At 37.4% G+C, this 144,179-nt stretch overlaps 3 protein-coding genes and 2 long non-coding RNA genes across 5 annotated transcripts; 2 read left to right on the forward strand and 3 right to left on the reverse strand.

Annotated features, from left to right (window-relative positions):
* Nucleotides 1–6,094: 6,094 nt before the first annotated feature.
* LOC140140517 (uncharacterized) lies at nt 6,095–42,667 on the reverse strand. Its single transcript, XM_072162276.1, has 16 exons — nt 42,472–42,667; nt 35,146–35,253; nt 34,543–34,664; nt 32,507–33,226; nt 31,702–31,884; nt 30,697–30,834; nt 26,865–27,156; nt 25,555–25,629; nt 24,241–24,572; nt 22,550–22,685; nt 21,725–21,810; nt 18,946–18,997; nt 15,615–15,668; nt 15,338–15,573; nt 10,522–10,666; nt 6,095–6,402 (listed from the first exon to the last, which is right to left on the reverse strand). The coding sequence occupies exons 2-16, from the start codon at nt 35,234–35,236 to the stop codon at nt 6,239–6,241; spliced, it is 2,826 nt and encodes a 941-aa protein (XP_072018377.1). The 5' UTR covers nt 35,237–35,253; nt 42,472–42,667; the 3' UTR covers nt 6,095–6,238.
* A 248-nt stretch (nt 42,668–42,915) lies between these two features.
* On the forward strand, nt 42,916–56,085 carry LOC140141204 (t-SNARE domain-containing protein 1-like). Its single transcript, XM_072163006.1, has 9 exons — nt 42,916–43,288; nt 46,075–46,137; nt 46,610–46,789; nt 47,852–47,945; nt 48,948–49,090; nt 50,646–50,764; nt 51,503–51,612; nt 51,879–51,914; nt 53,586–56,085. The coding sequence occupies exons 4-9, from the start codon at nt 47,862–47,864 to the stop codon at nt 53,616–53,618; spliced, it is 525 nt and encodes a 174-aa protein (XP_072019107.1). The 5' UTR covers nt 42,916–43,288; nt 46,075–46,137; nt 46,610–46,789; nt 47,852–47,861; the 3' UTR covers nt 53,619–56,085.
* A 398-nt stretch (nt 56,086–56,483) lies between these two features.
* On the reverse strand, nt 56,484–63,694 carry LOC140141205 (uncharacterized). The gene is made up of 3 exons (XR_011857375.1): nt 63,559–63,694; nt 58,794–59,079; nt 56,484–57,274 (listed from the first exon to the last, which is right to left on the reverse strand). It is a non-coding gene; the product is annotated as an uncharacterized lncRNA (long non-coding RNA).
* A 22,917-nt stretch (nt 63,695–86,611) lies between these two features.
* Nucleotides 86,612–100,333, reverse strand: LOC140141206 (uncharacterized). The gene is made up of 4 exons (XR_011857376.1): nt 100,083–100,333; nt 93,249–93,353; nt 92,460–92,607; nt 86,612–88,075 (listed from the first exon to the last, which is right to left on the reverse strand). It is a non-coding gene; the product is annotated as an uncharacterized lncRNA (long non-coding RNA).
* Nucleotides 88,708–91,862, forward strand: LOC140141617 (uncharacterized). Its single transcript, XM_072163529.1, has 7 exons — nt 88,708–88,781; nt 88,925–89,129; nt 89,443–89,761; nt 89,881–90,504; nt 90,666–90,955; nt 91,060–91,610; nt 91,719–91,862. The coding sequence occupies exons 1-6, from the start codon at nt 88,708–88,710 to the stop codon at nt 91,108–91,110; spliced, it is 1,563 nt and encodes a 520-aa protein (XP_072019630.1). The 3' UTR covers nt 91,111–91,610; nt 91,719–91,862.
* Nucleotides 100,334–144,179: the final 43,846 nt, after the last annotated feature.

Raw genomic sequence — 144,179 nt, forward strand, 5'->3', positions numbered from 1 at the left:
TGGAAAACGTACACTATAGTATGACCTTATTTCCGTTATTATTAACGTGATAAAGTGGAGGTTTCTTTGGTGTCAAGCCTAAACACTTTCCTAACACCCCAACCATCCCACTTCTCCAACCAATCAATGTTGGGTGCCACAAGGCTCGTATGACCAAAAAAGTCGAATTCAACATTGATCGGGGAGTGTGGGGCTTATTTACATTACCCTATCAAACCGTCCCAACACTTATGGCCAGCATTGTAGCATTATAAGCAGATGTTGGATATAGAATCACAACTAAGCAATTCCTCGATGAGGCAAGTTGATCAACATGAGTCTTATGAGAAACCCAATTTATTTGTGGAAATAGTAGAAAATAATGGGTTCATTCAGCATGTTGCATTACCAATTTGTGGTTTAAATCATCTAAATGTTTGGTTTATATAGTGAGCGACAAATCTGAAATATTCAATCTATAGTTTGATTCAAATGTTTTAATCGAATGTTGGATTTGTCCCTATTCGTAATCACATATAGTCAGGGCTGCCACTAGAGGGGTGGTGTGGGGTGAGACACCCCCTTCGTAATTTTGCTGGCAAAAAGTGACTGTTTTCGGACGTTTGTTGGCAAATTACAAAGAGTCATATAAAAATGAAAATGAAATGTGCGGTTGTTGCTGACATTGGATGTTGTTGTTGTGCAATATTGTGAATGTGCTAGTACTAGTTACTAAATTAAAAAAAAATATGAGGAAAAATCGACATTTTTAATTGGCAAAAAATATTTCCATCGGCAAAATATGCTGTACACCCACCCAATCAGACTTGTCTAGCGACGGCCCTGCATAAATTGATTTTTAATCCAAGGAATTTAGGGAGTGAATAACCACCCTACCATATTATTAACTTTATCAAATCACATCTTGGGTACATGATGTACTCATACGCTGGCCACTTTGAAGTTTTCTAAGAAATAAAAGCAAATATATCCACATTGTGTTTGTTTCATTTTATTACTGATGGTATATTTTTCAATCAAGTTGATATAATTTCATCAAAACTGACATTCCAGTTCATCATTGTAATACATGTAGATATTGATTAATAAAAAAAGTAACCATCATTATTACATTGTCATCCCAGCACCAAATAGACATAAAAAAAATATATAGTTATTTCAGTATAAAAAGTTTGGTATAAAACAGGCAATGTTGGCATCAAAGGTTTTTCAATACCGTTACACTTGATAGTTAGCATATGTGCTTATTATCAAGCGCTTTTGAAAACATGAAGTTGTACCAAAGTTTGGCGCTTTACCAACTTGAGCTGGGGTTGAGACACACATTTGCAGGTTTACTTGTTGGTATAATTATAACTATGTGTATCAATGATTTGCTCTAAACCCTTTACACTTTTGTGAATGGGGCTCTTCATGTTTGCATGTTTTAAAAGCACTCGATGTAAGCGCATATGCGAACTATCGACTTTTTACGGTATGGGGGCTTCTAATGTGTAAATTCTTCAATATTTGTTTTATCATGGCCCAAAATCCTTGTTACTAAGGTTAATTTCTCAAATTGCTTTGCATCAGATTAAATTGCACCACAACTTTTAAAGTGGGATGCAAAAGTGCACTCCAAGGTAAAAAATAAATTAATTTGAAAACTTCTACCTGCCTAACTAATTCAACAAATATGATTTATGAGTTGTCAAAATATCAAGTACTGTATACTTTTCTGAGTAGTATGACCCATGGTCATTTTCTGTTGCATATGGGACTCGATCTGCAGTCAGTCCAAAGTCTTCAATTGCAAAGATAGTGTTGAGTAAGGCTTAACAAAATATAAAAAGCATGCATTTATTTTGGGAGCTATTTTGCTGATTTTTTTTAGATATCTCCCCCAAAATGTAATGCAAACAAAGCCAAAATTGACACAAAGCCCAAGTTTATACAAAGCTCAAGTTAAAGTCGTAGTCTTTTATGCAAGTACAATGATCTCAATACGATATATATTATTAGGAATTAATATATAGTTTTCTATAATTGTTCATGTTTAACCCGATTTGATAAACGTACTTGGCATTTGAAGAATATTTTACCATAATCTTGACATAAATAAAATAATTTTTCTTGGAAATCAACAGGAAACCTACCAATCTGTTAATCAGCATTTGCAAAAAAAACCCAATAATATATACCCAATGTCTCTAAACAATTAGGGATTCAATCATGTTTCACCGTTGTTCATCACCGATTAACAACTCGCGTCCGGCACATCGTTGTTAATTGGTGATGAACAACGGTGAAACATGATTGAATCCCTTTCAACAACAAAACAAGCTAAAGATGTCTAATTCACATTATTCTAGCATTCGGAATGTCCATTTGTCATTGCCACTTCTCAACCTTACAAGAAGATCGCGGTATTTCTGTTTACATCGGTAATAAAACTAAAGAATAAAGCGGTAATATTTAGCTGCTACCGTCAACATAAGAGAGTACATGTTTACGCATACGTTCCAGGCATGACGAATTTTACGCGCTCATGCATAACGTGTACGCGTAACCTTGCATTCGCGTATACGCTACTGAACTGTGGAATCATCACGGATTAACAACGGTTCGTTCCTGTACAAAGGTATAGGAAGAGTTGTTGAATAACCAATTAACCATGTGTTAAGTTAATTGAACACATGTTATGCATTCAGTTAACTTAAAGGAGTATTTCGTTATCCTATCATCCTCTTTTTACGACATTTTCCAGCAGATATCCACAAAAAAACCTTATTCCTAAAATTTCAGTTGATTCCAATTTTGTGTTTGTGAGTTATGCATATTATGATATGATATGTGACCCCTCGGCACAACTGAGCCCGGATGTCGCCAGTGCCACTATTGAGATATGATCCATCGAACTTAACAATAAACAATAGGAAACAAAGGATTTATTGACTGTTTTATTGATTTTTCACTACTTAAATATCAAGTACTATAGACATGATATACATCATTTTAAAGCTAATTTCAAGCAGAATATTTTGGTTGAATATCTCAAAAATGATGATTGGCGACTTTAAGGCTCAGTTGTGCCGAGGGGTCACATATGTGTATTACACTTCTTCATAGACCACTGTGTTGCAATTTTGTTCTGGTGTGCCAGAACGAAATACAAATTTGCAAAACAATTTTTTTGTACATAAACATTATTTAGTCAGAGGTTTCCAGTGGTATAAAAATCTCAACTTTTTTGTGAAAAGTAGGGGATGATGCTGTTGATCACGAAATGCCCCTTAAATAATTACAAGGTTTTTGTTTAAATACGACAAAATATGTATTGCATTTAAAACAGTTTAAATGGTATGGTTCTTTACAATATGTTATGAAAGAAAAACATTTTTATATCTTTGGACATGTTCTCCAGCAACAACAATAACAATATGTATATACACACTGTCTCTAAACAATAATCATGTGGTAAGTTAATTGAACACATGTTATGCATTTAGTTAACTTAAAGGAGTATTTTGTGATCCTATCATCCACTTTTTATGATATTTTTCAGCAAAAAAGCTTAATCCAAAAATTTGTGTTGATTCCGATTTTGCGTTTGTGATTTATACATGATAAATGTATTACACTTCTCCATAGACCACTTTTGTAATTTCGTTCTGGTGTACATAAACATAATGTAGCCAGAGGTTTCCAATGGTATAAAAATCTCAACTTTTTTGTGAAGTGTGGGGATGATGCTGTGGATCACGAAATGCCCCTTTAAATACAAGGTTTTTTTAAATACGACAAAATACGTATTGCATTTAAAACAGTTTTACTGAAATTGGTATGGTTCTTTACAAAATGTTATGAAAGAAAAACATTTTTATATCTTTGGACATGTTCTACAACAATGTACAACAAATTTCTATTTTCATTTATATTCAATTTTTTTTTTCCATTTTAGTTTAACAAAAGTTAAAACAGGATTCAGCGACCGAAATAACAACTGGTGTCCGGCATGGTAGAGCTTATTTTAAAATTTGACCCAGGAAATTGACCAAAATTGAATAGATTGTGATATATATATATTCAAATTTAAAATTCTTTAACCTGCTGAGGTTTAACCATATGAAAATACTTTTCTTTCATGATATAAAACATGACCATGACCATGTTTTCAAATAAACAATAAAAATAGGGACGGCGGTTCCCGATAGGCCGTCCGAAGATATGGGTAGTGAACATCACACATAATATTCATTTTTGTGCACTTTTGTGAAACACTTTTTTTTTTCACTTTCAGCCAATTGTACCTTTGACCTCAGTATATGACCTTGAACACCACCATTACATGAGGGTTCCCATAGTGCAGCTATGACCCAAGTGTGGTTGCAATAGGATTTGAACCGTTCATATGAGATCCAAATTTAACCAAAAACACAGACGGACGGAAAACACACGGACGGACACACAACTCGTTATTTTCAGCCTAATACAAGTTGACCTCAGATGACCTTTGACCTCAGTATATGACCTTGAACACCACCAATAGATGATGTTCCCATAGTGCAGCTATGACCCAAGTTTGATATAAAATTGGATTGACCGAGCCCATATTTATTGGTTGCGCTATGAGTTACAAAATATTGGACGTTATATTTTCACACACTTGGACTCATCAAAACATAATGGTTGCAATAGGATTTCATATGAGATCAAATGTAACCAAAATCACACATGGATGGATGGACGGACACACAACTCGTGATGCCATGAAGTCTTTTCCTTCAGACGACCTAAAAATTTGTAATTGCATACATAACAGTATACCTAGTATTTCATCTTGTCATAGCCAATATCAAACTGCACCGTACCGGCTCGTTGAATATCATTCATGGCGCGTGCAGTATATTCTCATACAACCCTCAATGACATCCAATATTATATAAATACTGAACGGGCGCACACATTTTATGTTGGGGCTCGCAACTCGCAGTTGTGAGTTATACAGTTTGTTGTTTTGTATGGCCGGAACATGATGAAAATGATTACACTAAACAACTGGTTTCCAAATGGCACATTATTACAATAATACTATTGGCTTATTTTCTGTGTGATACGAGAAAATGCTGCTTTTATCATGAAAATATTGAACTCTCCTTCGGCTCCATCTGTATTTTCATGGCTCACACAGTATATTCTCGTATCACATTCAAAGCCATCCAATATTATATAATTATCTCTAACCAGAAAATATTGAACTCTCCTTCGGCTCCATCTGTATTTTCATGGCTCACACAGTATATTCTCGTATCACATTCAAAGCCATCCAATATTATATAATTATCTCTAATCAGCTATTGTGTCACCTCATTAACTTCGAATTATGCGGTTCGTAATTAAGGTGGCCCACACAAAACTATACACCACATGAGGCCACCATATACTATTACAATATCAAGTTTGAAGTTGATCGGTGATTGCGTTTAAGCTGGAGAGTGGATTAATGGAAATGAAGGCAAATATGCAAATAAGCTCATTAATATTCATAAATATGCAAATAAAATGACACAAAACTATTCAGCACATCAGGCCACCATATCCTATCACTGTACCAAGTTTGAAGTTGATCGGTGATTGCGTATAAGCTGCAGAGTGGATTAATGAAAAATGTAGGTAAAATATGCAAATGAGCTCATTAATATTCATAAATATGCAAATAAATGACACAAAACTATACAACACATCATGCCACAGTACCAAGTTTGAAGTTGATCGGTGATTGCGTTTAAGCTGCAGAGTGGATTAATGAATTTGCTTCCGCCCGGACAGCCAAAAAAAGAAAGAAAGAAAGAAAGAAACAAACAACCAGGCAGGCAGGCAACCATTTGGATGATAACATAAGCCCCACATATATGTGGGGCCAAAATTGGATCTTTGGTATTAGGCTCTTACTTTGAAAATTATTAAAAAATTTAATATAATATCTCTTTGCTGAGGAGATGGGTATTGTAGAGATCTACACATGCCCCTCAAGTGAAAATATCCTATCCTGGTATCCTACCTCAACATGCATGAGGTCATTGTAGATGCAACAGATTCATTTTATGTGTAAATTATGACATCATAATTCATTTCCATTAAAAAAAAATGCTAAGAAAAATTGGCACCATTGTTAAATTGATTCAGTGGTCCATGGAGATTGGATTTCAGTTCAAGTTCAAATTTGAACATGTCTAGTCCACTAAGTGTGGCTTCCATTTTAGGTTTTCCGGCCAACTCTTGGACTAAAAAAGTCTTGCAGAAACTTAGTCATTCCATTTCCATAAGTTTCTTCTGTTGCTGGTGTTTGCTTTTCTCTCAATCTCAATGTGGTTTCGTCGGTAACGGTGAGCTGCTGCAACACATCTAAACCAACGTCTAGCTCTGTAATCAAGAAACCAAAACATGATCAACACCATTGTTAATTTATAATGTAAATATATTATTGGAAGGGCCAAATAAGAGGTGTCAAGTGGCATTGAGGCATATTGACCTTAAAGGCCAATCCTGTTGACCAGGCAAGCTTTCAAGGGCGACCCAATTAAGTAGGCTTAAAATATAATCAAGTCAATGTTCAGTTATTGTTCACCTCTATGCAAACAAACTTTACACAGCTTTAGGAGCTTATGTGTTTTCCAGATATTTGGAGCGGCCTTTAACCTATTTTGCTGTGTTACCTAGGTAACGAAACATCCAAGATGGTGCAACCCTATCATTATTTGAATTGATTTATGGTCATGTGTCATATGGTGGGGCACATTTGCGTTACAAGCACTGATTTTGATAATTTGTCCTCATTTTCACTTAAATTGATACATGTCTAAAACTATAGACCACTTTACACCAATGTTTATCAACATAGGCGAGGGATTAGTCTTTTGATATGCTCGAACGAACCGCTTCACTGTTCAATGGCTTTCTTGTACTATATGAAATGTGGTGGGAGATTTAAAATACACATGCCCTGAGCAAACTACGATGCGCACGCACACTGCAGGGCAAAGAACAATGGAAAGTGCCATAATGCGTGCGCATACTGCCGGGCAATGACGTCACATGTCAAGTGGTCTATACATCTCACTCCAACAAAACTATACATTTTCGGAAAGCTTATGTTTCAAGGAATCCATCAATGCAAAATTGATGTTGGTATACAGGGTGTGCAAGAAAATATACTGCGCCAATAAAGTATCCTTACACTTGGAAAAATAATCACAATTTCAAAACTGGACAATATTGGGTTAAATTTGTTTTTTTAATAGATGCACTATCTAATTCTGCACATTATGACACCACAATGAATCCAATGTGACCTCAGGAAGTAAAGTTACAAGCAATTGAATAGACGAAGGTCAAGTTTTAAAAGTGACAAACTGGCCTATACAAGGCGCAAAAAGATTCCAACAAGCAAAACAAAGAGACAACACAGTTTCTTCAATGAAGCGTTATTTAAAGCCGTTTTTATTTCAGTTTTTACTTCTCTGTACTTTTCATAACTTGCATGTTATTTGTAAGTTCTTTTGTTTCAGTTTTCTTTTGTTCCTTTTGTTTTAAATTAAAGCCAAACGCATAAATTAGCCATTCACCACTCTCAAACCACATGTCTAGTCTGTGGAGTTTTGAATAGGCCAGTTTGTCACTTTCAAAACTGGACCTTTGTTTAATCAAATGCTTGTAACTTTGCTTCTTGAAGTCACATTGGATTCAATGTGGTGACATAATGTGCAGGATTAGCTAGTGCATCTATTAAAAAAACAAATTTACCCCAATATTGTTCAGTTTGGGAATTGTGATTATTTTTCCAACTGTAAGGATACTTTATTGGCGCAGTATATATAGGGTGATATCATGAAAAAAATTAATTTTACTAGTAAATTGATAATTTATTGCATTTGCTACTGATATGGAATACCTCTAATGTAATCTAATTTTGTGGTAGGCAACACTATGAGCTTTAATAAAATGTATACTTTTGCTATGTTATGATTGACCAAAGTGGTGATACAGGGTGTGAAAATGTACGTAACTTTGTGCACCAAATGGTGATTACAATTTTAAAAATATTTTCTTTAGAGTGTATCCTACATTTATCTTAACTGCATATTTAGATTCCTGGGGTAAAATGCTTTCCAAAAATGTATACTTTTTCTATCTTAGGATGTATAATTCTCAAGATAAACAATTTAAAGCCAAAACATGTGTTGTGACTGAAAATCTTGGCATTTGTGTGTAGTCAATAGGGAAAATTGTGGGTCTTGTGACTTGCGGTTCTCAGTGAGTACTTGTGAACATGAAATAGATCAAACTAATAGTGGAATATGAATAATGAATGAACAAGCTTTGATTTGAGATATGATTTACATGAATAGCACAGAATTTGGCAATGATAAAATTTAAAAATCAAAAAGATATTATGTTTCCACAATATTTTTCATAGAGATTGCATATACTCCTCCACCGCTTATCCTCCAGGTTTATCCTTGTTAACATTTTAATATTTTTCACAAATTAAACAAATGATAATTTCAAATTGTGAAACATATTTGAAAAGTAGAATAATCAAGCTGTATAATGAGCCCAAACTTATGCAATTGGACAAAGAATAGCTCTGTACCAACAAGTGAAATCTGAAAGAGGAGAGAAAAATGTAACGCCTCCCACTATTTTGGGGTCCCACCATATGACATGTGACCTTATAAAAACAAACATTTTGACACCTCTTATAGTAAAATCGGAGCACTTTGATGTTTTTGACCCCCCTTCACTTTTTTCACTTAAAGCTTTCCTCCCATGACACAGGTAGGTCCTGGAGATAGCTGCCTAGCCACTATGCTTCGCCACTCAGCTCTGTTGTTTGCCATCCGACCGGCTTCTACTACGGATTGGATTCCCACTGCACTGCAGTTTGCTTTGATGTTGTCCATCCAGCGCATTGGGGTCTTCCTTTAGTTCGTTTCCTGTGATTCTTCCTTCTAATACGATTTTTGGATATCTGGATGGAGGCATTCTTTTCACATGGCCATAGTAGGACAGCTGTTTTGCACGGATCTTGTTCATTACAGTGCACTGGTAATCAAGGGTGTCTCTGATTGAGGTGTTCCTAATCCTGTCCCTTCTAGTAACATCCAGGATTTTTCTGAGACAAGCCATTTCAAATACCAGAAGTCGCTGCTCATCACGTTTTTTGATTGTCCAGGCTTCAGAGGCATAGGTTGCTATAGAAAGCACAAGTACTTTGTACAATTCCAATTTTGTTATGGTGGATATTTCTTTGGATTTCCAGATGGGGTTGAGTTTTTGCATGATGCCCATGGCCAAGCCAATTCTCCTTTTGTGTCCTTCTCGCTGCTTGCCTTTTCAGTGATCACTCCACCTAGATAGATGAATGATTCCACCTGCTCAAGGGTGGAATTTCCAATGGATATGGTGGCTTTTGCTGTTTCTCTACCAATCACCTGGACTTCGGTTTTAGCGATGTTTATGGTCAGACCAAACTTCATGCTTTCATTGTGTACTTTGTCGACTAGAGTTTGAGGTTAATTTCAGAGTCAGCCAGTAAAACAATATCATCGGCAAATCTCAGGTTGTTGATGAGCTGTCCTTGAATTGTAATTCCAATGCTGACATCTTCAATAGCTAGGCGTGGGACCAGTTCCAGCAAGATGTTAAACAGCTGGGGAGAGAATACATCCCTGTCTGACTCCTGTTCGAGTGGTGAACCAGTTTGTCAGCTCTTCATTCACTCTTACTGCACTTTTAGAGGTGTTATATAAGGCTTGGAGAAGTCTAACCATTTTTCCAGAGTAGCCTAGGTGGTCCATAGCCTTCCAAATTAAAGACCTTCTTGCCAAACAGTATTTGGACCCCCATAGAGCCAAAAATGTGACCTTTGACCTTTTTGGTTATTACTCAAGAACGGTACGTCCTAGATAGGTCAAACTATACATTTTCTGAAATGGAATGGGTTTAAATACAATTTGAGCAACTTTGAAATTGGACCCTGTGTAAAGTTTGATGACATTTTCCTGCAAAAGCAACTCCAGTTCAATTACTATGAGGCATTTTTATGTAGCCCACAAGGTCAACTACTTATGGTAAAAGTGTAGCTGTCGTGTACCAATGGCCTAAGATGTACCGATGGTCCATGATGAGCATGGGCACCACACCCCTGGCTACCCCACTGGTCAAACACAATGTACAAACACAGGACAAAAGCTAGCAGTAGCAGGATGGTAATGTTTGCCATCTGTATGCGCTTACCAAGATTCTGCAACATGCATTGACCTTAAGAGTTATTTAGATAGGAATCCTGAGCTGTTAGGTCCAAAATTATCATCAGTATCATATGAATTTTTTTTCCTGATTAATGAAAACCATGATTACATTTTTAATTAATCATTACAATTTTGCATCTTAGTTTATTTAACATCATAAATAGTCCTTGTTTATACAAAAACAAATATATATATATATTAAAAATGAAAAAAAAAATAATGCAATCACCTGGTTCGCCGAGCAGCTCAAACCTCAAGGCGGGATATTGGTGCCATTTGTCTTGCAGCAGTTGAATCCTTACTGCTATTGCTTGGACTTCTGTCGGGAAAAACTGCTCCACTGGCGTATGATTGTCTCTGTTACCTCTGAAGACCTGCATGTGGTTTAAAGAAGTAGGCCGTTTTCACTAGGTTTTATCAAGTCAATTAATCTAACCCTGGGCTGAATAAGAACCAGAGGTGATGCAAAGACCAGGCATGTCCCCTTGCTGCCTGAAACAAGGTAACTCTCAAAAATTAAAGCATTATATAGCATGTTGGTCAATTGTTTTTTGCACATCACTGGGTAAAGTTTGCCTTTTATAAACCATTTTCTTTTTAAGGGAAATTTTTATACTCTCTCTTACAGTAAAACTAGAATTACGCGGTTTGTAATTAAGGTGGCCCCCACAAAACTATACACCACTTGAGGCCATCATATACTATCATCAAGGGGTTGACAGTGATTCGCTGATTCTCCAAATTTGCACGCTACGGTATGCTATACAGAAGTTGCCGGGAATCACAAATTTGGTACCAGCATGTATTTAATAAATTAAGTTAATGGATGCGCTAAAAATATTATTAAAAGTATTAAAAACAGCTATTCAACATTTGAAAAAATATGCTGTTGCAGGCTTGAAAAAGTCCAACCTTGGTTGCAGCAAGCCGTGATTTTCACAGGTAATTTTATTTCTTGAACGATGCAGCCGGTAGAAATCGCGGTAGTGTTCCAGGCCTACGCGATGGCAGGGTAATGGCGGCATCCATAGTTTTATTACATTTATCTTCGAGTGACGCTTCCCAATCTTTATTTATTCCCTGCTATCATAATACCAAGTTTGATATAAAATTGGATGGATTGAGCGTGATACCTGAATTTATCGGTCGAGCTAGAGTTGTCAAATATCACGCGAGACGAAGTCGAGCGTGATATTTGAAAACTCTAGCGAGATCGATAAATTCTGGTGTCATGCGAAAATATCCGTCCAATTTTATCATTATTATGTCTTCAGAATCTTTTTTTTGGGTCAAAAACATGATTTTTAGTAAAAAACATGATTTTTGGTCAAAACCTGATTTTGCTTAAAAATGTGATTTCTTTTCAGACATGTGTTTGGTCAAATGTGTGAATTTGGGTCAAAAAAGTGATTTTTTGTCATAAATGTGATTTTTGGTCAAAAATGTGATTTTTGGTCATAAATGTGATTTTTGGTCAAATATGTGATTTTTGGTCAAAAATGTGATTTTTGGTCAAAAATGTGATTCTTGGTCATGGAATGGCAAAAAAAATCACACCTAAATAGACATACATGGTGATTTCTGCATATCAAGTATATGAACTGTGTACTCTATGAAGAGGTTACAGACCGATACACAAAAACCCTGTAGCTCCAGGGGACCGATACACAAATTTATCAGACAGCCAGGTTATGTACAAAGTATAGGAGCCAAGATTCTGAAGACATAATAATGAAGTTGATCGGTGATAGCGTTTAAGCTGGAGAGTGGATTAATGAATTTGCTTCCGCCCGGACAAACTAACAAAGATACAAAGAAAGAAACAATCAAGGGAACAAACAACCATCTGGATGATAACATAAGCCCCACATATATGTAAGGGCCAAAAATTGTGATTATTTTGTAAAGCTCAATCACCTTAAATTTCATGTTAATTGTTCACTTATTACTTTCATTTAAGTATGTATACTGCTCCCAGGTCCCTCATATATAGGTATTAGCCCTCCCCTTTTTCCGTTCTTGATGAGCCACAGGACAATTCTAATTTCGAGAACCCTTACTCTACTTAACCCCAAGAGAACTACCTGCTGATTGGCCAAAATGAATATTGTGTCCAATTTTGAACCAATCAAGGAGGGTATTAATAAGATCATCTGCAAATGCAAGTTTGACCATAAATAGTTAAAACCTTGTCATAATTGGCAACTGAAATGAGTATTTCAAGTTATCAACCAATCAGAAATGCTGTTAGATGACCAGTAGTGTCCATGGGGTTAAACATATCATTATGAGTTTTGCACAATGCCGAATAACCGATAACAAGTGATGTGCTTTATCCAATTCACTCAGATCAAGTTGTAACCATTACAAGACAAATAAAAAAAAAAGACAGAATAAAAACTATTTTTGCATCATTGGACTGATGTTTCAAATGGACAAGTAATATATATCAAAATGTTTGTGATACGAGTCTGGAGAATCTTTTCTGCTATGTTTTAAAATTTGTAACCTGCACACTCTGTTTCCGTGGTAACTATACTATACCCTCACCCACTTTATATGCGTTTTTATATGGTTTAAGGCAGCTGTGTACTCTAGACATTCTTTCTTTTGCAGAATTGAGTTTTTTTGATATGTTTGTACTTTGTTATGTTTTTTATAAATACAAGGAATGAAAATCCAGATTTGTAAACTCTAACTGCAATATTTTAAGGATTTTATTTCACTATTCCACTCGTGTTTGAAATTGAAAAGGAAAGAAAATCTTTGTTGTACCAGCAGGGTACACGCCACAAGAACAACGCATCGCGCAATTTGTTAACGCACAAATACGCTTACGCATACGCCGACGCTTATCTGCATGCGCGGCGCATCTTATGGAAACACCACGGAAGCACAAAAACCTAGTGGTCAAATGGCTCCGTTTTAGCGGATAAAATGTGGGTTTTTTCAAGTTCTTTCCCCCGATTTAAATATCAAGTTATGAATGGATTTCGCTCAAACTTCTCAAGGGGCCATGGATTTACCCAATATTATAAATAAAAAATAAAAAACTGCCGCATTCTTCTGCAAAATGTGACCACTTTAAACTTCAACGGCCATTATTTCAATGTTCATTTTCTCGGTAAAATGACGATTTAGGGTACACGATAACTCAATAAATACAGCATCTATAGGTAAGTAAATATGATCATCGTAAAAAGCATGATCAACTCAAGAAACGGCTTTCTCATTTTTTTTTATATTTGGGTCTATTTCCGATTTTAGGCATCATTTTGTGCAAATAGCTAGGCGTTTGTGAATTTTAAAAAGTTCAATTTGATGCCTTATATGGTCAATATCTCAAAAAAATAAGGCCAATATCAAAAAATTAAAAAAACGTTTTTGGAATGGAGCCTCAAGATTGAGCTAAAAACAAAATAAAATATTTTGGAAAGAGTGTTTTTTTGTTATGATGTACCTAACAAATATTGCCAAAAACTCAATTTTTTGTGATTTTCTTCATAATTGTTGTTTTTACCCCAAATCTGTATTTATATTAAGATTTATTGATGTCTTGCCTTCATAAAATGTATACTTTTATATGTCTTATGCCGAATAATTACGGGTTATTGCACTTTTACTACATGCATGTCTGAGAGTACACAGCCTCCTTAAGCACAACTGTTTCTATGTTCCACATAGAACTATCAGGTCCCCATAGCACTGTAAAAAACACACAAAATGTCCACATAGCCAGGGTTCGGTTTTTGCCGGCAAAAACCTGTTTTTGCCGGAAAAGTTGCAAAAACTGGCAAAAACATATTTTTGCCAATTTTTGCCTGGTTTAAACCAGCAAAAATGGCAAAAACTCACATATAGTCAGTCAAGTATTAAAAAGTAACACAGAAAGCTCATAAACAGTAACACACAACATATTTTTTGTCTCATCAAGTTCTTAAAATGTCAATGATTTGAATTTGATATGAAAATTCATACATTAAATTTCTTAAAATGTTACTTATAATGACCAAATCATGCCATATTAAATCTAGGAAATTCTTTTTGTGACTTAATAATATGTTTTGAGATGAAAAAAGTGAAACCTTTATCAGTTTTTTAGTTTTTGCCGGCAAAAACTGTTTTTGCCAAGTGGAAAAAAACGCGGTTTAAAACCATGGTTTTTTCCACCTGCTGCAAAAACCTGCGAACCCTTCACATAGCGACAGTAATATAAAAAATAATGTGGTCTTTTATATATATATTTTGTGGGGTCCACCCCCCCTTTTACATTTCACTATGATTATGAGGTAATTTAAGAGCAATGTGTTTGGGGGAACCTAGATTCCCACAGCCAAGTTTTGTCCCCATAGGCAGTGGATATACTGATACTTGTCCCCATACCCACGTTTTACAAACGTATATATACATATATGTTCATATATGCTTTTATCTTTTTGACATTGATTTCTTTAACAAATTGCTGCCTCCCATGTTGAATTTCCAAAATTTCTTCTTTTTTTAAAATATTTAAAAAAAAAAAATCATCTCACTCCAGCTCTTTTCTTCACTGTGCAACGGGACACTAGCCTGGCTGGTGATCACATTAAACCGTTGTCTGTAAAGCCTAAAATAAAATAAGGGCTCAAGAATTGGTTCGGGGAATTGGAACTCATTAATCTTTTTAGCTGTCTCGTTTAAAGGGCCCATTAAAGGGATACTAACAATACACGCAATAAGGAAATGCCAAAAAAAATAAAATAAAAAATCATACATATAAAAATAGAAATGTAAAAAATGCACATATCAGCACTGGATTTTCAACATAATACTAAATAAACGTATTTTTATGGAACAAAAGAATAGAAGGTTGATTCTGTGTTTTGTAGGGTTGCTTGGATTACACCAATCGAACAATCTTTTATACTTAACATAATTTAGCTCACCATTTTTAACCATTTTATGATATGGGAATTACGACTGCAGAATGTATATATTCTTTCCTTATGTGTTATTATATTCATTGAAAGACAAAAACAGAAACTTCACAGAATATGAAATCCTACCATTTTACCATCAGAATGTTGAACAGGTTGCCACATACGCTCAGGAGTTTTATAGAACACACAGTATTCCTCTACCCACATCTTCTTATATCCATGCCCCTGTGTGATGATCCCAGTAATTGTTCTTGGTTTCTTGAAATTCACTGTCATACATAGATCCCAATCATCCACTAGATTTGGACACCATCCATTCAGCGGCCTGTATGGACCACATTGTGGTTTGATGTTGAGACGAGCTTCAGTGGGTGCATGGTCTTCGCTTTGAATGAAGAGGCACTAAGGCATTCGTCACCTATTGTCCAATCCTCCATTCCCATTTTGCTGTACTTCCCTGAGAAGTGAGAAACAAACCAATAAATTGTAAGAAATGAGTTTCCATGCAAAGATGTACACATTGGGAGACTCTACCATGTTGATGTTTGTGTGTCACTCATTGACAGGAAAATAGTGTACCCAGCAAACTTGGCGAACTTTTATTCCAACTCAATGTTGAAGTCAAATTTTGATATTGGATGCAAAATTATCTGTAATTTGAAATTATTACATTTAGTTTTTAATTTAACCTTACCCAGAGCAGCCAGTACACATATGTGATCGTCCATCCCGAAACGCTTGTTAAGTCGGCCCTGGTCAATTTTGTCTTCTTCCGTGTTTAGAAAATATATATCATAAGCTTTACAATGATATATCATTTGACTTCAAACGATATCCAGAAGCAGAGTTATGGTTTGTTAAACTTTGCTCCTTCAGCAAAAGGGTAGGGCCTACACTATTTCGGTGCTACATTATCTCTCTTTTTCCACATTGGTGGTGTTAAATATCAGATGGTCATAATTGGCGGTCAATTCAAATCATCCCCAAGTCAACGAGGCTCAGGAATTTACTCTCATTGTTAATTGTTGGTTACCCAGGATTTAGCCACAGCAAACAAAGACTAGAGCTATTTAGGAGTTCTATACATTTAAGGTTGGTCTGAACCATGGCATGTTTTAAAAATGCCGAATTCCAGTTTTTTTGAACTCTATATTCATTAGTCTGTGTACTTTTTTTTACCAAATTTCTATCAATTTTTAATTATGATGTTTCACCCTTTTCCATTTGAAATCGTCCACATGGTCAATGGCGGGAAATCTTGCTAATCTCGTTGCTAATGAGCGTATTTTTGCCTCGCGCCTGACGCAAAAACGCAAATCACACTTTTTGATGATTTTCTCCATAAGTAAGCATTTTTACATAAATCTGATGTCACCATTGAATTTTTCAGGTCATTTCCAATTTAAATATGTATACTTTTATACACTTTAGATCAACAATTTAGAAGTTACAAGACAAAAACGTTTTTCATAATTCCATGGTTCAGACCAACCTTAAAGTAGAAGCTTATTATCCTCTTCAACAATGGGATGAATGATTGATTTAAAAGGTGTTTGACTCTCACTAGCAAAATGAGAAACATGTCGCACCAATTTGAGGTACATATGAATACAACCTTTATGCACATTTTGCACTCTAACTCAGAATACAATTTGCAGACTTTACGAGCGGTTGTGACGGTCATATTTGTAAACATTCCAAAAAAACAACAACAACAAACTACTGCAACAAAAAACAAGTATAACTGGCTGACGCGTTGTGCTAGTTCAAATGTTGTACGAAGGTTGCCGCTTCGAATCCGGGCAGTTGAAGGTGCAAGAGTGTATCAAATTGCAACAAATCAGTGTGTGAAGCAAGGTCAGCACATAATACATGGCAATATATAATAGAAGCTGCATTTTAACACACAGAATCCAGTTCCTACATTATATGCAGACAGACTGAATTGTTGCAGGAATTTTGAGGTGGTGGGTCTTTAATTTGGTAGCTGACAGCATACTGGTAAAAGGGAGTCTTTCTATTCGGAGCTACGAACGATCAAAATCAAGGGTCTTGGCTTTCTGGTAATCTGTTTTGATGAGAGTGTCCATCGGGTAACATCCCGAGTCACCAACATGAGCATACATACATGTTTGCATACATACATTGCATGGAAATCTTCCTAGTGCAAATACCCCTATTGTATTGAGCAATATAATGGGATGACCATCAGACTAGGAGATCCTCTTATGATCTTATTGTAATAGCCACATATTCTGGGATAAGTTATAGGAATAGGATGGAAAGTGGTTGTCAAATCTTAGTGTTACTGAGTTTAATTCAAGGACTGCCTTTTGAGGAGAGCGAGAGCAATCACTCTCTACTGCTCTTCTTAAATATGATATAGAAGAGTGATTTTCAGCTCTCCTTATTTGACCATTCTCTCCTATTCTATTGTAAATGCTCTTGAAGGCTCCAGAAGAGCTATTTCATGCTCTCCTGCAAATTCCAAAAGACAGTCCTTGTTAATTGTCTGCTTTGTGTCAATACAAAGCCTGACACACACAGCAAACCACACATTATAGTATTGTGGATATTATGGTAAGCCTATAAAATTTATGTAGCAAACTCACCATACTCTAACTCACTGATATTTGGTAGCATAAATAATAAATGGTAATTCATTTCCCCTATCAAAAGTGTGCCAATGAATGTAGTCCAGGTCTTTTTGGAAAGGTTTATCAATGAGGTGGGCCCATATAGCACATTTAGTGAACTATAGTGAACCATACAACTAGCTATATATGTGGTCTGCATTTAAGAATTTGATTATCACTTATCTTATATTCAAATGTTTTGTAAAACTGAGATTTACTCTGGTTTCGAGCTTCATATGAAAAACAGAATGAACTGAAATGTTTTTGCTTTGGGGGCTGCTCCTACATGTAGCACCAGCTCTGTGCTGGGTCATTTACAGAAATTGTTATGAACCTGCAACATTACAATCTATGGCGATTTGTCCTCGGATGACCCTGAAGTGAACTTGACATTTTTGTCTCACTTTGGGAGACAGTCCATTAATCATGAATCTACAACAATCTATGGCAATATGACTCAGGATGACCCTGACATGACCTTGATATTTTTTGTTGCACTTAAGCTCCTTCACACAAAATCTCATGAATCTGCAACAATCTATGGCAATCTGACCCCGGATGACTCGGACATGACCTTGACATTTTTAGTCACACTTTTAGGGTCGTTCACAACAATTTTCATGAACTTATCTATGACAGTTTGAGCCTGTATGACCTTGACAACTGGGGTGGTTCTAACCTGAGACTAGTATACCAAATGGTATAATTTGATACTAGTCTCGGATTCTCAGCCAGTCTGCATAATGTAGGAACCGCACAGAATCAGTTATCAAACAATAGTACATATTGGAAGTAAACTAGGCTATACTTTGATCAGCTCGTAATAGGCGAGCATTATTCGCTTATTACTGGGCGCGTCAATAAGGTCACAAATTATACCTGTGTAAATACGCAAAAGCGTGTGTCTATCACGCAATACGCCAAGCATGGTTCACGTAAGTGCCATGGCCAGGGGTGTATACGCCATTCTATATCAATCCTTATTATCCATATTATTATCCATTCTATATCAAATGTTATGAATCCCACCTATTATGAGCTGATAATAGTGTAGCTATAGGAAGTTAGTTCAATGTATGTGCACACATTTCAACTTACTGAAAACCGGGTGACGTAAAACAACCGCTGCAGTTTGGAGCTTCTCTTGTATCTGAAATGATTAAATAATGTACAGTCAGAAAACATTTATTGACGCAACATGCCTTACTGCATATATATATTCATACATTATGTCCAGTATAAGGTGGCACATGACCCAGTTCTTTTTTCACTTAAATGTCAACACTTTTGTTCCATGAAAGGACATTTTGAAGTTGTGGCAACATTCACTAAAGCTACCACACTTTTCCCAAAAGTTTTGTATACCATTTGACCTTTGTCTCCCCTGGGGACCCGTGTACTTTTCCAAAGGTCATGTGCCATCTTATACTGGACAAGATAGTACTGTACGCAGTGGCGTAGCCAGCACTTTTTCAGAGGGGGGGAAAAGGGGGGCAAGACAGATTTTAAGGGTCAATCATGGAGGGCAAATAGATTATACTGAGCCCGGCATTCATTGATTCAAAGTGTGTACATGTTTGCATTCAGCGTGTAACACTCTGTGCCAAAATATGCAATGCTTATAAGCATTGCATTCACTATGTTACACTCAAACTTAGGGGCTGTGCAATAATTATGAGCCCTGGGGGAGGGTAAAATTCGGGGGCAAGAAATTTTTGGTGAGCCGAAAGGGGGGTGCAAGCAATTTTTGGCCAGCCGAGAGAGGGGAGCAAGCGATTTTTGGCACGCATTCACGGGCACCTTTTAATAAAATGCTTTAAAAGACTTAGGAAAACGGCACGGAAACGCCTAAATATGCAATTTTCCTGCTCAAAGCGCCAAGAACATACATCTAGACCATTTAAAGTTTGGAATTTGGGATCCCAAAAATTTGGCATGTTCAAGGGGGGCAAAGAATTTTTGGCGGGCCGAGAGGGGGGGGGGGCCAAGCGATTTTTGGCGGGCCGAGAGGGGGGGCAAGCGATTTTTGGCGAGCCGTTCGAAATTTTACCCCGGGGCTGATAATTATTGCACAGCCTCTTATAGGCTCGGATAGTGATGTTTTCACATATTTTTTTTGGGACTTGAGAGCACATCAGACATATCGATGTCACATACACCCCTACCAAAAAAATGTGAATGCCCCCTGGCCTCCGCAATTATCAGCAAGAGCCCGAAATCAAATGCTAATTTGCCTTTTGAAGGGATCGGATAGCAACGTTTGCACAGTATTTTTGGTGGGACATGAGAGCACATCAGACATATCGTATTGCATTTTGAATACAAGGAATGTCCTTCTGATATCAAATAATTTAGATTATATTTGAAAGTCGCAATATAATACACATTCTACCTCAAATGATTAAAATTGAAATTTTGAAATTTAACAGTCCTCAAAGTAAATTGTATAAATCTAATGATTTAAGGAGCGTGCTAAACGCAATAACTTTGTTCTACATTTCTCTCATTCACCTGAGGAGCCTTTGGGCTAAACAGACTGTAGTGAACATGGAATAATTTGTTTCTTTTAATTTTATATATGACATGCTCTCCTTCTTAGGATTGAGCACTCTTTTTTCATGAAAGAACACAACTTTATGTAAATCTAATGATATGTACTTTAAAAAGTGTATGTAGCTGGGATGAAAAGCCATTCATCATATGAACATTTTGACATTTCGTATTGAAGATATAGATTTTTTCCCCCCCAAAAACACCAAAAAATTTTAGATCATTTTGGGAAAAAATATATCTTCAATATGAAAGGTCAAAATTTGCTATTGATGGTCGGCCTTTCATCCCAGCTACATACACTTTAAGTATACATATTAGATTTATAAAGATTAATTTGAGCACTGTTTTAAAAATATCAAATTTTAATAATTTGCCAAATATTATTATTATATGTGACCGTCCATCACAAACCGCTCGCAAAGTCGGCAAATTGTATTCTGAGTTACAGTGCAAAATGTGCATAAAGGTTGTATTCATATGTACCTCAAGTTACTGCTCGTGCATTAGACGCATCAACATCAGCGCGCATGCATTATTTTGTCTAATTTCTCTCCCAATAAGTAATATGTGTTCATTAACCTATAATCATAGTTACATCCTTATTTTAAGCAATTGATGCATCTTGACGTGGATATAAGATGAACAGGTTGTTAATAACCTTGTATATACTTACAGAATACAGAAAATGACTTATTTGATTTAAAATTATGAACCAATTTACGACTTGAACGAACAAGTGTTCACCTGATCGAAGTCATTAACCTATGGAAAGGGTCAATATGAAGGCTATTGTTAACATGTATCGGTTTTGTTGTGCAAAAGACACGATACCCCATAAAACTGTACTATCTGCATTCTCTGCAAGCATTAGATATTGACTAAATTATTTTAACAAAAATAAAGCAATTTAATCATTTCCAGCAGTAAATCTGTAATGATTTCCACATTAGATGTGGGCAATCTTTTTAATCAAAATTAGCCTTTCTTTTTAGACCGTTTCCGGCACACCAAATCTATATTCACTTCAACTTACACATCTGAACAACCAAAAATCACATTTTAACCAAATAACTTATTTTATAGCCAAGATGTATGAGTATAATCACGGGTAATTTCAATTTCCTGGCATGTACGATAACAGAGATGTGACGATGGTGGTAGAACTTTTTGAATGACCCTCGTATATTCACTATGTGAAAGATGTATTGTTCCATTACACTCGCTGCTTGCGGAATAGAATAATCCATCTTTCACCTTATTATATTTCAACCATCACACTCATAGACTGTTAAAATTTGTATACTATACACATCATAGCTCTTACCGGTTTAAACTTTGGCAGCTGCATAGATGTCAGCCAAGTAATAGCATTTTTGACATCAGAGTGATGTTTCCACAGAACATCTTGACCTGAAGTATAAATTATGAATTGGGTTAAGATTTTGCTTGCAAAGCAAGACTAATGTAGCTTCTAAATATGGTCAGGAAACATTAATTTAGTAGAAATATAGCAATTCTGAAACCACAATTCTCCTGATATTTCTATTACACCAGTTGTGATGGGAATCAGTAAATGACAGCATATCCTGTCAGGAATGAGAATGTTAAATATTCTGCAAGGGCTCCACTATGTGTCTGGGACTTTTTAGGATAGCCCAGACAATGTAGCAAGTATATTAGTGTAAATTAAATAATGTGGCACTTTGAAAGTAATAATTTATATGACTTAATTTATCATGCATGCTTTTGAGGTTTGTCTGGGCAATCCAATGCTAATATTGATATGAAATTCAAATTTTTCTAAATAGATTAGAGTCTATAAAGTAAATTATAAAATAGTACTTGGTACTGGCCGTGTGCTCAAACTCAAATTGTTAAATTTTAATGCTATATACTGGTCTTCAGATTCACAAAAGTAATGCCATGAATTGATGATGAAGTCAACATTGAGTATGCCTCAATGTTAACTTTACATGCCATCTTATAAAGGTCCTTATGATTAGTAGTGGCACATATTACAAACTTTTAAAAGACTTCATGGCAAAATGGACTGCGTGTTAGCATTTTCATAATATTGTGACTGTCTTAATCATGTTTTAAGTGGTCATGAAAAACATGTGTAAATGAGTGAAATTCAAAGAAAACTGACCTGTGCCCAGTAATTCAAACCGCAATGCAATTGAATTGTACCATTGATGTGGATATATGCGTATCTCACAGGCTTCAATTGTTTGTGGGAACATCTGTGCTTGAGGTGTATTGGAATCCTCGTTGCCTACAAAAACCTACATGCACAGGGTAGAGTAAGACAAAATTCTTTACAACATTTCTACAACGATATTTTAAAAAAAAAGAAGCAGAAAATAAACTTTATATTTTATTTGGGTGAGTTGGAATCAAAAGCCTTTGCCACCTCAGCCATCATCACCACCACTATATATTCACAACCATAGAGCCCAAACTATTAAAATAAAGAGAATGGTATAGACTACAGATTATTTCTGAGTAGAAGATGTTGGAAAGCTGTGAGAACATGATAATAATAAATAAATAAATAATATATTTTGGATTAATATCGCACATTTTTCCAGAGGATTTCATACATGTAGTGATGTAATATCGCTGATACTGGTGCTTCATCAAAATCCATCAACTACAGATTGGTTTGCCTCAAGTTCAGTAGTGACGTGTGTATTTCGCTGGGCGCAGTATTGAATCATGCGAGTAAATTTAATCGCACAGAGCTTAGGCAAAAAAAAGGGAATTGTTTGCTTGTTCATAGATCACTTTCAGAAGTTGGGTCGGTCGGTCGGATTTTTTTGTCTTGGTTTTTTTTTCCATTTTTTTTTTTCAAGTACCAAAAGTATAATTCGAAGTACTTATTTTACAACATTTCTTTTATATATTTAGTTTTTCAGACGAAAAGTTCATGACATTCTCCTGAAAATTCAATTGTAAAAAAAAAAAGAATCTTTGTAAAAAGTTCTATGGTCAGGACTACTGAGATGGTCGGTTTGATGAGGACAAGCAAATTAGCAAACAACTATTTTTTTGGCGTTACACGCACACGTTCAAGGGCGGTTTGTCGACATGCTTGCATCGCAACCGCGAAAAGGCATCAAGTCACCACAGAGCTTTAAGCGAGCTAAAGAATAGGCTGTTTCCAAATCTGGTGCAAACCTACTTGCACTTAGATTATAACATCCACCAATTACCTGTGCAGTTCCCCAAATTCCATTTGTTAAAGTAAAATTTTTTTGTAACAAAACAATTAACTAATCACCGGTTTTTAAAGCAGGAAGAAATTGCAGATCCAAGAGAAAACCTGCAAGAGCGAGCATGGATCAGGATCAACCAAGTGCAAATACAATCCTATTGCACGACTGGGGCTTGAACACGGGACTCAGTGGTGCAAGGCGAGCAAATGCTGCGCCAACTCGTTCTCCCATGGCGAGAGCGAGATGCATATTCATGGGGGATTTCATGATGAACATAGGGGGATTTCATGATGAACATAACCCATTTTTATATCAGTAGAATATCTTAACTGTTAGTACCTAAATATGCATTCTATCAGCTGGTAACTGAAATTTTCTGCCAGTTTTGCATGTTTTGTTTTGCCTTTTAAGGAAAGTCACCTAGCTTAAGACAGCTGCTGCAAAATTTAAGTGGTGGGATAATGCGAGTCCGGGAATGCATGTATTTAAATGCATACATTTAAACACAAAATGTTGCGTTATGTGATATGCCGCAAACATGCGTGTACATATAGAGGCAAACACAATCAAACCAACCAAATTAAAATGTGATAAAAATAAAAACATGTCCATTATTTAATACCTGAAATTGTCCATAGGCACTTTTCACAAACTGAAAATTGCTGTATTTCTTTTTGTAAGAAACATAGTACTTGGTCACCCAAGCCTCTTCCATGTGACACCCTTGCAGTATGACACCTTTGACAGGTGTGTCCTCGGCAAATTGCACTCCTATCCACTCTGTTTGCTCATTTGTATTTGGCTTCCACGCACCAGCAGATTCCCATTGTCGGCCACTTGGTTGATTCAGTCGAGATCTTGATTTAGAATATCGATGCAATATATGCGACTTTTCTGATGATGCGCAAATCTGGTCGTCTTTAATAGACCCACTCTCCATTCCAAGTGACACATCTGGAATTATTCAAAATATGAATAATTTGATTATAATTCTGACACTTGCTACAAGAACACCCTAAAATCCATTCAAAATTCAGTCATTTTGACATTTCTTTGAAAAAGCATGCTGACGTGATTCACTTTAAACAGTAACACCCCAATATTCATCAATAATCAGATTCTGTCATGCTTTGAAAAAGCTTAACATGTATGTGCTAATTTTATGCAGTGCAAGCGGGAAATGTGAAAACAAGTAATCGGCTATATTTCAATATCATTATTTTGTGTTAATATCTTTAAATTACAAAAACAGTGATATTGGAGATAATTTCATACCACCAATAGGAATCTCTCTAAGCAGACTGAGAGTATGGAATCTTTTCATCTATTCTAGAAGTATTAATAAAGTTAAAATCTTACAGGAAAGGAATGTACATGTGCACAGTTTTTGGGCAGGTTTGCTTATTTAGAATCACCCTCTTCACTTTTTATTTCTTTGCATTTAGCTGTGAACACATTTTGGATATCTCTTTTGAAATAGACATTAAATGTAAAATCAATTTGCTTTAATTATGTTACAGGTTAGAACTGGTTCCAACTATCATTTGCATATTGAGCTTAACTCATAGAATTGATACACACATATTTTCATGTAAATCTTTTTACAATTTTTTACCGTTTCCAGTGTATCAAATTTAATTTTGGTTCTGAGATCCCCTACACAAATCTGAAAAAGGTATCAATATAGGTTTGCTCTCATTTGTAGTTGACATGTAATGTATAATCATGCTAAATTTAAAGAACCAATGTAAATTGAATGACCCTGGTATATTACTTCCATGCTGATTTAGCATATAGTGTTTTACCCCAGCATTGACTGCTAGTGTGTTTATAGTTGCCTATATATACTGAAATAGCTTTGTTTTGTTTGGTACAATTTACACAAATTCAAATGACAAATAAATTCTTATTTTATTTATACATTTTAGACACTTACTGAAAATGTCAGCACTACCAAAGTCTATCAGAACGATCTCCTGACATCTTGGCGTACGGAACATGAAATTATCGTCTAAAGGATAGAAGCACAATTACACAATATTGTATTATTTTTCCATGGTATTATAAATTTCTCACAAAAGGCGTATTTTAAAATCAAGAAACATGAAATGAAATTAAAGAGTCCACCCAACAACATGTACTTGTATATAAAAGTAATTATTTCTTAGCATTCAATATTAAACGTTACTTTAAAATGCAAATTACTCTTTCCTGGAGAGGTCCTATGTTTAAATCCTGATTAAGGTTGATTTTCTTTCCTTGTCTAACTCTGGATAAACAATTGACCATTTTAGATTAGTTATCATCTACACTGCAGTTATCATATTACTTCCAACGAATTCATATAGAGGCAGTGAGAGTGGACAAAATTGTTTTCAATTAAAATGGGAAAAATCAAGTGATTTTAAATTTAAATTGTAATAATAATGACCTAAAACAATAAAAAAAAAACATGTTTTTCTTAAAATCTGGTGGACAAAATCAACCAAAAAATTTTGATGAGCATCTTTTTTTCTTCTTTTTTGCTTCTCTTTTTTAATTATTATTATCATTTTCCTTGGAGAAGGGGAACTTTGAAGTTTTGTTTGTATTAGGCCTAAAAAAATTGTTTGATTGACATAACATAAAAACAAGGAGGTTCTCAAACCATGAGTCTCGACTGTTTTTGCGACCACCTGCTTTCGCAATTACTTTTGGTATTTGTAAATGAACCTGCAACAACCCATGGTGACCCCGAAATGACCTTCCAAAAAGTTTTTAGTAATTTGACCTCATCTGACCCCTGGATGACCTTGCCTCTATCACTGTTTAAAATTTATTTTTTTAGTATATTCAAGGACATTCTCTGTGATAAAAAGTTACAAATGCAACTTTTAAAGCTGTAAATTATGTTTGATACAGGCCTTGACCTTTTTTTCGTCCTTTTTTAAAATTAAATTTTTTTATTTCCTTTAAAAAAAAAAATATTTATCTATTTTTTTGCAAAAAGAAAAGAAAAGTCTAGGGTCTGGCCTAATCTTAGGGTAGGTCGGCTTACGCCAATCAAACAATTTTTTTAGGCCATATTGTTTCTAACTTTTAAATAAAATCTAAACAAAATGTACATCTTCATTTTGGGCTTCGCCAATTGAGTCACAGTTTAGTCAGTTTGGGAGTGGATTGGCGGAGGACTAAACTTGTTATTTTGTTCTCCTTGAAAATTGTCCAGTAAACCTATGGTAGATTGGAAAAATTGTCAGCACTTACCATAAATATCATTATGGACAATTCCATGTTCCCACATGTGTTTGAGGGTACACAGAATCTGACGTAACCAACGTATACAAAACTCTTCTGTGACCGGAATGTAGTTTCTCCTCAGCCTCATCCTTTCAGTTAGAGTAGGCCCCTTCATGCAGCTAAACATTAAGCAGATGGTACAACATCCATGATCATCAACCTCGTAGTGAACTCCAAGAAATTCAGGGCACCCATAGCCCACTAATATCCAGGATATTAGAACCTCCTCTCTTCTAAATTCTGAGGCGTTTTTCAGCATCTGTTGAAAAATAACACAGAAAGAATAGAATTATGTTGTTTGTAATTATAGGCCTACTAATAAAGGTTTGTAAATACAACAAATATGCAAATAAGCTCATTAATATCAATACTATCAATAATAAAATAAGCAAATAGCAGAACAAAAACCATTCAGCAGAAGAGGACTGTGATCTTTTTTTCATCTATCAAGTTCTCTATCACGTACCAAGAAAAAAAGTCAAAAATTGCGTTTTTAATTGCAAAGTGGATGATGGAACTTCCTACAAACTATGGTTAATAAGCTCATAATTATCCATAATTATTCAAATAACATTACACAAACTATAATTCACAAAAGGTGATTATAATCTATCAGTAGGTACTCGGGCAATCTAAACTTAAGTCCCCATGATAACTCTCTCATTGTGTCTCAGCAGCCAATTATAATATTAATAAGGAGGCGGCCTATATGCTTCACCCTGGCAGGGCATAAGACAATGCGAAACACGATCAATATATAATGCAAGGATCGGAAACAAACAATACAAGCCCGAGAAATCTACATGATCTGTTTGGGGCTCGTGCAAACTGACATATGAAAATTTTGAGAGAGAAAAAATTAGGACTCAGCGGGGATTGAAACCTGGTCGCTGGATTAGTGGGCCAGAGTCTAACCACTGCACTATCCGAGTTCAGTACAGTAGGTACTCAGGCAATCTAAACTTAAGTCCCCATGATAACCCTCTCATTGTGTCTCCGCGGCCAATTATAATAAAATATAACAATAATGAAGAAGTAGGCGGCCTATATGCTTCATCCTGGAAGAGCATAAGAATATATGCGAGGATCAGAAATAAACGATGCAAGCCCGGAAGTCATGATTTAAATGACATGTTTGGGGCTCAAGGAAACTGACATATGAAAATTTTGAGAGAGAAAAATCAGGGGATTGAACCCTGGTCGCTGGATTACCGAGTCTAAACACTGCACTCTCCGAGTTCACAGTAGGTACTCGGGCAATCTTAAGTCCCTATGATAACTCTCTCATTGTTTGGAAGTACAAAGAATAAAGTAGTCCATAAACAAATAAAACGAAAAATGGATGTTTGAAATTATGTTAATCATGTTTCATCTTACTATAAATAGGCTAATGTTGTGTGTGTGTGTGTATGTATGTATGTGGTTTATGTAAAAGGCTCCGTCAGTTTCGATCCAAATGTCGCCAAATTCATACGGGAGATCGAGGAATATACGGGAAATTGCCTCGACTTTATTTGGTTGAAATCGGTCAAGAATTGGCTGCAAAAACAGTGAAAATATGGGTAAAAACAGGGTTTTTGTTATGAAAATCAGTTACCAGCCTGCGCGTCACTGCAGCTGGCAGGCAGCGCCGGGCGCCAGAGTGTAATGCGACTACGCCAATGCGCTGTAGAACGGCGCAGAGCCACGCGACTTGCGAGCCAGAGACCAGTGGACATGATAATACAGAAAGAAGGAAAAATAAATTAAAATTAAAGGACAAAAAGGTACATGGACGGGTCACCGGATTATGATAAAGATGAACACGTCCGCATACACGCTCTGAGAGGACGTATACGGGAAAAATATGTGTGTTGTATAAACAAAATGAAGCGGTAGACCTATACTATAAAGAAAAATGAAAATAAAATGACAAAAGAGGTACGAGTAATTAGGCCAACGGGTTAAATTAACTAAATGAAACGGGAACGAAACAAAGAAGGAAAGAAACTAATCAGGAAATGTAAGAAAAAAAAAGAAGATATAATAATGATAACAGAATTAAATAAAAAACATGGAAACGGGAAATCACAAGCAGCAAATAAAAATGAAGCTAAAAGGAAATAACAAATAACAGATTTAGAAAAAAATGGGAACGGGTTTAAATAAATAAATAACATGGAAACGAAAAATCAAAATGTATCTTTTCGATGATTCTACCTGTCCAGTAATTCTTCCTGTTATAGTGAACGCCCCATTTACTCATCTAGCGGGGACCAGCAAGCAAGCCTTGCCGGTATCCCGCTAGTGACAATAATTTGTTTAATATAACTTTGTCAGTAATTATTCAAGGCAACTAAGAAAATGCAAATATGACCAACACATTCACAATTTTCACAAGACACAGACAGTCAGTGCAAGTCAGTTTGCAACTGGTAATAATGTGCATAATTGTAGGCCTATGTGAGACAAAAGTTTTATTGATGTTGAATCCGAATAAATGCGGTGGTCATACTCGATCCCCCTACCAAATTGGAAGTTCATTCAGTGATATGTTGAAAGTAGGCATTTTATAGGCTTGCCGCTTTTATGGCCTCCTTCAGAGCCCAAGAACGACAAGAAGACAGGTGAATATAGGTGAATATATATGCAATTTATCATGTGTCCAATTCTTTTTCACAAGCTATATAAGCAATTTATCGCTTAGTGAAAGTTGCTCGCATCACATACTGTAATATCTGGCAAAATATGTACATCAGTTTCCAAGAAAATCACAATTCTCGCTATTCGCAATAAGGGCCGCCAGCGTGTGCGATGTAATCGTGATGTATCATGGGAAAAGGTCGACATCAAGTCCGCTAATACTGAATATTACCATGCTATTACATAGGAACATGTGACAATATTTTTTAGTTTGTCAAAATAAAGGTGTTACACGCGAATCGATACTCAATAATACTTAATAATGTGATTTGAAATGTGCACAATTAATTTTTGCTCTATCGATTTGCGTGTAATACCGTATATTGACAAACTAAAAATATTGTCACATGTTCCTATGTAATAGCATGGTAATATTCGTATTGCGCGGACTTGGATGTCCACCTTTTCCCATGATACATCACGATTTTCCCATGATACATCACGATTACATCGCAAACTGCTGGCGGCGCCCTTATTGCGAATAGCGAGAATTGAAATTCTTTCAAAATACATTTTCGTCATGTACATGTATGTCGCTTTGTGTACATGTACTTATATGATACATATTTCATGGTAATTGTTTGTATGTAACGTATTAAGAAAAGACTTCAAATTTGGTTACATGAAGTTATGTTTTATAAAATTATATCCCATTTCTATCTTCATTGTATATGTTAAACACACAATTTCCTTTATTTTGCTAAATACTGTGTGAACCAGCTTATTACGCGAGTATGGCGATCACTGTAGAGATAAAATTTTTTTAAACTGAAATACCTGTTGTCTATAATAAGGAAGTGACACAAATTAGGGTGATATAGTATAAACACTGGGTGGGGGGGACTGGGATTCCTCTTTGGAATCAAGAACATTTTGGATCTGAACAGAATCTGATCTAGTTTTTTTTGTAGCACTGCATGACTTGTCCTTGGAATTCAAGTCAATGTCAAAATTGCCATTTTAAAAGGGAAACTGGAGAGAAAACCCCAAGACTCATTTTTTGGCTGATTTTGATTTTTTTAAAAAGGTGTCAAAATCCTCAAGAGATATGTATAAACATATGTATGATTTTTTAAATAATTTTCTTAACATTATGATTAGTTCACAAGATACCTACCTTCAGAGCAAATACTCTCTTTGTTGCATAATCAACTGCTTTGATTACGATGCCACAACTGCCTTCATTGGATTCTGTGTCATAACGGTAATGCACATCCTTGATGTATGGTTCCGATGAACTACCTCCTAAAATATCCTATTAGATTGAAATTAAAAAGTAAGAGCCAACAATTTATTGTTGCATACAGAGCCGTTGCTATGAGAGGATGTGGATGGGGATACAACACCCACCCCACCCCACACCTCCCGAGCCCTACAAAAGGAGGGAGAGAAAAAAAGGAGAGAGAGAGAGTGAGAGAGAGGGGGGGGGGGGGAGAAAAGGAGAGACAGAAGAAGGGTGAGAGATTGAGGTATGAGAGAAACAGGGTAAAACTAAAAACTGTACAACTTCATTGAACCTCGTAAATAATCATACATTGTATTCTAGGCTGGCAGGCCTATTGGGCCTACACAGATGTTATGGATGGCAGAGGTGACTTGATCCATGATGGGTGCATCCATTTTCTTTATTGTACAAAATTAACAAAGAACTATGATTTTGCAAGATTGGCAAAACTTGGCCCTACTCTACAGAAAATTGCTTCTGCTTTTGGCTCATTTCAAAATATTATTCAATATTTGTGTGTGCTTCGGACACATTTGTGATGCGATCAAGCAAAATCAGTCAGAACTCAGAAATATTTTCATTTTCTTATAGCATAGTAAAAAGTATTTACAAAGCTGCATTTTGCAGACAACCCCATTGAAATTGAACAACCAGTTCCAAAGATATGAGCAACTAAAGAGTTTCCAAAACAAAACAAATGAAATATTTCCTTTGTTTGGCTACATCTCAAAATCAATACTTCCGAGTTCTGACTGATTTTGCTTGATCGCATCACATTTATCCCAAGTGATTTTCACAGGTGGGAAGTGGGGGATAAAGTCATTTAAGCAAGGCAAAAATACCATGTAATGAAATCAGAACACCTTCCTGATATGCTCTTGTCACTAGTATACTTACATTGTGGGGAGTGATAAATGTCCTATTACATTTTGGCCGAGAGCTTTCTTCAAGTGTAATAATACCATCAAGTTCCTGTAAAAAGTCCTCTAGATCCTTGATGTCCTTTCGTGATCTGGTTCCTTCTTTGTCACTCCAATCACCAGCATCTTTCCTTGCCTTAGTAACATCAACTTTAAGTTCCTGGATTTAAAAAAATCATTTAATTGGCATGGTATAAATCATGACATTAATTCTTTACTACCATTGTACCAATAAATTGAGGCAAATTTAAATTTTTATGAATAAATTGAGGCAGTATGGGATTGATGATAACAAGCTTCATTGAAATCTTATTTGAGCAACAGATCCTGGCATATTTCAGGATATTAATAGGTATTCCAAGGGCTCTATGCTGTTAATTTCAAAATAGTCATGTTCATGCAACAAAAAATCATTCTTCTAATGTTGATGATAATGCTATAAAATTCAACACAAATTCTCTTTTGCACATATTCCATGTCAGAGCTGCTCAGTTCTCATATTTTTGATACCTGCGATAATATTCGAATTGCAATAAATGTTTTTAGAATACTTTGAAGCAAATGGGTTGATTTCATATTAATTTATGTATCAAAATTGTACTTCCTGAAATAATTTTGCTGACTCTTAATTGCATTTTGTGTTCAACTGTTTCATAATGTATAATACTTTCTGTATTAATTACAATTAGGCCTACACATATCAGAGCCTGGTTGGAAAGCAGTGTTGGTCATTGAAGTACATGATATTACCTTCAATAAAGAAAGATCAAACTAAAACTAACCTTTCCATCCTTATTTTGCCCCTGTGTCTGCAGTGGTTGATGTACCTCACTTCTCGAAATCCTCAACTTATGTAAGCTATACTGTGTATTACGCTTTTGCTCCAAGTGAACCATAGAGTCGTAGAACACACCTTCATACAGTTTTGTCAAAGACTTGAAGAACAATACAACTGCTGTCCCATTCGGGTCATTTACTCCACCTCTATTTCTTGCATGCGAGTCTACTAGTGCATAAGTATCGAGACTATGGATCTTTACGATGGCCGTTGTGTGACCGTAACAAACTAATAGTGCAGAAGCTTTTGATACTTCATGTGAAAATGCTCGATGAAGAGCACTTGAAAGATTGAAGAAAGGTCCTTCATCCTTCAAGCAGAGAGTACCATCGAAAAGCTCCTTGACATCCCATGTAATGGCAACATCTCCAAGAAAAAAAAATGTAGGCACTTCATCTACAGCAGGACAGCCAGATAGTGCAGACAGATTGTACCTCTCATCTCCTTTGATCACAACTTCATCTACATCATCTGCATCCCATTGGTTGGGAAGTTTTTGTTGAGCTTTTATAGCTGCAACTAATGCAATAACAGTACATTGTTGGCCTGCAGATTCCTTAAAAGTTTGATCTCCTTGATGAAATGATCCCAGTGTGACAAAGTCATGCTGTGGCTGTGATTGACTGATAGGCTGGTTTGCTTGTAGATCTTCATCTCTGAGAGCCTAATAAATTAATAATGATATTAAATAAATTTTAAAAAATATCATTAACAAAACATTCAAGACTACATTTACATTGTAAAGCCATATTGTAACATTTCCATAAAAAAATAGATTAGTAATAGTATTTCTTTTCCATAAAATGTTGGCTTTTACTGTCAGATGTGTCCCCTTTTAATTCTGAGCCAAACAATTGAGTTTAAGCAAATAAAATAGGAATTTACTAACAGAGTTGATGTCCCCAATGTATGTCACTATGTTGGTCGTGCTACGATATGATCCTTTGATGTGTGTGTGACCGTCTTGCACACCATGTACATACTGTATTATAGCTTGTTATGAACATCACACATGTTTGACTAATATTTCCATCATAATAATAAAACTACGGTTCCTGCGCTTTATTCAAAATCTCGGCTTTTACCAAAACTAAAGCCTTGATTTTTGAAGGGTATGTTAGTTTAATAAAGTATAAAAACAGAATTTTGAAACATATTGAGGGCACCCTCCTAGCTTTAAGCTAGATTTGATCTATTCTATATAAACCAATGTCATATAATTTGTGTACGTTAAACGGGAAAAATATATTACAACAAATTACTTGTCAGTAAAAATGTTTAAATAATAGGTCCTGCTGCACCTCACCCATTATGTATGTTTTTAAGGCCACAGACACATTATTTAGGTGTAAGGGATACTGCATTACCTATTTCCTAAATCCAGCTTCAGGTACCACATAAAGTTGGCACAAGACCACTAACCCACACAAAGGGCATTAATTGGCTTGCTGTGCCTCAGAAAAGTCGTTGGAATTTGTTCAAAATTTGAATTGAGTTACTTTTGCAGGTACATGTATCAAGAAGTGGAGATTTTTGATAATGCATTTCCTTTTATATTTTTTCACATTTAAATTCACAAATATACATTTTGAACTGCCCTTTCCAAGTGCTTTATAACCACTTCATTGATAAATTACAAGAAGTGTGTATCATACCATCAAGTGACCATTCGTCCAATTGAGTGAATTCAGTTATAAAGCATCTCAACAAATTTGCGCCTTTGGTATGAATTGGGTGACTTTTAAAAAAGCATTGCCCTGCTGCCTTGGAATGTTGTTTGCTGTGTCTTTGGGATCATGAAATATTACGTCGACTCTAATTCGGTATTTAAATGCACGATGGGCTATCTTTGAAAATCAGTCAAAATTTACTTATATAATTTAATACACATCCTGAATTAAATAATCAGTTTTAATTTCAAACTTCCACATCAAAAGTAAAGAAGAAAAGCTTTATATGTTCACATAAACTGACACTTACTTCATAAGCTTGGCTGTTATTCTTTCCTGCAACTTGCTGGATATTTTCATTCTCATGATATTCTTTATTGCTTCCAAGGTTTTCTTCCACCTTCAGTTCCTCTGGCTGATCTTCTTGTCGTTCTGAAAATAAACAATCTTTAACTGAATATACTGTCTCTGTGTAATATGATCAGTTTGCCTATTTGTTTCTTTGATTTGAATTTTAATCATGTCCTTACGAATGACCACCTAAACCACCGTGCTCATATTTTTTTCGATGCTTTTGACTTCAGATACACTGTATTTTTAATGCTTATGTGTGCAAATTCCAAATATTTACTTTTGTTTTAATAATAATAAAGCCCCCCCACCCCATGTTTCAGATGGACATTTAATTTTTGCAAAGACAATACATACAAGTGTACCAGTGACATACAATACATAGTTTGTACATGTATAGCTCTCCAAAACTATTGCATTACATGTATATATACCAGTCCAAAGTTTGCTTAAATTTCTGTGTTCTTCCTACATGTAGCCAGACATTTGCATTCATCTAATCATCTCTGTACTTAGTGTACAAGTATAGCAATTCTTACACTGTAAATCCTGTCATTCTTACCGTCTGAAATGTTAGCATTGTGCAATTCTTTACTAATGATCTTCTCTTCCCTGTCATGTAGTATTATAACATCCACATCTTGACTTGCCATTGTTGTTTGCTGCAATTCTGGGAGAAAAAAAGCAAATAAGCTTAAGTTAACAAGCATGTAAACAGGGATCTCTTTGTGTTTGGGCAAAATTTGCAATATGGCTACACAGTTAAGGTGGTACTACACCCCTAGATAAATTTGTGATTATTTTTGCATTTTTCTCAAAAAATAATAACACACTGGTAACAAAACTTATGTTTATTATAGGGGCAAGGAATCCAGTTACTACACTGGAATTTCAGTGACTCAAAACAAGCGGTATGTTATTTATGATAACAAAAGAGGTACCTGATTTCTTATAATGAACCACTTGTCTTGAATCACTGAAATTTCAATGAAGTGATTGGATTCCTTGCCCCTATCATATACATAACTTTTGTTACCAGTGTGTAGTTATTTTTCGAGAAAAATGCAAAATTAGTCACAAAATTTATCAGGGGGTATACATGTAGTACCACCTTATTAAGGCACCGTTTGTAATGCCAAACACTTTCTGTGTAGAATGTACATGTACATAAAAGGCTGCATTTTTTTGTTATTCCAAAAGATGATCATTTTCAAGGGTGTACTCATTTTAAGGCCAGTAAGCACAGGGCACAAAGGCCACAAAGGCCACCACATGCATGTACCGTCCATTCGCTCTAAGAGTGAAGCTTCTGCTTTGGACACCCAACACTAAAAGCAATAATTTATACAATAATAGTGAAACCTTATCCACGAATGGCTTCAATTTGGGCCTTCATTTAACCCAAGTTTTGGATTTGTACTAAAATTGTACACAATAATAGTGCCAGAATGGTCCACCAAATGGCTTCAATTGGGCCTTCAGTTTGCAAAAGTTTCTCACTTCTGACATCCCCCCTCAGACACCCCCCTGCTTTGAGGTGAGCAGAACTGTGCGCATGCGTAGAGTCAAACACACCGGAACACATGCTCATGCAATCAAGCTTATCGTTGTGGGTGCGGAGAAGTCGATCCCGGTGGGCCGTGAGAAATCTTGATTTCTGTTTAACATGTTTAATATGAAATGTTCGTTGCGGGGAATAATACATGAATAGATGTAGACCCTCGGTGCAAACCTGGTGTAAGTGAAGCAGGGGATTGACAGTGATTCGCCGATTCTCCAAATTTGGCCAAATTTGCATGCTACGATATGCTATACAGAAGTTGCCGGGAATCACAAATTTGGTACCAGCATGGACGCCGCCATCTTGGGAAAAGGAGGTGCTCCGCCGACTCGACGGTCGCCAGCACCCCCGAACGCGCCCAGCACCATGACTACGAGTAAGTTGTAACAGTATGTGTTCCCGACTGTCAATCATCGGGGGTCAATCACCTCGAGCTTGAAAACGATATCTGAATAGCTAGACTATTGCCAAGTCTTACGTGTAGGCACGAAATTAAGGTTATTTTTTGTGATTGAAACAGTATTTTTCTGGTATAAATCATGGTCTGGATAGTCGGATTATTGGTCGATTTGATAAAATAAGTTAATGGATGCGCTAAAAATATTATTAAAAGTATTAAAAACAGCTGTTCAACATTTGAAAAAATACACTGTTGCAGGCTTGAAAAGGTCTAACCTTGGTTGCAGCAAGCCGTGATTTTTACGGGTAATTTTATTACTTGAACGCGGAGCACGGGCGCGATGCAGTCGGTAGAAATTGCGCTAGTGTTCCAAGCCTACGCGATGTCAGGGTAATGGCGGCGTCCATAGTTTTATTACATTTATCCTCGACTGACCCTTCCCAATCTTTATTTATTCCCTGAGTGAAGTAGTTCAAATATTTTGTTTGGTGTTGTTGTTAAACAGTTTGGTTTATGTCATTGTAAATATTTTATATTTTGTTTGGTGTTATCTGTTGATTGTTGATATAAACAATTTCGTTATGTTATTGTAAATATTTTAAACGAGCTTAAACGATGTATATAGAGTACCAACAATACCGGTATAAACCAGTATTTTTTTGGCGGTATACTGGTTTTTCCTATACCGTTTCAGCCTAATTACAAATTTGCAATCATAATGTCGAGCGAAGATTTCTTTGTTCTGATGGCTAATTATGGATATGAATGCACACTGAACCGTGGCGACACATCCAGGTGTGTGACTATACATTGTGTACATTGTTATCAGTAGTTAGCAATGGTAGTGAAGGCGGATGAGTTACGACCTCCAAAGTCAACGGCAGTCCACTGGCGGATGATAACAGAGGAGAAGGGAAATGGTGGTTATCCTTAGTCCACCCTGTAGAGTGTAGAAGGCTCCAGTATTAGCCCGAGAGGTAGAGGGTGGTCATGTAGTTTGGTGTGCTAGGCTATCTGTCGGAAGGTTGTAAGATCATGAGCTTTCTCATTTATCCTCTATGCCATCCCACTAATTGTGGCCCTAAAACGTGCAGACACCACAGTGGGTGCATAACATGCCGTGGTTCGGAAAGTCACGTAAAATGGTGGTCCCGTGTACCAGATGAGCAATATCTGGACATGTAAAAGTTGCAGGCCTTTTCGTACTAAGCCGTCAAGTTAGCTCAATCGATAAGGCGTTCGACTATGGTGCGAGAGGTTGCGGGTTCAAACCCTGACGGTGCCTAGTTTGCTCTCGTGGAAAAATTGAGTTAGCTTGAAATTCCCTGGACAAGGAACTCACTGCTTATTGTCTCGTTGTAACCCGTACGAAACTCGAGGAGCTGATCGTCTAGAATGTCTAGGGTGTGCGCTCTTGAAGCTGCAAAGTCCCTGTGTTGTTGTTAAATGGTTTATGGAATGATGTGGGGCCGTAGTGGTCAGCGACAACCTGTAAAGTGTGCTGAGGCATGTGGATCAACGTCTAGACGTTGTGCCTGTGCGTAAAGAGCAGGATCAGCCCAGACCTGTGTCTTTTGTGCCTGGTGGCAGATACCCAGCTGAAAGTAAATTGATGGTTGACATAACAAATGATCGGAACTTGCACCAAATTGTGAAAGAACCCACAAGGGGGTTAAGCATCCTAGACTTGTGTTTTACAAACAGTCCTGCATCTGTTGATTCTATTCGCGTAGAGAGTGGCATTAGTGATCATGACGTGGTTGTGGTTAGTGCATTGCTCAAGCCAAAAGTGATTAGACCACCAAAAAGGAAAGTTTTCCTTTATCATAAATCTAACTTTGACAACATTAACTCTGACATGGAAAATTTTGACAGCACTTTGACATTGGACAAAATGAACTCCTCTTCCATTGATAATCTGTATGATGCTTTCAAGGAGGCTCTCTCCAACTCCATTGATAGGAATATTCCAGGGCCCGTCTTCAGCTTGTTTACAAAGAAACTCACGGATTTGTACCAAACAACATTAGTCACCTCCTCAAAACCCAAGACCAGACCGAAGACTCGACAAAGTGCTGGAAATTTCATCTACACTCATGTTTCTGCAAACAAGAACGGCTACCTTAGATCACTTTACCCAAGAACTATACCCACCTGGAATGTTTTACCCGACCACCTAAGATGCGCCCGAACACTACAAAACTTCAAGGACCAGCTACAGACCATCGACGTCGACAAACTGCACAAACGACCGAGTAGCAAAAATTAGCCCTCCGACTCCTTGACGCGCTAAATTCTGTGTGAGATAACCTGACAGGTGTTTACGCAGTAGCAACCAGATGCAGATGTTGTCTGTCACACTCAGCATTGACATGATTGAGGTCAACTTGCGCCGCCCTAGGGCTTGGCAGCCTATTGACCCGTGGTGCGCTTTGAGGGATGACAATCCAGAAAGCATGGATAAATGCCGTTTTATTATTATTATTTAATATTATTCATGTAGTAATGTATGTAATCATGTATTTTGTAAGCTTAAAGATTTCCGTACTGGAAAATGATCATGACACGATGTATCGAGCCGGGCCACAAAAGCTATAAGTTCACAACATGTGTAATCTGCATCTTTAAAATCTCACCTTTATATGTGTGGTAATATAAGTTATTTCAATGAATTCTTCCAGAGCTGAGCTGACAACTTTATGAAGTGACGCGGACGCAAGGCATGCATTTGCAACGAGCAGAATCTTGGTCAGATGTCAAGTTACTACCACCTCAGCTACCACGGAATAAAGCAATGGTATCGTGGTAATTTTGCAACTCGGCCAAGATTCGGCTTTCTGCATAATAAACACACCCGGGCTGGTCAGAGGTCATGAGTTTAAAGTTTATGCCGGGAAGTTATGACGTCATGATAAACAAATTGATTGGGGGATATTGAAGTTTTGCACATTGTTCCAGCATGCAGCAAGGCCCAGGGAGATGAATCTTTTGGCAGATGATAAGTGGGGGCTGTCATTTTCTTCGGAGGGGTAGGGGGGGTCATGAATATACTGGGGTCATGGAATTTTGAGATAATGATAATGAGATAGGCTTATGGTTAAATATACACAAAGACCACAGATGGGAATTTGTCTTGTGCTTTCACCAGCGGGATCATCAGTTGATTGCCACCTCATGACCTGTAGTTTCGGCCCTCTTATAATCAAGACTCCCTCGAGGTGGGGGGGGGGGGGCGGCAGCCTTATGTCTATAGGCCTATATTGTCCATAAGGAAGTGTTCATACTTTGGTGGGGAGGGGGTGGATAAAAAAGTTGGAACCTCGGACATAAAATTTTTTAGCGATTTTTGTGATTTATGGTCTAAAATTTTTTGATCCCCCCCTTCATGTCCTAAAAAAGAAACCAAAAATATATGTTACCATTTGGAGTTATTAAATATTGGAGTCATAGGCCTATATAGGCCTAGTAGCCTATACACCCAAATTGTAAAGTGTGCACAGTTTGTTGATTTGAAGCTTGAGAGTACACAAATGAATACCGGTACTTAAAATCTCGTACATTTTACCCCCACATTTTCAAAGTGGGATGAACACTAAGTTCATGATTGCTTTCAATGCAGGTCTCACAGGTTATCATTGCATGGATGTAGGCTATTCATTATTTTAAATTGACATGCAGCATTGTTGTTCTGGACAAAAAGGTGATTAACGGCATCCCATCTGACATCTCTGAAAAGAAATTTATTCAATAGGCCTATAAAGTAGTTTTAGCTTGCATTGTTTCAATCAATCTTTATTACAAGAAGAGAAAGACATGGATAAGAAGAGCAAGACATGGGTTGTCATTTATCATACAATTTATTATTGGCAAGGGATAAAAACATGATTTTTTCTCGAAGTGGACCAGAAAAAGTTCATTTTTTAAGTTAAAAGTTAAAAAAAAAAAAAAAATAGGAATCATGCTATATGCATGGGTGCTGTATAATATTATACCATGGATCAGTGCACTACATCACAGTATATGCTGTATTGCTGTATAATATTATACCAGCATCAGTGCATGCACACATGCTATGCATGGGTGCTGTATAATATTTGTGTTGGGGTTCGGACATAGAGTTAGAGTTTATCGACGACGACGATGTCGCCGTCTCACGGACGGCGCACGCGGCGCCGAAGCGAACGATGGGAGTTATACGCGTTTCGTGATTTTTGCTGGACGCGCTCTGTCGTTTAACTTTCGACGTTATTCTAGACGTGCGCTTTTGTCATTTCGCTACGCCGGGCGCCGACTTCAAAATTAGGTTAGGGTTTAGAATTAGGGACGGCTATACGTTAGAAGTACATATAGGATTTAGGGTTATTGCGATGGTTAGATTAGGGGTATGATGAAACTATGACTGTGGGTGTAATTTTAGGGCACCCCCCCCCCCATTTATAAAACATTCTTCCATGGGATATTTTTAGCATGCAATAACAAGATCCATTGTGCAAAATCACAGGTCCATTGCAATGCAAACAGACAATGTAAACAGCTAGCCCTCATTTCATATTCATAACCTTGGATTAAGGTAGTCCGAATAATCAGACCCAGAACAAATTATTAATTTCTGACATTATCGTGTACTGGGTCTGAACTGTTTTCATTCAAATCTTGATGGCAATTGGACAATAGAAGCACATGGTGCTACTTCACAGTTTTTAATCCCCTATTCATGTTATGTGAATCACTGATTTAGTCTCTATTGTGGACCATCCTTTTGATACTTGAGTATTTGGACAAGCGGAACAGGTTTGACAGGCCCCTTTGTCTACCTCTCTGTTTGTAAACAAACGAGGAGGTCGAAATCGTCCTCCTCGCCGAATACGAAAGTCAGCGTAATAGTACGGCACTGGGATTAAGGGTGTAAATTACAAAAGGTGTTACATAACAAGCATCTATATGGCCATGCAGAATCATAGGTTATGTGTGTACTGTAGTACATTGTAGCATTGGGAAATTTGCCTACTGAATAGAATGCTAAAATGCACAAAAATTAAATGAACATCTGGGAAAAGTTAAATGATATTTTTTTAAAATTAAATGCAGGCTTTTTGCTAATCAATGGTTCATTGGATGTGTTCGCCCTCTCACGATGCGTCGCAAATTACAAATAATTGACGCGTCATTTCAAACGGCATGCGTATTTAGCCGATAAAATTCGGTATGCATAAAATTTCATTTTAAAAGGCTTAATCTTGTATATGTTGTTGCTACCCTATGGCGATTACAGATATGGCAATGGCATGCATGCGCTCAGCTACATGCAGTTTCGGTCAAAGAAGAACGGCACCAGGGCTGTCAACTTTTTGGAATTGCTTGGCGTGAGACAGAGGCGTACCGGGATTTGCCGACTCCAATGTTCATTTTGTACCATGATTATTTGAGCCACGGCGCTCGAGAATGCGAAAAGCGGGAGGGGGGGGGTAGGAGCAACAAATTATTCATGACGATGCGTGAGATTTTACTCATTTTCCAGCTTTTTGCGTGAGATTTACTACCTAGGCGTGAGATTATACTACCTTGGCGTGAGACCGTGAGAAAGTGACCCAATGCGTGAGACTCACGGCTAATGCGTGAGAGTTGACAGCCCTGAACGGCACTTGTTTACATTTTGAGAGCGTGCACAGTGTAAACTAAAACACGGACGTGTGTTTCTGATCGGTGATTCAATCGTCTGACAATCATAACAACATACGCGGTAATCTGATTGGCCGATTAAGCGTCAAAATGTCGCTCATTAACAGGGCGCTTAAGCGTCAATCTGAGTAAGGGACTGCCGTTCTTCTCTGAAACTGAGTGTGGTTCAACATGCATGCACGTACATGTATGTCATGTATGTATGTGTACTGTGACAAGTAAGCTTAAACAAATTTTTGTGTACTCACTTCATCAAAATTGAATTCACTATAAATCCATTATAACTTGACTTCGACGAAAACATGTAATTGAATCAGGCCTTATAGTTAAATATATAGACCTAGCCTTTCAAGCACATGACACTGTTCACTTTCAAGTTTCAACTCTTATTATTGATAAAACCGCCACTTCGCAATAGATAGGATGTCGCCATTCTTATTTGATTTGTTTTTTCTTGTTGCACACCACTATACATGCAAAAATCCTCATTGAACGACATGTTCATATTGATGATTTTGTCAATGCTGATGGGAACTACAAATGAAATTTGGTATCAAAATAAAGCTATTCATAACTGATAATGTTATTATATTATCTGTATACCATGCTAATCATCAACTTCTTTTAACCATCAACCTTACAACCCCCTCCCCACCCCACCCCCATTTTTTTTCCATTAAATCAACCTGTGGCGTGTTTCACTAAGATGTACGTAAGTAGGGTTCCTACGTGCAGTATTTGGCGTTACTTACGAACGGTCTTTTACGACTGTTCGTAGCCACGTACTGTACGTAAAACTGTTTCACTTAACTCTACGTGGCTGCGACTCTACGCAAATTCCGATTGGTTTTAAAAAGTATCATTAGAGAAACGGCGAACGAGGATGGGGTGACGGGCGCTCTCTGTGTGTCGTCTGCAGTCTGTGTCGGTGTTAATTGATTGAAAGCCGTGTGTGTTAAAGATTGGTGTTTTTCAGTGATCATACCGATGCAATCTACAGCTACATCTACATCTACCATGTCTACAGGAGTACCGATCCCGGTGCTCGTAGACAAGCCGGTAATGGTAAGCCGGTATCTATTTTACTTTCTAGTTGTTTCACAGCAAGAGTCAAGACTAACACGATGAACATGTCATGCATAACATGTATGATGGTACTTCCAAGTTCCATCATCATCATCATGTCCATGGACATGATCATGATGATGGATGTACTGACTGATCCGTTGAATGTACGGGTCCGGGTACCGTTTACAGTTGACGCGCATATGCATCACTGCAATTACTGAGTAATGATCGGACAAAATGTCATCCGGTACACATGATCATGATGATGTACAATACACATGATGTACATGCATTACTACATGTCATGCATGTACTATTCATGCTACTTGTCAATGTCATGGCATGCCATGGTAATGTAGTCAAACTCATGGTAGTAGTGTTTCACGATTAAAAAAAAAAATAGCCCCACTCTGACTGTTCCCTGCAGGCCGGTACAAAATTTAATGACAAGTTGATTAGTTCCCGTCTCCCTCCCGACGACTTCCCGGCCCCCCTACCCCGGTGAAATTGTTCCAGCCAAACTTAAAAAAAAGTTTTGTAAACTCACCGTTTGGCGCACCGCATATCATGCACTTGTCTTGGTTCATGTTATTTTTATAGGGCCAATAAGCTCCTTCAAACATTAATAAAAAGAAGTCGTGCCGATTCCTTATGTTAAATAGAACCATCACCTGCTCACCAGGGCAGGGGTATATAGCTTTGTTCGAAAATTTCTAACCTTTGTATGAACAACCGACGACGCCGATAGCTTGTGTACAGTAACTACCATGGGGGTCCATGTCGTGCATGCATAAAAGATAGATTTTTCGATTAACCTGGGTAGCTTTAAGGCCCAAAAGTTGGGGGTTGCATGTTTTCACATGTTTTTCACTCAGAGCTTGCAGAAAATCTAAATACATGAGCTAGGTGAAAATTAAATCTCGGGGTGAAAAATATTTTGCAGTGTAGTCAGGGGTAAGACTAGAGTAAGGTCCAAAAGTAGAGGGTCAGTGTTCACCCCCGAGCTTGCACATTCCTAATATATGGAGGGTGAAAAATTAATATCTTTTTAATTTAGGGGGTCATTCACCTCCGATGGGGGGTTAACACTACCCCCAACTTGCCCAAGGGTAGCGCTAAGTTGCTTTTTGGGGTCCCGGACCCACCAAAATAGAGTTCGGACCCCCTGTTTTTAATTTTCTGCAAGTTCAGGGGTCCCTGCAGACCCCCAGTTTTTCAATCTAGCGCTATTGCAGACATACTATTTATGCTGCATTTGTGCAACTCGGACTCACCAAATTCTACTCCGGACCCCCTACTTTTTAATTTTCTGCAAGTTCAGGGGTCCCTGCGGACACTGGAGTGTTTAGTTCTTGCGCTTCCCCTGACTACCCCTGACCTAAACCATGACATTGAATTTTGGCTTTTGCATGATAAAATTGTACGGTAATCATCATGATTGGACGTCAGGACAGAAATCCTCCATATTGAAATTTAAGCTCCAGCAATGCGATGTTGACATCATGAGGTGATGCTTGCCAATTTTTACTGCCTGCTTGCGTGCTGGTGGCGCAACTTGAAGTTGCATGCTTGTACGAAATATTATATACGGTACGGTATACCGGGTATTTTAAAAGCCCTCCTAATAGTGTAAATAAGCTTAAAATTTATGTTCATCAGTCATGTCCGTGTCCGCAAAAAAACAGACATTGAAAACATTAATTTACAGTACGGTACCCCGGTAATGCGATGGGATTCTCTCCAGAAACCTAAATATTTTATGTCATCATAAAGCTGAAGGAAAACAAATTTGCAACCTGCAAGTTGGTATACAGGGTGCTACAATATCAAATTGGGTTGAAAAATTACATTTTGGTTCGAAAGGTATAATTTGTGTTTCTCTCTTATTTACTACCGGTACCATAAAAACCTGTTCTGCTAAAACCTCTTTACTAGGCTATTAGATGTGCTAATAACATTGTAGGCTTTCAAAAAAAAAGCAAACTTATAATGATGAGTTATGTTGCCTTTAGAACTGAGATACAGGGTGTTCAAAAGTCGTACATATTTTTTATGATTTTTTTGACATAATCAGTCAAAACTTTTTTACTCCATGTCCTACACAAAATCCAATCTCAAATCTGAATTCCTCATCAAATTTCCTGCAAAAAATGTTAACATTAACATAAGTAGGCCAACTAGTACTACATGTACTATGACATTCAGAACATTTTCGAGCATAAATACATGACAAGTTACGTATAGGTAAAGCAGGGGGAAGCCTAGAACCCATGACATAGATTGCAGCACACTTGCAACAAATCAATTAGCCTAGCTTGGAGTAAACAAGTCGCATAGTAAACTAGACATCAATACCAAAACAATGCTAGTATGGTACGGTACATAATCCATCTCAATACCTTGATGGGTTACACCTGGACCAAAACAAGTATATTTAAAGCACTGTAGGTTACTTTAAGTCCCGGCTTTAGAAAGTATGTTTTCTAAACAACATTCCAATGTGTAGACTTCTCCGTAGTCCACTTGCCATTGTGCATACTCAGAATTAACTTAGCATTTAAAACTCCGATTGTGTGCACAATTGATAGATTTTCCTGATCTATTCAGTCACCGTCGCCCTCAAAATGCGACTATGGCATATTCTATCCAATGTGCGATAAAGTACAAATAAAGCACAATGACCAGAAAAGTACATTTAAAGCATACTGAAAAAAAAGCACATTTAAAGTAATGTACCCGGTACTTTAATAACTGTTTTAAATTATTATTTATACATTATACAGGACTGTATTTCTAGTGCTCAGCAACCATCAGAGTGGACATGGCCGGCCTCAATGAATATCTTTGTAAGTAATTTAAAATAATTAAGTTATTTTGTACTGAGATTAACAGTGATCTCATTCTATACTCTATAGTTGTTGACACTGTTGATGTAAATAAATGCTTTTGACGAGATAGTGATTGATTCAGCAAAATAGGTATATACAATATAATTCCAATTTGTTGAAAAATCAACAATCAGGATTTATTGACAAACAATATTATTAAAATTATTAAAGCATTTAGTCATAGTTTCCTAAAGGGGCATTTTTTGATCCACAGCCTCACCCCCAGTCCCCACCCACTTTTCCTGCCACAAATCTTTTGCAACCCCTTTGCACATGCCATATTTTGGGATTACAATTTACCCCTGCCCAATTTTGTACCTATTTCAGTACAAGTGCATTTTTTGTACAATTTCTCCTATTTCATACACAAGATAATGATCTAGTTGTCTAGTTAAAATTATTTGGTCTTTTCCTCCTTTATTCCCAAAAGTACAAGAATGGAACACAACAACCGGTGCCTCTATTGGAGGTTCAGCAGCCCATGTCAGTCATGTCACAAGTAACAGCAACATCAGTTCAACAGCCGCTGCAGCCCATCTCTCAAGTAACAGCAACATCAGTACATGTTGATCAAGAAAATGAAAAAGATGGAGTGTCTAAGTTGCAAAAGGTTAGTTTTATATATAAATGGCATTTTTCAATTATAGATTAATAAACGCGTATCACTTGTAGGGAGTGAAATTGTACAATTTCTTGAGCAACAAGCGATACACATTTATCAACCTATTTCATACACGACTAAAAAAATCCTGTGATATTTGCAATTTTATAACAAAATTGTCACTAAAAATGTGTGAAAATGCAAACAATTATAAATGCATCCACCCACAAGAAAAATGAACACGTCCGAAAGCAATGTGTACTGCGCCCGTGCAGTTATACAATATTTATTCATGGCTAGTAATTTACTAATGCTTGCTCTAATTGGTTCTCACTAGCAAGTGGTGTATGAAGTATAGGTTAATACATGCGTTTCACTTGTTGGGAGTGAAATTGCACAAAATAATGCACGCATGCTGAGATGTTGATGCATCGAATGCACCAGCCCCAAAAGGGGGAGTGCATTAAACACATCAAAATGAGTGATATAAAACAAATATTAACTGTCTTAAATTTGTGTAAATTTGTGTAATGGTCGAAATATAACCACGAGGTTAAAGATGTATTGTTCCATTCCACTCGCCGTTCCGGCTTGTGTATTGGAACAATCCATCTTTCACCTTGTGATTATATTTCGACCATCACACTCATAGACAGTTAATATAATTATGTATACTATACGATAGGCCTGTCTGTCATGGTAGCGGATACTTCCTACCATTCATTTTGAAATGAACAAAACTTTTTAACATGGCATTTGGCTAAGGGTCTCTTTCTCTTAGGTTCTGATTCTTTCTTTATTCTACCGATCATATAATGAGCCATGTATGTTTGTCAATTTTGACGAAATTTGGTTATTATGACTATTGGGAGTGCCACATGAAAATGTCTGGCGCAAATGTCATGTTAAGATCATTGGGCCCCAAAACATATAAATTAGCTACATTTTAATGGGGCTTCAACTTCATCAATGCTGTTGTTTTCTTCAGTTTCTTCAACTCCTCCCCCCCCCCCACCCGCAGAGGTGATATAGTGTACTACATCATTGTAATCTTGTTTTCATTTTGTTTAGGTGACCCAACATGGACGGAAACGGAAGGCAAAAAAAACCGAATAAGCCCTCAGGAGAAGCAACTAAAGCAAGTGATAAAGACTCAGAGAATAAGGTAAATTAAAAAGGGACAGTTACAAAGTTTAAAAACTAGCACAATCTTACTATAAATAGGGGAATGTTGTATCTATGTATGTATACATGTATCTATGTATCTATCTATGTATGCACATAAAGGCTCTGTCAGTTTCGATCCAAATGTCACCAAATTCATACGGGAGATCGAGGAATATACGGAGACGGTAATGCGAAAATTTGGTTGAAAACGGTCAAGAATTGGCCTCAAAATCAGTGGAAATGTGGTCCGTTGCTATACTAGGTAAACAAAAAAAGGAGTCAGTTACTAAGCTAGCCCTGCGCATCGCACGGGCGTATCTAATGCCAAGCCGCTCGCATAGCGCAGCGATACCGCGCGGGTAACGCAGCACTACGCCATGGCACGCGTAAACGACGCAGAGACATGAATGATATTAACGACCGTAGCGTAATAAATACGGGCTTGTGATGACTATTTATGACTGTTTTTGCCTTCTAAAATATTGTTTTTATGTCTTTTAATCCTAAAAATCTTGTACATTTATATCTTTGTTTTATTGCTGTAAAGCGCTTTGTGATCGCTTGATGTATTGCGCTATATAAAAATAAAATATTATTATTATTATTATTATTATTTACCTTTGTTTGGCCAATCCATTTTAGCTATACACTACAGGATTCTCATGAGAGTAGTGCTGCTACTCTCGAGTACCTACATCGGCGACCAGGCCCTTGTGGCCCAGGAGGCCAGCTACAACTCGCAAATAACTCTTGGCGTAGGTACTTTGAAGGAGATACCCTTTGAAGATACTCCGAGTAGTAGCCGCAAGTACCATTGTAGGAGAGGAATCTTGTAGTGTAGTGATTAGATAATTGGAGTCACTAAGGTGATGAACATAAATACAGTTCATAAATTTGCAAGAAAAAGAAGAAGAGAGGTATTGATGAAAATCATGTTATTTTGTAACATTAATTTCTTTTATCTTAATTCATTCTTGCATTTTCTTGTTATTATTCACAGAAGATCAGAAAGCGAGCACCCAACTGGAAAGAGATTGAAATCACAACTTTAGCATCCTTTGTTCAAGAACATAAGGCCCTCCTTTTTGGGTCTAAGAAAGGATCAGGTCGTGTGGAAACTGTAAAACGGGAATATTGGGAAAGGTTTGTATTTTTTTAAGTGATAAAATGAAAAGACACATGTAGGACAGTGGAGGGGGGGCAAAATTGACCAATTCAGCATCGATTCTACGCCCTCCAAGCGCTGAAAGTCAAAATTTTCGTAATGCGCTTTGCATAATCAATTAAAAGAACATTTTAAGGTGGCTGTGTACTCTCAGACATGCATGTAGTAAAAGTGCAATAACTTTGTAATTATTCCCGCAAAATATATAAAAGTATACATTTTTATGAAGGCAAGACATCAATAAATCTTAATATAAATACAGATTTGGGGTAAAAACAACAATTATGAAGAAAATCACAAAAAAGTGAGTTTTTGGCAATATTTGTTAGGTACATCATAACAAAAAAAACACTCTTTCCATAATATTTTATTTTGTTTTTAGCTCAATCATGAGGCTCCATTCCAAAAACGTTATTTTTATTTTTTTTGATATTGGCCTTATTTTTTGAGATATTGACCATATAAGGCATCAAATTGAACTTTTTAAAATTCACAAACGCCTATTTGCACAAAATGATGCCTAAAATCATAAATAGACCAAAATATAAAAAAATGAGAAAACCGTTTCTTGAGTCGATCATGCTTTTTACGATGATCATATTTGCTTACCTATAGATGCTGTATTTATTGAGTTATCGTGTACCTAAATCGTCATTTTACCGAGAAAATGAACATTGAAATAATGGCCGTTGAAGTTTAAAGTGGTCACATTATGCACTTTCATCGAATCTTACAGGAGAATGCGGCAGTTTTCGTTTTCTACCTTATATAACGTGAACATCGGGTAAATCCACAGCCCCTTGAGAAGTTTGAGCGAAATCCATTCATAACTTGATATTTAAATCGGGGAAAGAACTTGAAAAACCCACATTTTATCAGCTAAAACGGAGCCATTTGACCGCTAGGTTTTTTGTGAAATCAGTGCTTCCGCAGTGCTTCCATAAGATGCGCCGCGCATGTAGATAAGCGTTGCGTATGCGTAGCGTATTTGTGTGTTAACAAATTGCGCGATCACATAACGCGAGGCGCTGGTTATGCGTGTACCCTGCTGGTACAACAAAGATTTTCTTTCCTTTTCAATTTCAAATACGAGTGGAATAGTGAAATAAAATCCTTAAAATATTGCAGTTGGAGTTTACAAATCTGGATTTTCATTCCTTGTATTTATAAAAAACATAACAAAGTACAAACTTATCAAAAAACTCAATTTTGCGAAAGAAACCATGTCTAGAGTACACAGCCGCGTTAAGACAGTATTCAATTACTATAGTAACCAAAATTAACTAGCGGTAGGCCTTATTTGTCCAAATTACAATAATGGGTGGGGGGGGGTTATGGTATTCTCGGTTGGGGTAGGGGCGCCAATTTTTTTTCTTGCCCCGGGCGCTCCCAACCATAGTTACGCCACTGATGTAGGATTTTACTTGCAATAAAAAATGTGCTGGATGTATATTTTGTATGAATTCAGAATTGAAATGCGTAATAATTTATTCATAACTTATGAGAATTTTGCATTGTTTGTCTTACTCCTAGAGCGGCAAAAGCCATACGTGTGGCGGGTGGGGAAGCGAGGGACTGGTTGAACGTGAGGCATAAATGGCGTGACCTCAGCACGCAGGCCAATAATCTCAATACCGAGATAAGACTGACAGGTATGTATGACTATGTATTAATGATCAATCATTGTTTACATTTGTGAAATTTGAGTTAATATTTCCATATGGCCATGGTTTTTTTTGAAAAAAATTAAATGATTTAGGGATTCAAACATTTTTCACCGTTGTTCATCACCGATTAACATTTACCTGCTACCGCCAACATAAGAGAGTTTATGTTCACGCATGCGTTCCAGCACTCATGTGTAACAAGTATGCGTGACCTTGTGTTCGCAGATCGCTAAGTATACTGGACTGTGGATTCATCACGGATTAACAATGCTTGACTCCTGTACAAAGGTATAGGAAGAGTTGTTGAAAATTATATAAAAATGAAGATGAATAATTACACTCTTCACATTGAGCTTGTTTTAAAGCATAGTTCTTAATAAGCTAACAAACTGGCAAGGGGAAGGATGTGAGGACACAGCACCATGAAAGTCTATGGAAAAGTTCCTGAAAATTTGATGACATACACTTTTTTCCCTTGAGTTGAGTTGAAAACTGAAATCCACGATGGTCTCAATGGGTTTCCTGGCCATAAAAACTAGGGACAGACACCAAAATAACAGCCACAGGGTGTGTATAAAATCACTTCAATCCCTTTGAGGGGCACACAAATGTTGTTTCTGATGTCAAATACCACTAGAAACTGTTAAAAAAACCTTTTAGCAATTTTGTTTGGGTCAAACTGTATATTTACCAGTATGCCTACTATTTTATTTCATTTCAAAGGTGGAGGTCCAGTCCCAGAATCGAAACCTTACCTCATGGATGTGCTTCAGGCACAAGCCAGAGAAGTTAGGGATGGTTTGCGGCCACAATCCGCTGAAACATTTGCACAGGTAAAACAACTATCAAAATAAAGTAGCAAGCACTGTGCATTTTACAGTGTACATGCTCTGAAATAATCTGCAAGATTTTTTGGTTTAACATTACTTTTATTTCTGAAGTCACAAACATATTCTATGCATAATACAAGAAGTTCAAAAAATTGTTGCTCATGCACTATTAAGGAAGTAAAGTTACTGCACTAATTTTATTGAATTTTGTTATAAATGTTAATGGGAAAATATCACATTAACTTTTCTTTTCTTTACTTCAATTGCAGTCTGCGGTTGTTAATGTTGTCAGTGATTCATCACAGGTAAATATCAAAGTTGTGAATAGAAAATAGAAGTATATTGTTTTGAGACCCAACTGTGTATCTATCGCATGATATAAAATAGATACCATTACATTAAGTGAAACAATGAGATGGAATGCCCCCAGGGGGTCACTCATCACTTGATCTGCTACGCATCCGCGTCCAAGAAAAGCGGAGAAAAGGGCATGTTTTCACAACACAGCGTCGTTGACGTTTTTTTGAAAAGGTGTATTTTTTCAGAAAGCATCACCATTTAGGAGCCAAATTTAGCCAAACCTTTTGACGCTTAGGTGTTTAACAGCTGAACCCTTCGACGTTAGGGTTAGGGATTTTGGGTGAGTAAATTGATTTTAAAAATGACCACTTTATAGCTCATTCTCCACTGATAACTGATTTTCTGCGCGGAACCAATGTCATTCAAAAATAGCTGGCCAGAGCGCACCATTAATATAAGAAAACCATACAATTTGTTACATATGTACAGCTGTACAGTTCATGGTGTGTTTTAAGTGGGTCGAAGACATATGCGATTGTAATGCCCATGGCCATTCTTTGCAATGTGTATTCTGCTATAGTACATAGACAACTCATTATGAGCCTACAGTGTACAGTAGGAAACCTGTAAGCAAATGGATGAAATGGGATATTTATCACCAGGATTTAATATAGACCTACTGAACAGTTTAAAATGGCTATGATCAAGTATTGAAAGAATAAGGAGAAAGCCCAAAGCCTTGTGTAAAGCTAGACCTTATCCCCACATTACCCTGTCCTGTAATTTGATACCAAGAGCGCACACCCTAGACATTCCACAAATAACATTCGCAACCAGGATCAGCTCCCGAGTTTCGTACAGGTTACCAGGAGACAAATTAGCAGTGAGTTCTATGTCCAGGGGAATTTCAAGCTAACTCAATTTTTCCACGAGAGCGTACTAGGCACCGCCACACAGTGTCACCGACCCTATATCTTCATGGCAGGAATCGCCATGGTAGGTTGAATCCACAGCCACAATTAGCCATTTGGTTCAAACCTTTAAAGCTCTTTAAAACTAATAATTAGTCGAGGGACATAACTAAGGCTACTCACAATAGCCTGGTAATCGATCTTGGTTGTGCGTGAATAAGCTTGTATCCCATTTAGGTCAATGGTCACCGACTTTTATACTGCCTACAGTGAGTGCAGCTGTACTACACGCTGTAGTCCAATAAGTCCATACAGGACCAACGCAATATAAAATTGTCAGATTTTGAGTTCAAAGCGCACGGCCAATTTTCAAAGCGCATTCTAGCGACTCTCAGATCTGTTCAACACGTATTTTCAAGTGTATGAGACCACATCTGGTTTCTTGAGAAAAATTCATTTATGGAGATATTCATCAATTTCTAACCCAGTATTCAAGATTTTCGTCTGATATCAAAATCGTGCATAGCAATTCACGTGTATCGATCCCGTGTATTCATTTTAGTGTCTCTGCTCCACCAAATAATTATTAGCCAGGCGGTGTCGGTGTGCGCCAGGGTTCGAACCCGCAACCTCTCGCACCATGGTAGAACGCCTTATCGATTGAGCTAACTTAACAATCCCACAGCATTGTTATAAATCAATTACATTTTCAAAGATTATTGTATTATTAGTTTTTCAAATTTCTACATTTTTCTCTCTATGCAGGAATCTATGTCGCAGGAGAGGGAATTCAAGTAAGGAATGAAGACAAGCAGCCTATGCGGGAGCCTATGGTTGGTTTTCAAGGTTCCATTTACAAGTTGAGAGAAAAAAGTAGAGGTTATGATTCAAATCCGAGACATCTTGAGCAAATTGGTGAACAAATAAGTAATCGTGGGACAAATTGTCTGACATTGGTTTTCAAATGAATTTTATCAATTGAATATTTTTATATTTATTTTACAGCTTTAACAATACTCGAATAATTAACGAGTAAATTTCTATAATATCGACTGTTCAGTGCCAGTAGTGGGCAAGTTAAATATAGCTGCCATGTGAAAATTTGGCAATTTACAAACAGTTTATTGTACTCATCTACACATGGCAGCTATTGTACTTACCACTTCTGGCACTAAGCATTCGATATGACATTTAATTAAAAGTTTTATAATTATTGTACATTGTGTTATAAATGAATTTTATCAATTTGTTTAAGTACATTTATTTATAAGTATTTCTGAACACTCCTAAAATGATGTAATCGGATTCAAATTGCAATTCACCATTACGGACAATATATTTATTTACAGTTTCAACAAGCAAATGAATTTTATCAATTTGTCAATATATTTATTTACAGTTTCAACAAGCAAATGAATTTTATCAATTTGTCAATATATTTATTTACAGTTTCAACAAGCATCCTTTGTATATATTTATATTGATACTTCTGGCACTGAGCAGTCGATATCACATTTAATTAAGCTTTATAATTATTGTACATTGTGTTATAAATGAATTTTATCAATTAAATATATGCTTCAAGAAGCATCCTTTGTGCCAGTAGTGGGTAAGTTAAATAGCTGCCCTATGAAAATTTGGCAATTTACACACAGTATATTGTACTCATCTACACATGGTTTGCCCAGCTATTGTACTTACCCACTCCTGGCACTGAACAGTCGATATGACAAATAATTAAGCTTGATAATTATTGTACATTGTGTTATAAATGAATTTTATCAATTGAATATTTGTATATTTATTTTACAGCTTCAACAATACTCAGATATTAACGAGTAAATTTCTATAATATCGACTGTTCAGTGCCAGTAGTGGGCAAGTTAAATATAGCTGCCATGTGAAAATTTGGCAATTTACAAACAGTTTATTGTACTCATCTACACATGGCAGCTATTGTACTTACCACTTCTGGCACTGAGCAGTCGATATGACATTTAATTTAAAGCTTTATAATTATTGTACATTGTGTTATAAATGAATTTTATCAATTTGTCATCATATTTATTTACAGTTTCAACAAGCATCCAATTTGTATGATATTGAGTGTTCAGTGCCAGAAGTATGTCAAGTGCAATAGCTGCCCTGTGAAAAATTGGCAATTTACACACTGACACAGTATATTGTACTCATCTACACATGGCAGCTATTGTGCTTACCACTTCTGGCACTGAGCAGTCGATATCACATTTAATTAAGCTTTATAATTATTGTACATTGTGTTATAAATGAATTTTATCAATTAAATATATGCTTCAACAAGCATTCTTTGTGCCAGAAGTGGGTAAGTTAAATAGCTGCCCTATGGAAATTTGGCAATTTACACACAGTATATTGTACTCACCTACACATGGTTTGCCCAGCTATTGTACTTACCCACTCCTGGCACTGAACAGTCGATAGGACAAATAATTAAGCTTGATAATTATTGTACATTGTGTTATAAATGAATTTTATCAATTGAATATTTGTATATTTATTTTACAGCTTCAACAATACTCGAATAATTAACGAGTAAATTTCTATAATATCGACTGTTCAGTGCCAGTAGTGGGTAAGTTAAATATAGCTGCCCTGTGAAAATTTGGCAATTTGCAAACAGTATATTGTACTCATCTACACATGGCATCTATTGTACTTACACACTTCTAGCACTGAGCAGTTGATATGACATTTAATTAAGCTTTATAATTATTGTACATTTTGTTATAAATGAATTAAGTATTTCTGAACACTCCTAAAATGATGTAATATGATTCAAATTGCAATTCACCATTACGGAGAATATATTTATTTACAGTTTCAACAAGCATCCTTTGTATATTTGTATGATATTGAGTGCTCAGTGCCAGAAGTATGTAAGTGCAATAGCTGCCCTGTGAAAATTTGGCAATTTACACACTGACGCAGTATATTGTACTCATCTATTGTACTTACCACTCCTGGCACTGAGCAGTCGATATGACATTTAATTAAGCTTTATAATTATTGTACATTGTGTTATAAATGAATTTTATCAATTGAATATATGCTTCAACAAGCATCACATGGCAGCTATTGTACTTAGGGATGAAATCAAAACTTGACCGGCGGTCAACCACCGGTTACAGGCCGTTCCGTCCGGTTTCCATTGCTTAGAATAGTAGCAAATGAATTTTATCAATTGAATATTTGTCAATAAAATTTCACATTGTTGATAATACAGTATTATCATTTCTCAGATATTATGTATCATTTATTTCAAATCTTCATCTGCATTTGGAGACACAAATATTGTCTCAATATATTCTATGCCAAAAACACTTTTCGTGTATTTGGGTATTTCCAATTACCATTTTTGACCTCAATTCAATGTGAAATGACACCATTATATCAGCTGATATCTGTCACCACACATGAAATCAGGATGCAACAAGTAATGTCTTTAAAAAAAAGACAATGCCATGGAAGAAGTGCATGTTTCCTAATTTTACTTGCAATGCTAGTAATTTTTGGCGTGTGGCCCATGCACAATTAACCGAGTGGGAAATATTGTTACCACCAATGACATACTAGGGAATTCTCAAGAATTTTCATGTTGAAAGCTAAATTGAAAAATGTGGTAATCAGGTCTACATTTAATTCATACTTGTAACCAAGGGATCAATGGAAATCCCCCTAGGTTCGCAACAATCCAACAATCTATATTCAGACTGCCATAAGAATGTTTGCTGCACAAGGGTGATCGTAACCAATTCATGACAATCCTAATATCAATAATTGTTAACTTTTATATGACCTTGATATCAATATCATTATCGTAGGCCTATTTATAATGCAGATATAGCCTTGACCCAATTAGGGTTCCAATTAAGATAAGCAAACATTACTGGGTAGATAATAGGAACTGAGTTTTTCAATCGGCAGTGTACAAATGTCAAACTTATTATTATTATTGAACAGATTTTAATTGTTGACAAAACAAAATGTATGTTTGATATATCAATTATTTAATTGATAGCATCTTCTTTAAGTTCCATCCATAAATAATCACGGAGTATTATCAGTTTACAATACCAGTGTTTATGTTCAAATTCCCAATTAGTCATGGTGTAGTATACATGTAGGTTATCCGATTCCTACTATGTGAAAAAAATCATTGACAATTTGGGCACGTCTAGCACTTCCATCCAGAGTCTCATCTAGTATTTGGTCTTGCTCATCTGGTTGGATGTCCTGCCAGTGGTCCAAATGTGGCTCTTTAAGCTTCTGTGCAATCCTAAACAAGACACAGCATGCGACTATTATATCACATGCAAATCGTGGGTCCACCCGCGCCTCTCTGCAGAATTGGGAACTTGTTCTTTAATTGGCCGTTTAGCTGCTCAATTCTCACCCTGGTACTTTGATGTGCACTGCAAAATAAATTGAAGTATAAATTGAAAAAGCAGCTTAATCACGGAGCCTCTAATAGTAACTTGGGTCCGAGATAATAACTCGGGGTCCGAGATAGTAACTCGGGGCCTCGAGATAGTAACTCGGGGTCCTAGATATTAATTCGGGGGTCGAGATAGTAACTCGGGGTCCGAGATAGTAACTCGGGTCCCCGACTTAGTAACTCGGGTCCGAGATAGTAATTCGGGGCCCGACTTAGTAACTCGGGGTCCGAGATAGTAACTCGGGGTCCGAGATAGTAACTCGGGTCCGAGATAGTAACTCGGGTCCGAGATAGTAACTCGGTCCCCGACTTAGTAACTCGGGTCCGAGATAGTAACACGGCCCCGATTTAGTAACTCGGGCCCGACTTAGTAACTTGGGGTCCGAGATAGTAACTCGGGTCCGAGATAGTAACTCGGGTCCGAGATAGTAACTCGGGTCCGAGATAGTAACTTCGGGTCCCCGACTTAGTAACTCGGGGTCCGAGATAGTAACACGGGCCCCCGATTTAGTAACTCGGGGCCCGACTTAGTAACTCGGGGTCCGAGATAGTAACTCGGGGTCCGAGATAGTAACTCGGGCTCCGAGATAGTAACTTGGCCCGACTTAGTAACTCGGGTCCGAGATAGTAACTTCGGGGCCCGACTTAGTAACTCGGTGTCCGAGGTAGTAACTCGGGGTCAGAGATAGTCATCACTTGTGGTCCGAGATAGTAATTCGGGTCCGAGATAGTAACTCGGCCCCGACTTAGTAACTTGGGTCCGTGATAGTAACTCGGGGCCCGACTTAGTAACTTGGGCACCGACTTAGTAACTCGGGGTCCGAGATAGTAACTCAGGCCCCGAATTAGTAACTCTGGGTCCGAGATAGTAACTCGGCATATTGCTTGACCATAACGTTTTGAATATATTTAAAATGTTGGCTTATACGTGGGTCATTCAAAAAGTTCTCATCGTGACATCTCTGTAATCTTACGTACCATGGTTATAGGGAATTTCCATAACCTGACCACCTTTTCTGACTACCTTTTCTGACCACCTTTTCTGACCATCTTTTTTGACCATCTTATTTGACATTATTTTGATGTTTGCTTCATTGTTATTATCTTTATTATATTAACAAGATAAATGTTATTCGATTAAAATGTTGGTTGGTTGTTAGATGTGTTGGCTAAAGTTAATACAGATTTGGTACGTCGGAAACGGTCTGAAAAGAAAGTCTGATTAAAAAGGTTGCCAACATCTATGTGGAAATCATAACAGGTTTATTTCTGAAAATGATTCAATTGCTTTTCTTTCTTTTCAAATAATTTAATCAATATCTAATGCTTGCAGATAGTTCAGTTTTACTGGGTATCATAGTCTTTTGCACAACAAAACCGGGCTTCAATTATAACAGAACACTGCAGGGCATGCTGGGGGCACTACTGACCTGTAAATGTAATTGGAAAATGTTAATTTACGATAGACTTCACACATAAATAATTAACACACTTACTTGTTATATGCTTCTTGACCAGGGGTGGCTGGTTCCAGAAATGGGGTCATCAACCAATTTCGTAGAGGGTATCCTGAATCTCCAATGAGCATGCCGTCCCGTTCCTCTCGTTGAAACTGCTGTCCAATGGCGCTGTTGCGTAAAATACGGGAGTCATGGGTTGATCCAGGCCATCTGGCGACGACATTTGTTATTCTGTACTTGTGATCGCACATTAACTGCACGTTTATGGAGTGGTTACTCCTTCTGTCGACATAGGCGAATTCGTTTTCTCCCATTTTTGATCCTGTTGATGTAAAAGTATTAATGCATAGACTTATAATTTTGATAAACATCAAGTTCAAAAAGATTATGGACTGATACCACATAACTTTAAAAAACACGCTTTTCAGTAGTTTTACCTTGTTTAATGGTATAATTATCAATATTTTGCATAATACGCTGATGGGGCAGGTCCGCCCCCAGTTTGGGGGTAAGTCCGCCTGGGGAAGATATGGGGCGAACATGCCCCACCCTCAAAGGGCGAACGTGCCCCTTGTGCACATTTTTGTATTTTCTTCAGGGTATGCAAAATACAAATCGAATAAGGAGTTTATAACTGCATTAAATCTTTGACAAATCCCACATGTTCCCAATACAGATTTCCATTAAAACCATCTGTATTTATGTATCAATGATAATACAACATTATTAATGCAAGAAAAAATTACGTTTTGGTGTAATTGTTTTGTTTTGGCTGCAATTCAATGAACACGTCCCTATGTCGCGTAGCTCATATGTGAAGTTTATAATGACCTATGTCACCTAAATTTGCCATCACCAAATTCCCCGATAGCCGTAGTGCTGAGAAAAGGGGTGGGCGAACCTACCCCTAGGGCGAACACTCCCCGCTCTCCCCTACAGATGATTGAATTTAGACAGAAAATCCACGCAAACACAAGAATGTTATTAACATGCCATGTTTTGCCGCTTTTCGTCAAACGTCTACATGGTCTACAACCATGGCCAAAATGTGTTGGGACACTTATGGAAAACGTACACTATAGTATGACCTTATTTCCGTTATTATTAACGTGATAAAGTGCAGGTTTCTTTGGTGTCAAGCCTAGACACTTTCCTAACACCCCAACCCTCCCCCTTCCCCACCAATCAATATTGGGTGCCACAAGGCTCGTGTGACCAAAAAGTCGGATTCAACATTGATCGGGGGGAGTGGGGGGCTTATTTACATTACCCTATCAAACCGTCCCAACACTTATGGCCAGCATTGTAGGCTATGGCACTTAACATTCGAAAGAAGCAGTGGCGTACCGTGGCCGCTCCTATCCCGGGGGGCTGAAGAAAATTCAATTTTGCCGCCCCTTCCCTAACAGTCCGAAAAGGTTGACCCAAAAAAAATTTCGGTGGTTTGAAAAAGTGAAGAGCAAAAAAAAAAAAAGAAGAAGGATTTTAGGCACTAGCGCCCTAAAAGTAACAAATTTTGATGTATACCGTCGTTTTATCTTTTCAGTTTCTGTTTCCGTTTTTGTAAGTCATTGTTATTCTGAAGTGGTAGTCTCGCAAGTGTGACCAATCTTTTATTCTAGCCTCTATTGAAATAAGCTGTTTGGTACTTTAGAGTTAACAATGAAGTCAGATTACAGTAACTTACTGAATCCCTTGCGTTTTCGTATCTGAAAAAAATACTTACGGAAACTGAAAAGATAAAAAGACCCATAGTACCATTTTTTCAAAAAATTTTATATTTTTTCAATTTTTTCCGCCATTTTTTCTTTGCTAATTCGTTTTGCCGCCCCTTCGTTTTTGCCGTCCCTGTTTTTGCCGCCCCTTCTTCCGCCGCCCCTTCGTTTTGGCCGCCCCCTGCTTTGACCACGGGGGGCTGGCGCCCCAAATACTCGCATGAGAAGCTCCAGAAGATTTTGAATAAGTTGGGGGGGGGGGCTGCTCCGAGGCGCGAAACGCTAAGAGTATGCGCTGGAGGGGTTTGAAATACATAAATTTTTACAAGAATTATATAAGAGGCCTACCTTGCATTTTGTATAGGTATGCCTACCCAAAAATTATGAATTTTATCCTAAAATTATGAATTTTATCCTAAAATTATTAATTTTACCCTAAAATTATGAATTTTACCTCAGATTATTTGGGGGCCCTATGGTACTTGGTCCCCAATCAAAATTATTCGTGGGGGTCTCCCCGGTTCCGGAGCCACTGGTCGGGTTATGTAAAGGTCATAAATATCATTTTCAAAATGTTTTATAATGAAAAACACACCATTTTAAAAATGTAGACCTAATTGTAAATTTTGAAACCTAACAGGCCTAATTTATCAACATTTCTAGGCCTATTATGTCCTATTTTGTTATTTATTGGAACGTACACTTTTGTATCAGTGGAATGGGTCGTTAGCAGGCAAATAAAACGAAAAGTAGAATATAAATATAAAATTATTATATACATTAACATGGCAAAAGACTGGCATGCCACCTAACCAGAAAGTTAGGCATATGCAGCAAAAATCAGGGATGTGAGAGTTCCTCTTTTCAGCTCATTTCCTCTTTTTTTGTTGCCAACATTTACGCGTTTTTCTTTTATTTTCAGCCCATATTTGGCGTTTTTACCCTGATTTTACGCTGTTTTTAGTGATTTTCCTCGTTTTTGGTCTGTGGCCTCTCACACCATTGGCGTACGCAGGGGGGGTGTTACGTGTGTGAAACACCCCCCTTGGGTTTGTCTAAAAAATAAAATGGGGGAAAAAGAAAGAAAGAGAGAGGAAGAGAGAGGGGAGAGGAGAGGAGGAGATGAGCATGGCATAGGGTACATAATATCAAATTATCATAGGCCTATAGATGTCTTAACTACCCCACTCAATTTTTTCTCTCCCTATACCCGGTATTGACTGACCGGCAACGTACGTAAATATGTCGATTAATGTTAACACCCCTCCCACACACCCCCACATCCCCATTTAATTGTTAATTGACATGGATAGGGCCTACATGTTAACACCAACACCTATCCATATCGTCACACCCCTACCCCGGCAACGTACGTACGTAAAGGTTTTAATTGTGCAAATTGAGTTCGGGCCTTTTTTCTGTTTGAAGCAATGATTTAAATAGTGTAAAAATTATGCATCAAATGGCTTCAATCGGACCTTCATTTTGCAAAATTTTCCAACTTCTGCAGGAGGGAAAACTCTTGTTCACGAAAGGCTTCATGGACCGTTATTTCACCAATTTTCGGCTTTTTCAAACTAAAATTTTACACACTACGGTGCCAAAATGGTCCCCCAAATCGCCTCAATTAGGTTTTGCAAAGTTTCTTCATTCTGAAGGGGGGGGGACATTCTGTGTAGGCTATAGTAGATAAACAAGTACGGTAGCCATTTTGGCTTCTGCTTTCGACATTTACCAATTTGTAACACAATTTATATTAATAGGCCTACAACTTTAAGTAAGACTTGTTCACGAAATGCTTCATGAACCGTCATTTTCACAAATTTTCGGCTTTTTCAAACTAAATTTTTACACACTAATCATGCTAATAGTAATAGTGCCAAAATGGTCCACCACTCGCTTCAATGAGGTCTTCATTTTGCAAAAGTTTCTTAATTCTCAGGGGGGCACATCCTCCTCAGACACCCCCTGTGTAGTGGAGAAAGAAGTAGCCATTTTGGCTTCTGCTTTCGACATTTACCAATTTGTGTTTATATGTTTAACACAATAGGCCTACAACTGTAGGGAAAACGTGTTCACGAAAGGCTCCATGGACCGTCATTTCACAAATTGTCGGCTTTTTAAAATTAAAATTTTACACACTAATAGTGCCAAAATTGTCCACCAAATCGCTTCAATTAGGTCTTCATTTCTAAATTCCCTCAGACACCCCCCTGCTACGCGGTCATTTCTTTGTTTTGTTAGTTTTTTATCATCACACCCCCTTAAGAAATTCCTGCGTACGCGCATGTCTCACACCCCTAAAAAATGTTTTTGAATTTTATTAACAGTTTGATTTTTTTAATACTTCCATAGTCTATAGGCCTATAGCTCGATATCAAAACGTTTAGGCTGTTAAACGCTTCGTGTTTGCTGGGAACATGGTTAAACTATTAAGGCCTATAGGCCTATTCATGTTAATAACTATTTTGACTTACCCAAAAGATTCACGTGAGTGCAATCAACGGCACTAACAATCCCTGGAAATTGGGCGATACTGTGAAACCCTTCCTGTACCCTCCTGATATGTCCGGGACTGGTTGGAAATTTAATATACCGGTCCCTGCGCCGGACAACGCTGTCAGTAACTCTGTGAAGTATCCTGCTTACCGACGCATCACTAACGCCAACACTTAGGCCGGTGGCCGTAACATTGGCATCTTGGCCGAAATAGTGTAACGTTGTGAATATCTGAAACACAGCACCAATGCTATGACTGCGTCCGGTGTCGGGCTCCAAACCCGGACCAAAGGTGTCGAGCAATGTAGTTATCCCTCTTCTTGTAAACCGATATATGCGGTACATTTGCCTATCACTTAACGTGTCGAGGGATTTGAACGGTCTCTAAAACCCTCTCCCGGGCCAAAGCCCGACGCAACCGGGCATCTTGCAGTAAAATGTAGACTGCCATGTTTAATACATGACAGGATGGAAATGGCGCCAATTAATTAACATAATGCAAATAAAAGTGCTAAACAGTACTTACGAACACCCCTAGGGGTGCTCATAAAGTTACGATTCGTTTATACCATTACGCGTTTACTTACGTGCTGTTTACGTGTCGCAGACTGTTTGTGAAACAAGTTTACGTACAGTTCGTAACTTACGTACGGTTCACGGGGTTTACGTACGGTTGATACCACTTACGACGAGTCGCAACGCTTAGTGAAACACGCCACTGGTGTGGTTCTCAGAATAAAACACTGAGTTTGGAGTTTGATTCGAACCCGATTTGGTGGTGTGTAAAATCAAGATTTGTTCAAGTCTACTCACCACATACTCACAACAGTATGCATTTCTCAATGGGCTAACTTTTTAGCCTGATTACAAGTCTGTCCTTTTAAGCAACAATTTCTCATTCAATTAAAGCATCAAAATAAATTGCAATTTTTTTTTTTTTTAATATTTTTTTTTTTTATGAAACAATATGGACTTTTCATAGTCCGTTTCGAAAAAAAATCCTCTTCAAAAAATCCAATTTTTGGTATTTGATCACATTAATGGGAGTGGTGCCTGAAGGGTATTCGAGACCCGCGCCCAAATTATTAGGAGGTGGGCTGAGGCCCCTGCCGCGAGCCCCTCCCTTGCTAAGCCTATATCAGCTTAACGATATTTAAGAATAAAAATTATGTAAGATGAACGTTTGAAATAATTAATAACCTTAAGTGGCAGCAATGTCAATGAGGCAGCTTTTTGGCCACATGCATCTATGTGGCATCTAGGTTTGTGTGTGTGCACACCATTCCTTTGAGCAACGCTAGTGATTTGAGGCTGTACCCAATTCAATCAAATGCGCACTGACATCACTGCCACATTAATGTGAAATATGGCTAGTTTTTCATTCAAATCCAGCATACCTATCTAAACTTGACATTGCCTTTTTTTACACACACATTTTAAGCTGTAAATTGCATACGATAAAGGCTTTAGAACTTTTTTTCTTCTTTTTTTTTAATTCTAATTTATTTAACTATTTTTTTGAGGCCTGGCCTATTTTTAGGGTTGGTCGGGTCACACCATTAAAACCAATTTTTGTTAAAGGCCTAATCATCCCAAGTATCATATACCCGTACACACATTTTTTAACCTCTGCTTGTTTATAGCGGATATTTATAGTATATAGCTAGGTGGTCTATTACAAGAAGAATAACTTGCTGCTTTAAACTGAACAGTGCAAAAAGACAGAGTATGATTAGTCTTTTGTTTTCATATTATGAAAACAAATATCTGGGTAATATATAAACTTACCTGAGACAAGGGGTTGCATTCACTTTGTCGTGAATTGACGCCATACATGGCCTCACGGGCTACCACGTCGCTTACCAGTTTCAGTATATCACTTGACTTCTTGTGACTGCCTCCTCCTGAAAAGTTTAATAGAGGATTATCATTTACTTTAAAATCACTAATAAAAATGGAGCGACAGGTGTATGTTTGGCGCTCCATAACTTCAGGCGATTTTGTTGGAGAATCATTGCCGAGACCTTGGGGATTGAGTTTTCAATGGGTACCACACCATTTGATTTCAAATAAACCTGGGGAAAATATGATTTGAGAGAGATAAACCATGAGAGCCAGATTGTCTAGTTTATTATAAATGTTTACCTGCAAATGAACAAGCTTCATGATGTCCATATTTTTATCCAGACATGTTGTTGAAATTGATTGGTATCTTTCATAATTTTTTAACAGATCCCTCAACAAGAGACATCTTGTTTGGGACATGCTACATGTCACAAACATCTACACAATATTGACAAAGAACCGGGGTGGGGGCGGCACTCCAACTTTGGAGGTGATGAGTATGTAGGGCTGTTAAGACCCCCTTTTTCAGAGCTGCTGTCACCCAAAGACCCCTATTTTTTTAACAAACAGATGCTCTGTCAGCCGAAGATCCCCTATTTTTCAATTTGATCTGTCACCCAAAGACCCTTACATGTTCAATTTGAACAGCTACTTTCATTTATCACTGATTTTGCAACTGAAAAAAAAAAGAAATTTGAAGTCATTTAGAACAATAAGATTTTCATGGTTCTGTGGCACTGTTTCGACTCTCACGCAAAGATTCCATTTAAAAAAGATCATGTTCTCACCCAATGACCCCATATTTTTAACATTTTGCTCTCACCCAATGACCACATATTTTTTACATTTAGCTGAATGCCCCTTAGTGCGAAAGTGCCAGCCCTTCACCTATATCCATTTCATACTGAAGTCCCCCCGCGGTCAAAGAACAGTCAAAACAATTCTCCGTATCACATTCATTTCATACCCCCCTGTATATAGGATCCAATTAGAAGAGGTTAGAAAAATATGAGGAATGTATCAATAGCATCTGGTAGTTGCACTATTCTGCATTCTACGTGCAATGCTTTTGAATGCACCAAGTATGATTCATTCATTTTCCTTTTGTGTTCATACGTTTATATGAGATCTACTCATATTATCAAAGATTTTTAATGACAACTTAGTTACAATAATAGCAAAAATTATGGGATTATGGAAAAGGTTGAAAATCTGTACTTAATGTTTTAAACATATTGACATACCAGTCTTGTTATTGTGTCTTTTGATACTGCCAGCATCACTCTTAAGAGAACTCCACTTGCGACGGCAGTGGTACCACTGCCGCCCTTTACCAGAATGCTGGTTAACGTCATCAGCTACTTTCTTCCAGTATTTTTGCTTCCTCTCCTCAACCTGAAAAAGAATTTTGATGGTTATTCATATCACTTTCAATATAGTAGTAAAAACAATTTGATAAGATTTTGACAATTCAAATACACTACATAATTACAAAATGTTCTATGGTCTTCTTTTGTTAAATAAAAACAAAAATATTTACATCAAGTTTGATAGATTCTTGCTTCACTAAAGCAATTATTAACAAGAGCACCAATGGCGCTGTGGCTCTGCGCTTTTTCGTAATGTTCAGTGAAAGTAATGGTTCTTGGAGTCGATTGTGCAATGTGACAGATCACATTCAATGGGTACATCTCATTTGCAGAGCATATGTGACGTGTCATGTCAAAAGGAGACACTTTTGGGCAGGATCGTAAATGGAGATATAGCCAAAAATCTGCTGGTGGGTGATTTTTTCACAATTTGGGTTTGTTGCTAATTTGTGATGTTATTAATGTTCAAAATATTGTCTGATAGTTTCAGACCGGAATGTAACTGGCATCTTGTATTTTTTGAGACATTTTTCAAGTTAATTCCCACTCTCAACATTGTCAATAATATTTTTAAAGGCCGATATCTCAATTTCCAATTTTATAATACCATAACTTCCGAACTCAATATCTTTGCTTAGGAATGTCCAAATTCATTTGGGAAAACGGCGTTGTGGAGCAAAATATCTCTATATTTAAGATATGTAAAAACCTCAAAATTCATAACCTGCCCAAAAGTGTCTCCTTTTGACATGACACGTCACATATAAGAATACATCAATCAATGTAGGGAATATACTATTTAGCGACATGAATCGAATCGGGTGGAATTGGATAGAAATGGGTCCAAGTGGACCGAAACTGTTCAAAATACATCTAGGTCAATGTCATAGTGTTGTCTGTTTATACTAATTTGATCTCAGTTGACCCCAGGTGACCCTGAAATGGCCTTCCAAAACTTTGCTCTAAATAGTGACTGTACCCACCAGGTTTCATGCCTATCTAACAGTTTTTACTCATTTGACCTCAGATAATCCCTGGTGACCCCAAAATGACCTTCCAAAAATGTGACTGCAAATGTTGACTGCATCCATTAAGTTTCATGTCTGTCCAAAATTTTTTACTAATTTGACCTCAGATGACCCCTGGTGACCCGAAATGACCTTCCACAAATTTGACTCCAAATGTTGACTGTACCCACAAAGTTTCATGCCCACGTGACAGCTGTTACTAAATTGACCTCAGATGACCCATGGTGACCCTGAAATGACCTTCCAAAATTTGGCTCTAAATTTTGACTGTAGGCCCTACCTACCATGTTTCATGCTCATATAACAGTTTTTACTAATTTGACTTTAAATGACCCCTGGATGACCTCAGGTGACCCTGAAATGACCATCCCAAAATTGGGCTCTAAATGGCGACTGTATCCGCCAAGATTCATGCCCATCCGACAGTTTTTACTAAGTTGACCTCAGATGACCCCTAGTGACCCCAAAATGACCTCCAAAAAGTTTAACTCAAAATGTTGACTGTACCCACCAAGTTTCATGCTCATCCAACAGTTTTTACTAATTTGACCTCAAATGACCCATGGTGACCCCAAAATGACCTTCCAAAAATTTGACTCTAAATGTTGACTGCACCCACCAAGTTTCATGCCCATACAACAGTTTTTACTAATTTGACCACAAACGACCCCTGGTGACCCTGAAATGACCTTCTTAAAATTTGGCTCTAAATGTTGACTGCACCCACCAAGTTTCATGCCCATACGACAGTTTTTACTAATTTGACCTCAAATGACCCCTGGTGACCCCGAAATGACCTTCCCAAAATTTGGATCTAAATGTTGACTGCACCCACCAAGTTTCAAGCCCATACGACAGATCTTACTAATCTGACCTCAAATGACCCCTGGTGACCCCGAAATGACCTTCCCAAAATTTGGATCTAAATGTTGACTGCACCCACCAAGTTTCATGCTCATCCAACAGTTTTTACTAATTTGACCTCAAATGACCCATGGTGACCCCAAAATGACCTTCCAAAAATTTGACTCTAAATGTTGACTGCACCCACCAAGTTTCATGCCCATACAACAGTTTTTACTAATTTGACCACAAACGACCCCTGGTGACCCTGAAATGACCTTCTTAAAATTTGGCTCTAAATGTTGACTGCACCCACCAAGTTTCATGCCCATACGACAGTTTTTACTAATTTGACCTCAAATGACCCCTGGTGACCCTGAAATGACCTTCCAAAAATTTGGCTTTAAATGTTGACTGCACCCACCAAGCTTCATGCCCATCCCACAGTTTTACTAATTTGACCTCAAATGACCCCTGGTGACCCTGAAATGACCTTCCCAAAATTTCGTAGATCTAAATGTTGACTGCACCCACCAAGTTTCATGCCCATACGACAGTTTTACTAATTTGACCTCAAATGACCCTTGGTGACCCTGAAATGACCTTCCCAAAATTTGGCTCTAAATGTTGACTGCACCCATTAAGTTTCACGCCCATACGACAGTTTTTACTAATTTGACCTCAAATGACCCCTGGTGACCCCGAAATGACCTTCCAAAAATTTGGCTCTAAATATTGACTGCACCCACCAAGTTTCATGCCCATACGACAGTTTTACTAATTTGACCTCAAATGACCCTGGTGACCCTGAAATGACCTTCCCAAAATTTGGCTCTACCCCTGGTGACCCCGAAATGACCTTCCCAAAATTTGGATCTAAATGTTGACTGCACCCACCAAGTTTCATGCCCATACGAGTTTTTACTAATTTGACCTCAAATGACTTCTGGTGACCCCGAAATGATCTTCCCAAAATTTGGATCTAAATGTTGACTGCACCCACCAAGTTTCATGCCCATACGACAGTTTTGACTAATTTGACCTCAAATGACCCTTGGTGACCCCGAAATGACCTTCCCAAAATTTGGCTCTAAATGTTGACTGTACCCATTAAGTTTCACGCCCATACGACAGTTTTTACTAATTTGACCTCAAATGACCCCTGGTGACCCCGAAATGACCTTCCAAAAATTTGGCTCTAAATGTTGACTGCACCCACCAAGTTTCATGCCCATACGACAGTTTTTACAAATTTGACCTCAAATGACCCCTGGCGACCCCAAAATGACCTTCCAAAAATTTGGCTCTAAATGTTGACTGCACCCACCAAGTTTCATGCCCATACGACAGTTTTTACTAATTTGACCTCAAATGACCCCTGGTGACCCCGAAATGACCTTCCCAAAATTTGGCTCTAAATGTTGACTGCACCCACCAAGTTTCATGCCCATACGACAGTTTTTACTAATTTGACCTCAAATGACCCCTGGTGACCCTGAAATGACCTTCCAAAATTTGGCTCTAAATGTTGACTGCACCCACCAAGTTTCATGCCCATACAACAGTTTTTACTAATTTGACCTCAAATGACCCCTGGTGACCCCGAAATGACCTTCCAAAAATTTGGCTCTAAATGTTGACTGCACCCACCAAGTTTCATGCCCATACGAGTTTTTACTAATTTGACCTCAGATGACCTCCTGGTGACCCCGAAATGACCTTCCCAAAATTTGGATCTAAATGTTGACTGCAGCCACCAAGTTTCATGCCCATACGAGTTTTTACTAATTTGACCTCAAATGACTTCTGGTGACCCCGAAATGATCTTCCCAAAATTTGGATCTAAATGTTGACTGCACCCACCAAGTTTCATGCCCATACGACAGTTTTGACTAATTTGACCTCAAATGACCCTTGGTGACCCCGAAATGACCTTCCCAAAATTTGGCTCTAAATGTTGACTGTACCCATTAAGTTTCACGCCCATACGACAGTTTTTACTAATTTGACCTCAAATGACCCTGGTGACCCCGAAATGACCTTCCAAAATTTGGCTCTAAATGTTGACTGCACCCACCAAGTTTCATGCCCATACGACAGTTTTTACAAATTTGACCTCAAATGACCCCCGGTGACCTTGAAATGACCTTCCAAAAATTTGGCTTTAAATGTTGACTGCACCCACCAAGTTTCATGCCCATACGACAGTTTTTACTAATTTGACCTCAAATGACCCCTGGTGACCCCGAATGACCTTCCCAAAATTTGGCTCTAAATGTTGACTGCACCCACCAAGTTTCATGCCCATACGACAGTTTTTACTAATTTGACCTCAAATGACCCCTGGTGACCCCGAAATGACCTTCCCAATATTTGGCTCTAAATGTTGACTGCACCCACCAAGTTTCATGCCCATACAACAGTTTTTACTAATTTGACCTCAAATGACCCCTGGTGACCCCGAAATGACCTTCCAAAAATTTGGCTCTAAATGTTGACTGCACCCACCAAGTTTCATGCCCATACGAGTTTTTACTAATTTGACCTCAAATGACCCCTGGTGACCCCGAAATGACCTTCCCAAAATTTGGATCTAAATGTTGACTGCACCCACCAAGTTTCATGCCCATACGACAGTTTTTACTAATTTGACCTCAAATGACCCCTGGTGACCCCGAAATGACCTTCCCAAAATTTGGCTCTAAATGTTGACTGCACCCACCAAGTTTCATGCCCATACGAGTTTTTACTAATTTGACCTCAAATGACCCCTGGTGACCCCGAAATGACCGTCCCAAAATTTGGCTCTAAATGTTGACTGCACCCATTAAGTTTCATGCCCATACGACAGTTTTTACTAATTTGACCTCAAATGACCCCTGGTGACCCCGAAATGACCTTTCAAAAATTTGGCTCTAAATGTTGACTGCACCCACTAAGTTTCATGCCCATACGACAGTTTTTACTAATTTGACCTCAGATGACCTCTGGTGACCCCGAAATGACCTTCACAAAAATTGGCTATAAATGTTGATTGTACCCACCTAGTTTCATACCCATATGATAGTTTTTACTAATTTGACCTCAGATGACCCCTGGTGACCCTGAATTGACCTTCCAAAATTTGACTCCAAATGTTGACTGTACCCACCCCAGTTTCATGCCCTTACGACAGTTGTTACTAATTTCCGAAAGCAATCGGGTCAAATTATTATTTTTTTTTGGTAACTTTTTCTGATATTGGGGAATATTTATTTTAAGTGATTTCCCTCCCCATCCACCCCCCGGATATCATTTGTTGCTTGACATTCCTTTTGATTTCTCTCAAAAACTTAGCTCATGATTAATATTGCACAGCCTAGAGTAAAACATTAAACTTTGCAACTTTCAATCAACATGATCAATGATTTCTGAATCCACTAATTTCAGTCACATTTGAATTCAATAATTATGTACATTTATTTCAACTTTTCTATTTCTGCCACCCCCCCAATGAATTATTCATATGACCTTGGGACCGACCAATCAGAATCAACATGATCAATCAATGCGCCGTAGGTCATGACCTCTGTGTGGTGTGAACCAAAATAAACAGTCAAAAATGGCGAGATTGGTCGGCACAGTCGATGAACATCGATCAAATAAACCGTGGTCTTGAATTTCTTAAGAAGTCCTGGCCTAAAACTATGTTGTTTTTCAGGAGAAAACATATTAATCTTTGATATTCTGAAGTATAAAATTGTTGGGCAAAGTGGAACATCATTTATTTAGACTGTTTTTGCTATGGAAAAATACGAAAAATTTTCAATTTTGCGAAATTGAAAATATAATTTCTCCTCAGAATCATGTCCACAATATGGTTTAATTGACCGTTTCTAACAATTAAATCTACAAAGAGCGTGATGAAATACGAAGAGCTTGCATGACTTTCGGTCCGTGTTCAGATAACAGGTGCACTTGACTTGCCAAAGAAAAATAGTGCAATCCGTCTATTTCCGTCATCTTCTCGCAAGTTAAATTATACAGACCAAAATAACCTCTAGCACACACAGGGAACCAAGCAAAGGGATTGAAATTGCTCGTTTCTCATGACGATTTCGGACTTTTCTTTCATAAAATAACTACTTTCTCCACCTCATTTCAACCCAATATGGAGTGCAATCGATTGAAAAATAACTTATAGAAAGTTAGAACTCAATTTTAAAAGCACATATCGCACACAGAAATAACCTTAGCATAAAAAAGCACCATCGGAAGTGGCCGAAAAATGAATCAAAATATAGCGTCCACTTAGCGCTATCACGATGGCTCGTCAAGCAAGCTTGGAGCCAAAAATTGCAAACTTTTTAGACCCTGATAGAATCAAGCTCATTAATAATTATAGGCGGTTCCCCATATTTGTCGGTTCTCAGCTGTCGCGGTTACCTAGCTGATGGTGACTGATGCCCATAGGACAGGTTTTACTAATTTGACCTCAGATGACCCCTTGTGACCTTGAAATGACCTTACAAAATTTGGCTCTAAATGTTGACTGTACCCACCACGTTTCATGACCATACGACAGTTTTAGTAATTTGACCTTGGATGACCGTCCAAAAATTTGACTCTAAAAGTTGACTGTACCCATCAAGTTTCATGCCCATACGATCGTTTTTACTAATTGCGACCCCTCGTCTCCGAGAAAATAGGCGGAAAACAGTTTTTACTAATTTGACCTCAGATGACCCTGGGTGACCTTGACCCACTAACCAATACAAACTTGTTCTGTCCCGGGTCAAGAGGAACGTGCGACCCCTAGTCTCCGAGAATATAGGCGGACAGACAGACTCACAGACAGAGGCACACAGTCACAGACTACCAGTTCAAAAGCAGTTCATAAAAAATATGCATTCTTATTCAGTGGGTATTGTAAAGAATGCACATAATTTGATTCTCTTTCTGGTATATAATATCACAAAATAGAGGTTATCCGTGTTCTATAAGCTGCACATCATATCAGCAACTGCTATACCTTGTTTAGGACTTTCAAAAGAAGTACCTGCACATAGCGAGAACCGATCAAAAGTAAATGTATAATTGCAAGGACATTCCTCATATTCGGCATTCAATTAGTCTCGTGTGCTCTGATCATGTCCCACAAAAAAACTGTCCAAACGTTCATACCAGAGCCTTTAAAATAAATTGGTAAAATATAATGAAAATTCACAGATTTGTTACAATGACCATTGTTAAGAATTGCAGGCCTTGTTTTTTGAGGCGAGTGATAGCAATAACTCGCCTAAATTGAAGCTGAGAAGAGCTTTTTAGCACTCACTTACATTTGGTGTAATAATAATACAAGTGATTAAAATAACTCGCCTACTTAGCTGGCAAGTTTTGAGGAGAGTGATTTGTCACTCGCCAGTAATTTTCAAAAGTCAAGGCCTGGAATTGCTCAAATTTTAAAAGTATAATTTAGCATTATTTTTTAATTCAAATTACAAAATGATGAGTGAACAGGTGACAACCTAGTAAGAGACACATCAATAACATTTACACTCCACAAAGAAGATGACAATACATAGAAATGAGACAAAACAAACAAAAACGACTAGTTCCAATGTCACAAAAACAATAATTACTCGTTGGATCTCATGCCCTGGCCTCCCCGCACTCCCAAACAGCTTCTGTTTGTGTCTCATTACGCTCTCTACCAAAATCCTCGATTCCCCCTCCTTGAAATTTGGTTTCCGAGGGGAATCGGATGCCTTAGTCTTTCTTTTCTTCTTTTTCTGCAATCAGAAACAAATGTGATAAAATGTTATACATATACTTCGGATATTAAAAAACATGTTAAAAAAAAACCTATCAGTTGTGGCTTAACCAAAATATTGTTTGAGTTTGTGATACTTACTTCCAGGCATGACCCTATTACATAACCTATCAACAGACACTGGCATTGTCACATTATCGCAGGAGGCAGATCACATCTTCGAACTATACACTGCCTGCCTATTCTTGACTGCTGCTGAAAAAAAAAAGATTGGGTCTGGAATGGCTCCTGCTTATTTGTTAGAAAAGATGTCTCCTTAAAATCATCCATGGTCGTAAAGAGTAAAAAGGGGTGGTTTTTTTAGGCAAGGCAAGATATGCGTGTGACGCATTTAGGGTCTAAAAATCTCCTGTTTTGGGGGCTATGAGTGTAATCAATGTAGAGATGAATGAAGTTGAGAAAACATAAACATACCACTACTTGCGGTTGCTGGGTTTCTTCGTCTTCGTCTTCAACATCCTCCTCTTCTTCTCCATTAAGATCATCCAAATCATCATTTGGGGGCGCCCCTAAGGCAGCTGGTGCAGTTTTCCTGTTCTGAAATGATAACAATGACAAGTTGGTATACAAGCCAAAATGTCAATAATTATCGGTTATTGAACGCGTATTCCTTATTGGGAGAGAAATTAGACAAAATAATGCACATGCGCTGATGTTGATGCGTCTAATGCACGAGCCCCGAAGGTTCACGAGTGGTTTGAAAACAAATGCGAAATGCAATTTTTTTTTTATTCCCGATTTTTTTCATGATATTTGGAGAAAAAAAATTTGATTTTCATAACATTTTTCTGAAACAAATTTTTTTTTTAAATAAAAAAAAATTCCGCATTTGTTTTTTTCTAAATCTCACGATTTTACAAATGCGCGGGCGAGCTTTGAAACAAACTTTTTTTTTTTGGCCTTATCAGGTCAACAGAGTTTGTTGAATGTTGTGAAATTGCTAAAACTCAACTGTAATAGTCATGGCAACATTTTCACCAGACACAAAACAGTTAAGGGTAGACGAGGTATTGTTGGTCGAAGCAACCTAAAATCGATTTTCATTATCTAGATCAATATATTATTGAAAATTAACACCTTGATGTTTTGCAAAAGTTCATTCTACAAATCGTATACTCAGCAAAGTTGCTTAATTTTTTGTTGTTAATTAGTTATGTACGTTTTACAAAAGTGTTGTTGTTTCAGTCCTCTTCACAACGTAACTCAAGAACCGCAGCACCTATAAAAGTAATATCTGTGATATTTTAATTCTTCTACACGCTCGCTATGAATTGAGCAATGCATTTTTTGCCAAAGCTCACTACCATTCGTAAGATGCTGTGAACTACCAAAGCACAACAGTTTAAAATAATTAATAACCTTAAGTAATTGCATTTCACGAAGCAAGCAGAATCATTCGTTGAAAAGATACAAGCAAGTGCAGAACGTGCTGCCTCCACTCATCCAGTCAACAGGTGTTAGGATTGGTTTGTAACAGTTGATGACTCAAGTGACAATCAGTCTCCTCTTGTCTTCATTCAGTGTTAGGATTGGTTGTAACGTAAACAAGCAGCAGTTGATGAAACAAGTGACCATTAATCAGTCTCCTCTTGTCCTCATCCAGTTAGTTGAATATTGTGAATACGCTAAAACTCAACTGTAATAGTCATGGCAAGTAAAATTTACACCAGACACAAAACAGTTAAGTAATTGCATTTCACGAAGCAAGCAGAATCATTCGTTGAAAAGGTATAAGCAAGTGCAGAACGTGCTGCCTCCACTCATCCAGTCAACAGGTGTTAGGATTGGTTTGTAACAGTTGATGACTCAAGTGACAATCAGTCTCCTCTTGTCCTCATTCAGTGTTATAATTTGGCAAACATGAAAAGAAAAAGAAAATTGTAATACAATTATGTTTAGTCAAATGTAAACATTAAAAGCAAATTTTAACTTGCAAGAATTATAAATAAATAAATTGTGTTCATTATGATCTATTGAACTATTTGTAGCTAAAATCTATGTAATCGACTATTCGTTGCTGAATTCAACATAGCCTTTTCACAAAGCAAACCAAAGGGCAACAGTTGCTTGAGAAGTCTAGCCAAGAATTTGCTCACTGAGTGATAGCTTCACATTCTACAAATAGGCCAGAGACCATTTCATTCAAAATCTAGTTGGATTCGCTGAAGCATGACACCATGTAAAGCAATGGGAGGCTCAGAAGTACATGTAAACACAGCCGTTCACGACAGGCGATCGCATCAAAAATCTTGCTAAAATTACACTTCAGCAAAATTTTAGACTGTCCATTAGGTGACTCATCGAAATAACTTTCATCCAAATTTAACCATTAACAGAATAAATAACCTCCAATGCAAAAAACTGCACCGCTGTCCGACCGAAAAAAGATAGCAATACACTGTAGCATCGAATACTTTTCTATCGTTTGCAAATTCGAAGCTGGGATTCTTGAGCAAGCCAACAGCTGCAACACTATAATATACGTACCGGTAATCACTCAGTCTCAGGGAACCAACAATTTTTGGGGGTCATTGACATTGAATTGAATACAATATTATAAGGTAAAAATTTTATGTACAAAACTAAGGAACAAAATACGGTAAAGCATGAAATGTTTGCAAGCATGAAAATTTCGCAAAATTCACAATACTCGAGCACTTGATTTGCTAGATTTTCATTGTACAAATTTAGTTGGAGTGTAATTTTCGCACAATTTTTGATGTGATCACCCGACGCATGGTGATCGGCTGTGTTTATTTCCGAACCGATAGGTTGGTACCAGCAAGCACTTCCCTGTTTTGAACTTCTGTTGTTGGTTTTACACTACACTACAGTCATGACAGTGTCATGCTTGAACAGCGATTTCGACTGAATGTTGAATATTCCTCGGGGCGAGCTCGGCTCGGGCATGTCAATTCAATTGCATGCGAAGATGCTGCTATGCAATGTACACGTACTATACTACGAAGTCTACGTATGGGTGAGCAAATTCTAAATGTCTTACCGACACTAACTGAACAAATAATGCAACTGTCATGAGCACACGAGTCCCACGACTCGAGTATTTCAATTTGTTTATGATTGTTGCGACTTGCATTCTCGATCTGATCAATTGCTCATTGCCAGCTAGCTGCAGCTGTTGCCATCTTCTTCTTCTTCTTCTTCTTCTTGGATATTCCTCCTTTCAATAGGAGCACCTCCGAAACTCCGGAGTAAAGTTTGAGGGAGTTCACAAAACACTCCCGTATTCACAACAATAGTATAAACAGTAATTTAAATATAACACACAAAAGTCACATAAACGCACTATACGACATCAAATTCACTAATTCATTAATTCATGTGGCGGCAGCCGCAAGCCCACGTATGCGACAAAACGATGATGCAGAGAAACGGGTGTGGAAATCAGAGAGGACTTCGAGATGTAGGCCTACACACAGTACGATGTAATTCCCAATGTTTGGCCTGGCAATCCCTATTGCAGTATAGTGTGGTACAACACCTGGTGCACTTTTTCAATTTTTCGGGTAATATTTCTACCTCATAGGCGAAGCAATTAGAGCAACAACGGTAATAATCAGAGTCAGTATCAAGATCAGTGGTATCAGGCTGTAAGGTGCTGGCAGAAGAGCCCCTGGCTGGGGGTAAAGCCACAAGCTCCGCTGGGAGGCGATGATGTTGGACTCGGTAACAATGTCTGTTCGAGATGCAGAGAGAGTCGTTGAGGTTTCAAGGTTGGAGGGGTGGGTAGCAATCGCCTCCGTCGGATGGAACTTCCTGACGGGATCTGTTTTCAGTTGTGCTACGAGGCGTTTCAGCTCGGGATAATGCGGTAGTAGGTGTAGGCTCTTGTGTATGCCTACTTAAATTTGAACCTGTCGGATTGTCCGTTGCAGAATCAATAACTGATGTTGTACACACATTCACTCCAACAGGGCGTTGGATTGGATCACTCGGAGGTTTATGCCTATTTTACAAGAGCTACTCCGCTTTTGTGATAGCCACTTCTCGCGCCTCTGCTTGTCCCTTTTCCGAGTTGAAGGAGATTTATGTTTTTGTTTCTTTGTCAAACCGGGATTGGCAGCACTTATTGAGGCACGCTGATCAATATTCGTCCGTTGTATTTTAGGTCTTATTTCACGGTCTGTCTGTTTCAATCGCGCCCTTGTTGTGCTACTCTCGCGCGGTTTAGTCTCTGTTCTAGTGGCGGAAATTTGACTTTGGTCCACACTATGTCCAAGTATATCTTTCCACTGGTCTGTTTTAAAGTCCAGACGGGTTCCTAAGTAAATTCAATGTCAAGGGCATGTAATACTCCTGATAGTTGCTGTCCAAGTCCAGGGAAAATGGGCATATCATCCATAATTTTCCTGGTAAAAAGGAAATTTTCAGCAGCTAACTCGACACACGTCTACTCCCAAACCATTTTGTTTACAAGGCAAAAATATATGCTTATTCTATTTATCCTTAGCTCTGAAGACGGTACAAAGTATATAAATCCATTAAGCTTATTTCGCTATACATTTGCATAGGAGTTCCGTTGGTAGGGACAGGCACATCTGAGCGAGGGCGCTATTTATTTTACTTGATAATAAAGCCCTATGTAAATCTGTGCCATTTTGTGCCACTGAAAACACCATTTTGGAGAAAATGATGAATAAAACCAAAATTAATCTGTTTCAGATGCTCTAGTTTGCATTGACAACAGATTCAATGCTTTAGGAAGCAGAATGCAACATTGACTTCACTTTTGAATATTTTTTTCTGTGAGATATGCCTTGGTGAAAATCACCGTTTTGGTCAAAAAAGGGGTCAAAATGGGGCATTTTTGGGAAAAAATTATATTTTGACCCAAAATTCATCTTCTGACAAAAGGGAAACATGGTTTGACAAAAATTTTCATCCTTTTCACATAACAATTCCAGTTTACTTATTTGCTGGGAGAAAGCACTTTTTGTTATCGCTTGGGAAAAATCATTGTTTTAGCCTAAAATGGGTCCAAAATGGCCGAAAAATGGCAAAATTTGACCAAAATTAGCACAAAAATCACTTTTTTACCACCTTAACATTTGAATTTTCATACAAAATTTCACAGATGTGTTGAAAATGATAACATACATAATATTCAACAAAAATTAGATTAAATTACAGTGAAAACAAAAAATTGACAGGGGGCACAAAAATTATCAAGTCCCCCCATGCACTCCTATGGTAAGTCTTATCAGAGAAAATGGTCCAATGTTCCGACAGTAATTTCTTCATAACTTCACTTAGCAATACAGTAGAAGATTGGTTTTGGTGTCAAATTGTTTCTGAGAAGTTCTCTCTTCCAATAAACAACAATTCATGTTAATAGAATTAATTTGAAATTTTTATGCCTGTCCCTACCGTTGGTCTCCACAGACGCCGATTTTACTCCCTTGAAATTTCATCTTTGCTGACATTTTTATGGGCAGAAAAGAACACACAAGCAAAATAATGTCATTTTCTATTAGAAAACAAAGAAAAAACACTGAAATCATACATTTTATGCTATTTATTTACCATTTTGATGATTTCTGCGGCGCAATTTCCAAACCGGAAGTTAAAAATTTTTAACCAATATTTGACCCCGCGCTAATTTTAGGCTCTTTCACGAATATTCAGTTGAAATTTAATATTAAGATAGGAAGAATCAAGATAGGATTCTTCCTATCCTAGGATCGATCATAAGTCCTGACATAGGATGAATTACTAAGTAACTCTTCCTAAATAAGTTAGGAAGAGTTACTTAGGATGAATCCTAAGTTGAGCTTTATGAAATAGGACCCTGGTGTGGTTCTCAGAATAAAACACTGAGTTTGGAGTTTGATTCGAACCCGATTTGGTGGTGTGTAAAATCAAGATTTGTTCAAGTCTACTCACCACATACCAACGAGGTAGAAAGGATAGAGCGCCCTGCTCGCCGAATCTGTGATTTGAAATTATCCCTAAAAATGTTGGAAAATGCCAGCAAATATAAATACCATATTCATTCCAATAAGCGCCTAGGGCGCATTGCAAAGACATTTTGGGTTGGCGCTTATTTTTTACCTGGTTTACCTTAATATTTTTGTAAGCGCTGTTTATTAGAGACAAATTTACCTACGTTATATAGGGTCCAGAGAAATTTCAGACTTCCAGTAGCTTTTCTGATGTAGTAAATGTATTGCAAGTTTACACATGACTTCAAATCCTCAAGCTATTTCACTGTATCAACGTCTATCAGTCACTTCAACATCAATGGTACCCTTTAGCAAATTGAAAATACCCTGGGTGGGCGCTTGGAATGAATATGGTACATCAACCTCATACCTGTGGGGTTGATGTTAATGAACGTGTCCGAATCCACAATAATCGATGACGTCCTATAAGCTTTCGTTTAGGGGAGGGGGTAAAAATGTTTGATTATGTTTGTACAAACAAATCGGTTTGTAGCATGTGTCATTATTATTATATCAAAAAATGAGGGAGGGGGTCGACTGAGAATCAAAGGACATCATCGATCTTTTGGTTTGTTCCCTAAGAGAGTGGACATTTTCTGTTAACTGCAACCCAGGGTTTCTCACAGATGTTATTATAAACCTTTCTTGCAAACAAGGCACACTGTTCCCTTATATTTGACAGCATGGCACTTAGAAAGGATATAATAGCGCCAAGAAATATTCAAGGATTTGAGATTTCATCATATGTGACACGATCAAGGGAAATGAGTCGCATGTCGCTAATATTGATTTTGAGATATTGGCAAAGAAAGTGTAGAAATTCTTTTGTTTTATGTTGTTTTCAGCGATTGATTAATTGATGTAACTTCGCAAAGAAAAGTTTTATCAAGACAGGGTTTTCAGTTTCTGAAAGCTCAAAATGTCCTCTTCAGAAACATAAAATTTCGACCAGGGTCGACATGCGACTCATTCCCCTTGATCATGTCACATATATAGTAAACACACCAGCACAGGCCTATGTAGCTATAGGAGCATGATCCGTCACACAATTCATACAGGGTGAGTCAAAAAAGAGCAATAGAGCAAAGAATCCCATTATTGAAAGTTTCTATAAATACCACCCTCAATAGTCATCTACTCATCTTCTATCAAAAAAGAAGTGAATCACAACTTAAGTTAATTTCTATGAGTCCTACAAAAAATGTATTGCTGCAATACCCAATTTCATTATTTGTCCATGAGGCAGGGTGTCTATCCATTATTCGTCCCCCCAAAGGGAGGGAATAATATTACCCCTTTGGAGAAGAATTTTGTGATTTGAAAAAAAAAAGAGAGAGGAAAAAAGAAAGAAGAAATCAACAGGATTTAATAATGATTAATGATTAAAATGAAGTTAGTGAAATTTGGGGGAGGGGGGGGGGAGTTTATAAATGGACCATGTAGTATTATATTGTTTTATTAAATTTTAAAATGTTTTATTGCTATTTTTGGAATGAAATAAGTGGTTACTGGCTGGCAGATTGTTATGTTACTGGCTGGCAGTCACTATTTCATTCAAAAAATAGCAATAAAACAGTGTCATTTAGGGAAGAATTATAAGGAATACATTGCATTAGCCCGGGGCATGCCATTAGCATGTCAGAGAGACAATATGGCCGCCATAGAGGTCATTGAACTTTATACAGGGAAAAATTCAAAGTTGTTCAAATTGAGTTATAAACACAGAATTAAAACCAGAGAACCAGGACTCGACCGCCATCTTGACAGGCATGGAGCAAAAATTGGGGGTATTCGGTTTGTGGCGGTATAGGGAGTCCCGGTTCACCTTCTCTAATTATGTGGTTATAACCCATGTCAACGTGTTCCCCTGGTCACAAGGATCCACTCCAGAAAAAGTATAGTTTGACCTATCTGTGATGTACGGTTCTCAAGTTATAAGAAAATTATCTACATTCATCTACAATCATCTCCGATTGTTGTCAAAATCGTCTCAAATTCTTCCTCTCGTTATAATAATTCATAATAACATAGGCTTCACATAATGTAGGAAGTTTGCTTCCCAAGGTTACACCCTAAAATCGATGATCTCTATGGCGGCCATATTGGACAAAATACTTTTGGCCCTCCGCCTAGATTTGTTAAGCATATCAAGAGCTACATCTGTGCCAATTTTTGGGCTTTTCACAAAAACTATCAATTTTTTGCTATGATTCATCATTCTGCAGCAAAGTTAGAACTATATGCCTATAATACTAATACACACAAGCTGGATCCTGCTTTACATATTTCATGCCAAATCCATTTTCTTTCAGTTTGGATACTTAACTATCTAGGGAAGCATTTGAGATTTTAAGGGAAGACAGAACCACCAATTAGCTAATAAACTTGTCCAAGTTTGTCTTCCTCTATTAAGGGATCTAAAATGAGCGTTTATTGCGTTTCGATAGTATTTTTTGTGGCACATGAGAGCACCTCAGACCTATCGAATTGTATTCTGAATACGAAGCATGTCTTTCTGATATCAAATAATTTTCATTTTTTGAAAATCACAATCTATAGGCCTATAATACAAATTTTATGACAAATTATAAAATTTGATATTTTTCAATTTTTGATATATAACAGTCCTCGGTAAATTATATAAATCTAATGATATATTCTTAAAGTGTATGTAGCAGGGAGGAAAAGCCGACGGTCAATTGAAAATTTTGACCTTTCATATTGAAGATATGGATTTTTTCCCAAAAAGACCTAATTTTTTTGGGTGTTTTGGGAAGAAAAATCCATATCTTCAATACGAAAGGTCAACATTTTCAATTGATCGTCGGCTTTTCAACCCACCTACATACACTTTAAGTATAAATCATCAGATTTATAAAGTTTACTTCAAGTACTGTTAAATATCAAAATATCAATTTTAATGATTTGCCATAAAATGTGTATTAAATTGCGAATTTCAAAATTCAAAATTATTTGATATCAGAATGACATTCTTCAGATTCAGAATGCAATTCGATATGTCTGATGTGCTCTAATGTTCCAAAATAAATACTGTCCAAACGTTCATACCCCAGCCCTTAAATTTCTGTAAATCTCAGCTTCAGATCCAAATCCTTGATCCCTTCCCTATAAGCAACAACAAATAATATTTACCGTTTGGGTGCTCCATTTTATTTCAATGCCAATGAGTTTAAGCAAATGGCAGTTGTTCCAAAACTACCTTACACAGAGTGGGCTGTCGACATTCAAATTTTAGATGTCTCTTGGACAAACATTAAAATTGGGTATCGCTATAAATAGTGGCTTATACAAGTGTGTCAGATTCCTTAGGGCTCAAAGCTTATTTGATGCAGCATGACACTGCATTGAAAATGTTATTCTGTGCCTTATTCTATTGATATTGTTTCATATGTTACTGTTTTTTTCAAGTTTTTTTTTTCAGTTTTGTAGTGTCTCTGGACCTAGACCTAAATGCTATGATCATTCATGGTTGACCTAAAAAAAAAATGCATGATGTTTTTGTGTTTTTAAGAAGAAAATTGATATTTTGTATTAATGTCATACTCTATTAAGGTTGGTCTGAACCCTGGAATTATGAAAACTTTTGGGCCTCATAACTGTTAAATTTATTATTAGTCTAAAGAATATAAAAGTATACATTTTTATAATGGAAATGACTTGATGAATTCATCTGTGAGGTCCAATTTGGGCCAAAATGCTCATTTTGGAGAAAATCCCCAAAACAGGTTTTTTGGCCCAAATTTTTTCGTGCAACGTAACAAAAAAATTGATTGGCCAAATTTTTTTTTTATTATTAATTTTTAAAAACTAGATAAAAATATCTAGGGACAGTTTTTTTATTTTTTTTGAATTTTGACCAACTTTGCGAAATTTGCACCAAAAATGGTCAAAAAATGCAAAAATTTCAAAAAAATCATAAAAAAGCCTGATTGTCGACCCAAATTTCAAATATTTTTGGTGAAGTTGGTCAAAATTCAAAAAATGAAAAACGGTCCCTAGATATTGTTATCTAGTTTTTAAAAATTAATTTAAAAAAAATTTTGGCCAAACAATTTTTTTTCTCGGGACTCACTCACACCCTTAGCTGTCATTGAAATGTACGGGGGTCAATGCACTTTCATACCATGTACATTTCAATGGAGGGCTTCACAAAATTACAAAAAACGGTGCCACGGTCAAACGAAAAAAAAAAGCTTAACGCCCAAATTTCTTGCGGGGGGTCCAGCAGCTAGCGGATAATTTATAGACTGGTTTGTTACACTGCCTATACAAAATAATTATTTACTTGATGTAGACGATATATGATGGGCTTTGATTTTGATTGGAATATTTATGAAAGTCTGATTGGTTATCACTATCTAGGAGTGTATGAATGTTTTTTTTTCATTGCAGATTTCCTAAAGATAATAAGGATTTATTGTCTAAGTGGGTCCAAGCCCTTAAGCTGTCTGAAAACTTCCAGCCGACCTACCATATTGTGTGTGCAGCGAGCATTTCACATCTGATGATTACTACCGCAATTCAGCAGGCAAATGTCCACGCCTTAAAGGCAATGCTGTACCACTTGTAGTGCAAAGTCCAAAGACTCCACTGCAAAACATAACAAACAGGTCTTTCCCTATAACTTCAAAGCGACAGCACTCATCATCTGAGACATCTCCAAATACCCCTACTGCTCGCAGATTCAAGAGGAAGCCAAGATCCAAGAAATGCAAATCCAGCATGAGTCCAAGAATTCATCATACCTATGTCAAGAAATCATCATCTCCACGATCACGGGAGCGGTTTTTGAGGAAGAAAATAAAAGTCTTACAACAGAAAATAAGACGTCAAAAAGAGAAAATTGCAACTTTGACACAGGCTCTGGAAAAGTTGGAGGAACAGAAGTTGATATCAAATGACACACATCAATTCTTAAAAGAAACATTTTCTGGGTTAAGTCTGGAATTGCTTGAAAATGAGCTGAAAAATGCCCAACTTCCAGCACATGCACGGCGATATAGTAATGATGTTAAGCAGTTTGCGCTGACACTGAACTACTACAGCCAGAAGGCATATAACTATCTGCGAACAATATTCAGACTCCCACATCCATCCACAATACGAGTGGACATCTTCTGTTGATTGCAATCCAGGGTTCCTCTCGGAAGTTATAACCTTCCTTGCAAACAAGGCAGACAGAGACACTTATTTTGGAGACTGTTGCCTAATATTTGACAGTATGGCCCTTCGGAAAGACACACCATACAATAGCGCCAAGAAATGCTACGAAGGTCATGTAGATCTTGGTGGAGGTTTATCTACTGAACAGTCAGAAACTCTTGCCTCAGAAGCACTTTCGTATTTTTGGTTGGCGGGTTGGGTGGAGCATGGAAGTATCCAGTTGGCTATGTTTTTGTAGACAAAATATCAGCAGAAATACAGGCAGCATTAGTTCGCCAGTGTCTTTGCCTTCTTGGTGAGGCAGGAATGAGGGTGCACGCAGTAATCTGCGATGGGGCTTATGCCAATCAAGATACAGCCCGGAGGCTGGGTGTCAACCTCAATGTTGATAACTTAACTGGTGAATTCCGACATCCCATCGAGACGATCAAGGAGCCTATTTATTTTATGCTTGACACCTGCCACATGCTGAAATTGGCCCGGAACATGTTGGGGACCCTTAAAGCACTCAAATATACGGAAGATGGCCAAGATTTCTTAATTGAATGGAAGTACATCGTACGCCTCTTAGATCTTCAAGAGAAGGATACACTGCATGCATCCAACAAATTGTCAGCTAAACATGTCAGACACTGGCATAAGCATAAAATGAATGTAAAGCTTGCAGCGCAAACTTTCAGCTCAAGTGTTGCAGATGCAATTGATTTTTTATGTGAAGACCTCAACTTGCCAGAATTTCAAGGCAGCCAAGCTACTGTAACATATATTAGAGTAATTGACAAGTTGTTTGATTACCTAAATAGCCGTCATCATGCGCCAAAGGTTTCAAACACCCATTCAACAAGAGCAATTTTGCCGAAAGAAAGACCTGGATGATGTCGCTTATTCCTTACCTGAGGAAAATAACTGACCTGAATGGTACACCAGTAGTATTTGGTCCTAGGAAAACAGCACTTCTGGGCTTCATGATCAACATCAAGTCAACACTATCTGTTGTATCAAGGTTACTCTGGAGAGAAGCGTCACCATTCAAGTATGTTCTTACGTATAAATTCAGTCAAGACCGCATTGAACTATTTTTTAGTACAATTCGTAACCGGGGAGGCAACAACAACAACCCCAATACATTGGACTTTACCATACGAATACGCAAAGTCCTACTTAAAAATTCAATTCAACCCTCAACCCGTGGCAATTGCTTAGCACTTGATGAGATTACATGTAACTCCATCTTTAGCTTCAGTGGAAGCAAGCGTAGAGCAAGCTTGTTCCAGAGAAGCTGGATGTCCAAATGGATGATCTGACGATGCACTGTCTCCATTCATTGGATTCAACCTACTCATCAGTTGCTGACCTTTTCAGAGAGAATTGTTTGTACTACATATCAGGATTTGTCTCCAAGAGAATTTCAACATTAATTGACTGCAGTACGTGTGGTGTAGCATTGTTTCACACCAGCAGCCTACACAATGACCACACATACTGTGTGGGCCCCCGACTTCCACCAGCTGCCAAACTGTGCGCTAGGAAGAACAGAGGTGGATTGGCTTTTCCTTCACTTGGGGTCTTCACGATTGTCAAAGCAGCAGACAAAGCCTTTAGGTAAGAAAACCTACTTGTAAATATCTGTTGCATTATCACAACATGTACAGGGTTTGATTTACTTGGGAGTAACGCCATGTTGGATTTTGAAGTGGCAGACTCAAATCAGTATGTTTACGCGGTTGCATCGCCAGAGAGAAGAAAAAAAGCCCTTCTACATTGTACATGTGTGTATGCAGCCTGCAACAGTGTTCCAAGTCAGTTTTATAATATATGTGTAACTTTGTCTTCAATGTTATCACTTTAATACATCTTAACATTTTGAACATTTCATTTTCATTAATTTTTTTTTATTGGCCGACTGATGAGTTGAATGTCTAGCTGATGACTTGTTTGGCTGACTGATGAGTTGGGAGACTGGCAGCTGGTAATTTGCCAGAAGTTTATACTGATTTAGAACACTGTCCCCTGGAATTAGGTTATTAGCGCATAATATTTGTATCTGCCACTATGAAATTCAACAAGGCGTTACTCTAACTGGAGACGAGACACAATATAGCATAAATTTTTTGTGAAAACATTATCTAGGTAAAGGTAGCATGGTTGAAAAATAGCCATAATCCCAAAACAGCAAAATTGGAACACATGATAAACATAAAATTTCGTGGAGTGTATTGCCTAAATTGTTTAGGCGATATTTTTATGATATTACTCAATTGTTTTTAAACATTGTGTCTCAGGTTATCCAAAAATGGGGAGCATTTTGTTCTGCTACATCAGGTAAATCAAATGCTATGCACGTACTGTAAATCCCCCAAATCTAGTTGTCCGAACCAGTAAAATTAATGCATTTTTACTAGTTTTGTAAGAACTTGTATGCATGTAATTCCTGCAATCAGCCGACAAAACCCTTCACTTTGTAGTACATAAAAATACATTTAACCGAGAATTCATATATTAAACAATTGCCATCTCAACCTTACATATTGTAGAACAAGTGGTCTGTACAAATGTGTGGTAATTAAGGAGCTGTGCAATAATTATGAATCCCCTCGGAAATATGATTGGCTTCCTTTTGCAATCCAAATTTACAAACCTTATATATTGTGATTGCAGCGAGTAAGAAAATTTGCATATTGCAGGACTCATAATTATTGCACAGTCCCTATATAACATTTCATGAAATATATTAAATTCCTATTTTTTTCTTTTGAATAGAAGTTCTGATATGTTTCTCAGGTTCATTTGATCTGAAATGTTCAGATACCGGTACCGTACTCAAAAATGTCACGAAATCGGCAAATGAAAGCAATGTATTTTGTTTTTTTAAAAGCAAATAGGTTCAGCAGAAGTGTTTTTAATACTGTTTTATGAAGACACAAACATCTCTGGAATCGTGAACTCATGCTGGACTTACACGTCTTATATCCTTGCTTCATTTCGATCATCATGATTCAGGACGATGGATTCTTTCCTTGTATTCCAAGTTACATGGATTGTTTCACAAGATGAATACTCTATCAAAAACAAAAGGAAAAAATGATGAGATTAATAGTAAATAATTTTAAAGATTTTGGTATCATATACACTGAAATTGCTATGCTGTTCTATTTGTAATTCCATCATTTATTTATGTATATTTTTAGGATGATTGTGTCTGGAACTGGTGAGCAATTGAAAGTTTCCTCCCATCCCCATGTGAAACTAATTCTGCAGAGTATGGTGCAGCAAGCCTTGGCCTCGAAGCACATGGAATTGTTTCCTGAACTAGAAGGTCACTACTTTGACCATGAACTGGGGTTTGAACTAGATCATATTTCCCAACTTATTAGGAAAGTGGTTTCCTCATTTTTCGAAATTCGGCTCAAGGCGTATGGACACATTTTTACTCAACGAGTAGTGCACAAAGTCAAACCTTCAAGACGACACACGAGCTTAACAAGCTCGTGTTGTTCTTACATCAGTGATAATACAGGTAGGTGCTAGAGTACAATTACGAGATAAAGCAAATAAATAAAATAAATGGAGATTGCAGCATTTATGCAGGCTCCCTCCTCCACTGACTCAAGCTGTTACTTTACAGTGTTTTATATTATAATTGGTGGTGCACAGCCTCGAGCCATTATTTATTGGTGCCACTAAAGCCTAGATGATTGGCTTTGAATTTGATTGGAATACTTTGGATTTGACAACCCTGGATAACCCAAGAAAGCCGATTATGAAGTTTGTTTCCACTGATGACGGTGGTTAATTTTGTTTTCAACGATAGTCGATACTCATATATTAATACACACACATAAAAACATAATCATAAATATATTGCAATCGTAATGGACTAATTAATGTTTACTACTTCTATTCAACAGCCAACCACCCCATCAGCCAGCCGTACAAGTCATCAGTCAGCCGTACAAGTCATCAGCCAGCCATACAAGTCATCAGCCAGTCATCAAGCCACCATATAGCCAATCAACTCATCAGCCAGCCATTCAAGTCATCAGCCAGCTGCCAATCAGCCAACAGTTTGCAACAGCCATACACTCCCCCATGCAACAATTTCCTCTGGAAAAGGTGTGTATAATTTTGTTTTCAACGATCCTCAAATATTAAAACGCATAATCACAAATATATTGCAATCGTAATCAGGGACTGCCTTTTGAGGAGAGCGAGAGCAATCGCTCTCTACTGCTCTACTTAAATCTGATATAGGAGAGTAATTTTTAGCTCTCCTTAGTTGACCATTCTCTCCTTACATTCTATTGTAAATGGTCTAAACAGCTCTCCTTGAAGGCTCCAGAAGAGCTAATTAATGCTCTCCTGCAAATTCCAAAAGACAATCCCTGTCGTAATGGGTTAATTAATGTTTTCTACTTCTATTCAACAGCCAACTACCCCATCAGCCAACCATACAAGTCATCAGTCAGCCAGACAAGTCATCAGCCAGCCATACAAGTCATCAGTCAGCCAGACAAGTCATCAGCCAGCCATACAAGTCATCAGTCAGCCATACAAGTCATCAGCCAGCCATACAAGTCATCAGCCAGTCAACAAGCCACCAGCCAGTCAACAAGCCACCAGTCAACCAATCAACTCATCAGCCAACCATTCATCAGCCAGCCATTCAAGTCATCAGCCAGCTGCCAATCAGCCAACAGTTTGCAACAGCCATACACTCCCCCATGCAACAATTTCCTCTGGAAAAGGTATGTATAATTTTGTTTTCAACGATCCTCAAATATTAAAACGCACACATAAAAAACATAATCACAAATATATTGCAATCGTAATGGGTTAATTAATGTTTTCTACTTCTATTCAACAGCCAACTACCCCATCAGCCAACCATACAAGTCATCAGTCAGCCAGACAAGTCATCAGCCAGACAAGTCATCAGCCAGCCATACAAGTCATCAGCCAGCCATACAAGTCATCAGCCAGCCATACAAGTCATCAGTCAGCCAGACAAGTCATCAGCCAGCCATACAAGTCATCAGTCAGCCATACAAGTCATCAGTCAGCCATACAAGTCATCAGCCAGTCAACAAGCCACCAGCCAGTCAACAAGCCACCAGTCAACCAATCAACTCATCAGCCAACCATTCATCAGCCAGCCATTCAAGTCATCAGTCAGCCAGACAAGTCATCAGCCAGACAAGTCATCAGCCAGCCATACAAGTCATCAGCCAGCCATACAAGTCATCAGTCAGCCAGACAAGTCATCAGCCAGCCATACAAGTCATCAGTCAGCCATACAAGTCATCAGTCAGCCATACAAGTCATCAGCCAGTCAACAAGCCACCAGCCAGTCAACAAGCCACCAGTCAACCAATCAACTCATCAGCCAACCATTCATCAGCCAGCCATTCAAGTCATCAGCCAGCTGCCAATCAGCCAACAGTTTGCAACAGCCATACACTCCCCCATGCAACAGTTTCCTCTGGAAAAGGTATGTATAATTTTGTTTCAATGATCCTCAAATATTAAAATGCACACATAAAAAATATAATCAGGCCCAAGTACAGGTGATTAAAAATGGAAAAAAAAATCACAAATTTATATATTACAATCGTAATAGGCTAAATAATGTTTTCTTCTTCTATTCAACAGCCACCCCATCAGCCAACCACGTCCCCATCAGCCAGCCATACAAGTCATCAGCCAGCCAACTAAGTCATCAACCAATCAACTCTTTAGCCAACCATGCAAGTCATCAGCCAAAAAGTCAAGTCATCAGCCAGCCATATAAATCATCAGTCAGCCATACACGTCATCAGCCAGCCATACAAGTCATCAACCAGCCATACAAGTCATCAGTCAGTCAAGTTGAGTCAACTCATCAGCCACCAAACCAAGCAACAGTCCTATACTCCCCCATGCAACAATTTTCCCTGAAAAAGGTGTGTATAATCCTCAAGTATTTTAAATACACACACATAAAAAACATAATCACAAATATATTGCAATTGCAATGGGCTAATTAATGTTTTCTATTTCTATTCAGCAGCCAACCACTCCATCAGCCATACATACAAGTCACCAGCTAGCCAACTAAGTCATCCACCAACCAATCAACTCATTAGCCAACCATGCAAGTCATCAGCCAATCAGTCAAGTCATCATCCAGCATTCCAGCTGCCAATCAGCCAGCCATACAAGTCATCAGCCAGCCAACAAGCCATCAGTCAGCCATACAAGTCATCAGCCAACCAACCAATTCATCAGTCAGCCAGTCAAGTTGAGTCAACTCATCAGCCATCCATACAAGTCACCAGCTAGCCAACTAAGTCATCCACCAACCAATCAACTCATTAGCCAACCATGCAAGTCATAAGCCAACCAGTCAAGTCATCATCCAGCTGCCAATCAGCCAGTCATATAAGTCATCAGCCAGCCAACGAGCCATCAGCCAGACAACAAGCCATCAGCCAACCAAGCAATTCATCAGCCTACCAACCAATTCATCAGTCAGCCAGTCAAGTCGAGTCAACTCATCAGCCACCAAACCAAGCAACAGTCCTATACTCCCCCATGCAACAATTTCCCCTGAAAAAGGTGTGTATAATCCTCAAGTATTTTTAAGACACACACATAAAAAAACACAATCACAAATATATTGCAATTGTAATGGGCTAATTAATGTTTTCTATTTCTATTCAGCAGCCAACCACTCCATCAGTCAGCCATACAAGTCATCAGCTAGCCAACTAAGTCATCCACCAACCAATCAACTCATTAGCCAACCATGCAAGTCATCAGCCAAGTCATCATCCAGCTGCCAATCAGCCAGTCATATAAGTCATCAGCCAGCCAACGAGCCATCAGCCAGACAACAAGCCATCAGCCAACCAAGCAATTCATCAGCCTACCAACCAATTCATCAGTCAGCCAGTCAAGTCGAGTCAACTCATCAGCCACCAAACCAAGCAACAGTCCTATACTCCCCATGCAACAATTTCCCTGAAAAAGTGTGTATAATCCTCAAGTATTTTTAAGACACACACATAAAAAACACAATCACAAATATATTGCAATTGTAATGGGCTAATTAATGTTTTCTATTTCTATTCAGCAGCCAACCACTCCATCAGTCAGCCATACAAGTCATCAGCTAGCCAACTAAGTCATCCACCAACCAATCAACTCATTAGCCAACCATGCAAGTCATCAGCCAAGTCATCATCCAGCTGCCAATCAGCCAGCTATACAAGTCATCAGCCAGCCATCAAAGCCAAGCAATGTCAGTTTGCCACAGCTGCCCTACACTCCCCCATGCAACAATATCCCCTGGAAAAGGTGTGTATAATTTTGTTTTCAATGATTCTCAAATATTAAAACGCACACATAAAAAACATTATCAGAAATATATATTGCAATCGTAATCGGCTAATTAATGTTTCCTACTTTTCTTTAGCAGCCAACTGCCCCATCAGCCATCCATACAAGTCATCAGCCACCAGTCAATCAGTCAGCCATACAAGTCATCAGCCAGCCAATAAGCCACCAGCCAGTCAGTCATATCATAACTGAGTTGGTCAGTTGTAGTCATACCCTGTATGGGAGGTATACAATAAACAACAATAAAAAAATCATTAAACAAATGTAATGAGTTAAACTTAAGTTTTCTTTGGTTCTGTATTCTGAATACAAATAATAATTAATTTTATTTCCGCCCTAGAAAACCATCAGCTCAATAATGCAGCCAGCAAGCTGGAATTTGGACGGGTGCAGAATCGATGTTGAATTGGTCAACTCGGTGTCCGCTAAGGTAGTGCCCCATGCCCTCGAGGCATATGCATCTGCCTTCATTGTATTACTGGAATATGTCATTCATTTAAGCGGAGGTGCCCTAGTTAATGTTAACTTTGGCCGTTGAATTATTTTTTGATTTTCCACCCGGGTAAGTCTGGTGAAAAATAAGTAAAATAATCAAATATCCAAAGCTTACCTTAAATGGGGCATCTCCGCATTGCCCCAGACAATTTTGGTGCCCGTAAATTTTGAATATCACATGTTGAGGGACAGCTGTATTTATTTGTTTTTTTATGGTCAATTTTTTGTTAAAAATAAAACCCTGTTATGATTGGTTATTATTTTTCTAATACATGTAAGGCATTATGGTGTGATTGCCGGTAGACTTCCTGTAAAAAATATGGTGCTGTATCACATAATTTTCATGATACCAGTACTTACAATGTAACCTTGCAAGTGATTGCGAAATGCGAAATCCACTGAGACACTTGGTTAAGAGAGCTGCCTTGTTTATTGGGTCTTCCACCATTTTTGCTATTTTCTCACCTGTAGCAAAAGGAATAAGGGGTAAAATTAACCCTAACCTAGTGTGTAGTACTAGAAGAAGTTTTATTAATGATAAAAAAGAAAATCTCTGGTATTCGAATGTATCTTGAGTAGTCCGATGAGTAGGACCTTTTTTTTCTAAGTTACCAGACTATACTCATTTCACACTTTGATCACTATCTGACATGGTGCAAGAAAGACAAATCGCGAAAGACCAGTGACCGCGCCGCCCTCGGGAGGTGCGGTTAGTGCATTTTTGTGGTTATCTTTCTTAAGCGATCAGAGTTAGAGTATAGTTATAGTTGGTAACTAAGAAAAACAGGTCCTACTCGTCGGACTAATCTTGAGGGTGGAAGTTACTATATTATGATCCGGGATTATGATCAGCTCGTAATATGTGGGAATTATTCAGTTTTTGATACTGCGCATGTCACTGAAGTCCAAATTACGCTCACGTAAGTTAACAATAGCACCCCAGCTATGTGTACGCCATTCTATATCCATAATGTTATGAGCCTATTACCAGCTGATCAGAGTATGTATGTTTACATTTGTAAGTTAAAGAGGTAATGGTGAATGTATCACCTGTTAAGGGGTACTCCTCGATAAATTTGTGTTTATTTTTGCATTTTTCTCAAAAACTAATAAAACAGTGGTAACAAAAGTTATACTATAGGGGCAAGGAATCCAATTACTACACTGGAATTTCAGTGACCCAAGACAAGCGGTTTGTTATTTACGATAAGAAATAAGGTATACTGCTGTTAAAGATGTACCTCATTTCCTATCATATATACCGAACCGCAGTCACCGCTTGTCTTGAGTCACTGAAATTTCAGTGTAGTAATTGGATTCCATGCCCCAATAATATACATAACTTTTGTTACCAGTGTGAAATTATTTTTTGAGAAAAATGCAAAAATAATCACAAATTTACCACAGGGGTGTTATACCCCCTTAATTTTCTTGATGTATCAAAATCATGAATATTGTAATAAAGGCGGCTAAGGCCCCAGGAGAGAGGACAAACAAAGAGTCTCAATATTGTAATAATTATTGTAAATTATAAATGATGTGTTTATAAATGGCCCATTTCACGGTTAGGCGCCACTTTTTGATTTTCAACATATCTGGCCTGGTGTGTAAAAAATAATGGGGTTACAGAATTGACTGTTGGTGATTTTTCATTGTCTCTGTATGGCCTACCTCCACTAGCTTAATCAGCCTGTCTGCTTTTATCTTTCAGGGCGCACAGGGGTAAGAAGTGGTCAAAAACCACATTTTACTAGCAACCTGAAACAGACATTTATTTTCCAATGCTGCCACTTTTAACTATGTTGAGCCTACCAGCTGCTTTTGTTGTTTTTATGTAGTGAACAAGTTGCACTATACAGCCATACATGAACAAAGTAGTAGTTGTCAGTTAAACTAGCATGAGAACCATTTAAATTTCTGAATTCGGATGTGACATTTTCCGTTCACATCTATGTACCTTATTCAATGTGGAATAGATCAACTAATAATTTACATGAATGGCAAACTAGTGTGTTTTAGTAAAGTTCAGAGTCTTGTTACTATTTGTTGAACAAATTACACTTGTTGCTCTTAATATGTAGATACAGCGATATTTTGAATTTTTGCCAACAAATTCCGTTCACAGTTTTGTCACATCCGATTAATTTTCCAAATAGTATAATTTATTAACAAATAAGTGGCAGAATTTTTTCTCCTTGACTTTTAAAAATCTCCTGCTACAAGCTATCTAATGACACCATTTAATGAAAACTCCTTCATCAACTTAGCTTACAGATGTCATTTCAAAGTTTCTGTTCACATGTGTCACATCCATGGTACCTGTCACATCCAAAATAGTTTCTTCAAAGAACTAAGACAGGAATGGGACTAGGATGCCAGTTTGAAGTTATTTCATTACAGGTTTGTGGGGATCAAAAGGCACAACAAATCTTTAATTCAGTATGCCTTCTTTAATTGTGACAGGGGACTCAAAAAGCTTCAATTTCCGTTCACATGTCACATCCTCAAAATTAGTAGTTTTTAGGTCAAAATACTTAAACAACATGATATTTGACTTTCTAAAATAGGTTTATTATTTCATACATGTCACATATGATTATTTCATGGCTTTGTTGATTGTCTTTAGGGGACAGTTTTGTATACAATTTACAGAAGCGGATGTGACATTTTCAATTGTGAACGGAATATTTCAGTATTATAAACATTTTGCTTGTCAAAAATATAAAGGGTCAGGAAAAACATTTTAGCATTGCTCAATTCAATAGAATCTCACAAAATATATGTGTTGGAAGTGCTTAAAGCTTATATTTTTGACAAGCAAACTGTTTGTAATAATGAAATATTCTGTTCACAATTGAAAATGTCACATCCGCTTCTATAAATTGTAAACAATGTTTTAAAATGAACACTAACACAGGTTGATATGTTTCAGTATATCCCATTTAATTTACTGGGGTGTGAAAACTTCGTTGAAGCATTATTTTCTGAAATATACTCTGCTTTACAGTGTGTGGTTTCCGTTCACATTGACATCAGTCACATCCAAAATTGAACAAACATCAGAATCTTGAATTTGACCTGTGTTTTCAAACTGGCTGATATTATTTGTGAACATTACCCATATTATGACCTTCAAAGCTGTGGAATATCAGAGTCATTCCTTGATTATTAAAATTGTTGAGTAAACCTTTTCATGTCAATTTCCTTTTTACCACAAAAATTACATTTAAGTGGCCATAAATTTGTCATTACACAAACAAAAGTTGCCCAAATTTGGTCAGAAGAGAGCCTATGACACACTTGTTTATTTTAAATATCTATTATATATGTATTGGATAGTCAAAGTATAAATATTCACTTCTCAATATTTATCCAATTTGTTAAAAAATTACATAACATGAGATAATAAATCATAATTTTCTTCAAGAAGTAGAGAGATTTAAGCTGGGAAATGATATTTTTATGAAAATCTGGTCTAATTTGGAAAAGAAAACCCCCATTAAATGAAATTTAATCCATTTTGAAAATTTCGAGTTTTTTTCATTAAAAGTGGCGCCTAACCGTGAAATGGGCCAAATGATAAACAATGTGGGGGTCCAGAGGTTGGGGAGCATAAGCATAGTTACGTCATGAGAATTGTTCATTTGACCCTTAAAAAAATCATTTGACCCCTAAGTTTTTTATTTTAAGTCAGTTAAGGGGTCATCTGTGACCCCTAGTTTTAACCTGCCAGCGCTACCCCTGTCCAAGCGTGTGTCCACTGTCCACACAGACCGACCACTCTAGGATGTGCGCTACTACGCACTTTTGAAGCTGCAAAATCCAGAGTTGTTGATATGGTTTTAGAATGATGGGGCCTTGAGGGGCGGTACTCGGTACCGGTTTTATTTTGCCAAAACGCAAATGCTGAACGTGGTTACTAATTATAGATTAATAACTGCGCATTAGTTATTTGGAGGGCATTGTGAAAAATCTAAACATTTTGCCTTTGGAACCGAGGAATATCCAGAGGGGCACAGCCCAAGGGATATTCTGAGGTCCAAAGGAAAATGTTTATATTTTTTCACAATGCCTGACATATAACTGATGCAAAGTTATTAAGCGAATTCATAACCGTCATTTTTAACTAATCACTCAACCAAATCTCAAGATTTCATTCTCCGAAATTTGTTGAAATAAATAATTTTTATCATTACCGTATTCATTCCAATAAGCGCCCATGCCCCAATAAGCGCCCACCCAGGGTATTTTCAATTTACTAAAGGGTAACATCAATGTTGAAGTGACGGATAGACGTTGATACAGTGAAATAGCTGGAGGACTAGAAGTCCTGTGTAAACTTCCAATACATTTTTTTACATCAGAAAAGCTACTAGAACATCTCAGGACCCATTTATAACATACATAAGTCATAAATTTGTCTCCAATAACCCGAAAAATTAGGTAAACCAGGTAAAAATAAGCGCCCACCCAAAATGATTTGTTAAGCGCCCTAGGCGCTTATTAGAATGAATTTCGCCCTTCAAACAGTCGAACAGGCTAAAAAGAACTTACCAATCTGCACTGCGCAATCACGCCATGTGCAAATATCAAGCAATTTGATTGGGACGCACATGTGGCGTAATACGGGAGGTTAGGCCAAGGAGGGGGAAAGTCGATTTTGAGTTTCCGTCAGCCGCCCTCACTTCATTTTCGGACCCTCACTTGAATTCATTATTGCGATTTTCCACAAAAATACCGATAAAAACTGGTTATATTTGCAAAAAAATTATGAATATCCCTTTATTTTTGTGGAAAAATCAAACTTAAGACATGCATTTTGCTGTCAACCTTGCAGACTCTTTTTAATATACTTTTGAATCTCATTTGGGCTAAACATCCATCATCAAGTGAGTGAGCGACAAATAACAACACATTTTACATGCATGTTGGTCATAATGAAAGGCAGAAAAATAATGAATGATTCTTATTCAATGGGTGCGTCTTGTAAAGAATTCACATACCGTATTTAGTCAAATAAACGCCCCCGGGGGCGTTACATTTTCCCAAGGGGGGGGGGCATTTATTAGAGGTCATTTTTAGCACGACAATTCCTGTTAAAATCATTAGGTAAGCTTAAAAGTCACACTAAAATGACGAACTATGAACTTTTGACACTGACTTATGGTTCACTTCTGGGTTTCTGATGCAGATTTTCGCCATTTATTGCTGCTATTACCGACCATGTGAGCAACTTGGTAAGCTTACTACACAAGATAGCATGGAAATATCGAATTTTTGAAACATCTTGGTTGAAAAAAGTGGTGGGGCGTTTATTTGAGGGGGGGCGTTTATTTGAGGGGGGGCGACTATTTGACGAAATACGGTAATTTGATTGGTTTTCTGGTGTATAATATCTCACAAATTTAGTTGATAGTGATATTAGTCAGGCCAGCGCCGCCACACAACGGCAATGACACACTTGTTGCTCCTCAATGATCGCGCGATAATGCATTCGCGTAATACATGCGCGAGAACTAAGAACACGATTCGGCGGCTTAGATGTTCGTGATGGTTTCGTTCATTTAAAACAACAGGGATGTCTTCACAAAAGAAACTTTATTTTTTTCTGAAAAAAGGCAGTTTTTCTCGCAAAAATTACATTAAAACTGAATAAGAATGCGCCGGCATCCACTACTCAAAATATTGGCCAGCCCATCCATTATGACACGATATTGGATAGGCAAAAGACAAAATCCTATCTTTTATTCTCTAAATAATGAAAAAGTTACCTCACTTGTTTTCAGAAATTATGTGACGGAAACTCAAAATTGACTGTTAGGGGCCTTATGAATATTCAACAGTGGACCTTTGCGCCGTCAGTGTGAATATTTAGGGGTTGTGCAATAATTATGAGCCCTCCTCTCGGACCGCCAAGGCGCCAAAAATTCTTTGCCCTCCCCCTTGTGCCAGATTTTTGGCATCCCAATTTGCAAACTTTAGATGGTCTGATGCATGTTGCGGGGGCTGCGAGCAGGAAAATGTGCATATTTTTAAGCGTTCCGTACTGTTTTCTTAAGCCTCTTTAGAGCGTTTTATTAAAAAGGCCCCTCATGAATGTGTGCCAAAAATTGCTTGCCCCCCCCCCTTCTCGGCTTGCCAAAAATTTCTTGCCCTCCCCCAGGGCTCATAATTATTAACTGAATGTTATGCATCGAAAAAAATTGCGACAGCACTGGCCGCCGTATTTTGATTGCGCGCTATCATCATATTTGCACAGAATATGCCTCGGGATATTCCTCGGTTCCCAAGGCAAAATGTTTAGGCCCTAGATTTTTCACAATGGTCAATGCCCGCCAAAAAACCGATAGCATGTGCAGTTATTAACCTCTACATGTAAGTAGTAGTAAATTGCCTTCATGCCTTTACAAGTACAAGTGCAGTTGTGGTGTTTAATAACATGACATTGCCATGAATTGCGAAAGTACTTTATCGTCAAAGCATGAAAGGCATGAATTATCCCCGGAAATTATCATTCATGATCTAGACATAGGTTTATGCGTATCACTTGTTGGGAGTGAAATTGTACAAATATGTTGATGCGTCTATTAATGCACGAACCCCGAAGGGGGAGTGTATAAAGATATTAGAACAGGGCTGTCAACTTTTAGGAAACAGTGTTTGGCGTGAGACAGAGGCGTACCGGGATTTGCCGGGGGGATTTGCAGACTCCAATGCTCATTTTGTACCATGATTATTTGAGCCACGGCGTTCGAGAATGTGAAAGGGGGAGGACCAACAAATTATTCATGACGATGCATGAGATTTTACTCATTTTCCAGCTTTTTGCGTGAGATTTACTACGTAGGCATGAGATTATACTACCTTGGCGTGAGACCGTGACCCAATGCGTGAGACTCACGGCCAATGCGTGAGAGTTGACAGCCCTGTATTTAGAATATGAAGTCAAGACCATGTGGTATGTGACATGCATGAATCATGATCATGATAAGAAGTTGCATTTGTTGTCATGTTTGTCCTGGACTAGGCCGGGGCCTAGGGCTAGCCTAGCCCGCTGTGTCAGTCTGGCTTTTTCGAGTCCCATTCAAGCTTCTAGAATCAGAATCTACATCCAAAAATGCATCGTAATTAATAAACGATGATTAAATTTTAAGCTTCAATCATCTGTTCATGTTGAAAATGTTTACAACTTACCGTACAATCACAAATCATGTCATGGCATGTGTTAGTCAACTGCTCTGCTACTTTATGAAGCCTGGATTGGAAGTAAATTCTGTTCAGACACCGCATATGGTCAACAGCATTGTTTCTCAGCCTTTCAAACAGCTTGCTAACCCGAAAATTGATTCTTTTTAGAATACATGAGCATCATAATTAATTTTAAAAGCGTGACGATTCATGATGAAAACATGTGCGACGATGGCGCGATGGTGGCACGTGTGTTGTTGTTTGGGGTTGCCAGCTCGCGCGGCCGGCCAAAAGGTCGCCTGAATCAGTGTTGCTGCTCATTTGCATCTCTACTCACTTGGTACATTTCGCCTTCAGTCGTCGTTGCTGTATCGCTATACGGCAACGGGACGAATGAACTTGATTTAGGAGCGTGCTTGCCTTTTTTATTCAGCAATTTTTTGATAAAACAATGGTATACAGTAAAGCTGAATATGCTAAAACATGTTATTTATTTAATATGGTTAATCCATACATGCTAGAGTAAATTCAGTTTCCATTTTAGTTGTATTTGATGCTAATTTTGTTAGGTCCCTTCATTTCATAATGGCTTATTCAGTGTGTGATTGTCAATGAAACGGCAACGTACCAGCTCGAGCTCAGCGATCTATGTTTTTCTACGTCATTGCCACATACTCACAACAAGTATGCATTTCTCAATGGGCTAACTTTTTAGCCTGATTACAAGTCTGTCCTTTTTAAGCAACAATTTCTCATTCAATTAAAGCATCAAAATAAATTGCATTTTTTTTTTTTTTTTAATATTTTTTTTTTTATGAAACAATATGGACTTTTCATAGTCCGTTTCGAAAAAAAATCCTCTTGATGAGAAATCTACATCCGCTTTCTTTTATTACTACACCAAGTCCTTCCAATGATTGAAATTATTATTATTACATAAATGTATTATATTTAAAACAAAATTACAATTCACATTCCATCATGTACCTGGAAGAATGTCAAAATTGAGAATATACTGAAAATAGAAATAAAAACACAATTTCAGCTATCATTCAAGTTAAAGAACTTCATTTTTGTGAAATAATTAGTGAGCTGTTTAGAACACAAAAGTCAATCAATAAAATCAAATGAAATTTGAGCACAAAATAGCATCTCCTGCAAAAAGTGCTCTCTCTTTCTCTCTCTCTCTCTGCCCTCCCTCTCCATCTTCCTGTCATTTGTCTTGCCCAGGATTCGCACCCGTAGCAGTTAAGTTGAGAAGACTGATGCACAAAGGAAACGTACATTGAGGTTGATTAATAAACCACGACTATTCCAGATCTGAAACCATCATCCAGCATTATATAAAATAGAGAAATATTACAATAAGCAGAGAAGATGAGAAAAAAAATAGTATACCTTTTAAAGCTCTAAACCTTTAAGTGCTATGAAACTTCTAACTCTATCTAAAGTTTTAATTAAATCTATTCCAAATTTATTTGGAGTAGGCCTAGGCCCCCTAACACGTATTTTATTTTTACAGGCATTATTTTGTTATCATTTGAGAGGCTCACATGACTCCACACATGAAGGTAGGCCTAGTAGAGAAGGAGTGAGCTCGCGTTAAGCTCATTACGTAAATCCTATTATAAACACAATAGGTTTCACTTCCCAAGTACCTATTATATTGATTGGTAAGGCGCAAATGCAAATAAGGTTACGTGGCAGGTGTGGTTTCGATCAATAATTCCCTCATGTTAAAGGGTTCTTTTCAATATGAATTTTACCATAGATGAACTCCTGGATGGGGCAGCTTTAATTAGCATGAGGCCGCATTGATATGTAAATAGCGTATTGTTATTTAAATTTGCGCCCAGACGTATTGAGGGCGACAGTCATGTTATCCAGACGGAGAATGGCTGCATATGCCGGGCATGTCAATTTGCTGAGTGAAGGCTGATAATCACCTTTCTGTATAGGTAATAAGCTAGTATATTTCGTGTACCAGTTGGTTATAACAAAAATTAGTATCATATTAAATATATTAAATGTATAAACTTTGAAATTTACATGAATTTGAACAGCAGAGCTTCGAAATCTAGCTAAGTCCGGTGATGTGAAATTCTGCTGCGTGACCCCCTCTGCGTGGTAGAATTATATTCATAAAACATTGAATTTAACAGATATCATGGGCAGCCAACCACGATTTATCAGCATTTAAAATATATGTTAATTAACAAAGATAAATAATAAAGAGTACAAATGGCAATTAACTAGTAAACAATCCTGAAATCTTAAAATGTTGCCACGTGATTTCCCGACCACATGATATGTCAACATAATAATATGACCACTATTCAGATTTACCGTAAATATTTGGAGTATTGTTGCCTTTGTTGTACGGCTTGCACATACACTGTGCATTTCTTTACCTCCGTATAAAATCAATAATTCATGCTGGGAGCCAAGTAACATTCTGTCTGCTCAGTGCATATTGGTATTTTATTCTACTTGAGAGCATAATAGAAATACATAAGACGAATAGGGCGCCATGATGGAAGGTCAGGTCGGGTATCAAAGGTTATTATAACTTAAATACTACTTGTATTTCACATCTTGCCTCTGTCACATATTTCCTTCATATTATTGACAGCAAGTCCTAATTTTGACTTTGCTATTGCAAAATGTCATTTCATATTAAATTAGTAGACTTTCTTTGAAAAAACATATCACTGGTGCCTGATGGGAATACCCGTCCGCCATTTCATTAAACTGGAGAGGGCGCAACACTAAATCACTCCGCATTTTATGTAACAACGAAATTCGGCTAATATAGTCCATAGTGAATATGAGATTGTAGCGACCATATCTACCGACATGTTTACTTTAAATCACTCAATATTGGCTCATATGAATTCGACAAGTGTCTTTAATGATAACATGCAGAAAAAAACTGGACAATTGATCTCAAAAGCAATTCTCTGTGGCGGATTAAGAAAAAACACCATTTTGAAATGTGAGTGGTGAGTTTAGTATATTTTTAGCTATTTTTTTTTGCACCGCAAAATAGCGAAAAAAGTCAATGGTCATCGATATATGTCGACAAAAGTTTTGGAATCTAGAGAAACAGAGCTTTAATTTGATACCAAATTTATTTTGCCAAGTATTGCAGGGACGCCAGGAATGGCGCTTGAAGTAGGCCGAATTCACACGTTATCCTATGGGACGCTGAATTAGTGCTGCGCCCCCTGGATCGTTTTCGCCTGGTTTGTGCCCAGATGTATTGGGGCGCGCTATACTCTCATTGAACAGGCAAAGTTCGCAAAACTAACAACGTTGTTATTTGCCAAACTCAATTAACATGATCCAAGGGGTCGAACATGAATTATTCATAACGAGCTATAACGGATCGATAACTGGCCTCACTTTCTAGCAGACTTGTAACGAGTCATGACTCGAGACTCGACTTTTCAAAAATGAAATGACTCGACTCGGATTTGCAAATTTTCCCCATAGAGATTGTACAGTGACTCGAGTCATTTGACTCGACTCGACTCGAGATATTGCAAGAAATGACTCGACTCGACCATGAAATGATGTGACTCGTTACAACTCTGCTTTCTAGCTAGTAAACCAGCTGAATTTTTCATAGATTTTGCGTTGCTAATAGAACAACCGTGAATTTAGTGTCACCCCTTGATTTTACCTCATTGCACTTCATTATAATGAAGCGGGCCAAATGACAACATGGCACCACAATTTACCGTACGCAAGCGCACGTTTCTGTCGACGAATTATCCCGAGGAATTATCATGAAAGTAAGAGTCCCACACTGAAGTTCAGCGTCTTTTTCGTCTCCAATTTGCCACAGCTAATCGGTTTCCATGTAAGGGAGAAGTATACAAGAATGTGAACAAGTTCAATGTGCACGGGGCACTAAGGAACAGACAGCCGGAAGCTTCAGGCAGACCACGAACTGCTAGATCACATTACAGTGTTGTAGTCGAGTCCTCGTCATCCGAGTCCGAGTCCGAGTCCTTGGTGTCCGAGTCCAAGTCCGAGTCCGAGTCCCTGCCAATTTCTGATGTCCGAGTCCGAGTCCGAGTCCGAGTCCTCAATGTTCGAGTCCGAGTCCGAGTCCGAGTCCTTATGTATCAAATTCAAGCCCCGGGGTTTTCACCAATACTTTATCAACATGTCAACGTATAGCCTATACTTAACCAGAATTTCAGTTCTATATTATTTTCTTGTAAATACATAATTTGCTAGTCCCACCTAGCATACCTAGTATTGTTTTGGGGCTGTGCAATAATTATGCTGAGCCCGGGGAGGGTTGAAATTGCCAAAAATGCTTATCCCTTCTCGGCCTGCCAAAAATCGTCCCCCCTCCCGACCTGCCAAAAATCTTTGCACCCCTTTGCACATGCCATTTTTGGGGGATCCCAATTTACAAACCTTAAAAGGTTTAGATAATTATGTTTCGAGCGCAGCGAGCAGGGAAATCTGTATTATGTAAGCGTTTCTGTACTGTTTTATAAGCCTTTTTAGAGCATTTAATTTGAAAGGTGCCCCATATGTGCTTGTTCCCCCAGTGCCAAAAATTGCTTCCACCCTACCTTTCGATCGGTCAAAAAATGTTACCCTTAGGTAGCATACCTTGGAAACAGAGTATAATCACAGACTCACAGTAACTTATTAGGCGTGTGTTTTAGAGAGGCAAAAGATGCAGTCAGAGGTCCTTTTTCAGGCTCCCGGCAGTCCCTTAACACATTTGCATCATGCTCTAGTTCATTGAGCCTAACACTCTGAAAATTGTAGGTCTGAGCTCAAATTTGGAAATATTTTGAATTTGTTAGCTCCAAAGCCTATAATTTGGCCCAACTTTAGTTCACAGACCTCCACATAAATGTTGAAATTTCCGTTCATCAAGCCCCTATTTTGCCCCCAAATCAGTTCTTATAGTTCCCATACTGCAGTTACTGTTTTTGACTGATACGGCGTCCACCGAGCTCTGCGCTCTTTCCCATTGACGCGTGACCTTTACAAATAGCCCTACGTTAACAGTATGGGGATATGACTAGTTAACGTCGCTGTGTGAAAAATAACCGGCCAATATTAAAAGTACTCTTCTAAAGTTCTAGAAAATATAGTTTTTAACATGTCCTAAATTTTTAGCTAATTTAGATGTTTGGAAATATTCGTACTTTGGTGTTTTAGTTAATGTTATAGGTAATAGTACATTGCCTAGTTAACGTCGCTGTGTGAAAAATAACCGGCCAATATTAAAAGTACTCTTCTAAAATTCTAGACAATATAGTTTTGTAACATGTCCTAAATTTTTAGCTAATTTAGGTGTTTGGAGAGGGTCGTACTTTTGTGTTTTAGGAAGGACATGTAAACGACAGATAACACCAAAAATATGAAGAAATTATTTCCAAACCGTGTTAAGTCAAAAATCATTATGTTGCTCATTTTCAAGAATGCTGGTTTACAAAAAGCACGCCATTGTCTAATTTCGTGAACAAAGCCACACATAACATTGTTTCCTTTCGTTTCCTTTATAATCGGTTACCCAACTGAAGCTATGAATACCAGCTTTATTGCGATATCGCACATGAAAACAGTCACTTGTGCACAACCAGAGAAGATCCGATTTAATCAGTTGAGCTGTTTCAATGAGTGTTATCTTGGTTTAATAGCTTTTAATGGGGTTAAGTCCTGCAAAGGTCGAGATGAATTCTACTGTAGACATGACTGCATCATGCCAAAGTTTGGCGCCGCACACCCCTACCAAAATTTAACTTGAGTGCCCCAGAGTATTATTATTATTCATGTACATTCTAGACTTGCGTCTAACAAAGCAGTCATGTCAAAACAAACGAATATGATTAAAATTCATTTAACCAATTAAAGATAACTGAAAGCAATCTTACTTTTTGATTGTAGGCCTACTTTTATTTACAAACTGAATTTATTTGCATGTAAAACTACTTAAATTAATCATGTGATGTGATCATTGATCAAGCATAAGAAGTTTACAATGAACGAAAATAAAAGACCTATTAAGACCCTATTTTGCCGGACTCGAGGAGGACTCGAAGCCGAGTCCCCGAGTCCTTGGGGTCCGAGTCCGAGTCCGAGTCCAAGTCCTTAGCTTCCGAGTCCAAGTCCGAGTCCGAGTCCTCCAACAGTCCGAGTCCGAGTCCCGAGTCCTCCAACACTGGATCACAAGTGAACATTGCTATAGAGTTAGACATGCGTTACAGCAAGACCCAAAGATCAGCTCAAGACGCAATCCTTTACCCAACATTCTCCAATCAAGCTTCTGCCGGATCGTTCGTAACTACTTGAATTGGTATCCCTACAAACTACAGTACCGTCATGGACTTCATCCTGTTTGTTGAATATTAATTAAAAGCAAAAGTTGTCATTTCAACAATAAATCCTGTTAGCACTTTGTTGATTCGTCGAGATTGAAATGTATGAAAATCAATCAGCCGTGTGCAGCTAGCTACAAAAATGGGTGGTTGTATTCAAATAGGTATAACTTTGGTTTGCTGTAAGCAATTGCAACAATTCTTTTTTATTTAGACGTGTAGAGTTTGTCCTTACAGATCTCTAGTTACAGCCTCTCAAACATGAGTTTACCTCTTTTTGATTCAGCCTGTAACTGACCACTGGACTGGTCACGTAGCAACGCAATGTAGCAAAGTTGCAAAAAGTAAGTTCCAGTATTACTAGATTTATACCAAAACTCAATTATACTAGTACTTAATTCTATTTCGGACGATGATCATGGTCCGGTGTTCTGTATTAACCTTTTCCCAGCTCTCCAATATAATATGGAATCTATCGTAATTTTCTATAATAAGTTTATAATATCACTTAGAATAGAACATTCTTCTTTATTTACTTATTCATTCTTTATTTTATTATTCATTCATGTCTGTCCACTAAGAACTAATATAATAAAGTAAGGAACAAACCTGCAAGTGACTCAGTTTGTATTCATATATAAGCTAATATACTTCCACAGTCTATTCATTTGCTTGCGCGGTAACATAATTATTGCAATTTTACAGACATTTTATTTTATCTGCAAGCATGATTTTGTGATAAAATTTGCAATGAAGCTGTATATTTATGAATGATTGGTGTCATTTTTGGTTCCAGTGGTCTACAACATTGATGTAATTTGGTATGACCTTGCCATTTCATTCCTTGTCTTTATGAAACCAGAGCCTGATCAGATCGGTCTTTAATGGGCTGTTCCGTTTAAAATCCACAGTAAAAGCCTGGATCAAGCAATGCTCCTAGTAGAACATTTATGTGGACAAAGTGAATATGGGGCGGGGCCAAAAATCAACACATTGGGGAGCGATCGTTATTTATGGCAGGGGGAATGGGTAAATTTAGGGGAACACGAAATTTTTTGTGGTCTTGAGGGGGGAACCTGAAATTTTTAGTTGAACCAGGAGGGGGATTGTTAAATTTTAAATGGAGAAAATTGGGAAAACAAGGGGAACGCGAAAATTTTGAGCGGGCGCGAGGGGAACGCGAAATTTTTTGTCGATATTTTTGCCAAAACACCCATTACCCCCCCTGCCGTAAATAACGATCGGTCCCTATAATGGTATGTCCGAGATAGAATTTTATTTTATCAGTCAAAAACAAGTAAATTAACTGGTCACCATACGCTCGAACACCAACTTCATTAAGTATCTCCTTTGGGTGGATGACATATACAATAAACCTCACATAGGGCCTACTTAACACTTTCACATACTTTACATTTTATTCCAAATGAGGGTAAACTTTTGTGTTTAACGTGCCAATTTTCAATTTATCACGATTTTAGCCATTTTCTTTCTTTTTTTACTGATGAACCATGAAATGGTATGAGCATATGTGAGTGTATCTTACTTCCTTCCTTCCTTACAGACTGACTAACCTTTTAGTCTGAAATGGGCCTATTTCGAAATGCCACGAAGGTATGATCCCTCCGAGTGGTGTCAAAAATGAAAGAGAAAAAAGTTAAAAATATATTGAAAATATTTTCCCACCCGGGGTGGCACTCATGATAATCACCGGGTCAAAATTCATGTGGGTCCTTTTCGTATCTCAAAATGCAAGGTAGGTATGTACCCCCGAGTGGTGTCAAATGAATGAGAACAAAGTAACTTTTAGAATAGAGGCCGTCAGCGTGACGTCATATGCCGCCATCTTGTGGGTACACGCTGCGATGGTCGTTCGATCTCCATGCGTGAACAGCAAAATCACCGTGGTGATGCGTGATAACAGCTGCGTGGCAAGCTGCGCCCTGCGCGTAGTGTCCGACGCAGAATCACGCGTATATCATTTGTACCCACAAGATGGCGAAAGGCTGACGGCCTCTATATAATAAAATTAATTTCCCCACACTCCTCATAAGACCTGGGTCAAATGAAAGAAGATTAAATTCCCTCCTAAAATTACTAAATCACGCTCTTACAAAAATTTCAATCAAATTAATTTTATAAATTCACTCAAAACTCAACACTGGGATAAAGTCAGATGTTAATTCTGCTTGGCCAGTTTGGTCTAACATGCTCAACGATGTGTGCAATAAACATGCTCCTATTTAATAGAGAAAAGAAGATTAAAGGCCATCTCCCTGAATGGGTAACTGGTGACTTCCTTAGACTTTCTAAAGATAAAGAGTAAAGCTTGCAAAACTAATGACCCACTTGACTGGGATAAAGCAAAGGCTCTTCGAAATAAGGTCAATAATTTTAGGATAAGCTTAAAGAGAAAATAACAATTAGATTGAACAGAACCTAAATAATTCTAAGAAGTTGTGGAAAACCATTAGAAAAGTAATTCCCAGTAAAAATAAGAGTACAGTTGTTAATATTAAGGTTGATGATAAACTTACCAATAATAACATTGATACTGCTATAATGAATTTAACAACTATTTTACTACAATTGGTGCTGATCTAGCTCAAAAAAATTGATTCTCATCAAGACATTGGTGATAATTTGTGTAGTAATGAAAATGTTTTGAATTCCTTTGATATTAAGGGCCATTCTAACTTCATTTTTCATTCAATTTCTGCTGAGTATGTCTATGATGAACTTTGTAAATTATCCAATAATAAATCACCAGGTCTTGATGATATTGAATGTTAAATTGCTAAAAATAGCTGCCCCTATTATTTGTAATTCACTTGCCTATATATGCAATCTTTCGTTATCAACCTCTGTTTTTCCATCAGAATGGAAAAATGCCAAAGTTGTTCCTATTTTTAAATCGGGCAGCAAATGTAATGTTGAAAACTATCGTCCTATTTCTGTTTTGAGTGTTGTTTCTAAAATTATTGAGCGTGCAGTTCATGATCAAGTATACTCTTATTTGTCTGTAAATAATTATCTTAGTCAATCTCAATCTGGTTTTCGTTCTTAATACTCAACTGCTACCACTGTAATTGATGTTCAGGACTATATTCTTAAGAGCATGGATGAAGGAAAAGTCACTGGTGCCATTTTTCTTGACCTCAAGAAAACTTTTGACACAGTAAATCATGAGCTTCTTGTTAACAAACTCAGGAAATATGGCATCAGTGGCATTGAACTCAACTGGTTTAAGTCTTATCTCAATAACAGAATGCAGTCTGTAAAAATTGGTTGTTCTATTTCAGATTTAAGGCCTATTAATATTGGAATTCCTCAAGGGTCTATAATAGGCCCTTTGTTATTCATATTATTTGTTAACGATCTTCCTGTTAGTGTTACATGTAAAACAGTTATGTATGCTGATGATACCTCCCTGCTTGTTAATTCGTCTGATCCTTTAAGTCTTCAAAATAGTCTGAATCAAAACCTCTGTAGTATAGCTAAATGGTTTAGAGAAAACAAAGTTACTCTTAATCTAAGCAAAACTAAGTTGATGCTCTTTGGTACACCCCAAACCCTTATTAAATTCAATAATATTTCTTTGAAATGTGATGGTGAAGACATTGAGAAAGTTGATCATTTCAAATACCTTGGTCTTATTTTTGACAGTAACATGACTTGGTCTCACCATGTTGATTTAATTGCTTCTAATGTTTCTAAAAGATGTGGTGTAATTCGTCGTGTTAAATATTACCTTTCAAATCACATTCTGAAAAAACTTGCTGAATCTCTTGTTATGCCGCACTTTAGTTACTGTAGCCATGTTTGGTCTAATTGCTCTCTAACACTTTCCAGTAGGTTGCAAGTTCTTATGAACAATCTTGCAAGAATCACCCTTTCCGCTGACATAAGAACTCCTATTGATACATTGACAGTAACATGACTTGGTCTCACCATGTTGATTTAATTGCTTCTAATGTTTCTAAAAGATGTGGTGTAATTCGTCGTGTTAAATATTACCTTTCAAATCACATTCTGAAAAAACTTGCTGAATCTCTTGTTATGCCGCACTTTAGTTACTGTAGCCATGTTTGGTCTAATTGCTCTCTAACACTTTCCAGTAGGTTGCAAGTTCTTATGAACAATCTTGCAAGAATCACCCTTTCCGCTGACATAAGAACTCCTATTGATACATTGACAGTAACATGACTTGGTCTCACCATGTTGATTTAATTGCTTCTAATGTTTCTAAAAGATGTGGTGTAATTCAGCTTAATTCGTCGTGTTAAATATTACCTTTCAAATCACATTCTGAAAAAACTTGCTGAATCTCTTGTTATGCCGCACTTTAGTTACTGTAGCCATGTTTGGTCTAATTGCTCTCTAACACTTTCCAGTAGGTTACAAGTTCTTATGAACAATCTTGCAAGAATCATCCTTTCCGCTGACATAAGAACTCCTATTGATACATTGATGAATGATCTAAAGTGGCTCAAATTAGACCAAAGCTGGAACAATCATATTCTTGTTATGTTATTCAAGTGCCTTACTGGGAAAGCTCCTGATTATCTTTGTTCTAGTTTCAGCTTTACCCATTCTATTCATAGCTATAGTACAAGAGGAAATTCTTCTAATTCACTTCTTGTTCCTCATTACAAGAGCAACTCTGGTGTAAGAACTTTTCATGTCAGAGCAGCTAATCTTTGGAATAACTCAACTGACATTGATACTCGTTCAAACTTTGATTCAATGTCTATTGGTCAATTTAAAAACTATATTCAGGGTGATTGATCATTATGTAATCATATTATTATTATGTAATTGTATATTTTAACCAATTTCATTATGTGCTGTAAATGTTATTCCATTCTTAATATACTTTTGTTGATATTCTTAAGTTATTCTCTGTAACAGGGCCCCCTAGAATAGCAGTGCTTTGTCACTGAAGGGGCTACCCTGTATAATGAAAGCGCAAATAAATAAATAAATTAATTAATTAATTAATTGATTAAAGAATGTGTTAAGATTATTTTGCCCACTAGGGTGTGACACTCCGCCTAAGACCCGGGTCAATATTCCTATTTTTGGCAGGGTTCGCAGGTTTTTGTCGCAGGTGGAAAAAACCGCGGTTTTAACCGCTTGGCAAAAACAATTTTTGCCAGTTTTTGCCTGCAAAAATTGCAAAAAGTGATTAAAGTGATTTATAGTGCAGTTTTTTTCATCTCAAAAAATTATTAAGTTACGAAAATCATTTCCTGAGTGTAACAAGGCCAGATTTTGTAATTATAAGTAACGTTAAGAACCAAGAAATTAGTAACAAGAAATTAAAGGCATACGTTTTCATTGTTCAAATGCATTTAACCGAAATGTGGCATATATCAAATTCAAACCTTTTTCATTTTAAGAACTTGATGAGACAAAAATTATGTTGAATGATTCATTAAAAGTTGTGTGCTGCTGTTTATGAGCTTTCTGTGTTATTTTTAAATATTTGAGTGACTATATGTGAGTTTTTGCCATTTTTTGCAATTTTTGCCGGTTTAAACTAGGCAAAAACCGGCAAAACCCTGAACCCTGATTTTGGGTCATTTCATATGACGATATGCCACTGACCAGTAGTTTCTAAAACAAAATTTTGGAAATAAACCTAATACTGCAACTTTGCTATTTTGCGTTGAACCACCATACTCAGGTAACTGACCTGCTGGACTGGTCACCTAGCAACGCAATGTAGCAAAGTTGCAAAAAGTAAGTTCCAGTATGTAGATTTGTTTACAAAGTCAATACTTAAATTCAATTTCGGACAATGGTCACTAACCTTTTCCCAACACTCTAATATAATATAAAATGTATCGGAGTTCTCTATAATACGTTTATATCACTTAGAATATAACCTTTTACTTCATTTACTTATTCATTTCTTTATGTGCACACCAAGAACTAATATAATAATAAGGAACAAACCTGCAAGTGATTCAGTTTGTATTCAATATACTCCCACAGTCTATTCATTTGCTTGCATGGTAACATAATTATTGCAATTTTGCACTACCATGATTGTGTTGTAATATAATATTATGCTTGAAAGTTTTAATAATTGTCTTTAGATAAGTTGGTTTTTTTTTATCTGCAAGCATGTCACTGATCATTTAAATTGAATTCGCAATGATCGAAGCTGAATATTTATGAATAATTGGTGTTTAAATTTGTGGTTCCAATGGTGGACAAAATTGATGTAATTTGGTATGACCTTTGCATTTCATTCTCTGTTTTTATGTAACTTAGAAACCAGGGCCTTAACCAAAGAACTACGAGGGGGGAGGTAAAGATTTTTATCCGTCAAAACGCGCGACTTTACGCCCAAATAACCTAATAAGCTAATTCCATCCTTTGCGCTCATTTTAGTCGATCTTTGCATAGACTCTGGAGCTGGTTCAAACTTTGGAGGTAATATTTAGTTCATAAACCTCAGATAAATTCATAGGGAGAATCTGCCCAGTCATCTAGTAATCATGGACCTGGCCACACTCTATTATAACATTATTATGGTCAACTAAGTTAGCTTACTATTGTATGACTTAAAGGAGTATTTCGTGATCCTAGCATCCTCTTTTTATGACATTTTTCAGTAGATATCCACGAAAAAAGCTTATTTCCAAAATTTCAGTTGATTCCGATTTTGCGTTTGTGAGTTAAGCATGACTATGTGTATTACACTGCTCCATAGACAATGTGTTGTAATTTCGTTCTGGTGCACCAGAACGAAATTCAAATTTAACGATATTTTTGCTAAACGAATTAATCTGCAAGAAATATTTGGTACATAAACATTATGTAGCCAGAGGTATCCAGTGGTGTAAAAATCTCAACTTTTTTGGGAAAAGTGGGGGATGAGGCTGTGGATCACGAAATGCCCTTTAACTTTTTTTTTTTCTGGTTTCATTTTTGCGGCTGGAAAAGTCTGAATGCGATAGCAGTCCGTCCTTCTGAGGTATACCAATGATCAAAATTAACATAAAATATTAAAAGTTTGAGCAAACTCTTCACCTATACACACAACGTTGAACACTTTGAATTTTGTGACTTCAAAATTATAAGAAATTGCCACATTTTCCCTCAAATTGCAAAAATATTAAACATTTACTATTAACTATATATATTTCAAATGGCAAAACAGGATAATTGTTTTTAAATAAATATTAATGATGTATTTTCGTCGTTGATTTCGTCACATAACATCAAAGTTATTTGTGACACTGGACTGACAATTAGCAGTGCTCAGATAGTTATCTTAAATAAAATCACCACAACTCTTCCACTCACTGTTGGCGCAATAAGTCATGTTCATGCGTGCATCTTCTTATGCAGTAATTATTTTTACAAGCGATGCATGGTCTTCAGTTCAGTGCAACAGTGCCAAACATACACAGCAGTTTTTGCTGATACATTTGTTTACTGTATTGTAATGGATTATTTTAAACTGTAAATTGGAGTGTAAAATCGGCTAAGAACCACGTTTGATTCATGGAAAATACATCGACCAACTACCACTTCTACATACTAGTATATCGACGGGAGAGAGTAGTGGTTTCCTATCAATTGCTTTAAGTCAGGAACTCCGGGAGAAATAGTCATCTAATTTACATGATGCTAAAGCAAAATACTCCTGCCATCTACAAGACTCAATCACTCCATCACTTAGATGAAATATGATAGTCATTTACCGGTATACTCTTTATACTTTCATTTATTTTCTAAAAAAGCCAAGTGCATCGTTGTCATCAGTCGGCTGCGGAGCAGGCAACTACAAGTTTCGTCCAACTTTTGCGATCCTGGGCCAGAGATATTTTTGGTCTGGTTGAAACATCACTATCCCCAAGCAGGCATTGAAATACGCTACCGACCTGGTCTCGTTTTCCCATAAACAGCATGTATTTTAACAGGTTCGTCATCTGGCATGCAGAGTATGTATAAGAAACTGAAGCTGTTGACTTCTTCCCTGTTCCACACGAGGCTTGGTGTTATAGACATAGGCATTGGTGACACAGTCTGATTCACAGTGAAGCATGGAGGATGTTGAGTGTACTGCAGAAAACACGATTAACGTTACAGATGAAGCAACCGCTTCACTGTTGGTATATTCTCCTATGATGAAGACAGCCTTATTTATCATACTAGTGATTGTATTACTTGCAGGGCTGTTAGGCCATGGATTATTCTTTCTGACTGTTTATCGGATCCAACGTATGCAAACTGTTACCAATACATATCTTTGCAGCGTTTCAATTGCAGATCTGATATTTATTTTCTATTTTGCATCTATAATGGTCTACACAGTGATTACTGATACCTTGCAAAGTGGAATGCCGTTTGCTACCTCTCGCGGTTGTATACTATCAAGTTTTTTGGGTTTTTTCCCATACTTTGCATCTCTTATCTTGATAACATTTGTTACTTTCGAGCGTTTCTATGCGATATGTCTACCACTCTCCCAGTGGACTCTCTCTAGTAAATCTCGTACAAGACAAGTTATCCTATTCAGTTGGGTCGTTGCTTTTTTCCTAACAGGAACCAAGATGCCAGAATATGGTGAAATTGGTTTTGAGTGTATAATCTGGCCGAATGAGGAGCAATATGAAGGGCTCCCAGATAAACGCTGGAATTGTGACGTAATTAACAACTCTGTTTCTCTCAGAATTTACAGTATTGTTTTTGTTACAACATTTTATTTCATTCTTCTTATCATGAACTTTGTAATGTATGCTGCTATTATTCGAGCTTTAAGCAACCGATCTGTAGCCACCTCCTTAGGTGAGCAACAAAAGAGTGAAGTTACAGAAGTTCGTAATCAAGTCGCCAGACTTCTGATCATATTTGGTATTGGTTTCTTTGTCTGTCAGACCCCTAGACGACTGTCAGAAATCTCAGATCAATTGAGTCAGCTTGGAAGCAAAGGATTTTTCCCTGACCAAGGTTTTATTCATTTCATATCAACAATAGTTGCAGTACTTTTAAACTCAATGATTAATCCATACTTGTATGTGTTTTTCAGTAAGTCATACCGTGATGCATTTCTTGAAACACTGAATCTGAAGAAAGATTCTCAGTTTTCAAAAGAAACAAATTCTGTTTCATCAAAAAATAGTAGAGCATGAATCCCAAGTTTTAGGAATTACTTATTAATAAATTCTTATTGAGCGGTAAGAATATTGTGTTTGAAACACGGAGATCTGGAAACCATAATCTGAAACATATATTCATATGAATATTTATGGGATGGGGTGGGACTTAAATCCTGAATCAAAAAGGATATTTCGCTAATAAGGGCACATACCTAAATACGAGTGCGCAGCTTTCCACAGCTTGGTTGGGGAATCCATCAGTCAATGGGAACATTTAAAGCATTGTGGCTGCAATCTGCATTTTGGCTGGAAAGGCTGAGTTCTTGTAAATAGGCATGGACCCTAAAAACAAGTAGTTTCTAGAATAAAGTTTTTTTTTTATGAATTGACAGTTAAATTAAGAAAATTATGTGTGTATAAATTTAAGTATGTGGACAGTGGTTTGTTGTTGTTAAGACACAAGAAAATATGTATGGACACAAGAAATAGGTATGACCCTTAACAAACAGAGTAGTCTAAAAAGTAGTTCCTATAATTAATTTTTTTTATAAGAATTGACATTTAAAGTACGAAAATTATGTGTGTATAAATTTAAGTATATAGATAGTGGTTTGTTATTGTTAACGGCCGCTCCAAATATCTGGAAAACACATTAAGTTGGGACTGTGTAAAGTTAGGTGGTACAGAGGTGAACATTGACTTGATTATATTTTAAGCCTACTTAATTGGGTTGCCCTTGTAAATTTGCCTGGTCAACTGGGTGGGTCTTTAAGACACAAGAAAATGGTAAACAAATTTTACATCGAAGCTTTATTTCATTATGTACACTCTTGTTCAACTTCACTCAGCCATTAATGCTTTAAGCCATAATAAATAAATGTTATTGCCATTGAAAGAGGAGGGTTTAGAAGTGTCCGATTTCCTTCTTACATAATCAGAAAGAGTGGACACCCTTAATTACTCAAATAATGGTTATTTAAAGTTTACATGAGACAAAGTATTGATTATGAGAGAAAGAAGAGTGTCAGTGACATGTTAAATTTGTCATCGAAAACTTAAACACGCCCAAGCAGTATTCTTGTGAGCACTGGGCAGTATAATTCAGTATTCATGTAGAAATGCAATAAATCAGTTATAAACATTCCAAATTGTGCCACTGACCCACTACTTACATTACTTTACCAAGACAGATGTGCACAAAGTACACAAAATTGTTTAAATGTTAATGCTAACATTGGCAGAAATGAGGACAGGTCTAAATCTTAGCCAAGGAAGATACACATTCAATGACAACTTAAAGTCAGTTTTATCCTAGTATCTATTCATATCTAAACTGGCCTCAAAAAGAAACTTATAATTTTTCACAAGGTCATATCTTAAAATCCTCTGCATAAAAATGAATAAAAGTTGCACACAGGATTACTTCAATACTCTACTCTAAACACATGTCAGTAACCAAGCAGTTGTCCAGCTGACACAACAGCAAAATGCACTGACATGGAACACCTTCCTGGACCAAAATTCACATCCCAACAGATTTCTTTTTTTGGTTCCAATTATATATAGATATATTGGTATTTTGTGTGTATTTTTTTTTGTATTTTTTTCTTGTGTCATTTGTTTTATAGTTCCTGAAGAAGACAATAATGTTAAAAGCTCGAAGAATGTAAATAAATGTACAACTTTACTACTTTGCATTGAACCATCAGACTCCATCAGGTAACTGACGCGCTGGACTGGTCACCTAGCAACAAAATGTCTCAAAGTTGCAAAAAGTAAGTTCCAGTATTAGATTTATTTCCAAAACTCAATACCTAATTCTATTTCGGACAATGGTCGTGGTCCAATGTTCTGTACTAACCTTTTCCCACCACTCCAATATAATATGCAATCTATCGTAATTTTCTATAATAAGTTTATATCACTTAGACCATAGCCTTTTAACTTCATTTACTTATTCATTTCTTTATGTGCACACCAAGAACTAATATAATAAGTAAGGAACAAACCTGCAAGTGATTCAGTTTGTATTCAATATACTCCCACAGTCTATTCATTTGTTTGCGCGGTAACATAATTATTGTAAATACAGTACCATGATTGTGCTGTAATATAATATTATGCTTGAAAGTTTAAATAATTGTGTTTACAAAATTGTTTTTATCTGCAAGCATATGTCACCGATCATTTAATTGAATTCGTAATGAAGGTGAATATTTATGAATGATTCGTGGTTCCAGTGGTGGCCAAAATTGATTTAATTTGGTATGACCTTGGCATTTCATTCTTGCAAGTTAGAATCCAGAGCCTTAATCCAAGAACTTTGCTGACAATTAGCAGTGCTCAGATGGTTATCTTAAATTAAATCACCACAACTCTTCCACTCACTGTTGGCGCAATAAGTCATTTTATGCGTGCATCTTCTTATGCAACAAATATTTTTACACCGATGTACGGTCTTCAGTTAAGTGTAACAGTGCCAAATATACACAGCAGTTTCTGCTGATGCATCTGTATACTGTATTGTAATTGATAATTGTTAAACTGCAAATTGGAGTGTAAAATCTGCTATGAACCACTTTTGATTCATTAATGGAAAATACGGAGAGAGTGGTGGTTTCCTTTCCTCAATTGCTTTAAGTCAGGAACTTCAGGAGAAATAGTTGTATAATTATTTACAAGATGCCAAAGCAACATTCTCCTGCTACCTCAGTTCGGGGGCACTGCTAATTCAAAGACGTCTCTGATATCAAAGACGGGTCAGTGATTTCACATACGGGGGTCTGTGATATCACATACGTCGTGCTTTTTTTACAGTTTGGCACTAGATGCAGCACATCGGAAAGAAGGTGACTGTATCGGAATATGCTTTCCTATGTTTAGCAAATATCTGCCTGTGCAAACATCATATCTATCTGTGCAAATTCTGACAAATGGTCCCAGAAAACAGTTAAATCGAGCCATATCCAACGTTTTGAAGTAACAAAAATCCCAAGTCATGGGGGAGTGAATATTTTGGCAAGGCAAAAAAAGGAGGAACAATGAATTTTGGCCAGTCAACGAAGGGGAGGGAGCGATTTTTGGCACGCATTGTGGCGGCAACTTTTCAAAAATATATTCAAATCAAAAATGACTTGAAAAATGGTAGGCCCCTACGGAAACGTTCAGGCCTAACCTCGTGGCCTGACTCTTACACACGTCCATGGGATGAATTCGGAGAAATATGGACACTTGTATTTTATTGATAGGGGTAGGGTTATGTTATGATTAGGTGGCTCAAAATAGATCAACAAATTACAGTAAACCAGGCGCGTGCCCACTGCCCAGGGAATGGGGCTTTGGGGCATGTAGCCCCAGGTCTTTAAAAAATGAGGGAGACAGAGAGAGAGAAGAGAGAAGGGAGAGGGAGGGAGAGGAAGGGGAGTGACAGAGCAGTGGCATAACCAGGCCCGTTTTTTTGGGGGGGGGGGGGTGCTGATTTTGAAAAAGTGGTTCTTTTTTTTTTTCAGGGGGCGATTTTGTAAAAAGTGGACCTTCTTCACAAACTTTGGACCTTTTTTTGACTAAAAAGCATAAAAACATATTTTTTGCTCGCTACGGTCTCAAATTAGGATTTTTTTAAAGGACTTTTGAAGGGAGGGAAAAGGAAAATGTCTACTTTTTCGGTCTGATTTCCCAAAAATTGAAAGAACTATCCCGACAACTGAAAACATATATAAAATAATTGCCAATACCGGGACGAAAATGTTACAAAAATCAGGACAAAATATTAGCAAAACTGGGTTGAAAATTTTGTTTTGCCACAGCCACCCAGGCTCATTTCAATATCCGGGGATTTTTAGGCAAACGAAAGGGGGAAAGGTGGAAAGAAAACAAGGAAGAAAACAAGGAGAAACGAGGAAGAGTACGTTCTGAGTTATTGCGCATCATCATGATCATAATTATGGTCATGCTTGAAATTTGTGACACGGAAGTCGCATCCACTGGAAATCCATTCTAAAATACATATTATGCATTATCATGACATGGTTATATGGCCTATAGGCTATGCTTAATCATGATGGTCGGAAAAATAAGTTAATAATAGGGGCCTAATGCAAAATGATGCACCAATTGGCTTTTAGTTTGAGGATAATATCCCCCTCACAAGTCGGGTCCGTTGAAATCTGTTATGCCCAAAATAATACGAATAATAAGTGTAAACTTTTACACCAATGCCTTTCACAACTTTTTGAAAATAATTCTCCAACTTCTGAGGGAGCACTTCCCCAGGCACCCTTCTCCGTCAAAAAAGAAAAGGCTAACTTGCATTTATCCATATAGGCCTAATTGAGCAGGTTCATACCCATGCAGAAGTCAGGTCCGCAGGAAATTTGTTAGGAATTATAGGCCTATCTTTCATAGATATAATGACTATAGGCCTAAACTTAGGCTGAATTGGAGGAATTATTGGGCACGAGTGTTCATGTAGGCCTAAAACTAAAATTCGCGGCTCAGTTGGGAATCTGTAAAAAAATATATGCTCCGAAAATAACCAATAAACAGTTTTGATGTGTCCGGAGAATTGAAAGTCTGCAAAATGTCGTCGAGGGAGCAAAGTTATTCTGCAGCATTTAAGCTCAATTATGAAAAAGAGCAACATTTTTTAGCATTCTCCGATTCTCACGTTCACTAGAAAGAGTGTATCCCGAGCCCGCGATTTAATTCATAAATTGGATAGTAAAATTAGCAGGAGCTAGCAGGCACTTGGGCTAGCTACAACCCTGATCATGCTAATTAGGCCTACTCGCAAAAGTATTCCCGTTGCGCCCAGGTCACGTTCACAATCAGTGGCGTAGCTAGGGGTGGGCAGGGTGGGCGACTCGCCCACCCTGGAAAAATCTGGGGAAATTTTGGAGCGAGAAGGGAAAAAAAGACTGGCAAGGGGGGAAGAAAAGGGAAGAAAAGGGAAAAGAAGGGAAAAAGAAAGGAAAGAAGGAAAAAAGAAGGAAAAAAAGAAAGAAGGGAAAAGGAAAGAAGAGAAAAGGAAGAGGGAATGGGGAAAGAAAGGGTCAAGAGGGAAGGAAAAGCAACAGAGAGGAAATCTGAATAAATTAAAAAGAGGGAAATGAAAAAACAAAAGGGAAGCCTAAGACTAAGAGGGATGGGGGAAGGAAAAGAAAAAGGGGAACGAAAGAGGGGAAAAGAGGAAAAAACAACAATTTGCATATTTATTGGGGGACGCAATTCATGCACAGGGGAAGGAGTGTAAGAAAGGGGAAGAAATTGAAGAGTATGAAGAAGGGCAGAGAATTTAAGGAAGGGAATGGAAAGTGATTTGAGGGGAAGTAATTTAAGTGAGTGTAATGGAAGGGGGAAGGAATGAGAGAAAGGGGAAGAAATTGGAGAATGTAAAGAAGAAGGAAATAGAACGAAGGGGAGAAGGGGGAAATAATTTAGGTGAATGTAACTTCGTTAGATGAATGTAACAACTTGTTAAATCCACTCAAGAATATCAGTTTTGTTTTATTGTATTATTCTTACATTGTAAATTCATTTTTGCTTCCTTTCAGATAATTCTAGAATCAAAACTTTACATTTTTACATGGCAAATTTTTCACATAAAAACGTTACAAATGTATGCAAGGAGGCTTCTCCTCATGGTATAAAAATGCCCAAAACCAATGAGCTTCCAGGGGCTTCGCCCTGGACCCCACCAGGGGCCCTTTCAGATAATTCTAAAATCAAAACTTTACATTTTTTACAAACTTTGCACATAAAAACGTTGCAAATGTAGGCAATGAGGCCTCTTCTCATGGTGTAAAAATGCCCCAAACCCAAGAGCTTCCAGGAGCTTCCCGGGGGGGGGGGCACTCACATGTTAAGGTGGTACGGGTATGTGCGGCGCTCAAGGGTCCCTTTTTCAGGCTCTCCGGCAGTTCCTTAAGCCCCACATTTTGATCTGCTCCAGTTCTTTGAGCCTCAAACTCTGACAATTGTAGCTCTTTAAGCTCAAATTTGGAAATAATTTATAAATTTTTAGCTCAACAGCCTATATTTTGGCCCTAATTTCAGTTCTTCAAGCCCCTATTTTGCCCGAAAATCAGTTCTTAGTTCCCAAAGTTCGGCGCTCCGCACACCCCTACCAAAATTTAAGTTGAGTGCCCTCCGGGGAGCTTCGCCCCTGGACCCCCACCAGCGGCCCTAAAGCGGGCCCCTAGACCCTGGACCCCATGTCAGTGGTCGCTCCACTCGCTATGCTCGCTTCGCTCTATTTATTTATTAACTTGGGGGAAAATTTTGGAGCCTTGCCCACCCTGGCAAAGAGGGCTGGCTACGCCCCTGTTCACAATATCGTTTGCGGCTGGGTTTTGAGACTAGGGAGTATATGTGATTTATGAGACGTCTTTGAATTATGATACTGTCAGGTGACTCGGCACTAAAGAGTCTTTGATATCAGAGACGTCTTTGAATTAGCAGTGCCCCCGAACTGACCTACAAGACTCAAGTATATATTTGTGACGTGTCATGTCAAAAGGAGACACTTTTGGGCAAGATCGTAAATGGAGAAATAGCCAAAAATCTGCCCGGGGTGATTTTTTCACAATTTGGGTTTGTTGGGAATTTGTGATAGCTGGCATCTTGTTAAAACCATGGGCATTGATTGTGTCAATATCATTGATAAGTTACCCAAGTTTTACTCATCTGTAATCAAATATTGGTTTAAGGCTAGCTTCAGACTCCATATTGTACGTACAATATTGTATGTACAATACTTTTCGTGACGTCAAAAATTATTGCACGTGCAATAAATATACGTGCCACGACTAGTTGAATCAGATTAAATAACGCGCTATAACCCTGACGGTTCATTGTTTGCTAAATCCAAGCGAGGACACCAGAAAATCTATGCAAGATAAATTTCTACTGCTGCTGATGAAAAATCCTAGAGTGCGTTTGGAGGTTTTTTTCTGCACTTTACCAGTAGGCCTAATAAATTCATAAAAAAATAAAAATCAAATAAAGATTTAGGGTGAATGTTTTTAATCACTGCTCATCTGATCCACTTTCCCAGGAAACTAAATACCGATACTCCTTAGTTTTTCCCTGACTTTCCAGACATAATTATGAGTAAACATCAAATTTAATTTACAAAACAATAAAATATATATACATTCGTTTGCATTTTGTACATAAATATTAATATTAATAATGTACAAACATTAAAAAAGGGGGCCTAAGAGTATGTCTATTTTTAATCATATACTAATTCCGCCATGCCCAAACATATTTCATATAATATGAAATACCCAAATTCCAATCAAAAATAAAAACAAATTTGTTATCAAATACACTAGGCCTATGTTGTATTACAGGAATTTAATAGATGGTGCATTTTAATAAATAAATAGATTAACACGGGTAATAGACGATAAATATTTGGCAATACCGGATTTACCACAGAGCCAGTGGATAAAGAAATCAATTACAATTAAAACAAATTAAATGAGAAAATGAAAGCAAGGACATTTTGGTGTTCAAAGTTCCGGTTCAAAGTATTGTTTTAGAATGCGAAGGAGTCCTAAATGTTATCCTTGCCCAGGACACTGATTAATGTAAATTCGACCCATAGTTATTGTATCTACTTTTGCCACCATTCAACCTGTTCAATGTTATTTGTGCCTATTTTTAATACAATTCCGAAATCTGACGTATCAACGTTGTATCGGTCCACAAACTATGATCCGAGACTATTTCATTTGACACGGTTGTATGGATTTCAAAAGATCGGTCCTATAATAGATATCGATTAGAGAATTACAGCATGAGGCTTTGAGGATGCCGTAAACCTCTTGACAATCAACCAATCAGAGAGACATATTTCAGATATATGTTCGTATAATTGAAACTCCTTCAACTCTGAAATATATATTTCAAGTAATCTCGTTTCACGTTTTAATGGATGTATTGGGATGATCATAAGTAGGTCTATAACATACACCATCATAACATGCCTCAACGATATCAACATGTAAAAAGCTGTTGCAAATTCATGACACAACGTGTTATAATGTATAATGTTATATGCCAAAACTTTAAAAAACAATAAAAATATCGGTATCAATCAAATCAAAACCAGAATAAATACATAGGCCTACAAATAATACTTAAGAAACTGACTAAATCAATATATGACTAAATGTCGGTATAAATGAATCGCTAAATCAATTAATCAATCAGTAATCAATCAATCAATCAATCAACCAATCAATCAACCAATAAATAAATAAATAAATAAATAAATAAATAAATAAATAAATAAATAAATAAATAAATAAATAAATAAATAAATAAATAAATAAATAAATAAATAAACAAATAGGCCTAAATAAATAAATCTATAAATAAATAAATAAAAACTGAATGTGCCATTTATATTATTATTACAATTTTAATATTATTATTATTAGTAGTATTAATAGGCCTTTTGATATTAAGTACAGTTGAATACAAGAAGACATAAAAAGATGTTCATCATTCCGTGCACGAACACTCACTAAATTTACCACTCGTAGAAATTTGGCAACTCCGTATCAATTAAGCAACCAATGATTGTAGCAAAATATTTATTTTCCCGGTACATACTATTTATTGCACGTGTAATACTTTTTGACGTCACGAAAAGTATTGTACATACAATATTGTACGTACAATACGGAGTCTGAAGCGCGCTTTTAACACAAAACCTGTTGTTTACAAACAGGATATTGATATGCCTGGTACTGAAATAATATGGAACAACAATGCTATTCAACTTAACAGGAAATCACTTTTTATGCATGACTGGATCAGAGCAGGCTTCTTCCATGATAAGAGTTAACGATCTCTTTGACAATCAAGGGTCTATGTTTTCTGTTCAAGATATTCAGCGTCGTATCCCTCAAAATCCAAGAGTCTTCATTGATTACTTTGTTGTTCATAATGCTCTTCCTAAAGATTGGAAAACTCATCCTAAGCCTTGTGAAGAACGCTCTGACATCTTGTTTAATAAAATTCCTATTCAAAAATGCATCGCTAAAGATTTTAAAGAAATTAAAATCAGGTCGATATATACAACCCCAACGTGTTACAAATTCTGGGCGAACAAATTCCCCAGGTATCATTTTAACTGGAATTCTATTTGGAATAATGTCCCCCAATGCACTAAAGAAGCTCGTCTGATTTCTCTTAATTGGAAGATTCTTCACAACATATACCCCACAAAAACAATGTTGTATAAAATGGGTAAAGAAAATTCTAATATGTGTGAAACCTGTAATGTTATTGATCATGTTGATCATTTCTTTTACTATTGCAAAAAAATCAATCCCATTTGGGATAAAGTCAAAACAGTGATATCTTTGAATATCCAACATAACATCTCTCTCAATGTTAAAATGTCATTTTTGGTGAACATGGTTCACACAGCAAAGACAACTTGTTTGTCAACTATGTAATTGTAATTGCCAAGCTTTGTATTAGCAAATATAGATATGGTAACCACCCCAATCTTCTCTTTTTGTTTGATAATGAACTCAAAATTCGCAATATATCTAATTGTTCAATTTAATTTCTTATACTTGTATATTTTATATAGTGTAATGTGAATAGTGTAAATAATCTGTGTGTTCTGAAAATGTGTGATTTAATGATTTAAATATGTATAATATGTGGTTTTCGTAATATGTATAATAAAGGCGTATGCCTGACAACTCGTCAAAAAAAAAAAAAAAAAAAAAAACTGGCATCTTGTATTTTTGAGACATTTTTCAAGGTAATTTCAACTCTTAACATTGTCAATAATAGTTTAAATGGCCGATATCTCAATTTACAATTTTATAATACCATAACTTACGAACTCAATATCTTTGCTTACGAATGTCCGATTTCATTGGGAAAAACGGCGTTGTGGAGCAAAATATCTTTATATTTAAGATATGTAAAAACCTCAAAATTGATAACCTGCCCAAAAGTGTCTCCTTTTGACATGACACCATTACTCGTTGACTGCCGATAAACGTCCCAATAAATCGGACTTAGTCACCGGTCAGTTCTCATGATAGATTTCCATGGCTAACGATGGTTAACTATGAAAACATGTTAAAGGACATCAAGAAAATTTTCTAAGTTATTTATTTTGAGCTCTTTCGAGTATCGACGAATAATGGATATATTCTGTAGATGTAGGTTTTGTCTGTGACTGCTAATGTGAGGCCGTCGTAGGTCGTACGGGGCTCAAACTCGGTGGGTGGGTGTAGCTCTGTCCTGGCAAGAAGAAGTTTATGTTCGTTAAGTCATCCGACCCTGGGCCCCCCCACCTTTGTTTCCAATGGACATTTTATTGTGAAATGTCATTGTACAAGGAATACATAAAAAAAAATTCCACATAGCCCCCGAATGAAAAGTATTTAATTATCTTTGTAATCACTCAAAAAGCATTTGGTGTGAATTTTACATCCGAACTAGAGGCTATTAAATTTTTACGAGCCTTTTTTATTTTCCATGTAAAGCCTATGGGGGTGACGATTAGAAATGGACGGCAATATTGAAAAACCCTCATTTTGGGCCATTTTAGACACTAAAATGCCCATAAAAAAGAATAGCCTCTAGTTCGGATGTAAAATTCACACACAATGCTACCTGAGTGAGTACAAACATAATTAAATACATTTCATTCGGGGGCTAAAAAAAAAAAAAAAAATGTCCTATACCCTAATGGTTATGGAACAAAGGTGCCCCTCCCAGGGGTCATTTGAGGTCAAATGACTAAAGACTGTCATATGGGCATGACACTAGGTCGTACGAGGCTCAAACTCGGTGGGTGGGTGTGGTTCTGTCCTGGCAAGAAGAAGTTTATGTTCGTTAAGTCATCCGACCCCGGGGCCCCCTCCCAGGGGTCATTTGAGGTCAAATGACTAAAAACTGTCATATGGGCATGAAACTAGGTCGTACGGGACTCAAACTCGGTGGGTGGGTGACGTTCTGTCCTGGCAAGAAGATGTTTATGTTCGTTAAGTCATCCGACCCCGGGCCCCCTCCCAGGGGTCATTTGAGGTCAAATGACTAAAACTGTCATATGGGCATGAAACTAGGTCGTACGGGACTCAAACTCGGTGGGTGGGTGTAGTTCTGTCCTGGCAAGAAGATGTTTATGTTCGTTAAGTCGTCCGACCCCGGGGCTCCCTCCCAGGGGTCATTTGAGGTCAAATGACTAAAAACTGTCATATGGGCATGAAACTAGGTCCTACGGGGCTCAAACTCAGTGGGTGGGTGTAGTTCTGTCCTGGCAAGAAGATGTCTATGTTCGTTAAGTCATCCGACCACGGGCCCCCCTCCCAGGGGTCATTTGAGGTCAAATGACTAAAAACTGTCATATGGTCATGAAACTAGGTCGTACAGGGCACACCGACACCGCCTGGCTAATAATTATTTGGTGCAGAAGGGACACTAAAATGAATACACGGGATCGATACACGTGAATTGCTATGCACGATTTTGATATCAGACGAAAATCTTCTGATACCGGGTTAGGAAATGATGAATATCTCCCGTCATGATTTTTTTCTCAAGAAACCAGATTTGGTCTCATAAACTTGGAAATACGTGTTGAACAGATATGATAGTCGCTAGAATGCGCTTTGAAAATTGGCCGTGCGCTTTGAACTCAAAATTTGACCATTTTATATTGCGTTGGTCCTGTTATGGACTACAGCGTGCAGCGTGTAGTACAGCTGCACTCACTGTAGGCAGTATAAAAGTCGATGACCATTGACCTCAATGGGGTATACAAGCTTAATCACGCACAACCAAGATCGATTACCCGGCTATTGTGAGTAGCCTTAGTTATGTCCCTCGACTAATTATTAGTTTAAAAGAGCTTTAAAGGTTTGAACCAAATGGCTAATCGTGGCTGTGGATTTAACCTACCATGGCGATTCCTGCCATGAAGATATAGGGTCGAAGACACTGTGCGGGGCTCAAACTCGGTGGGTGGGTATAGTTCTGTGCTGGCAAGAAGATGTTTATGTTCGTTAAGTCATCTGACCACGGGGTCCCCTCCCAGGGGTCATCTAAGGTCAAATTACTAAAAAGTGTCGTATGGGCATGAAACTTGGTAGGTACAGTCAACATTTAAAGCAGCATTTTTTGAAGGTCATTTTGGGGTCATCCAAGGTCACCACGGGTCATCTGAGGTCAAATTAGTAAAAGCTCATATATGGGCATGAAACTTGGTAGGTACAGTCAACATTTAGAGTTATAAGTTTAGGTCATTTTGGGGTCATCCAATGTCACCCTGGGGTCATCTGAGGTCAAATTAGTAAAAATTGTCATATGGGCATGTCACCATCAGCCTGGTAATCGCGCCCAGCCGAGAACCGCCAAATATGGGTAACCGCCTAGTCTATTTTAAAACTGATGCATCAATGACTATGTTCATCATGTCATATAGAGGCCTTGCATGCATCATCCCGTAAATATGGCGGACTACTCAAATGCATTCAACAAAAGCATGATTGCAATCTACCGTGACAGTTCGTCTCACACACATAATCCTGCACTACGATCAAATAGGTTGATGACAACATTTGATTGAATGGACTGCACTCCGCCATAACTACGGTGAAGGACACCGGTTGAAAACCTTTGTTTGGAGCCAATCAATAATTTCATGCAGGGCCTCTATTGTATCATTCTCACATAGATATAGAAATACTAAATTCGTTCACTATCTATATTTTTACTTCTAGTAGAGCTCCAATCTAAGGGTTAAAGTTATGTTTTAGGTTAGGTTAGGATTTTTAAAAGTACCCAGTACAGTGAACCTTATGGTACAAATGCGCGCGAAAATTTTAGCATAGGCCTATTGAAACTAAACTGGGAAAAGATGGGACAAAAGTGGAATAAATTCGCGCAAAGCGCTAAAAATGGCATTTTGTGGCTATAAAATGGCCAAATATGAGGTTAATTTCGACACAAACCAATACACAGGCGTCAATATTGGGGGTGATTATATTGACCATCCCCCTGGCAAAATATTGTGGCATTTATCCCCCCCCCCCCCATCTACGCCTATGTAATTTAGAGCCCTATGTCTCCATCGCTCTCCTTCTCCCTCTCTCTCTCCTTCTCCCCCTCTTCCTTCCTTTTTTCTTCCTCCCTTGGCGGAAACTCTAATAGGCACAAAGGACCAATATGCGATACGTAATCTATTTCCTCTTCTTTCTATATCTAACCTCCTTGGGCCTACATATTAGTACTGATAGGCCTATATCATACGCTGGCGAAATTACGTAATTAATCGGATTAATTAACATACTGAGCAATAGGTGAAAACAATTTTGACAAAAGGAGTTGTCCTTGTCAATTTGTAGACATGTACTTTTGATTATTTACATAGCTTCTTCTCCAATCACTGTGTAAAACATCCATCCAAAAATCTGATTGCTATTATTATATGGATGAATGGACATATCACAAAAGGATTGCTTATCTCAATAGGGCATGTACATGTACTTAAGCATTTTTTAAACTGACCGGCGTTATTGGGCGTTTTATCGGAGGTCACCGAGTAATGCCGAAGATCAAAATCGATTTTATGTATTGTGTATGTATCATAGGACGCTCGTATTAATTGTCTCTATGCGCTTGAGAATTCAACAATATAAATAATGGTAGCTCTATTATAATACACAGTAATGTTTTAAGCAGATAAAATTCCAAAATATAATACGTTTTCTGCCTTTGCTTGTCACGTGGTAGGCCTATGTTGAAGTTGCGATTATATTTTTAAATAAGTTTCAGATGAATAACAAGAAGACAAGTGGCCTAGTGGTCTAAGGCGCTAGGCTCATAGAGTACTAAGCGTTGCGCCGTGAGTTCGAACCCCGCCTCTGCCAAACTTTAAAAGAAGTAAATTAAAATTTGACTTTTTTTAATTTCATATTTGGGAAATGTGACTGGGAGAATTTATGTATGGTGTGGAGTGGTGTGATAGGGCATGTACTTTAACTGGCCGGCGCGGTCCGGTGACTAAGTCTTTATTGGGCGTTTTATCGGCAGTCAACGAGTAATGGTCACATTTTATCTAATTGATTGAACATGATAGTAATTTACACTCTTTATACTTTCATTTATTTTCTAAAAAACCAAGAGCATCGTCATCGTCAGTCGGCTGCGGTATCTTCCAAATTTTGCGATCCTGTGTCAGAGATATTTTTGGTCTGGTTGGAACATCACTATCCCCAAGCAGGCATTGCTATATGTAAGAAATGATATACGCTGCCGACCTGGTCTCGTTTTCCCATAAACAGCATGCATTTTAACAGGTTCGTCATCTGGCATGCAGAGTATGCATAAGAAACTTAAATTGTTGACTTCCTACATGTTCCACAAGAGGCTTGGTGTTATAGACAGAGGCATTGATTCACAGTAAATACATCAAACATGGAGGATCTTGACTGTACTGCAGAAAACACTATTAACACTAACACGATGATGCGACCGCTTCACTATTGGCCATGGATTATTCATTTTGACTGTTTATCGGATCCAATATATGCAAACTGTTACCAATACGTATCTTTGAAGCGTTTCGATTGCAGACCTGATATTTATCATCTATTTTGCATCTCTATTTTTCTATATATTGTTGACTGATACCGTGAAAACAGGAATGCCATTTGCTACCTCTCACGGTTGCATACTAATAAATTTCTTGGGTTTCTTCCCATACTATGCATCTCTTATATTGATAACACTTGTTACTTTAGAGCGCTTCTATGCGATATGTCTACCCCTCTCCCAGTGGACCCTCTCTAGTAAATCTCGTACAAGACAAGTTATCTTAGTTAGTTGGGTCGTCGCTTTTTTCCTAACATCAGCCATGATCCCACAAACTGGTGAAATTCAATTTGAGTGTATAATCTGGCCGAATGAGGAACAATATGAAGGGCTCCCGGATAAACGCTGGAATTGTGATGTAATTAGCAACTCTGTTTCTCTCAGAATTTACAGTATTGTTGTTGTTGCAACAAGTTATTTGATTTTTCTAATCGCGAACTTTGTCATGTATGCTGCTATTATTCGATCATTAAGCAACCGATTTGTAGCCACCTCCTTAGGTGAGCAACAAAAGAGTAACGTTACGGAAGTTCGTAATCAAGTCGCTCGACTTCTGATCATATTTGGTATTGTATTCTTTGTCTGTCAGACCCCTAAACGACTGTCATCAATCTCAGATCAATTGAGTCAGCTTGGAAGCAAAAGATTTTTGCCTGACGAAAGTGTCCTTGATTTCATATTAACAACAGTGTTAGTACCTTTAAACTCTGTGATTAATCCATACTTGTATGTGATTTTCAGTAAGTCATATCGTGATGCATTTCTTGTAGCACTGCATCTGAAGAAAGAATCTCAGTTTGCAAAAGAACAGAATACTGTTTCACTAAAAAATAGTAGAGCGTGAATCCCAAGTTTTAGGACTTGTTAAAATTATGAATGTTTTGAGTCATCCAGTAGTATAAAATAGAAAAAAATATCAATCAAATCCTGGACTCACCAACGATTTTTTCAGTCTTATGTAGGAGAGACAAAACAGTCTATTTAAGCTCGCTTCAATCAACACCGGAGGGGAAGTTCCAACGAAAACCAGGACTCATCAGTCTTTAACCATTCAAAACTCTCTGGCCACCAATTCAACGCTGACGACATCAAAATCTTCGACAAGGAGGAGATGTGGTTTTGAGAGGGGAATGAAAGAATCCATCCTCAGTTGAGCAACAAAAGAGTGATGCTACGGAAGTTCGTAATCAAGTCGCTCGACTTCCGATCATATTTGGTATTGTATTCTTTGTCTGTCAGACCCCTAGACGACTGTCATCAATCTCAGATCAATTGAGTCAGCTTGGAAGCAAAAGATTTTTGCCTGACGAAAGTGTCCTTGATTTCATATTAACAACAGTGTTAGTACCTTTAAACTCTGTGATTAATCCTTACGTGTATGTGATTTTCAGTAAGTCATACCGTGATGCATTTCTTTAAGCGCTGAATCTTAAGAAAGGAGGGTCTCAGTTTGCAAAAGAAAGAAATTCCAAATAGTATAGCACGAATCCAGAGTTTAAGAATTGTAATAATTCATATTGAGAGGTGTTTGGAACATTAAATCATATGAATGTTTAAATTATAGTTAGATATGTGCATAATTTATAATACATTGTTTTGCTGTTTTAAATAAGACAAGAGGAAAATGGCAATCCAATTTTACATTCTACATGAGATTTTATTTCATTTCTTAGTTGCACTTTCAATCTTTCGATTTTCAAATTCATTACTGCTTTTATAGTTTTTATAATTATATTGTTATTAAGATGTCCAGTCATCGTATAGATAGACAATAATAATAGGCATGTCCACTAAAAATTGAAGTACTTTTAAATTGATTCAGACCTAACTTATTGGCTGGGAAGTGATGAAAGAAACATTTTGGCGTTTAAATAATCTTAATTGGACGTTTCATTCCAGAGATATGGCCTTTTGAGTGTTACGGTTTTATATAGGGCTGCTAGAACATGTTAAAAAGTTAAAGTCCAAAAAGGATTACTAACAGTAACAGAAAGTGCAATTTTAAGGTACTTTTTCTTAATGTATATTAACTAACGTTATCTGGAACAATATATTTGCTAATAACAACATGAAAATAAGATCATCCTGAAAATTTAATCGATTTTGTTGACATACAACAAAAAATACAAGACCTCAAAACCCATGGTTTGTTTGGTGAAACCGCAAGCATGATCATAGATGGCCGCCATGGAAAATATCTCCATAGAGGAGATGAACAATAAGTGCATTATTTCAAATGAATGGCGGTAGTCTTAAACATTGTTCAATCTTTTACGGTCAGCACATTTTATCTTCAAAAATTATTATATTTCATCATGGCATAAGTTTGGTAATATTAATCACTACCAATTTTGAGAAATTTGCTCCAACTCAAAGGTTATCTTTAATACATTGAGCAATACACTGTGTGTGCATGGAAGCCATGATGGATAGCATATGAAATGGACATGGTAGTGAGAAGTGCATGATTTGAGATGGGCCGCGGTAGGCTTAAACATTCTTAAATTTCTTAACATCCTGTACATTTTGTCTTCAAAAATAGTTACATTTTATGACTATGTAAGTTTGCTTGTCTGATTCACTCCAAATTCGGAAATAATTGCGTTTGAACACCTGATGCACTGAATGGTGTCACTTCAACCTGTTGTAGTTCTCATCTCATTAAATTTTTCATTAAAAAAAGTTGATCTCTGCATGGAGGAAGGTCCTCTCTATTTACTGACCAATCAGGAAAAAGTTTGGTTAATGTTTTCCGGTGGAATCAGGAATTTCTTGAAACACCCTGATATAGGCCTACATTTGGATCAAAAACAAGTATGTACGCCATTTAACAGGCCTGGGATTTCTTGTATCGATCAGTTTCTCCATAGACAATACGTGTGTGAGTGCACGCACACAGTAAATGAAAAATCGTTCTAGTGGAAACTGTATGGACAGTGGGCGTCCCTAATAATAATGAGGCAGCATAAAGCTGGTTTCATACTACCCTGCCGCTTGCCGCTGAGCGGCGTGGCGCACGCGCATTGCAGACAAACGGACACAATCAAGGCTTGTCAAGGGTTGAAACGCCCTGCCGCTTGCCGCAGCGGCAAGCGGCAAGAAAGTATGCTGGGGCATAAGAGTGGGTGATTATTATGCTGGTCACCCACTCATCACAGTGTCAAGCAAGGAGAGATTGATTTACTTCCATCCCGTACCTTAAATGCTCTATCATATAGAGCTATACAGTGTATGGCCCACATGAATGATAATGTGATGCGATCAAGCAAAAATCAGTCGGAACTCGGAAATATTGATTTTGAAATATAACCAAACAAAGGAAATATTTCCTTTTGTTTTCTGTTGTTTTGGGAAATCTTTATCTTTGGAACTGGTATTTCAATAGGGTTATCTGAATAATTCAGCTGTGCATGTGCTTTTAACTATCCTATAAGAAACTGAAAATTTAATATATCCGAGTACCGACTGATTTTGCTTGATTGCATCACATATATATAGTGCTTTTTAGGTCATCCGAAGGAAAAAACCTTCATCACAAGTTGTGTGTGTGTCAGTAGGTCAGTGTGTGATGCATCAACAATTTTGTAAGGCTTCTGGTTAAAATTTGGTCTCATATGAACTGAGTTCAAATCATATTGCAACCAAACTTGGGTCATAGCTACACTATGGTAACGCTCATTTATTGGTGGTGTTCATGGTCACATACTGAGGTCAGTGGTCATTTGAGCAGTTCAAATCAATTGCAACTAAGCTTGCACCAAAGTTGAGTTAGCAAACCAACTCATTTGATGGTTCACCACCCTTCCCCTGCAAAGACCACACTGATATAGCGTGACATGTTGTCTATAGATGATATTGTGTGAAATGTTGTGTATGTATAATTCCTAAATATATAGGGTTTGATTGCCCTTTTCGACCGACCCCAAAAAATCGAAAAATCACAGTCGCTTTTTTCAATGTGGAAATGCAGCTTTTTAAACTTTTTGATGGCGTTCTCAGCACCAAATATTGGTGGAACTTAAAAGGTGTAACAAAACAAATGCTATATTTCTTGAACTGCATGAACTTTTAGTCATACAGTTCATGTACATTCTGTTAAAGTTGCCTTAGTGTTACTGATCAAGACCAAGAACTGCTTGCCTAAAGCCTCACACAAAGATATGAAAAGGTTTGACTATATGCATCTACGCACAGTGTCTACCTCGATACACCCCAGTACACAGACATTTCCAGCACAGCGAGTCTAGTCTCCACGCAGTCACGTTTGTATCGGATAGTAGGGAGATTGCGATTTCCAAACGCAGGTATCGGACGTACGTCGATTTGTTCAAAATCACTCTCCTGTATCAAAGCGAGGTCACGTATTTAGCCAGTTTTGAAGATTTTCCACGTACGAAATCAACGTAGATACATCGTTGAAAATGCACAAAATTTGTCCATTTCACAATAATTATGTTAATTTTTATTATGATCCTTTTTGTTTGTAACAAATCATTATAATAAAGGTATAGAGATGTGTTAAAATTTATATGAGATGTCCAAACGCAGAGATTGTCTATTGAAATGTGTGTGATACTTTGCGTATAAAAAATGGCATTGCGTTTTCACATTTTGGACACCCAACGTCGTATAAAACGCAGGTGTTACGTAGAAATAAGCTGATTTTACGACATGTCAAAGTTCATGCAACGCGCCTAATTTTCAGGATGAAAACGTCTCATTTTGAAAGTAGGTCATGATATATGGATGTAGTGATCCTTGATCTACCAAAATATATGTTTTTGGGCAACTATAATATTTGGAGAGCACAAAAATACAAGTTTAAGCAGCATGTTAAGTCAAAATTTTAGTCATAATCAAAAGCGTGCTGTTTGAATTAGGTAGAGACTAGATAGCCCGCGGTTACCATTAAATTTCCAATCACTATGCCCTCTATCGACCTAGATCAGATGTTATAGTCTTTGTTCCAGTCGCCTTGTTCTCCTTCGTGACGAAAACATACAATTTAAAATGAACCTGTCACAATGTTTAATATCATAGATATCAATTGATGCATATACTCGCTGGTGAAAAGTGATTGTTCCTGCTTTGAATTAGCTGTAAATGCTGCCAGGAATAATCTTTCTCTGTTGGGTTCACCTCAATGTGTTTTATAGAACCAGTATATTGATAAGTAAGTAGAGTTTGCCAGAATATAACTTTACAAGAGAGATTGCGATTCCAAACTGGATTGCAATGTTTTCAGTGTCTGTCTCAGTCTCTCTAATCACATAACATAAATGTAAACATATGCAGGTTTAGTCCTCTTGAGACCCCGGTGGGGGGGGGGGCACTCCAACTTTGGAGGTGACGCGTATGTAGGGCTGTTAAGACCCCCTTTTTCAGCATCGCTGTCACCCAAAGACCCCATATTATTTTACGAGCACATGCTCTGTCACCCGAAGACCCCCTATTTTTCCATTTGATCTGTCACCCAAAGACCCTTACAAGTTCAATTTGAACAGCAACTTTCATTTTTCACTGATTTTGTTATTTATTTTGAAAAAACAATGAAATTGGAAGCCATTTAGAACTAGAAATTCAATTTTCGAGGTTTTTTGGCGCTGTTTCGGCTCTCACCCAAAAATTCTATTGAAAAAAAGATCATGTTCTCACCCAATGACCCCATATTTTTTTACATTTTGCTCTCACCGAATGCCAAAATCATGCTCTCACCCAATGACCCCATATTGTTGACATTTTGCTCTCACCGAATGCCCCTTAGTGCGAAAGTGCCAGCCCTACACCTATATCCATTTCATATAGACGTGCCCCCCCCGGGCTTGAGACCTCTTCATCTATAATAGCCTGTCTCCCCTCAAGTTGAGAGTAACACCATGTCGGATTTCAATTCGTATCAATTCGTTTACGCGGTTGTGACATTGCCAGTGGACAAACAAATCGCCCTACTACTTGTTTGTTGCATCTGTCACTGCGAAATTCAACATGGTGTTACTCTCAACTGGAGATGAGACACACTATGACACAATCGCAAGCAATCTTAATAGTTCCATAGTGGTGTTCACGCCAACCAGCTTCTTGATATCATCTATAGACTTCTCCGTAGTCCACTTGCCCATTTTGCATACTCTGGCTATTACATTTAAGCATAAAACTCTGATTTATATTGATTTGTGTGCAACTGATAGATTTTATGCAAGATAATGTTGCATTCAATTACTTTTATTGTCACTAATCATCTGATATTTTTAACTCTTTATGACCATTTTACATGTTTTACTATTGAATACTTTAATTAATAATTTTAATAAACATCAGTATAGTTTGATTTCAACGAAATGGGTTCATCATGACTAATAATAACATATTTTTAATAAAATTCGACTATGGCATAGTCTATATCATCTTAGACAGCTTGCTGGTCTGACTCTCTCGTGTTCCAGCATTCCTTGGATGATAACTTTCTCCAGGCAGGGGTATCTTGTTGCAAACGAAATCCAGAAGCGGAGTTATGGTTTGTTGAACTTTGCTCCTTCAACAAAATGGTAACTTTTTTCGTTTCTACATTTGTCTCTTTTTCCACATTGCTGGTAATAACTTCAAACAGTCATAATTGGTGGTTATTTCAAATCATCCCCAAGTCAACGAGGTCCTATCTTGTTAATTGTTGGTTATACATACCTAGAGTCTAGACAAAATACAATGCTTTGTAATCCACCACTTAACCAGGATTTAGGCGAAGCAAACAAAGACCAGAGCTATTTGAAAATTCTATAGAAATTGGTAGAAGCTTATTATCCTCTTCAGCAATAGGATTATTGATTGATTTAAAAGTTGTTTGACTAACGTTATTAAAATCAGATACATGTCGCACCAACTTGACGTACCTATTGATACGACCTTCACGCACATTTTACACTGTAACTCAGAATACAATTTATGACATTTACGTCGTGTGTACAGTCACATATATGATAAATTGAATGAAGATTTAATAATATTGTGTCATTTGATTCATCATCTAATTTGTCATTCATTACTTCGTATTTTATTTAGATCAGGGCGCAGTGCGATAATGTATTGGATTTTGTGAACAATACTAATTCAATAAACCTGCCCTTTATTGACTTCCTTAATGCTCTGCATGCTAGCCATATAAGCTTCAAAATAACAAGTCTTTGTTTTGAAATATTTTGTCAAATATCAAGATCTATCTTAAGAATCGCTGAGCCAATACTATGCTTGTTTTTACTCATTTTAATGCATTTTGCATGCTGATACCAAATGTGTTCATAAAAATTTTGAAATTTTTTGATTAAAAAAATTGAAACGTGTCGTTTGCAGTTGACACCCAAGTGGAGAGAGTTGTATGTAAGTAAAGAATTTGAGAAGCATACAAGTGGAAGTGTTATTAAATTACTATACCTGGCACTCGCATAAAACGGACAAGCTGGGACACTCGTTTCTCTTTAAATGGTACCTTTAATATGTGGCACACAACACTGATAAATCAGCTGATTTAGTTACGGACAGAGGGAAAATTGGCCACTATGTCAAATGGAAAAAAAGCTCTTCTTTCATTATTTCCGCCCTCTTTCCATTTTACGAGTTCTTACTGAACACCGGTGTTTGCGTAAGCCCAATTTTGTCGATGAGGCAACACAACCGATGGTGACGAGTTATTGTGCATACTGCTCACTTGCAGTGCCATCAGCAAAGACCATTATCCTTCTTCACAATGGCGTTAGAGGACTCCATGGTTATTCTGCTGGACTGAATAACATCATGTGTTCCTGTTAGTGTGTCTCTACTTCAGTTTACAACACAAAGTGAAGTTGTGGAACAGTAATGTACTGGATTTTGTGAATTACATTTATATATAGGTCGATTTGGAGATGCAAATTGGAGTAAGCACATATACGTACATATACCAAGTATGGAGCATCTTGACTGTACTCCAGAAAACACTGTTAATATTACAGATGATGGAATTGCTTCACTACTTGTGTATTCTCCTATGATGAAAACATTCTATGTTATGTTGATAGTAATAGTAGTACTGATAGGACTGTTGGGCAACGGAGCCTTCTTATTTACTGTGTATCGCGTTCAACGCATGAAAACTGTTACCAATGCGTACCTCTGTAACGTTTCAATTGCAGATATAATATTTATCACCTATTTGGGATTTATGTTTACCTACTCATTATCAACGGACACTTTGCAAGGAGGAGCACCATTTACTACTACGTATAGTTGTATACTGATCAACTTCTTTGCCATTTTGCCATACTTTGTGTCCGTTATATTGATAACAGTTGTTTCTTTAGAACGCTTTTGCGCAATATGCCTACCCCTTTACCATTGGTCACTGTCTGGTGAAACTCGTACGAAAAAAGCTATCATAGCCGGTTGGATCACTGCCCTTTTGCTAGCGACAGCCATGTTGCCGCAAGATGGTGAAATTCGTTTTGAGTGCATAACTTGGCCAAATAACACGCAATATAAAGGCTACCCAGTTAGGCGCTGGAATTGTGACGTAATTAGCAACTCTGTTGCTCTCAGAATTTACAGTATTGTTATCATTGCAATTACTTATTTGACTCTTCTTACTGTGAACTTTGTAATGTATGCTGCCATTATTATAGTTTTAAGCAATCGTTTTGTAGCCAGCTCTTCTGGTGAGAAACAAAAGAGTGAAGTTAATGGAATCCGTAATCAAGTCGCTCGACTTCTGATCATATTAGGTCTTGTTTTCTTTGTCTGTCAGACCCCACTGCGATTGTTAATAATCTTGGATCAGTTGAGTCACTTTGGGATAAAAATTTTATTGTCGGACTATGGTGCAAAAAATTCCATACAGTTGGCAAGAATTCTTGTAGCTTTTAACTCAATGATTAATCCTTACTTGTATGTGGTTTTTAGCAAGTCGTATCGTGATGCATTTTTTGAAGCACTGAATCTAAAGAAAAGGACAAGTGAGTTAGCTAAAAAGAAAAATTCACCCAGAGTATTACAGTCTGAAACCCACTTTTAGGTTTCAGAATATTTGATTTGATTGATTTGATTTATTGATAACCCAGGCAAGCAAATATACAAAAGCAGAAAAAGGCAAAAACAGCACTCAACAGGGTCCCTGGCGCATCAATAGCAAAATAAGTCACTTTAAAAGGGTCTCTGACAACCCCGTAAGAAAAATATTTTATTAAAAAAAAAAAAAAAAAATACACAAGATTATACTGATAACGGTACATACAACTACGCAATTTGCGTGAAATAGAAGACAATTTCACTACGACATCATTCGGTAAGGTGGAATATAACCTAGGAAATGCGACAAAGTGAGAATTATGGAAAGCATTAGTTCGGCTGCGATCGAAATGCCGGAAATCTATGTCCACTGCTTGCCTGGAGGAAAGTGTACCGTAGTCAGCCCAGCTAATAAGCCTACTATACTTATACCACAGACACCCAACAGTAAACATGATGCAAAGATAATCAAAACAAGAAATAATGGCTGGAATCTCAAGGGTCTAGTGCCTCTGGAGCAAATAATTAAAACAAGGAATACCACCTACCTCTGATAAACACCGTGAAGTAATCAACATGGCCAGAAAAATATGATGTGTTAATTCATTAGCTTCATTCCATAGTGGCGTAATGTGTGGCACCGTAAATAACTTTTCGAGAAAATCAGGTTTATTGGAGAAATGCCAATATAAAATCGTCAGACATTCATTATATTTTGTACTTGATGTGAACATTCTGTTGTAGTAAAATGAATAGATTTTATATTTAATAATTATTAACAAGGAACAAAATTACATTCCAGTTTTACAGAACTATTTCGTGAGGTCTTGAAACAAGACCTCACTCTTCAGAAACGAAACGTAGAGTGTCAGAATGTTATTGATAAGCGTAGGCCTACTGCGAGTTCGGAAACGGTGCAGTGACTGGGCGTTACCACGCATAAATTCATGCCCTCGTAAAGCATGCAAAGTCACTTTATCTTACGCATATATACGCGCGCAAAATTATAATGGCTATAGACGAATCCAATTTCACGCATTCCTACCCTCAATGGCAGCCATAGCCGCGACGGGGACCCAGCTATCTCACCTAAAATGTGAAATGATGCGGCCTTGAAGGGTATTTTAAACTACATTCTATCACCCGTGTTACACAACACAAAAGAACCTAACATCGAATTTTAAGCGGGTTTAATCCACCCAATTGGGCACTCACAACACCTGTTTGGTGCATGCGGGGACCCAAAAATGGCGGACCAAATCCTGACCATGACTTAGCTCGTTTGATTCGTCTATTGGCGCAACAGGTGGTATTATGCTCACAGTAGGCCTATGCTTTATCAGTTGGAATTATTAGATTTTATATTTACATAACTTTCAAATGAAATAAAGCTACATTATTACTGGCAGATTGAAAACAGTACAAAACGATACTTCAGTATGGAAAACCCTCAGAACATAATTCCCTAACCTTACGCCTCTTCGGTCACATGTACTGTAATCGTTATGGCGATACCATATGTAAGCTTCATTCCGCTTTGATCTTTTTGTAATAGCGCTTTATAAGCTCTTATATTTGTGTATGTAGGTGGGTGTGTGGCGTGTGTAGGGGGTGTATGGGGGGTGTGTATGTACGGCCACGCCTATGTTGACGATATTACCATACCTATATGGTCCTCGGCAAATTGTTGATATTGGAATGGAAGTTGAAACATTTTTCAATTGGGCTAAACTTAACATCAAGGTTCAAAAATCAGCTCTTTTATACGAACGTAGATCACACAACTATTGGTATAAGCGTGGTCAAGCTGATCAAACCATCATCAATTTCAAGTACCTTGGGTATTCAATTAATATGACGGGTGATTGGACTCTCAAGTGTCAGAATTATTCCAAAAATTCACAAATTTATTGCAAAAACTCGACATTGGGCCGCTTTCATTCAATCTGTTTTAAACCTGAAGCAACCAATACATTATGCATTTCAACAGTTGATAGAATTTTCAGCATTCTGCCTATACCATTTAAAACTTTGACGGCAATGGAGGGCTATCAGCAGAAGTTAGCACTAATATACCATTAAATGGCAATCAGATGTTTGCTATCAGCAGCAGTAGATAAAACTCAAATGTATTATTTTCAACAGTAAAAATAAAATACAGAGATTTATTATATGCGACTTACAGCCACTTAGCATATGACTGCATTTATTAAACGCTATTTTTCATCAATAGCTAATAAGATACAGGGCTAAATTCACCCAGAAATGTACAGGACGCAGATAAATAAATTGAATTACCGGTGACATACACCGACATCGCCTGGCTAATAATTAATTGGTACAGCAGAGATACTAAAATCAATACCCGGGATCGATACACGTGAATGTGCTATGCACGATTTGATATTCAGACGATTAATCTTTGGATACCGGGGTAGAAAATGATGAATATCTCCCGTAAATTGTTTTATTCTAAAGAAGCCATATTTATTTCCTTGCACTTGAATATATGTATTGAACGGACATGATAGTCGTTAGCTTGTGTCTTGAGAAAGAACAGTGCGTCTTGAACTCAAAAACTGACAAAAGTTCTGATTGTATATGTGCCGAACTATAGCGCAGCGTATGCTATCTGCACTCACTCGTGGAGGCAGTCTAAAAGCAGATGACCTCTTCATGGCATATACATGCTCACTCACACAGAGACAGTTCAGTTACCAGGCTATTGTCAGTAGCCTTAGTCGGATGTCCTTCGGCTCATTATGCGTCTCAAAACTATTAAACAAGTCGGAACAAAATGGTCATGCGTGGCTGTGGATTCAACCTACCATGGCGATTTCTGCCATGAAGACATCGGGGCGATGACACTGTGTGACATTGACATTTTAACATTTAGCTACACTAACAAACAATTCTAGTTCAATTTATCTACCATAGTGCTGCATTAAGAGACAGCTAAATTTCTTCCCCAGTATGTATTTATTGTTATTTACACAAAATTTAACTTAATAAGTTGTTTTGGTGAAGAATAACACAAAACATTATTATTTCATTACTTTCACCTCCCATTTTATTGGTCATTACTGCATGCCGTCACTTGCAGGGCTATTACTTGCTGTATATAAAGAAGGCAACACAATTAAAGCCATATTATAACATTTCTTTAAAAATAGATTAGTATTAATTTTCTATAAATGTTAGCATTTACTGTCAGATATGTCCCCTTTTAATTTTGAACCGAAAAAGTGAGGTAATACAAAGACAATTGGAATTTACTACTAGCGCCAATGCATGTTACTCCGACAGTTGTAATATGGTACGATCCTCTGGCGTGTGTGTGTGTGTGTCCCGCACGCCGTGTACGTAGGGGGGTGTTGACATCGCATACGCGTTCAACTAATATTTCTATCGTAATAATAAAACGACGGATCCGGCGGTTTATTCAAAATCTCGGATTTTGACAAATCTACAGCACCTAAAAAGTCTTCATTTTTGCAGAGATTCTTTGTTTACTAAAGTACATTAGGGACCGATCGTTATTTACGGCAGGGGGAATGGGTGTTTTGGCAAAAATATCGACAAAAAATTTCATGTTCCCCCCACGCGTCCGCTCAAAATTTTCGCATTCCCCCTTGTTTTCCCAATTTTCTCCATTTAAAATTTAACAATCCCCCCCTCCTGGTTCAACTAAAAATTTCAGGTTCCCCCCTAAATTCCCCCATTCCCCCCTGCCATAAATAACGATCGCTCCCTTACAATCGTGTAAAAACCTGAATTTAAAAATATTTTGAGGGCGTTCTCCTCAGCAAATGTTATAATATGGCTTTAATAGCGAAGGATTGTTATACATATACCTGCTGCTCATTCACAGTACCACTAGTGCAGACAGGAGCTTCCCAACTAGTACACATAAACATTACCAAGCAGTCTATTCACAGTGGCAAATATGATTCTACTGCTAGACTGATATCCTGTGTTTCTGTTCTGGATTTTGTGAATTAAATTCCAACAGGTTTATTTGGAGTCGTAAATATTATTGGAGCAAGAACATTATACATCAAGTATGGCGCATCTTGACTGTACCCTAGAAAACACTGTTAATATTACAGATGACGTGACTGCTTCACTACTTGTGAATTCTCCTATGATGAAAACATTCAATTTAATGCTGATAGTAATATTAATACTGATTGGACTGATAGGCAATGGAGCCTTCTTATGGACTGTATATCGCGTTCAACGCATGCAAACTATTACCAATGCGTACCTCTGTAATGTTTCAATTGTAGATATGATATTTATCACATATGCAGGATTTGTATATGTTTACATGTTATCAACAGACACTTTGGAAGGAGGAGGTCCATTTACTACCATACAGACTTGTATGCTGATCAATTTCTTTGGCTTTTTGCCGTACTATGTGTCTGTTATATTGATAACGCTGGTTTCTTTAGAACGCTTTTTCGCAATTTGTCTACCTCTCTCCCATTGGACGCTGTCTGGTGAATCTCGTACCAAAAACGTTTTCATAGCCGGTTGGATTACTGCCCTTTTCCTAACGACAGCTATGTTGCCATCAAAGGGGGAAGTTCGTTTTGAATGCATAGCTTGGCCGAATGACACACAATATAAAGGCTACCCAGATAGACGGTGGAATTGTGACGTAATTAACAACTCTGTTCCTCTCAGAATTTACAGTATTTTCACACTTGCAACTATCTATTCGATCCTTCTTATCATGAACTTTGTAATGTATGCTGCTATTATTCGAGCTTTGAGCAACCGATTTGTAGCCACCTCCTTAGGTGAGCAAAAAAAGAGTAATGTTATGGAAATTCGTAATCAAGTCGCTCGACTTCTGATTATACTAGGTTTTACCTTCTTTATTTGTCAGACTCCTAAACGATTGACTTTAATTGCTGATCACTTGAATGAACTTGGGATCAAAACATTTT

Source organism: Amphiura filiformis, chromosome 19, assembly GCF_039555335.1.
Source record: "Amphiura filiformis chromosome 19, Afil_fr2py, whole genome shotgun sequence".
NCBI lineage: Eukaryota > Metazoa > Echinodermata > Ophiuroidea > Amphilepidida > Amphiuridae > Amphiura > Amphiura filiformis.

Bases quoted from the DNA above. Each gene is read 5' to 3' on its own strand.
- LOC140140517 (XM_072162276.1), bottom strand. From the start codon at position 35,236: ATGGCAAGTCAAGATGTGGATGTTATAATACTACATGACAGGGAAGAG. The intron at 34,665-35,145 runs GTAAGAATGACA...GTTTATTTTCAG, and splicing joins CAATGCTAACATTTCAGACG to AACGACAAGAAGATCAGCCA. The intron at 21,811-22,549 runs GTCAGTTTTCTT...TTTATACTTCAG, and splicing joins GTTTGAATTACTGGGCACAG to GTCAAGATGTTCTGTGGAAA.
- LOC140141204 (XM_072163006.1), top strand. From the start codon at position 47,862: ATGGACGGAAACGGAAGGCAAAAAAAACCGAATAAGCCCTCAGGAGAA. The intron at 49,091-50,645 runs GTTTGTATTTTT...TCTTACTCCTAG, and splicing joins AAACGGGAATATTGGGAAAG to AGCGGCAAAAGCCATACGTG. The intron at 51,915-53,585 runs GTAAATATCAAA...CTCTCTATGCAG, and splicing joins TTGTCAGTGATTCATCACAG to GAATCTATGTCGCAGGAGAG.
- LOC140141617 (XM_072163529.1), top strand. From the start codon at position 88,708: ATGATTGGCTTTGAATTTGATTGGAATACTTTGGATTTGACAACCCTG. The intron at 89,130-89,442 runs GTGTGTATAATT...TCTATTCAACAG, and splicing joins AACAATTTCCTCTGGAAAAG to CCAACTACCCCATCAGCCAA. The intron at 89,762-89,880 runs GTATGTATAATT...TCTATTCAACAG, and splicing joins AACAATTTCCTCTGGAAAAG to CCAACTACCCCATCAGCCAA.